Source organism: Rattus norvegicus, chromosome 9 (assembly GCF_021556685.1).
Source record: "Rattus norvegicus strain SHRSP/BbbUtx chromosome 9, alternate assembly SHRSP_T2T, whole genome shotgun sequence".
In the NCBI taxonomy this organism is placed as follows: Eukaryota; Metazoa; Chordata; class Mammalia; order Rodentia; family Muridae; genus Rattus; species Rattus norvegicus.
This window is the reverse complement of record NC_141542.1, coordinates 48,235,089-48,344,114: the sequence shown is the minus strand read 5'-3', so window position 1 is coordinate 48,344,114 and position 109,026 is coordinate 48,235,089. Positions and strand designations below refer to the sequence as shown.

At 40.6% G+C, this 109,026-nt stretch overlaps 2 protein-coding genes and 1 pseudogene across 15 annotated transcripts; 2 read left to right on the top strand and 1 right to left on the bottom strand.

Annotated features, from left to right (window-relative positions):
- Positions 1-1,707: 1,707 nt before the first annotated feature.
- Positions 1,708-4,845, bottom strand: LOC148003674 (uncharacterized; annotated as a pseudogene).
- A 7,351-nt stretch (positions 4,846-12,196) lies between these two features.
- On the top strand, positions 12,197-27,526 carry LOC148003673 (uncharacterized). 2 transcript variants are annotated; one of them, XM_087569111.1, is made up of 4 exons: positions 12,197-12,303; positions 20,561-20,648; positions 21,787-21,869; positions 25,883-27,526. In XM_087569111.1, the coding sequence occupies exons 2-4, from the start codon at positions 20,630-20,632 to the stop codon at positions 26,045-26,047; spliced, it is 267 nt and encodes an 88-aa protein (XP_087425237.1). In that variant the 5' UTR covers positions 12,197-12,303; positions 20,561-20,629; the 3' UTR covers positions 26,048-27,526. The 2 variants fall into 2 exon arrangements, 1 of the variants encoding a protein (XP_087425237.1); XR_015629954.1 differs by lacking the exons at positions 20,561-20,648; positions 21,787-21,869; positions 25,883-27,526 and adding an exon at positions 15,404-16,990 and having other exon boundaries at positions 12,199-12,303.
- A 5,694-nt stretch (positions 27,527-33,220) lies between these two features.
- Positions 33,221-105,269, top strand: Phf3 (PHD finger protein 3). 13 transcript variants are annotated; one of them, XM_087566623.1, is made up of 16 exons: positions 33,239-33,541; positions 42,669-42,937; positions 58,752-58,932; positions 59,331-59,492; positions 64,982-66,701; positions 72,001-72,316; positions 75,298-75,481; positions 77,820-78,124; positions 90,193-90,309; positions 92,850-92,981; positions 93,556-93,694; positions 94,747-94,942; positions 95,912-96,059; positions 97,617-97,706; positions 101,282-101,477; positions 101,701-104,566. In XM_087566623.1, the coding sequence occupies exons 4-16, from the start codon at positions 59,351-59,353 to the stop codon at positions 103,812-103,814; spliced, it is 5,799 nt and encodes a 1,932-aa protein (XP_087422749.1). In that variant the 5' UTR covers positions 33,239-33,541; positions 42,669-42,937; positions 58,752-58,932; positions 59,331-59,350; the 3' UTR covers positions 103,815-104,566.
- The last annotated feature ends 3,757 nt before the right edge of the window (positions 105,270-109,026 follow it).

The following is a 109,026-nucleotide window of genomic DNA, read 5'->3' as shown; positions in this document are numbered from 1 at the left end:
TGATATGTGGATCTTTTGATTGGATCAGATTTGGCTGAACACACCCAAATTTCATAACAAAGGAACTGGGTAGATATGAAAGAAAACAGACATACAAAGGTTAGATTTACTTGACAAAGATGGCTAGGTTTATTGTTGTAAGACCTGGAGGTGGCCCTACATCAGGAGCGCCACCCACAGAGCACAGCTTGACAAAGTGACCGCTGCAATAGCAAGAGGGTATAAGGTTTTTAATCCATGTACGTGGGGTTGCTCATCCACACAGGGAGAGGCAACCCCACACCCAAAAAGCACACAGCTTTTATTCCTTACAGAGGGTAGACTTCAGCAACAGGATTAACTGGCCTATTCTAATTGATGGTGCACAGGACAAAGGATCTGGGCAGGTGTTGGCTGGCTTGCTCAAGGGGCTGTTCTTGGCTCAGTTGGTCACTTTCCTCATCCAGCCCTATACCTGGCCTTGGAGAATCACTGAGAAGGGCTAAGTTGGCACGTCCTTTGGGGGGTGGGGGACCTGGGTGGTCGGGCAGGGTCAAGATGTCATCTTGTGGTCGTTCTTGGAATCTACCTCAGGGAGGGGTAGGGGGAACAGTTGTTGTTTTGGCTAGTTTCCATTAAGCCTGGTCACGCTGACCACCAAGACCTTGCTCCTGTATTCCCAGAACCTCCTTCTTACAGCTTTGTTTCTTGCATCTATGAAACTATGAAACTTTATTTCTTCATTCCCCCTTTTTCTTTTGTCATAGTTTTAATCTTAAAATCATAACTCGATCTCATCACTAGTGATGGGCCTGTATTGTTGCCTTAACAATATGTTCTCTAATAAGCAATAAACCAGAGTTGTGAACCAAGGGGAAGAATTGAACCAGGTTTCAAACCAACTTTTGTCTTGAGCTCTCTCTCTTTTTTTAAAAACTTTGTTCTAATCTTTCTCTAATCTTAGTCAAATTGTCTTTAACTCTTCCTGAGTGATCTATATAAAAGCAACATTTTTTTTAATGCAACACACAGGCTTCCTTCTTTATGGAATAACAGTAGGTTCAATCCTCTCTTATTCTGAAGGACTACCTCTGAGAGGGAGGTCAGGAGTTCTTGGAGGTCAGCTAAAGTCTTTTCTGTTCTTTTTATATCTAGGTCAATGGCAGTCCTCAATTCTCCATAACCTTTGTGTTGCAGGGCAATGGCAGATGTCCCTGTAGCTGCCCCTGCAGCACCTAAACTCAGTCCTAAGACAATTGCCAGAGTAATCCCCAACTCTCTTTTGTGCCTTACTAAGTCTCTAGCATCAGGATCCCAATAGTTCAGTACATCTTCATAAGGATGGTATAACAGTCTAGGCACTATCTGAACCAACACGCAAAAGTCATGATTGTTATTTAGGACTTTCAAACTTATATAAGTTGTGATCCCTGAGGCACAGGCCCAAGAAGTGTTAGGAATACTAACATATGCAATGCCTTCATAGTAAGGGGATGTTACATCATTTGCAATAGAAACCAAGCTTACCCCCACACCTACGATTGGGGGACCTATCTAGATGGAACCCAGGGCAAACATAAAATTCTTATTTCCAAAGCACACTCCTCAAGTGAGCATCACAGCAAAACCAGTCATGTCTCTGATATAACCACTTATCTGACATGCAAGTTCAGGGAGCTTTTTAAAGATCTGAGTGTCCCTCTAGGTCTCAGCCCCAAGCCCCAACAGCTAGTACGTGACTGGTGAGGGCTGACACTTGATGGCTGTTGGGGTGGTCAGCAGTACCAGGTACAGTCCTTTCCTGCGAGGCTCAAGTGTCTGGGCCTGGTATTGTCGTACGTAGGCAGAGTCTCTGACCTGGAACTGGTGAGATGTCTCAGGGGTCCTTGGGGCATAGGCTGCTGCCAGCTGTGACCAGACTTCTTTCTGTATCATCTGTAGGTCTTTTAGCCTGGCATACAAATCATTATTACTATGACATGTTGGTTCAATAACATCATCTAATACAGTCAGAGGAGCTGAGGCCTCATATAAGATCTCAAAGGGGGTAAGGCTGAATCTGGAAGGGGTTTTCTGGCTCTGAAGAGAGTAAGAGGAAGGAGTGCCACCCAGTCTGCGCCAGTTTCCATGGTCAATTTGGTCACAGTCTCTTTTAGAGTTCTATTCATTCTCTGTACCTGTCCTGAGCTTTGAGATCTGCAGATGCAATGTAATTTCCAATCGACCTTTAAATACTTGGCCACACCCTGGCTTACCTGGGCAACAAAGGCAGGGCCGTTGTCTGACCCGATTACCTTGGGTACCCCAAACCGGGGAAAGATTTCTTCCAGTATCTTCTTGATGACTACTGAGGCTGTCTCTTGCTTGGTGGGGAAAGCTTCTACCCATCCTGAAAAGGTATCTACAAACACTAGGAGATACTTGTAACCATGTTTTCCTGGCTTTATCTTAGTGAAGTCCACTCCCCAGTAGGCCCTGGGCTGGTCCCCACGGAACCTCCTGCCAGAGTCAGCTTTATTCCTGCAAACATTTACCTTTTGGCATGGTGCACATCGGTGTACTATCTGCTCCACGAGATACTTGAGACCTGGGCCATAATAGTTTTTGAAAATGTCTGGATGAGTTTGCTTACCCCTAAGTGAGTCCATTGATGCATTTGTTTTATCATGGCCTCTGCCTGTTTTTGTAGCAGGATCTTCTTTCCTGTTGAGGTGTACCAGAGTCCCTTCCTCGGCCTGGCTGGGTCATGGAGGGCCCTTAACAGAGCCAGAATCTCTTCTTTGTTTTTAACCTCCTTGCCCTCAGATGTCAGCAGGCCCCTCTGCTGGTGGGCTGTGGCAAAGGCATACCTGCTGTCCATATAGATGTTAAGTGTGTTTCCCAGCTCAAGGGCTTTGGTGAGGGCAGTGAGCTCTGCCCTCTGAGCAGAGGTGCTTTCTGGTTGGGCCTGAGCCCAGATGACTCTGTTTCCATCTACCACTGCTACCCCAGCCCGTCATTTTCCTTCCTCTAAGAAGTTGCTCCCATCCGTGAACCCGGTGGCATCTGCCCCCTCTAGTGGCTGGTCAGTCAGATCTTGATGCCACCCCTGTGCTTCAGTGAGCACCTGCTGATAGTTGGTCAGGGTCTAGGAGCAGGGTGGAGTAAGGGGTAAGGGCAGTTTGGGATCACGAGGAGCAAGTGGGATACCCAGCCCATGCCAAGGTCCACTGTTCTTCAGGTAGTCCATGAATATTGTTTGTTGCTGGTAGCCCCCTGTATCCAAGGTCTTTTGCTGGACACTGGCCCATTTGGGCGTAGGAGCACAGAATGTTGGGTTCCCAAATATTTCAAAAACAACTGGGTAGGCTTCCCTTCCATCTTTGTGCATAGCCAGCACTCTAGGACTGAGAGGCTTGCCTTCAGAGCCACTGGAGAGATGCCTCCTCTGTTTCCTGGGGCAGTTCCTGACCCAGTGTCCTTTTTCCTTACAATAGGCACACTGATCTTTAGCCAGGAATTCTCTTCTGTTGCCAGGTACTGTCTTCCTAGGTTCCCTAAATACTGTGGCCAGTATATGTTCCTCTCCTGTCTTTTAGCTCTCTAACTTCCTCTTCTTTCTGTCTTTTTTCCCCCTAGCTTCCTGTTCTTTTTGCTTTCTTTCCTCTTTATCTTTCTCAGTCTCTCTGTTATGATATCTTCCGAATTTTCTTCTACAGCTATTAGATGCTGTCCACTTATGTGTACAGACCCTGAACCACACTTCAACCTTACTTTCTCTGTAACTTGTAGCTGACTGGTCTATGAAGGCCACAGTAACAGTGGCCTTGTGTTCTTCTGTTGTAGGGTTATAGTGCATGAACTGATGGAAAGCTTCCATCAAACATTTCAAGAACGCTGAGAGGGGGATTCTGTCTGCCCCTGGACCATTTCCCTTACCTTAGCCAAATTGGTGAGGCATTTTCCAGCCCCTTGGAGACCTAACCACTGGAGTCTGGCGGTAGACCTGCAGCGCTCCCTAACTTCAGGGGTATTGAAGTCAACAGGCAGGAGTGAGGGCCTTCCATCCAGGCCTGGAACATTCTTTCTGGCCTCTAGTAGGATTCTGTATTTCCTTGGTGGTAAAGAGGACCTGTAACAGCTATTAACAAGTATCTCAAGTGGGCTAGTGAGAAAAAGAAGAGAGTCTAGAAAATAGAGGTCCGCCAAAGAGGACAAATAGCATTCAGTCACACAGCTAAACCAGGAAGCTTTCTTGGGACAAAAAGGCCAGTGCAAAAATAAGCACAAGCCTTGTGCCTGTAAAACAGAAAGGCAAGCAGAGGGGCAGCTGATCTTTGAACAGGTCCAAAGCCTGTTCCGAATTCTGACTGGCAAAGTTCCTTGAAGTTTGCTGCAGATTCCTTCAGAAACTACTTTAGGGGCTCCCCTGACCCCCCCACAACCTGGGGCATTTTGACACAGGGGCAGGAACTGACTGCTGCGGGGATAGGATCAAAGGCACTCTCTATGACAATGATGACTGATGGGGAAGGTGACTTAATGCTGGAGACCCATTCCTCTCTTGGAATAGGGCCAGCGGATAAGGGCAGGGAGGCTGGCTCCCTCAGAGAACATTCTCTTAATGAACGTTCTCCCTCTGTGAGCAAGTATTGAAGGTCTGGCCACTGAAGGCAGCGACTGGAATTTTTTTTTCAGGGCCAAAGGTCTTCTAACAGTCTTTAAAACAATCACTAACTCTACGATATCTTTTTGCTGTCAAAGCATCAGCCCTGACCAGCGGCCCTATCACCTTGAAACTCCTCCGGTGCCTACTTGGCCTGAGCTGTGCAGCAGCCTGTGTGCAGCCTGCAGCTTGCTAGCGGCCCGAGCACCTGCGACCCTCATCTTCTCCTTGGGGAGGAGGCTCAAAAGAGAAAGAAAAAACTCCCTGGCAGAAAACAATTTCTCTCAAGCACATTATTTCCAAGTTAAGCACCAGGAGGACCAAGTAAAACCCTTTGACAAACAAAACAAACAGTTCCATGATTTCAAACACAGTCGTCAGTCCAAGTCCAAAAATGAAACAAAAGCCAAAAGACACTCAATACCACAGAAAACAAACAAGACAAACAAGACCAAGACAAGGCACCCTATATGCAATTTCCACAAATGCCTGACACTTTCAGTGCCTGGCCCAAACTGCAGCTGAACCTTGGCTGCTTCCAGGTTGAGGTGGACCGTTCCTGATCCTACTTCGTTCTTACAGCTTTGTTTCTCGCGTCTATGAAACTATGAAACTTTATTTCTTCATTGGTGCTTCAGTGGTAGAATTCTTACCTGCCATGCAGGAGGCTTGGATTCGATTCCCAGCCAAAGCACCTGTGCCCCATTTTAATTTCACATTCTTCTTTCAAATTCCATTAAGCAGTGCTAGGCCTATTTCCTGCGTGTCTTTTAAAAAAGGCTCTGTGGGTATGGGTTTCTGTTGAGAGCTTCTGGTGCCACTTCTAGGAATTTGGCATTTGCCACTGGCCTCGGACAAGGAAGTTAGGCTCAGATAAGAATATCAGAAACAGTGATGCTGATTATGGGGCAAAGAATGATGCTGACTGTGAGCTTGCTGAGTGCCTTGACAATGGTGACAGAAGCTATATTGGGCCGATGTTCCTGACCTACCACTCATACATCCAACAATGGTGTGGTCCAGACCAGAGATTCTTATGCTTGGATCTCCCTGGACAGAGGAGTCAACTTATAATAAGACCATGACTTTCAAGGCATTTGATGATGGGATTTCTGTTTGCTTTGTAAAGAATACTACAAATGACGGGTATATTTCTGTTTCCTTAAAATTGGAATCTTTTGCTAATTGGTCATATTAAAATTACTTTTGTTTCTATTACAATATTTAATGTAAGTTGTACTGATTGTACACTTTCTAATTGTGTGACTGTACTGAAATCTGGCACGTCTGTTATTGGGGGTCTGTAGGTGAAGGCAGGTACAGGATAGAATGAGGCCTCTCACTGGATGAGAAGGACAGATGGGCAGGAGGAAAGTTTTAGAGGGGAAGAGGAGGTGGGAGTGAGGAAGAGGGAACTGAGAGAACAAGGTGGTGGATGTTAAGATTTCTCTTTGCATATATTACAGGTTGTTATGGCCATTCTTTTATTTTTGGTTGTGAGCCTAGCCTTTAACGGCTGAGCCATCTCTCCAGCCCCATTATGACTTTTCTTAAGGGATGGGTGTGCACAGGATTTTGTGTTGTCTAGATGGGCAAATTACATCTTATGAATTGAATCAGAGGATATTGTGCGATGTGTTCTTTCATGTGGCAACTTAATTGAGTTCAAGAGAGTGTATGCTGGCCAGATGCACTGGGCTGCCACAGAATTGGAATATGTATGCCTGGCATGGTAGAAACCAACCGTGAGCTGAGAGTGAGGGATGGGCGGCTCTCGGACAGTTGATCAGAAAATAGATGAGGGCAGCGTGGAGCCACTGAGGTAAATTAGCGCTTCTTCCAACTGCCTGCCAAAGCCAGAATTATTGAGAGAGAGAGAGAGAGAGAGAGAGAGAGAGAGAGAGAGAGAGAGAGAGAGAGAGAGCGCAAGACCGCCACCAGGGTATACTCACTTGGAACCAGTTCAGTTGCTTTTTTATTTTTACCCCAACAGGGGTCTATCAATCAGCTTCTGTATTGTTACCCATTATTACAGGACCTTGGTATTCTGAAAAAGTCTTAAAAATACTGGAAGAAGCTGAGTCAGACCTTAGGCAGAAGCAAAAGGGTAGTAGGCTTGATTATTGCTCGTACAGTGCTTTGATTACATTAATAGCTAACACCACCGCTTCTGCAACTGCTTTGACACAAGTTAAGACAGCTACTTTTGTTATTCATTTAGGGGAAGATGTTACTAATGCTTTGAGTATTCAAGAAGATTCAAATAGACATCTAGAACAACAAATTGACACTTGTATTGATACTATTCAAATGATTTGGGGAGGACGTTAAGAGTTTAAGAAGTCATCTTGACTGTCATGCTAAATACCAATGGAAAAATCCAAAGACAATAGCAGGGTATTTGGCCCAATTCTAACACCTCTTGGGTAGTTTAACTTTGCATAAGAAGATCATGAATTTAAGAAATACAAAGCTCAAAGTAAACATAGCCCAGGAATGCAAGGCATTCCTTTTGTCTTGGTTATCCTGATTCATGGCTTAAGGTCAGTATTTCTAACTTGGTCAAGTTTCAAGAATGGCTCATATAGCTTGATCATGCTAGTCCTCCTTGTCCTGGGAATACTTTTATTCCTGCCCATTGTGACGAAACTTGACTTTAACAACATCAACATGTTGGCAGTCAAAATACACGGCTTGAAACTAAAAACAGATCTCCAGACAGAGTTATTAGTAATCTAACAGGCTGGCAGCCAAAGATAGGAAGGTTTCTGTACAGTGCCTTACCGACGTAAGACAGAATTATATTGTTTTTGAAAATGTAAATTCCAAAACAGGTAAGGAAGGCATTCACCTAAGGTAGGCACAGTCTTGTTTGCAAAATTTAAAAAAAGGGGGAGATATTGAGAACTTTTGGTGCCCCTTCTAGGAATTTGGCATTTGTCACTGGGCTCAGACAAGGAAGTAGGCTCAGATTCAAAAACAGTGATCATGGGGCTTTGTTTACTGCTTTGCTGAGTCCATGATCTATTTGCTTACTATTTTACTTAATTACTATCTTGTGTGACCTCCTTGTTTACTACTTTGCTTGATTTGTCTTTGATCTAAGAACTATCCATGCATTTTGGATGTAACTAGAATGATATAAAAGCAGGCTGAAGAGACATAAAGCTGCTTCAGCCTTAGCACTGGCTGGAGTCATGTTATAATTCTGTCTAACTATTTTTCTTTCTCAATCCTCACTCCCTCACTTGAGACCTTGTTGACGGACTGAGCTGGCTTGGTCAGGCTTGAAGGTTAGCTGTTTCCTTTAGCTTCTGAACTAAGCTTCTAATGAAGGGCATTAAACAATAGCCTATTAGAATCATAGCTACAGTTATTATAATGAAGGGTGTTAGACAAGTAATAATTCCATTAAGTTAGCAAGAGGGTTGCTCTTGAGTTTTTTCATTAGAGCGAGCATTAAAACCCTGGAGAGCCTAGTAATGGTTCCATCCAGAGCCTCTGTTGATAAAATTGAAGTGTAATATTGTCCATTCAGAATTACATAAACTATACTTTTTTTTAATCCAAAATCATGTCTAATGTTAATTTGTTCTCCCAAACCATCTTACTAGTAAGGCTCAATAGTTCAACTCTCACCTTGATAGCATCTTGGGCATAATTAACAAACTATGTTGCTTGTAATAAAATAAGGGATGGATAATTTTGTTAGCAGTCAATCATCTGAACAAAGCTGACTTGAAATTGGCATCTTCCTTTTAGAGTTTGGAAGTTGTCTGTGACTCCCCAGGGACTCTTACAGGATCTTGTTGAGAGACAGGCCTTGGTGATCCCTGCTCCATTGTCCATTGGAATCAGTTGTTCTCTTCACATAAAGAGACACAAATATAATTACCTGAAGGATGAGTATAATTGCCTGCAGGACCTGGGGACTTTACAGCTCCAGGAGGCAGATGATGCTTCCTGTCTTTAACTGGGCAAAACACCACTGAGAGGTCTGCCAGGATCCTTGCCCCAGGCCTCTCAGTCTAAGAGACAGATGACACTACATACCTTTTGGATTAGAGGGCCTATTGTGGTTGGAAAGGGACCTATTTTAGCCTGTGGTCAGGTTCCTAAGGGCAATGACTTACTGTGCTTTAGTTATTCTCCAAGGTGTTCTCTTGCAGATAGCAAGGTAAAGCCATGCCTGTCAATAAGCAGTACAAGCAATGCTTTAGGTAAATAACTGAATAAAGCAATAAGTTTCTATAACTGCCCTTTTCCACCATAGTCTACTTTAGTTGATGATACAGAAATGCCAAAAGTTGGCCACTTGAAAACCACATACTGGTAAACAGTTGATAACTTAACTCAATGAGTCTAGAGGACACCTTTACCTGGGACTACTTACTGTAAATGACTAGTAATGACTTAAAATACTTTTAGGAAACATCATGTCCATTGACTCAGATAATGGGAGACAGCTCCCTGCAGTCACATCGGAGGACTTGCACAAACACTTGAAATAAATTGGGAAAATGTAGAGGGAGCGAGGATTGGCTCTGTTCCAAATAAAGGAGTATGGGTTTCTTTGTCTTAGCTTTGGGAAAAGTGTAGTCTACCCAGTGTCTAAGCACAAGTCCAAGAAATAGGAGGGCAGGGACACTATAGCCTTAGTTTTATTTTCCTTAGAGATTTTTCTTTGCTCCAATTATTTCCTATCCTGGCCTGTTGTGAGGCTACCAGAGATTCTAATCCCTTTTCTTTGGAATTTATTAAACTCTGATAGCCAGTACAGGCTCCATCACACTCCTTCCCTGCTTATATAGAGCTTTCTTGCTTAGCAATTTCCGTTTGGAATGATAGCCCATGTTTGGTGCTTCGTGGCACCTAGGCAGATCTGTAAAACTCCCTGACTTGAGTCCAAAGCCTTCTGGAAAGGTGTGTGACATCCATCTCTAAATATCTCTGGAACTGTTAATCAGGACCCTGAATTAAGTAAACTTCATGCCATCAAGGAATCCTCCTTTCTCATTCAATCTCCAGGATGGCATGACCACCAAGGGGCACCCTGGGTTCTGGTGGTGCCGTATTTCTCTGGATCTTGTTGATTATGTTCTTATGCTGTCTTTTAGGTATCTGGTTTTCCCTGGTGTTGGCTAGGTAATCCCGATGGCAACAGGTCCTCTCAGGAAGGTGGGGGCTGGGGGGAACCGTGAGCTAGACAATGGAGATCAGGGTACCCTATCCTGTTGACTGTGCCTCAGACAGACTCTACTCTGCAGATAGCATACTAGTCAGACCTAGCTGGGATGGCAGGTGGGTCCAACTAGGATGTGTGGTTAGGCAAGGTTCCAATCTGATTAGTTTTGGGACCTCCCCAACAAGGTCTCCACGGAAAGGTAGGTTACTCTTGGGGTCCCGAAAGATTCCTCCAGACTAGGGAGCAAGGCCAGAGCAAGACAATGGGACTTCAGAAATTGGCAGTGTCACTCATTTCTGCCTGCTCTCCCAGAAGGACCAGCTGGGGTAGTGGGCAGATCCAACTAGGATGGTTGGTTGTGCAGAGTTCCAAGCTTGGGGGCCACTGTTTGTTTCCACAGGGAGGTAGGAAGCTCTTGAGGTCCTGAAAGACTCCCTGAAAGTGGGGAGCCAGAATTTTTGTTTAATTCCGTGCCTCCATATGAATCTTTAGACTTTTTTCTATTTCAGTTGGTGCTGGAATTTTTATTGAAATTGCATTGAATCTGTTCTTGCAGAAGACTCACATTCTGTTCCTTGCACCCACACAATGGCTCACAATCATCTATAATTCCAGTTTCAGAATATCTGAGACCTTCTTCTGACCAGGCATGCACATATTACACATATATACATGCAGGCTTTCTTAGTTAGGGTTTTATGCTTGGGAGGAGACACAATGACCACAACAACCCTTATAAAGAAAAACATTTAATTGGGCTTACTTACAGTTTCAGAGGTTGAGTCCATTATCATCATGGTGGGAATCATGGCATGCAGACAGACATGGTGCTCAGGTAGGAGCTTCAGAGTTCTACAACTTGATCTGCAGGCAGCAGGAAGAGAGAGCACCTCTGGGCTTGGCATGGGTATTTGAAACCCAAAAGTCTGCCATCAGGCACACATTTCCTCCAGCAAGGCCACACCTATTCATTCCGCCAAGGCCACCTCCTAGGAGCCATTCTTATTCAGTCACCACTCAGGTGAAACAGTAATACATATGAAATAAAAATATTTTAAAAATCTAAAGGTATTTTATAATCTAACTTAGATATACATACATAAACCAATGCAGGTGAATTAAACTCTGTGACATCTGGCAATTTGTTTACATGATTCCAGAAAAGGTAAAGAAATTTAAAGTAGGGCTGGAGAGATAGCTCAGTGGTTAAGAGCACTGCCTGCTCTTCCAGAGGTCCTGAGTTCAAAATCCCCGCAACCACATGGTGGCTCACAACCATCCGTAATTGGATCTGATACCCTCTTCTGGTGTGTCTGAAGACAGCTACAGTGTACCTATATATAATAAATAAATAAATCTTAAAAAAAAAAGACACTTAAAGTCAATGGATGCTGGGTGATGGCTAAAGAAATTCCACTTTGTGCTAGACATTCATTTTGGTACCTAATAGTTTGTCTCTGACTCACATTCCTCAAAGATAGTTCTTCATAATCCCAATGCCTTGACCCCTACCCAGGAATGTGAAACTGCTACCATCTTCTTGTGATGATATGTCTGACTGCTGATTTGGCTTCTGTATCTTCTTATGCAGACATTCAAGGACCGTTCTGAGGCAACCTTGGGGATTTGATCTTGGCGGAGCAAAACAGTTCTTAGAGTTTTTGCCTTTGAAAATCTTTACTTCACCCACTTCTGCACAGCAGGTCTCTGATTTGAATTAGAGACTGTGGCCCCAATAAATGTTTTAATAAATATTTCTAATTATAGTCTAACTGGAGTCTGGGGTCTTTTCCCAGTGCTCTTGAACTCCACAACTTGAAATAGTATATAGTTGTTAGAGAATGGATACAAAAGAACTTAATATATTATTTTGTCTCTGATTTTTTTCCTTTTCTTTTCTTTTTTTTCTTTTCTTTTCTTTTTTTCCAGAGCTGGGGACCAAACCCAGGGCCTTGCGCTTCCTAGGCAAGCGCTCTACCACTGAGCTAAATCCCCAACCCCTGTCTCTGATTTTATTATATCTCTTTGAACAACTCCCAAAACAAATCATCATTAAAAGGATTGCCGTTTTATACGCAAACATTTCTTTTAACGCATTTAGCTGTAATGCACACACACATACACACATTTCTTTGCTTCTTGTTTGTTTTGTTTTGAAGCTGGATCTTACTAAGTATTCCAGGGCCTCAAACTCTATCCTCCTGCCCCAGCCTCTCAAGTGCTGAGTCTTTAGGTATGCACAACTACACTGTGATGGTTTGAATATGCTTGGCCAAGGGAGTGGCACTATTCGGAGCTGTGGCCTTGCTGGAGTAGGTGTAACTTTGTTGGAGGAAGTGTGTCACTGTGGGCATGAACTTTAAGACCCTTGTCCTAGCTGCCTGGAAGCCAGTCATCTCCTGTTTGCAGTCAGATCAAGATGCAGAACTCTCAGCTCCTTCAGCACCATTCCCTGCTTCCTGTCATGATGATAATGGACTGAACTGCAGAACCAGTAAGTCAGCCCCAGTTAAACATTGTCCTTTAGAAGAGTTGCCTTGGTCATTTGTGTCTCTTCACAGCAGTAAAACTCTAACAAAGACACACATACCCAGCTTTACACAGCAATTTTATTTTTTTTAATATTTTTGAAGATATTTATCCTTTGGTAGTTTCATACATGGATATAATAAATTTTGGTAGTTTTTCACTCCCTACTACTCTCATCCTCCTGCCTCTTGTGTGTGTGTGTGTGTGTGTGTGTGTGTGTGAGAGAGAGAGAGAGAGAGAGAGAGAGAGAGAGAGAGAGAGAGAGAGAGAGAGAGAGAGCTATTTGTATTACATATATGTGAGGTTATTTACTGGAGCATAGGTACCTTTCCAGTGACAATAGGACTGAAGAAAGTGACTGCTACCACCAGATTCTCCCCCTCACAACTCCTGGGGTTTTAACTACTTTTCCTGTTGATATGATAAATACTCTGGCCACTTAAGGGAGGAATATCCTGGCTCACAGTTCCAGGGCATAGTTCACTAGGCAAGAAGTCAAGATGAACCAGTTGGTCACACAGTAACCACAGCTGGAAAGTAGAGGGTATTAGATACACTGTGTCAAGATGAACCAGTTGGCTACACAGTATCCACAACTGGAAAGCAGAGGGTATTAGATACACTGTGTCAAGATGAACCAGTTGTTCACACAGTAACCACAGCTGGAAAGTAGAGGGTATTAGATACACTGTGTCAAAATGAACCAGTTGGCTACAGAGTATCCACAACTGGAAAGCAGAGGTAATAGATAACACTGTGCTTTTCTTCTCCACTTATATCATCTACGATTCCTGCCTGAGAAATGGTCCTACTGTTGAAATGGTCTTCTGTTAGCAATTAACTTAATCAAGATAATCCCTCACAGGCACGTCCAAAGGTCCATCTCCCAGATGGCTCTAGATTCCGCCAAGTAGACAATTAACACTGGCATTGTATCCAGCAACCATTAACTGCTAATTGTTCCCCGGGTTTCCTATCTGGGGTAATTATTAATTTTGTTCCCATCTTCCCAGGAATAGTTACACAAAATAATTTAGCAAACCTGGGGTGAAAGTCATGAAGATCTAGATTTATAACCAGAAGCATAAGTCACAGCCCCAGCCTATTGATTGATCCTTAGAGTGGGGGCAGCTGATAGAACTGAGCTTTTAATCTGTGAAATTCAACACTATTCTATGTAGTAGTAGTATCAGAGTTGAGTTGTAGGGCAACTTCATAAGTCAAAATACATGTAACTTATTGTATTAGTTAGGGTTTTACTTCTGTGAACAGACACTATGACCAAGGCAAGTCTTACAAGGACAACATTAATTGAGGCTGGCTTACAGGTTCAGAGGTTCAGTCCATTATCATCAAGGTGGGAACACGGCAGCATCCAGGCAGGCATGGTGCAGGAGGAGCTGAGAGTTCTACATCTTCATCTGAAGGCTGCTAGTGGGAGACTGATTTCCAGGCAGGTAGGATAAGGGTCTTAAAGCCCATGCCCACAGTGACACACCTACTCCAACAAGGCCACACCTCCAAATAGTTCCACTCCTTTGGCCAGACATATTTAAACCATGACACTTATCAAATACAGGTAACAAATTGGCTGTAAAGTAAGTACTCCTGCCATCCCCACAAGGGCTTCTATGTTAAAAGTTAGGTTTCTAGCTGTTCAATTCGACTATTAGGAGTTGATTGTACATAGCTGGTCTATATAACAAGTTCCAGGACAGCTAAGGCTACACAGAAAACCTTGTCTCTAAAAGCAATGAAAGCAAGTTGATTGTACCATGAAGGCTTTGATATCATCACTACATTAATGTATCTGTGGTTGGTAGAACTAGACCACTGAGAATGTGTTTCAGGGAGTTATATATTGTTCAGGACCTCTCTTTAGCTATCTCTGTATCATTGATACCCTGAGGTGAGCATCTGTGTCCCAATACATCCATCCTCCATGATGTTTTGTCTTACAATAGGCCAGAAACACTAGAGTCAGCCAACTATGGCCTATAATACCCAAAGCTATAAACGCTAATAAGCATTCCCTCCATTCATTCATTCATTCGTTTGTTTGTTTGTTTATTTATTTATTTATTTATTTATTTTGAGGCAGAGTTTAACTGTGTATCCTTAGCTGGCCCTAAGTTTGTTGTCCTCCTGCCTCAGCCTCTCAAGTACTAAGATGACCAGGAGCATGGCCAGCAGTTTTTCTCCCTTTAAGTTTCTCTCTCACACATTTATCACAGCAAGTAACTCAACTAACACAAATATTTGGCTACATAGTGCCCTGCAGAACATCTGTTGTTTATGCTCATGAGATCATGGATGGGTGGAGATGCAGCTGTGACAATGCCTAGCACCTCGAATGAGTGTCATAGCCTAGATCATTAGCACAGGAAAAGATGAGCATTGAAAGTGTTGTTTCCACCGAATATGTGTCACATTAGTGTCATCATCAAACTGAAATTTGTAAGTAGTAGGCCATCTGTATTTACCCCCAGAAAGGATTCACACTGGTGTCTGAGACTGTTGAAGTCTTAGACCACAGAAAACCAAGTTTAAGTCTTCAGTTTCTCTAGATGGTCCAGGAATCAGTTGGATCATAATTCTACATAGGTCATTTCATCATCCAAGTCATTATAAGTCATCCTTAATTTATTGCAGGAAGTATTGACATCTCTTGTTTAAGATATGAGGTGACGCATCTCTTCTGTAATTCATAAATATCCAAAATCAATGACATTCTTAACCAACAGGAATACATCATTAACTAAAAGCAGTACTCATCTGAGAGCAATTATCTAGGCCCTTTTCTTTCCTTACAGGTATGGTCTAGTGATATTTTATCATCTAGTCTTGGCTCTTAAAAGTATGTAGCAAGCCAGATTGGAAGGAAGAGAGACTGAGAGAAGGGTAAGAGACTTAGGGAGAGCTGCAGAAGGAGGAGGAGTTTGACTTCTGTCTAGCATTCTGCTCCATATGCTTTTCATCTAGCACAGGTATGGTGAAGGGCTGGTCTCCAGGGCCATAGGTGGAATAAGAAGAAAAAAGTAACTTTGTAATATCTCTATTCTTAGAATGGAGGCTATTTCTGAAGGAGGAGGAGGAGGAGGAGGAGGAGGAGGAGGAGGAGGAGGAGGAAGGGGAGGAGGAAGAGGAAGAGAGGAGGAAGAAGAAGAAAAAGAAGAAATATTTTCAAAGACTTAAGAATTTACTGTAGAATTATACCCAGAGCAAGGATTTCTATGGTTTTCCAGATTGCTTACCAAAAAAGCTTGCATATGGTTAGCTGGCCAATATTCTTTACTCATTTGTATCACATTACTGCTGGTTCTGGGCTGGGGAAAGACTCCTTAGAAAAATAACACAGAGGAGTGAAGGAATTGGAAAAGAGGAAGCTGGTGATAATGTAATAGAACAAGGGGCCATGTTCCAGTTGCTGCAAGCAACAAAACTCAGCAACTTCAGCTTTGGCTATGGGACTCTGACTTCATAGTCAAGAGAAGAAGGAGACTACTAGGACAATTGATGCTGGGTAGCTGGAGCTAAGAAATTAGTGGGGATTAGGAAGAGCATGACTCAGGTGAAATCTTCTGAGAAGTGTTTTCTGAGAGCACAAAGAAGCTGTGTTCCAGAGATAGCCAAGGTTGTACCTCGTGCTGCAGCTGTACTTGGTAATGTGTAAGAGTCACCCAGGTGGTACTGGTTTTGAAGGCACGAAGGGGTCATGAAGAGCAGCTGAGGCTTTGTACTGTGAGAGGCCATGGAAGGCCATTGGTAAAGGTGCTGCTCCAATTGCAGTTGACAGCCCAGGACCGAAGAGGTCATGCAAAGGATTTGAGACTTGGCATCATGAAGAGGGCCTGCAAGAGGCTATTGGTGAAGCCTAGCTGTAGCAGAAGATTCCAACGTATTGAAGATGACATTACCATGGGATGATCACCAAGAACAGCAGCAGCAGTGAAGTGGACCAACCTGAGCTTAGAGTGCTACAGAGGGCACAGCTGGAGATGTGATGCAGCCCTTTGTGGAAGCCCAGAACAGTAACGTTGAAGTTGCCTTGGAGGCCCCAAGATGCTCGAGATATGGGCTATCTGCCGAGGAAAGCTGCTAACAGTAATGGAAACAGCCCAGGAGAAAGAAGTTTGTTGGAGATCTGAAGACTACTTTGACATCAGATATGGAGATAACAGGGATTGGAGTTTGCCCAGCTGGTTTCCTGTTTTGATTGGGGATTACAGTTAAGTGATTGGATGAACTTTGGACTTTTAACATTGTTGAGACTGCTATAGACTATGGGGACTTTTGAAGTGGGACTAAATGTATTATGTTATGTTTAGGTATGGTCCCCATAGACTCATGTGTTTGAACAAGTCTATGGGGTCCAGAGAATGGAATGTTATGATTTGTATATGCTAGGCCCAGGGAGTAGCACTATTAGAAGGTATGGCCTTGTTGGAGTATGTGTGTCACTGTGAGTGTGAGCTCTAAGACCCTCATCCTAGCTGCCTGGAAGCCAGTATTCTGCTAGCAGCCTTCAGATGAAGATGTAGAACTCTCAGCTCCTCCTGTACCATGCCTGCCTGAATGCTGCCATGTTCCCACCTTGATGATAATATACCAAATCTTTAAACCTAAGTAGCCCCAATTAAATGTTATTCTTGTAAAAAAAAAATAACACAGAGTGCCCACATCTACTCTGACTGACCTATCTTTTGTTTTTAGAGTATAAATGGATTCACACATATTCCAAGAATCTTGAAGAAAATAATCTGAGTGGGAAAGACCAAGAGGAGCAAAACAAACATAAATACAATTGGAGAAATAGAAAAAAACAAAAAACCCCAAACATGGGTAAAATGATACTTTCTGAAGAGTTCAACACAATGTTCTATTTATAAAACCTTCAGATGTTCTACTAGTAACTATGCAAAGAAACCATCAGAAATGCAACAGACATCTGAACACAAAAAAAGCAATGGTTAAAGAAACTCAATTAGCAATGCTAAAGGTTATGTAGTGGAGGGTGGCCCACACTCTAGGGGATGGCCCTACATCCATGAGCATACAGGCAACACTCATTGGACGTGTGAGTTATTTAAAAAAAAAAAAACAAAGAAAAATGGACAAAGAAGACATTGAGTTGGGGGCATCTGGGAAGAGCTGGAGGGAGGGGTGGGTAATAGATACAATGTAAGCACACTGGACTCCTGCAAGAAACCAAAGCCTATGTTTAAATACAGTAGGAAGTCTACTAGATCAAAGGAGGAAAGCAGCCTTAAAGGGAAGATTGTATGCAGGTAGGGAAGGAAAGTGTGGCAGGGCAGACTCAGTCTATGGATTCCAGCATTTGACAGGAAACATGCACTTCAAAGATGGAGACTTAAAAAAAAAATAGAGAGGAGACTCTTTCCTTCTTTTCTTGTTATTCATTTTACATCCTGATCATTGCCCCCTTCCAGTCATTCCCTCCCCCAATATCTCTCCTGACCCCTCCTCTTCTCCCCTGAGAGGGTGGAGGCTCCCCTAGGTATCCCCCTATCCCAGTACATCAAAGTCTCTGTAGGGCTAGGCTCATCGAGGAGAGGAATTTTTTTATTGACTAATTATTTTATTTATTTACATCCTCTCTCCAAGAATGCTCTCCTCATCCCCTCTTCCCCATGCTTCTGAGAGGACCACCCATCCTCCCACCCTGGGGTATCAAGTCTCTGCAGGATTAGGTGCATCCTCTCCCACTGAGGCCAGACAAGGCAGTGCTCTGCTACATATGTACCTGGGTCTATGTATAGCCCATGTATGCTCTTTGGTTGGTGGTTCAGTCCTGGGAGCTCTCAGAAGTCCAGGTTAGTTGATGTTGTTGTTCTTCCTATAGGATTGCCATCACCTTCAGCTCCTTCAGTCCTTTCCCTAACTTTTCCATAGAAGTCACTGACCTCTGTCCAATGCTTGGCTGTGAGTATCTGCATCTGTCTCAAGCAGCTGCTGGTAGAGTCTCTCAGAGGACACCCATGTCCTCCATGCAAGCACAACATAGCATCAGTAATAGTGTCAGGGATTGGGCCAATTACTAGTCAGCCATTCCTTTAGTTGGAGAGGAGATTATTAAGGAGAAGAATTTTTTAGAAGATTTATTTCTAAAGCTTTTGAAAACTTTTAAAAGCATCAATGAGGAATTAGTCTGTTCGATAAATAAAACAATATATTCCAGACGAACATCACCTTTCTTTTTTCTTTTTTCTTTTTTCTTTTTTTCTCTATCTTTATTAACTTGGGTATTTCTTATTTACGTTTCAATGTTATTCCCTTTCCCGGTTTCCGGGCCAACATCGCCCAAACCCTCCCCCTCCCCTTTTTTATGGGTGTTCCCCTCCCTAACCTCCCCCCATTACCGCCCACCCCCCAACAATCACGTTCACTGGGGGTTCAGTCTTGGCAGGACCAAGGGCTTCCCCTTCCACTGGTGCTCTTACTAGGCCATTCATTGCTACCTATGAGGTCAGAGTCCAGGGTCAGTCCATGTATAGTCTTTAGGTAGTGGCTTAGTCCCTGGAAGATCTGGTTGCTTGGCATTGTTGTTCAAGCTCTTCCAGTTCTTTCTCTGATTCCTTCGACGGGGGTCCTGTTCTCAGTTCAGTGGTTTGCTGCTGGCATTCCCCTGTGTATTTGCTGTATTCTGGCTGTGTCTCTCAGGAGAGATCTACATCCGGTTCCTGTCGCCCTGCACTTCTTTGCTTCATCCATCTTGTCTAGTTTGGTAGCTGTATCAAACATCACCTTTCTATTTTAGTTTTCCAAGGTTAAATATAAAATCATAAATGCTTGAACTGGGCTTGGGGGTGCACCCCCGTAATCCCACTCCTTGGGAATCTGAAGCAGGGGTATCAACATTCAATGACAACATGGTGAGAACTTGTCACACAAGTCTAAAGCAGCAGTTCTCAACCTGTGGGTCACAACCCTTTGGGGGTCATATGATCTTCTCATAGGATATTTGTCAGGAATGCTGAGTATCAGATATTTACATTACAATTCACAACAGTAACAAATTACAGTTATGAAGTAGCAACAAAAATGATTTATAGTGTTTGTGTGTGGGGGGGCTGTCATCACAAAGTGAGACATTGTATTAAAGGGTCACAGTATTAGGAAGTTTGAGAACCACTGATCTAAAAGCTTCGAGATAGAAAATCCAATTCACTTTCTGAGAAACGAGAGTGTGTTTAATACCAGTTTTCTATATAGCAATATTGGATATGAGACAGTCATGAAGAACTGTATCTATTGTCATTTTTTTTTGTTTTGTTTTTTAAGTTAGGCCTCCAGACTGACCTAAATCTCACTATGACCCTCACCCTAGATTTAAACTACAGCAATACTAGGAAATCATCCTCTCAAGTTATTGGGGTTATTGAAATAAGCCAGTATACTTGTACGTTATAAACGCTTAAGAAAGATAATTGTGAATTTAGTATCGTATGCCTGGCTAGAATATCTGACAGTTATGAGGATTAAGGAATATATTTTTAAGCATTGGAGAATTTGTCTTTCCTGAGAACATTATTTAAATCGGTACTTTGACAAAACATGGATTAAAGAATGAAGGTATGGAAACAATTAAGCTAAGCCAAGGGACAAAATTTGTCCAGACGGAGGCAGGAACCAGACTGTCTGGCAACAGATAGTAACAGGCAGGATATTGCTCAGCAGATCCTAAAAACCTATGGTTCCTTTACCAGTAAAACTGAAGAGAAGTAGTCACAAACAGCTAAAAGCAATAAAGATTTCTGAAAATGATGGCTTAAATGTAAAGCAAACTCAATGTAGAATGATTTTTAACAGCTAAGTGAATCTTTGAAAGGAAGAGGTTTTTGCTTGATGTTTGGAATGCTGTCTGACTGGCATAGGGTTGTAAAATTCAGTTTTTTAACAAAGTGTAATCTTATTTTACTTCACATCATACTAAAAAACATTAACATATAAAATATGTGCAACCTAAAATATAGTCATGCTATATACTCTTTTGTATAAAACTATAAAAATCATTCTACACAAAATGCCCCCACTTCATTTCATTATACTGAGGATTAAGTAATTCTTATTTACTGAATTGATTTAATTAAATTATTTATTTTCTGTAGTTACAAAATAAAAAAATTCTGTAGAATTTTTGAGAATTCTGAAATTTTGGCTTCTCTAAAAAATGGAAATATGTGCCTTTGTTTTAATCCCAGCCATTGGATATGGGGCTGCTTTGGGCCTGCCCGCAGGAGCTATGATTTGCCTCGTGCTGTGGCAGAAGCATGCTTTTGGCAGTTGCAGGTAATTTCTACCATGGTGTGACATTTGGAATTGTGGGAACTGTTCTGAATTGTTTTCAGACGTGGCATAAATGGTGAGAGCTCCAAGAAGTGTGATGGGCAGCCATTGTTTGTTTAGGGAGGTTGGGTTGTGGTTTGTTAGTAGCCACAGTCAAAAAAGAAACCTACATATATTCTCCATCTGAAAATTCCTAGAACTAAAAATCACTTTTAGTAATCTTTAGCATCTGTCCAGTGTCTCCCAAACTAATAGAGGCTTTTCCCTTTCCTCTTGGTTGTGTGCCAGAACTTGAGGGTGATGAATGACTTATTGCTGAATTCCCAACGTACTTCTGTCATAGAACTTGGAGAAATAATTCCCTGATGGCTATAAAAAGAGAAACAAACAAACAAACAAACAAACAAAAGAAAAGAAATTAGATCCAAGAATCTCTTTCCTCTTTCTCTCTCTTTTTCTCTTTCCTTCCCCCTATCTTTATTTCTCTTCTACTTAGTGTAGAACATGAAACTGGAGGGATAAAAGAACCCACAAAGTAGCAAAGACCAGCTACACTTTCCCATAAGTTAGGAGTTTGAAAAGGTGGCAGGAGAAGAAAAATGCAACAGTAGCTGGCAGAATAGGGAGCCATTAAGAACATGTTCATTTACAATTGTAACCACTTGAAGGGAAACAGCAAGCAGTGGTCTTGTGTGCATGTTTGTTACCCCCCACAGGGAACCCTCCAAAGGGTCCTCAGGATAGTCCTCCAAAGTGCTAAGACATTTGAGAGACAGAAAAACTAGGTCACACGAATTGAAGTACTTTGTTTCCATATGTAGGAATGGTGGCTGATGACTGGAAATCAAACAGCTATGTACTTAGAGTATATCGGTGAGAAATGTAGAAAATATAAAATCGAGTTCAGATTAGTTTCAGGATGAAGTATATAATATCTCAGATTTATTGATCTATAAATTAGAAGCTACATAGATTTGTACGACTACTACAGTATACAGTAGTTACTAGGAAAACGAGACACAGGAGAAAGAGGTATTATGTGCTGACTAAATGTGGGGCTGCATTCTGAGAGATGCTTGGCTAGGCATGTCCACCTGTGTATATGTGTCACAGTGTCTCATCTTCTTCTGGGTCATTACAGATTCCTGTGTGTTTGCTATGGGTCCATATAAGATTTTGGGTAGTCTCATTGGCTTCAGTGGAGCAGATCCTGGAACAGATTACGTAAGTGCATTCTGGTTCTTTATGATTGTAGCTAGGACTCAATGAGACATGCTTGACTGGCAAGAAATAACCAGCACCGATTTTTCCACTTTGTGGTTTTCAATGACCTCAAATGTTCATTCTAGGTGTGACCCTTTTTACTTTGAACACTAACAGCAGATTTTGTATGCTCATACGCTATGCCAAGAAAATACCTGGTTAAACTAAACATAAGAGAAAAACGCAAAAAAACATTGTAAGCAAAATATTTGAGGTTGCTTTTGTATAGCACAGCATGTTGTTTCAAGTAAACATTTCAAAACCGTATTTTTTTCCTTATTTAAAAATGTATCGGGCTGAACGGATGGCTCAGTAGCTAAGAATGCTGATTGTTCTTGCCAACGTCCTGAGTTCAATTCCCAGCAACCACATGGTGGCTCACAACCATTTATAATGGAATCTGATGCCCTCTTCTGGTGTGTCTGAAGACATGGACAGTGTGTTCACATACATACAATAAATAAATAAAATCTTTTTTTTAAAGTATCAACTAAAATAGACCTCAGCTTAACACATACTTTAAAAATATTTATGCGTATTGATGTTTTACTTGCATGTGTGTCTGGGCACATGTAAGTGCGGTGCTCTCAGGGTCAAAAAGTCATTAGATCTCCTGAAACTGAAGTTACCTATGTCTGTGAGCTACACATAGGCACTGGGAATCAATCGTGAGTCCTCTGCAAGAGCAACAAGTCCTCTTAACTGGTAAGCCATCTCTCCAGTCCCTAAATTTGATTGTATAAGGACAGTTCTTATTATATTAACAAGAAATGCAAAGTATTTTTATAGCCAGGCTCTGTTCTCAAAAGTGCTTCTCTTAAAACATCTTTAAAATATCAATTATCAAGTTGTTCAATTATTGGTTTTCTAGCTTGTTTGCTCAAACCCAGCTCAAGTGCTGGAATTATAGATGTGAGTCACCATGACTGGCTTCATTTTGGGCCATGTTGTAAAGTAAAATTTGCTTTCACCTCAACAGTAGTTAGGCCTTCTGCTTGGTTAGTTGATTGGCTTGAAACGGAATCTCATGAAGTCTAGGCTAGCCTTCCACCTCCTTTCTCCACCTCCTGAGTGCTAAGACTTGTAGTGTATGACAGCATATCCAATCATGAGTGATTAGAAGTTTCCACATCCTGAGCTTACCTGACTGAGACATGATAGACTCCTGATAATTTTAATAAATTTGTAACAATAAATTTTGTTGAGAGTTTCAACTTAATTTTTATACTCTAGAAATTCATTCTTTTAGGGTAATATTCTGTTTTATATTATTATTTATAATAATATAATATTATTATATTATTAATTATTGTTAAGCACCATTCAGCAGCCTGGAACTTGTCAAATCTGTTCATATATACTTGATTTTTTTATTGGGATATACGGATCCCTTCATCTACCTAATTCAGCTGGAGATGGCATGCTCCAATCAGTTTTTTAAAAAAGACTTGTCTATTTATTTTTATTTATATGAGTCACTGTCTTCAGACACACCGGAAGAGGGCATCGGATCCCATTATAGATGGTTGTGAGCCACCATGTGGATGCTGGGAATTGAACTCAGGACAGCTGGAGGAACAGTCAGTGCCTTTAACTGCTGAGCCATCTCCCCAGTCCTTCCCCAATCATCTTTAACATTTGGAAATTTGACTTCAGGTCAGTGCTACCATTTTAAAACCAAACATTCCTTCTGACACCTTTATGGGGAAGGTGTGTGTGTTGGGAGGAGATAGCTGCAAAGATCACAAAGGGATTAACAATACTCAAGATTGTTGTTTCCACATGGAACATTACTGTTTCTCATGAACTCCCAGTCTGCCTGTGTTATTCTGTTCCATTTCCCAACTCCCCCACTCTGTGCATGTGTGTGTGTGGTGATGACCAGACTGAATTATCATGTCTCTTGGAGTACCCAAACTATCCATTCTGGAGCTTCAATTCTGGGCTGGTCTGTTTTGAGTCAATATGACACAAGCTAGAGTTGTTTGGGAAGGAAAACTCTCCTTAGAAAAACTGTCCCCGTAAGATTGGTTTGCTGACAAGTACGTAGTTCATTTTCTTAATTAGTGATTGTTGCAGGTAGGGTCTGGTCTATTGTGGTGGTGCCACTCCTGTCCTGGGTGCTACGAAGCTGGCTGAGTGAGCTGTTCAGTGAGCAAGCCAGTAATCAGTCTCCTCTATGACCTCTACTTCAGTTCCTGACTTCAGGTTCCTGCTCTGAGTTCCTGCCTTGGCTTCCTTCAGCACTGGATTGTGATCTGAGAGTTGTAAATTGAAGTAAATCTTTTGCTTCCCAAGTTGCCCTTGGCTATGGTATTGTCTCAAAGCAATAAAGACCCTAACTAAAGCAGGTGCCAACAAACCACTACTGGTAGTTACTACCACTGTCTATGTTCTGTAGAAACAAGGAAATGCATCCTCTCCCTTCTACACCTTCCCCAGCCTTCTGGGTACCAGAGGAGCAGTACTTTGCATCTTTGTATTTAATGAAGTCTTTCAGTGAAAACAAATCGGGGCTTCTGCCTATCAAACGGGACAAAATTCTATTATATTGTTCAGCCTCCATTCTTTGAAATACAGTAAAAGCTTTTTCCTAGAAGCTGAAGTCCTCTAGTAAATCCATTATTGCCAAATATAGGTCATCAAGACAAGAAATGGCCTTTGAATTTCTGTGGAGCCACATGTCAGAATAGGTTCTTGGGATAAAAGCTTAAACAAAATTCATGATCTGTGCTATTTTAAAGTGTACAGCTTAGGTTTGAGAGATGGCTCAGTGGTTTAGAGCATTGACTGCTCTTCGAAAGGTCCTGAGTACAATTCCCAGCAACCATATGGTGGCTCACAAGCATCTGTAATGGGATCTGATGCCCTCTTCTGGTGTGCTTGAAGCAGGCTTGAGTCACAGGGATCAAACTCAGGTTATTAGGCTTGGTGGAAAAATATCTTATCTGCTAAGTCAACTCATTGGCCATAACATTTCCAAATTACAAGAGAATAAAATGATTAAATAATTCATTTATGCCTGATTAGTTAATCACACCAAGGCAGAGGTAAGAAAAAGCTGAAGGGTACTCAAGAAAATCCAGTCCAGATATTAGTCCCTTTTCTCAACACCTTGACTAGATCCCTATCAGTGACAACTCACACAAGGAAGGTTTATTTGGGCTAAAGGTTTCAGTCAATCCTGGGAGAGAAGCCACGGCAGTGGAAGCAACTCAAGTCTAAGGTGGTGGCAGCCTGAGGCAGCTGGTTACAAGCTAAGTGGTGGCTGATAGACTTCCTGAAGAAAAACAACACAGGCTTCCTCACTCCACAAAGGGTGCTTACAACAGACCAAAGTAACAATTGCATCAGTGTCCAATCTGGCGAACCAATGAGGTTTTTTTTCTCTTTTTCTTTTTTCTTTTTTGTGATACAGGGATATGGAGAGGAGCAGGGAGAACTCAAAGGAGCCACACTAGTCAAAAGCCCACCCCAATACAACCCTCTATACATGGGTTTATCCTTTATTTCTGTAGTTTGGATGGTCAGAGTGTCTACCCCTATCAACTAACTGTTTATTCCTTTTTATAGAATCAGGGACTTCAAGAATCCTCCAAGTTAGTGGTGGTGTGGTGGCAAATGCCACTCACTACAACTCCTTGGGACATGTTTCAGATTCCGGTTGTAACACTCAGCATGGTGATGTGAAGTGGAAATTTCTGGTGTCTTTGAAGACTCAGTTGTGTTGTATGATGATTTTCTGGAAACTGTCTTATGAGAGGATTTTTTTTTTTTCTGAGAATAGACATATGATGTTTTCCTGGAAGCTACCTGGAAAAGGAGCATATGAAAGTTTGCTAGAGTGGAGGCCTGAGGGAACTCGTGACGTTTGAAACGGGTATAAATATAATGCAACAGGCAGTGGACGATGGCGTGAGGTGCTGGCTCGTCTTGCCATTCTTTGCTGATCATTGTTTGCCGTGACTTTGCAGAGAGAAACACACCAAAAACCGTCTGGTGGCAGCTTCCTGTTGCTTTCGAGGACTCTGGCTGACTGGCAGAATCTCTTGGTTTCTTCTGGATCAAACTGCTGTTGCCGATTTGTGAATGGTGTCTGCGAGTGGATTGAGCTGCAGATGCTGATTCCTCTGAACTGAATTGCTGCTATCCTGAAAATGCAGATTTTTGCCCTGAAAAAACTATTTCGAAACAGGGTCACATTTTCCTTTGCCCTATCAACCTTTCCTTTCCACTATCTCTGGTGGGCGTTGGGCTAGAAGGGAGATTAAAGCATTTAAGTATTCTTATTAAAGTAGGTTTTTTAAAAGGATAAGCCTACAGTGATGCATGCTTACAGTTCTACTACTTGGGAAACCAAGGCAGGAGGAACACTAGTTTAAGACCAGCCTGGGTTACACAGTGGGAATCTGTCTCAAAACAAACAACTCTATAAATTATCCACTGTAAAAACGAAGGCAACTCAACTGGTGATCCTTTGCTGAAGCAGTATTCCAGGGACTGGTGAATAGACATTGGCTTTCTTCAAGCTCTTATTTTTAGTATATCACGAAAAAAAAAAGGCGCCTTTTTTATTTTTTAGATTCTCCTTTCCAAGATATCCAGGATGAGTATCTTGCCTTCCTTAATTATGTCATGTACCCAACTAGGTAAGAAGTGAGCCCTTAGGTCATCCTATAACATATCCTCTTTTGCTACTCCTGTGGTTTGAATCTCAGTTACTCCTACCACAATGCTCAAGTGGTTGCCATCTGAGGGGTTTTGGATCAAAGAATAGATTCCGATAGTTCTGATCTAAGGACATTGATTAATCCCTTGGTAGATTTATAGTATGGTGACATTAGGAGGTGGCCTAGGTACTGGCTTCTGAAATAGCACTTGAAAGAACTATGCATGGAAAGCCCAAGTCATGTTTGTCACCCTGAGAAGTTAAGCCTCTAACCCTCTTTTTGTGGCTGTCTTGCCTAGAAGGTATATGTTCTCCTGCTGCACATGATAAGTTACCTCTTTACTTCTGCACTATCTTGGGAAACAGGAAGCTGGAAAGGAAAGTAAGGTCAATGCTACTGGCTTTGACTAGCATATTGAGTTTGGAGCCTGCTGTGGTGATGAATGCTTAGCTGAAACCCCAGTTCTCTGGAGGCTGAGAGAGACAGTAGGACAATGTAGTGAAAAAGGCTTTTCATCTTCTGGGCTTGAAAGCCAGACTGACTCCATCCAAGTTGCCATGGAGACCACAGAGACCACAGGAAACTGTGGCTAGTGGACTCTAACATGTTTTAATTGATATATGACTGCTAGATTATAATCTATTCTTCCCCAGATTTCTGACTACATTGACAGCTAAGGTAACTGTAGCTTGACGGCTAGAAAACAGACCTTGCTCCTTACTCTAAGGTGCACTTACTCATTAATAAATTCATTAACCAGCTAAGACTGCCAGATTTTTTTAGAGACTAAACTTTCACAGATGTAATCTGTTACTTCCTTACTTAAATTTAGTTTCCAATGATTAAATGTTTCACATTTCCTCTTCTTGCTATGCCACTGTCCTAACGTTATTTGAGTTCTTAGAAATTTGTCTTACTCTAATAAAATATTCCACTATGCGATCCATCTATATAATCGCAAATTCTTGTTTCTTCTGCTCCACAAAAAGCTCATTTTAAAGACTTCATGTTGTTAACTCAGGTTGTCATCTCTTTTAATAAATTTATAAGCCACAGAAGCCTACTCAGGCCTACCTCTCACGGACCAAACAGACTCCACAAAGATAAGTACATCTACTGATCTATACCCTAAAGTTTCCATTCACTACCTATTCCAGAGGGTGGGATTTCTCTGGGTTTTGAATGTACATCTAAGAAAAAAATTCTTTCTTCCAAACATACTTAATATCTACCTATAATAAATATGTTTGTGTGTTTCAGCATCTTGTCAAGTCCAGGAGCTTACTACATTTAGGATAGCTCCAGAGAAGCAACCTACAGATACTCCAACCTTCTCTCACAGACACAGATGCTTCTACTGGACCTGTCCTTTCTGTGGATAGCCACGGGCAGTTGCATAGACCCTGGACAACAAGGAAACAGCTAACTCCTAAGACTGGACAAACATCCCCAGACCCATTCTTCTAGGTTAACTAGAGACATATTGCCCCAAGGCCAGCAGGAAGTAGCTAAAGATCACGATGACCCTATTTCTGCTTCAACATCACCTCTGATTTTTTTCCCTTTTTAAATTAAACTAAAACAGGGGAATGGTAGCGTTCTGTCTAAGCTCCACCCCACAATTACATGGCAACAGCTAGGTATGCCCGACTCACTATAAAAGGGGCTGCTTGCCCCCTCTTTGCTCTCTTGTTCTTGTTCTTGCCTTCCCTTCCCTCCTCTCCCTCCACATGCTCGTGGTCAGCTCTCTCTCTCTCTCTCTCTCTCTCTCTCTCTCTCTCTCTCTCTCTCTCTGCCTTTCTCTGCCCCTACTACCCTTTTGATTCCCCTCCCCATGCCCTGAGTAAACTCTATTTCACACTATACCATCATGTGACTGGGACCTCAGGGGGAAGGGATGTGTCAGCATAGGCACTCCCTTCCTCCGCACCTCACTACACCTCTATAGAACGTATGCTCCCTCTCTTTGTCTTTTTATAAACACATCGGTTTTACCACAGCTTCTGGTGGCAGCCTGTATAAAGCGTGTGGAAAAAGGAAGAGTCTGCTCTTTGCTGGCTTGCGCTTGCTCTTTCTGGCCAGTTCATTCCTCCATTATTATACTAGAGCTTTCTTCTTCAGAATTCCTACAGATACTGAAGAGCAGCGGAGACATCCAGACTTGTGGACTGGAGAAACTACTGGCTTCTCAGACTTTTCTTTGGTTACAGATATTGCTGGATTAGCTGGACCACAACCTGAGAGCCATTCTAATAAATTCCATCAATATTTCCCCCCTATATTCATTCTATTAGTTCCGATCCTCTGGAGAACCTAGACTAACATGGTGGCAATATGTACAATTTAGATATCAAATCTTTCACAATTACACACCAATTTTTCTGCTACTTTTTTGACTTTTGAGACACTGAGGATGTTCTAGAAATGATGCAGGCTGAAGAAAAGGTAAGCGCTTGGTTTTTGTGTTAACTAATGTCGTGCCACGTTGCATGGAATTGTTGACTGCTCATCCTTGCTGCTCTTCTGAGTTCCTTCAGGGCAGAAATAACTGTGTCCATTCCTCACATACTTAATGGGATAGATAAACAGGTGAGCAAACTAAGGAAGCTGTGGGTGGGTGGGGAGAGTGACAGAGAGATCGCCTTACCACTGAAGTCTTTAAAGGGTTCCTACAGCTTTCAAAGGCCCGGGGGAGATGGAGTCTTATTTTATTATTTGGTCTAGCCTTTCTAGCTATCCTCTGCTAGTCCTTGGTATCCATTTCTGAATAGGGAGGGCACTTCCTTTTGCCCTATAATCATGCAAAAGGCACACCTGGCTAGTGGAGTTTGGGAGGAAAGTCAGTGTGTGGATGGGAGAAAGCCTGTTAGCATGAGGGCTACAATATTTTGGGTGAGACTTTGATGTTCATAGGTTATCTCACTAAATAGTTCTGGGTAATTTGATTCCTGTCTTCATCTAGTGTTGGAACATAAAAATACTTAACCCTCTTCTAAACTAAGATGACAGTGTGTATCTACAAAATGGTTACTACAGAAAATTTTACCACACAAATGCCGTACTTTTATATTTTAAAACACTTCATTATGTTGATTTATGTTGCTGGGGAGGCATGTGTGCTTTGGCATAGGCGTAGAGGCCAGGGGCCAATTGCAGGAGTTGGTTTTCTTCTATTGTATCAGATCTCAACCTTCAAAAGGAGGTGACCCTTTAACACAGTTCCTCCTGTGGCGGTAACCTCCCCCTCAACATAAAACTGTTTTTCTGTTATTTTATAGCTATAATTTTGCTACTTTAAGAATTATGATGTAAGTAGTTTCAGAGATAGAGGTTTGCCAAAGGTTGTAACCTACAGATTGAGAACCACTGATCTACTATGTGCACCCCAGGGTTTGAACTCAGGTGGTCAGACTTGGTGCCTTTCCTGCTGAGTTATCAGTAGCCAGCTCCAAATGCCTAGTTCTCTACATGCTCATTTTGGGCAACTCAAAAAAATTTCCCGCTTTTACCACTTGACTGAACTGACATTGTAGAGACCAGTGTTTCAGAGAAGGCAAAAGCTTTTCATATCAAACTTGTGTTTTAAAGATTTTATGTGCCTCTGTGTGGGTGTGTATATATAAAAACAGTTGCCCAGAAGAGGGTGTTGGAATTCTGGAACTGGAATTATAGGTAGTTGTGGCTGCCTGCTGTATGTGTGTGTGTGCTGGGAATTGAACTCCTGTTCTCTTCTGGAAGAACAGCAGATGGTTTTACCCACTAGTGCATCTCTCCAGCTCTCAAAAGACTTCTTAAAAAAAAGAGTTGAGTCCTAATAATGAGGGAACATCCTAAGTAACACTGCTGGGTGTGAAGGTATAACGTCTGAACCTTCTCTGATCTGACCTTTTGAATAGTTCTGAGTGATGGATACACCCAGGTGCAGGGACACATTAGAAGGTGCCAGCTGTTGCCCCAGAGAGAGTGTCCAGTGCCACAAGGTCAGCTGAGACTACAGGATCTAGCATTTGTGACATGATGCTTCTGTGTTATGGCACCAAGATATTGGAAAATTGACACCCGTGTTCTGAGTCCCCAACCTTGCCTAGCCTCCTTGTGTACCAAGAACCCCCTCTGTCCTAAGTGTGCCTTGGACAGAGGTCAGTAACACGGGGTCACTCTAGAATGAGAGCCTCAATGTCTGGACGACCAACAGGGATCACAACCACAAACTGTGGTGCAAAACTCTGGCCCCCAGAGGCCTCAGGGATCTCCAGAATTTAGAATAGGACACCAAATAGGGCAGCCAACAGGGAGGACAGGACACCAAACAGACAGCCAACAGGGACTTGTAGGGACTTGTTCCATCATGGCAACAATGGTGTTTCAGACAAACAGAACTTTCTTTTGCCTAAGGCTGGGCAAGCCCAGTCCCCTGTCTGTTGCTCAGCTGCTCAAGAAACAGCAGATGAGCCCCCAGGGCTGTCTAGGTTGGCGATCAAGACTGACATTTGTATTATATACTGTCTTCCTTGACTTTAGTTTAGGTGGATTTTACTTTGCAAGATCCAAATTGTGCCATTTCCCCCATAATTTTCAGTTGACTATAAACACACATTAGTTTTGTGATTTCCTCAACTAAATTCATTTCTCAAGTTGGACTTTTAATGCTATCAGTATTATCTGATTTTTGCCATTAAGTGTTTAAAAGAACCTAGGCAGTTATAACCATTCCCAGGGCTTCTTTTTCTTGTAACCCATGACATAGGTAAAGGACATAATACTCGTACAAAAGAAGAAATGCCTAGTAGTAGACAAATGTGGATGTGGGTACTTGATGGGGGGTGGGGGGGGAGATACAAATACTACGCTTATATAAAATATGCTGGGTTTTTTTTTTTTTTTTTGTTTTTGTTTTTTGTTTTTTTCTTTTTTTCGGAGCTGGGGACCGAACCCAGGGCTTTGCGGTTGCTAGGCAAGCGCTCTACCACTGAGCTAAATCCCCAACTCTGCTGGGGTTTTTTTTGTTGTTTTGTTTTTTGATCAGAAATCTTTGATGAGTGAATGTGACAGCGGGCGCTATGACTTGGTATTTTTATCTTCATTTTGTGTTTAGTTCTAAATTTCCCAAGAGGTCTCTAAAGACATGTTTTTGTATATTCTTAAATCTTACTTCCCCCTCTCCCTTTACATGAAGAGTTAGGATATTTTACTTTTTGCAATTGTTTTCCAAACAACTCAAGTCAAAGTTTCTGATTATTCATTTCTATTTTTTTTCTTAAACACACACACACACAGACAGACACACATACACACACAAAGCCTTTTAAAAGACTGTGAAACAAAGACGCGAGGTTTAGACTTACTGCAGGGAATGGCATTCTAGGACTCCACCCCACTCAGGAAATCTCAAACCTCTTTGTAGACCTGTTTGCTGTGAGCCGTAAATTTAACAGAAGACAGGGAAAGTAAAGAGCTCGTCAACACAGGTCTGTGGCTTGTTCTACCTCCTGCGGATCTTACTATGCAAAGTATACTCGGTGTGAGGTTTAACTTAACAAAGGTGTTAAAAGGAAGAGTTCAGGCCTCAGGGTAAGGTGCTGACAACATTGTAATTGTCTTTGCAGTCTGAAGACACAATCCTGCTCTTTAAGGGGCTCATTTTGGTTACCCTGACTGACTGGCAACAGTTAAACCATAACAACACTTAACTGAAGGCTGGGGTGGGGTAAACAAACTGCTGAGAACTCTCAGTATTTGCTCTCTGGATTTTTACAAGCTATTGAAGGACTGATCTCCAGGGGTCTTTATAGTTGTAGCTATTGATACCTTGGAAACCTAAGAAGAACCATTTAAGAGATAATAAAAAGTAGGGGTTGGGGATTTAGCTCAGTGGTAGAGTGTTTGCCTAGCAAGCACAAGGCCCTGCGTTCGGTCCCCAGCTCCGAAAAAAGAAAAGAAAAAAAAAAAAGAGATAATAAAAAGTAACCCTAAAGTGCTATTGCCTGCCACAAACGCTATGAAAGATCCTGCTACAAAATAATCAAGACTGTTTGAAAACTTTTTAAGTGTATTTAACCGGTTCTCTGCAAGGTGACAAGAAACTTTGACACGCGTTGTCATCAGAGGAATAAGGGATCTCTGGAAGGCAACGTGGAGCTGGGGTCGTCCAAGGACTGCAGATCATATTTTGAAGACTGCTTACCAAGAATATTTTTTGGTATCCAGGAATGTTTCTTTTTTTAGAGACAGGGTGTGTCACTATGTAGCCTTGGCTGGCCTAGAACTAACTCTAGAAGATCCGATTGCCTCTGCCTCCAGCGCTGTGATGAACCACGCCTATCCCCCCCGGCCAGGAACTGGATTCTTGAATGGGAGTTCTCAGATGGTCCTAGCTAATCGGCTGCAGGGTGGGGCAACACCACCCCAAACTTTCAGGCCCAACGGTTCCATTTTCACCTGGCACCCAGAAAGTACAAGCATTAGGCGGGGAAACGGGTCCGCTCTGCCTAGTCGGTTTTTTCTTCTACTCCAAGCTGCCACCAGCATGAGTTACTAGCTCGGCGGCAGAGGCCTGGCAGAGGCTCCGGGGCGGCTGCGCGCAGGCCCTATCGCGCAGGCGCAGCGCACGCTGCCCCTGCCCCGGGAACGGTAAACAGTGGTGTCACGTGACGCGGCCCCGCTCTTGCTCCCGCGCTGTCGCCGCGGTCGCACGCCGATGGCTGCGGGCTCTCGCGGCGCCGCACAAGCTCCACGAGGCGAGCGACCCCCGGGCTCAGGGAAGCAGCGACTGCAGCTCGGACGGGGAGGGCGGAGCGCAGGCAGGCCGTAGTGTCGTCACCACGGCGGCGCGGGCCGAGGAGCCCCGAGCCGAGGCAGCAACGCCGACGCCCTGCGCGCACCCCCTCCGCGGCCCCCTCCTCCGCGGCCCCGCGGCCTCCATCTTCCTCTAGCTGCCGGTGGCAGCGCTCGTCTGCGGAGCGGGTGAGTGGCGGCGCCCGCCGCGACGGGCACTTGGTGGCCTCCCTTCCCCCACGCGGGCGGCCCGGGTCCTCTCCCCGCACTCCCACCTCGCGCAGCGGCCGCCCGATCCTCCGGGGTCGTTCGGCCTCCCCGGCTCGCCCCGCCCCGCCCCGGCCTGCCCCACCGTTTGGACCGCGAGCCCGGAGCGGCGGTGGCGGCGCGGCCTCCGCGCGATCGCCGGGCCTCGCTTCTCGCCCGCGAGCGTGCCCGGTCTCCGCCGCCGCCGCCGCGCGGGCAGGCGGCGCGGGCCACGCCGGGTTCCAAGGCCCTGGGGTCCCGGCACGGTGGCCGCAGCCAGCTCGGGAAGCCTGGCACCCGGCCTGGGTCCCTGCCAAGGCCGACCCGCGCCCAAGGCCGGTCCCGGGCCCCGCATCGGGGACGCCTGAGGCTGCGGATCTCCGGGGATCGCGCGCTTTTGTGCTGGGGACCAGGACAGTGGGCCGGCTCCTTTTGCCCAGTTTGAAATGGGAAGCCTAGGAGTCCTGCTTGCGGACGGGACGTGTAATTTAAAGAACCACTAGTCGATAAGTACGTGTTAATGGTGCTAAATAACTGATCATCTGACACCGGGCGGGGGTGGGGGACCCAGGGAGAGGAGAGAGTGTTGTAGCACCGTCCAGCGGGAGACTCTGTCCCCTAGATGCCCCTTCTCCCTGTCTCTGGGTAGCTAAATGACATTTCCTAGTTGTTACAATTCGAATGTGTGTTTATGATTGCTGTTCAGTAGCCATTAGTAGAGCGCGGTTGGGTTTGAGGCAGGTGGCAGTGTTTTAATGTCTGTCCAATGTTAATCTTCATTCTTCGGACAGGTCTTTTAAAAAAGGATAGAACAATCTCGACTTGTCCCACGTTATGAATTTTACTATCTTACTTTATGCTAAAAACAACAACAACAACAACAACAACAAGAACAACCCCCACCAAACCACACTAACCTGATCGCAGCAAATTATATCGCTCTATTTAGTTCGTATTTCGCCATCAAACTTTGTCTTGTGTTTTCAATTTCCAAACCAACATCTCGGTACCTGCCTTTTTAAAAATTCTTGTGCTTGGTATTTTGAAAATGTAGATGGTGTTTAGTTGTTAAAAGAGATAGATGAAAGAATCAGGAAGTGTTCTGTTACAGCGTCCTTATGTTTTTAATTTATAGTGCTATTTCAGAGCACAGAAGATGTTGAGAGAAAAACAAGTTATTTCAAACAGTAAACCTTAGCATGTGACATGCTTAGATGGTAGTTTTTCTTCCCACTGTTGTCTTTGCCCGCCATTTACATTCATAATGATTCTTCCCCCACATCCTCATTCCCATGGCCACTTACCTGAACGTGAGTTTTTTTCAATGACAACAGAATTGAAGCAGGACCTTGAACAGTCTTTGTGCTGATGAAACCACACAGTCAGATGCGTATTAGCAATAGAAAGACTTGTTGCACAGGCAAAATAGGCCATTTAAAAAGAGTTAAGACCAGAAATGTTAAGCTTTATTTTATAGTTGTACCAGTGACCTGTCAAGAGGACAAACGGCTCAGTGGTAGGGCTGGAGTTTCTCCTGTTCTTTGTACACTTTATTGGTGTTTCTTGAAGAGCATGCATGGTGGAATTTGTTAGAGTGCTCATGCTTCCTAGTGGAAGAACAGTGCGCTTATCCATTGTACCAAACTAGATATGTATGGGTAAGCTTCTGAGGTAAACTTGTATGCTGCATGTTTTATGTCTGGCCTATAAATGTAGGTGGGAATTAAGGCAGATTGCGAATTTCAGGATAAAGAAATTGAAACTATTTTAGCCAAAGCTCCATTATTAAAAAGTTAACTTAAATTCTGTTTTGGAATCAGCAAAGAAAAGTTTGAGCTTTTGATCTATATATTATTGGCAAAAGATAGAAGGCAGCAAGTGACAATTTGCTATCCAATCAAAATCATATTAAGAGTTGAGATTTTGGAGAATTGTGCATAAACACAGGCATATACACAGGGAGACAAAGACACACAGACATGCATGTATGCACAAATGTACACATTGAATTTGATGTGAGAAATTTTGAAAGCATTATTTTGGCGGGCTCCCCTGTGAGCCTTTATCATCGTGAAGAGCAGCTCCCTTAGTCCAGGGGGAAAGAAACTTGCAAAAAAGAAACTACCTAGCCTTGGCTGACCTGACATACAGTGTATAGAGAATGGTGGTCCCAAACTTAGATATCTGCCTGTATTGGTGGGTACCTCCAGGCCTCAGGAATTACATTTGCATTGTGAAGAAGGGCTCAAAGGAAAACAGTTGAGATTTAAATATTGCCAGAAGTTTTCATCTGTCGCTATAATCAAATATATCAGACAGTTTTGAATGGCGTGGTAGATGCTATGGACAGGCTAAGCATAGTACTGTAATTTGAATTTATGGGGGTGGACATGTGAAACCAAAAAGTAGGAAGAAAATGCATTTGGAGCTTTTGTTGGGGAGTTTACCTTCCCGCCAAACAACGTATGCATATGCATTGAGTGTAGCCATATTATTTTTATGTGTATAGCATGGCTAGGTACATACTTCCTGCTTTATTTTGAAAGAAAAATGAGGTATTATTTAGCAGTTTACAGATTTTATTGTGTTATTAAAGTTATAAAAACAATGTTATGTAAGGAGAGTGCATAAAATAAAATTTAGAAGTGCTGCCTCAGAAATCATGCTGCCTGTATTGTATTTTGAGGGTATTGGGTAAGTGAGCTTTAGACAATTACATAACCATTTGAGTTTGAATTGCTCTTCTGTAGAAGAGACATAGTAATCACACCCACTTTGCAGGCTCTGATGCTCACTCAGTAAGTGCTAAGTGCGGTTGGTCTGGCTGCTAGTACCCATTCTATGATGGTACTTCTGCACATAATTCAAAGTTCTACTGCTGTTGAATGCTGCCGAAAATACAATGAGCATAAAGTTTGAAAAGAACTTTTCCTTTTACTATGTCTGACTGATCCAGTTCTGATTTTGCCAGTTCAGCTTCTGCCTGCTAGTTCTTTCTCTAAGTTCATAGGTCTGCTTTAGTCTTTGGTGTCCTCATGGGCAGGATGCCATTTATGTATTTTTACTGGATAAACCCACATAGACTTGATGATCTGGTTTGCCTTTATGCAGTTTGCTGGTAGATTCTAACTCATATAAGTGGGACAGAATTCGAGCAGTCACTTACTTGAAGGATCGTTCCTAAGTACTTCAGTTTTCTTTGGCTATCCTAGAAGGATAATCCAGTATTTATTGTTTTTTTAAAAATTTAAAATAATGTAAATTTGTATGGGTGCTTGGCATGCGTGGATGTCTGTGCACATGTGTGCCTGCTACCCACAAAGGCCAAAAGAGAGCCTCAGTTCCCCTGGGAATTGAGTTACAGTTCTAAGCAAGGATGTGGGTGCTGGGAATCGGACCTGGGTCCTGTGGAAGAGCAGCCAGTGCTCTTAACTTCTGAACCGTCTCTCCAGTCCTTATCCATAATGTCTTTATAGCAGCTGTTGAGAAATGACCTTGGCAAGTGAGTTTAACACTGTTCTACTGCTCTCACCGGAGACCGGGTAGCCCTTTCCTATAGATTGATAACAGTAGTTTCTGCCTGATAGTGTGATCGCGAGAACTAGATTAGCACAGTGCTATGGCGTTCTTCTTCCAGCACCAGTAGTAAATATTCAGCAAACTTAATCTTACAAAACTCTGTAGGGTAAGGAAGTGTATTAAGTCTTGAATGAGCTATTTCTCAGGGTTCAGCTTTTAGCTCTGTTGCTTACTCTAGCAAGCAGTTTTATCTTTGCTAATCAATTTTTAAAAATTGGGATTATAATATAAAGTTGTTAAATAAATGTCTTTAGAGAAGCATATTGTTGGCCTCCAGCTCCTCGAAGTGTGGACTTGAGTGCATTATAGTGTATTTATTAGATATTGGGGTGCCCTTCCCAACTGTGGTGACAGTAAATGTATCTGAGCATGCCCAGACGTTCTGTGGTGGGAAGAATCACCTCCAAGTAAGAATAAGCTGTTCCTGATGACCGATACCTGGAAGCAGAGGCAGAAGTGTTAACTGAGGTCATCCTGGGCTTCAAGTGCTATGCTCAAAGTGTGGGCAGAGGGATGAGGCCTGTGCAGCTTGGCATTAAATTAGAATATATTAATTACGTTTAATGTTCTACTGCTAATACCATTGTACTTTTTCTACAGCTGCAGTTAGAAATTTGTTCTTGCATGCCTGATCAAACTGTTTGATTTCAAGTTTAAATTTAAATAGTTAAAACTATTATGTCAGAGTTGGAACGCATCAAGTCTGACCCCTCCTAGGGCTTTGGTTTATTTTAGGGCTTTGCCTGGATTTCCCTTATATAGAATTGATCACTACTTCCTTTTAGGTTTGCAGTAAAATGTTATTTTAAAGACCTTCACTAGCATACATGTAAAATGCTCCTTTCCACTTAGTATTACTATGTTTAAATTTTTCATAAGTTTATTATTAATGCCCTAGTGTTTTAGTTATTTTTCTGTTGCTGTGACAAAACACCTTGACCACGGCAACTTACTTATAACAGAAAGTGTTTGACTAGTTGTATGAGTCCATGATGGCAGGAAAAGACATGGCTGCAGTGGCCCTGAGAGGTGACAGCTGATCCAAAAGCTGGAGGCAGGAAAGGGGCTGGAGAGTGAGAGAGCTGAGTGACCTGGAAGGACTTGAGCTTTTGAAATCTCAGCTCCCACTTCCAGTGACCCCTCCTTCAACAAGTCCACACCTAATCATTCCCTAACAGAGCACCAAGTATTCAAACACACCACTCAGTAGGGGCCATTCTCATTTAAACAGCCAGCTACATTATGGATACTTTTTGTTTCTTCAAGTCACCTCTTACATGTGTGCAAGCACACATGCAGTCTGCATGAGACAATTGAAGCTCATTGCATAGCCCCAATCTCTCTCTCTCTCTCTCTCTCTCTCTCTCTCTCTCTCTCTCTCTCTCTCTCTCTCTCTTTATTTATTTATTTAAGGGGGTCTCTTCCCAGACTGGCTAGTAAACTCTACTCTCCTACTTCTTTCTCTTCAGTGCTGAAATTAGTCATGTTCCCACACCCAGCTCTTATCTCTTAACTTTGACACTGGTGTGGATTTATTGAAAGGCCTTGAAAAAAGTAATAGAGGATGAAGTATATTGTACATAGGTTTGCTTTAGAGATTTCTGTTTGAGACTTTTGATAGATATATTTTGTATTGGGATAGAACTCAACCATTGACCTGTACTTCCAAACAGAGTCTCACTGAGTTGCCTGGTTAGGCCTTGAACATAAATGTATTCTGTAATCCAGGCAGGCCTTGGCTTTGAAATTATCCAGCATCTTCCTGCCTGCCTGCCTGCCAAAGTAGGTGGGGTTAAAGGCCTGAGCCAATATGCCCAGCAAGGCATTAAAAATGAAGTCTTAAAGTCAGTTTTTAAAAGTAAGTTTTTGATACTTTGTAATTTTTTTTACCTATTCTGTAAATACCAGAAACAGAGAATAACATATTTAGATTTTATTTAATGTAATCTAAATTTAACGGCAGTCAGTCTGTTCTCAGAGTACTTTAAAATTGGTAGTGTCTTTGGATTTAGATTAAATTTTACTTACTTCATTAGTACTTATGTTTTTAATTATGTTACTAATTGTAATTAGCAGCATTTTTCTTCTTTTTGATCGACCCTCTGAGCCCTTAGAATTCAGTTCAGGTATTGTCCACCTACCACCTGAGATTTCACCTGCGGTTCTATTAGCAGCCCTCCAATATGATAGCTTATTGATACTTAAATTTTATTATATTTGTCTGTAATCTGGTTTGGATTATGAGTTCCTTAAGTTTGAGACAGCGCTTTCCTTTCCTTCGTTGCAGATGGTCAGTAATAAATCTGTGTGAGTGAGTGAGTGAATTAAGATTATCCAATTCTGTGACAACTATGTGTATTCTATTGTTTGTAAATAATTGATGTGACGCTGAACCCAAGAAATAATTTCAGATTTTAGCATGTATAGTCTCAATTTATTGGTGATATAATTGTATGCATCCCATGAGCCATTTTAAAAGATGGTAGATTGTGCGTTTTGCTCAAAATACCAATTAAAGGAAGTATTTAAGTAAAATTTTGGTGTAAGACAGATTTGTTTGTATTAAGCAGCTATATATAATTACTAAAGATTCTGAAAATACCTTTTTTTTTTTTTTTTTTAATAAGACCTACCTTTCTTTACATTACTTGCTATTCCGGTGTTCTCTTTTGTTTTAAACTGGTCTTATTTTGGAGTACTTTTAGATTTATAGACAGGCCGCAAAGCAGGCTGAGAGTCCTACATACCCTGAATATAGCTTTAATACATGTCCCTGATCACTGCCTTCATATATAGTATTAGTTAGTGCCTCTCAGAGCAAACAGAAGGAAGCCTCTTAACTGAAGTTCACACTTGATTCAGATTTTACTTGCTTTTCCAGAACTGTACCTTTTCTGTTCCCTTGTTAGTCCACTTTGCACACAGATTAATGTGTCTATTTTAAGTTAGTTAATATTTCCTATTTAGCAGGAATTATTTTTTAAAGTACACTTTATATTTTGTGTCAGTCTTTGGCTGCTCATGGAGATCACCATCTCCCTGGAGCTTGCTGGACATGGGTGCTGGGAACTTCTGCAAGAGCAGCACATGCTTTGGCCACACCCTAAAAGCTAGCTCTTCAGCCCTAGCATGAGTTATTTTTTTTAATTTATTTATTTATTTATTTTTTTTAAGATTTATTCATTTATTATATATGAGTACACTGTAGCTGTCTTCAGACACCAGAAGAGGGGATTGGATCTCCTTACAGATGGTTGTGAGCCACCATGTGGTTGCTGGGAATTGAACTCAGGACCTCTGGAAGAACAGTCGGGTGCTCTTAACCACTGAGCCATCTCTCCAGCCCAGCATGAGTTATTTTTGATATTAAGCACTTAATATCTGAAACCAATTTTTTTATACGTGTGATAAATGTTATTTTCAACATAGCTTGAATGTTGGATGGCTGTCCACTGTTTTTGCTATTTTTTCCTTTATTGTGTGCAAATCTAATAGTACCCACTTCAAAAAGTAGCCTCATTACTTTATATCAGTTTCCCTTAAAATATGTCCCATAAAGTACTAGTATTGTGATTTGTTTTATGGAAATTGTGGTTTTTTGATCCATAAATTGGGGATCTTTTTGTTTTCTGTCTTAAAAGATTTTCATCTGACTGGTCTGCCAAGGTGTCTCATGCAGTTGTAGCTGCATTTTAAACATTTGATGAAAAAAGAAAAAATATTGTTAAAGAAATGCCACCTTATTATAAACGCGCTCTTTCCCAGCTTTGGACTATAGGATCTTGATAGTCCTTTCTAAATCTAGTGAAACATAAAGGCATACAGTTTTGGTTGAAGAACCAAACTGGGAAATTTGGCCTATCTTAAGGAGTTTAATGTGCTTAATCTTTCTGTATATCTGTCTGTCTTTCTGTCTCTGTCTCTTTTAGATTGCTCACTTTTGACATGAGGAAATATGTTGTTGAAGTAGGGTCTTACTGGCCCAGGCTGGCTTCAGGCTCTTTTTTATGAGCCAAGGCTAGCCTTGAATTTGTGGTTTTCCATTTCAAGAAAGGTGGGACATTTCTAATCTAATACAATAATTAAAATTTAGGACATTTCTGCCATTCCTTAAAGTTTCCATTTATTCTTCAGTCTTCGTCCTTATCTTTAGTCGGTCACTAATTTGGTGGGAAGTTGTTCTTCAGTAGCTTTTAATGAGTCACATCGTTGTAGCTTCTAAGCTCAGTATTAAGGGTGAGTAAGTATTTAGGTATGGACTGAGGAACTGGATGACTTTGAGGAAGACCTTTTAATTATTTAAATGCATTTTCCTTGTAAAAGGAACATATCAAATCCTTTGTATTATTGAGGATTAAGTTATGCACATGCAGATGAAATGCTTACCCCAAAGTATTGCATATGATATGAATTCAGTAGCTTTATTTGGGAACATCACATCACCTCCCATTTTGCAATAGCAATTTAGACCTTGGGACAGGCTGGCCTCATGTTCCTAATCATCCTGATTCTGGGATTGCTGGAGGGCAGCATCACACCCAGTTTTCCCTCTCATTTCTAAGCAGAGAGGTTTTAAGCCAGGTTCAGGAAGTTTTGGTAGATTTAGAGTTATTGTAAAAGGCTTTAAAATGCAGAGCACAAAGATATTTTAGGTGATCAGTGTGGTTTTCTAATGGTTCAGTTTTACCTAAAACGATTCATACAATAAATGTTTTTGATAATTGAGGTTTCTTGAAATCTCCTTGGATATGGAATATCTTTTGCTGAAAGCTTGGGTGTTGTTAAAATTTGGTAGACTAATTCAACATCTGTATAAATCCCACATAACTCACTAAAATAAATTTCAGTATATTATGTGCTTGTTTTCTTGTTATTTATCTTGTTTTCTCCAAAAAAAAGACTCGGGAAGAAAGTGTGTCTATGTGCACAACTTTGTGCATATGTGTGTAAAATTGTGGTTTCTTGGGTTTAGTTAATAGTTTCTTTGATTCACAGGGGGGAAATTGTCTCTCTGTGTTAATAATTTTAATGATTTGTAAATAAAACAAGGCTACTCTATGGTTTTTAGTAGTTGTGGACCATAATTTAAATCAAATTCTAGCTATTTTGTGTGGGCTTACTGTAAAAACATTGTTTTATTCTTTATGAAAATGTTATGGTTAAAACACAGTTTATGGTTTAAACCATGTAATTCTTTCAGATATGTCAAATCAATGGACTATATAATTTTTCTAAAAATAATAAATTGAGTAAAACCTTTAGTATTGTTTCTGGTAAAATAGTATTCTACATGCATAATAAAGAAAGGTCATTCAGTAAAAATTTGATCCACATTTCCAAATGTATATTCTAAAAAACACTGAGGGTTTCTTAAAAAAAAAATTCAGAAGTGTGTTCTTAGATTCAAAATTATTAAAATAATTTGGTATTAGGTGATTTATTTTCAATTGATAGCTTTATTTCTTATGGTATTTTTTTTGTCTTTCTATAGGGTTGAAAGACACACAGAAGTCTTCATGGATATAGTTGATACATTTAATCATTTAATTCCTACTGAACACTTAGATGATGCCCTATTTCTAGGATCCAACCTGGAGAATGAAGTCTGTGAGGATTTTAGTACAAGTCAAAATGTCTTAGAGGACTCGCTGAAGAACATGCTCAGCGATAAGGATCCTATGCTAGGATCTGCAAGTAACCAGTTCTGTTTGCCTGTTTTGGATAGCAATGATCCCAATTTCCAGATGCCTTGTACAACAGGTAATTCTTACTGTTTTTTTTTTTTTTTTAAGTCTGCAATTTAAAATAAAGACTTTTCAGCAGCATCTTTTTTCCTTTTCTTTTTTAAAAACGAGTGTAGTGCATTTAGGGTTCTTTCCTTTAAATTCAGAGTCTCTTTTCCAGGCATCAGTTGAGAGAATTTCAACCAAATTTTCTTCTAAGCAGTGTACAGAGTTATGGTCAGGGATGGTATAGATGCAGGTAGAGTGACCATGTAACTTGGCACATCAGATGGGATATTTGTGTTGCTATTAATAATAATTGTGTCTTTAGAACATGTGAAAATTGGGACTCATGCTGGAAACAGAGGTTGCCTGGCAAATGGGACAGTGTCATCCAAGGTCTGCTAGAGTCAGGGTGAAGGCTGAATTGACATGTCTTCAGCTTTTATAGTTCTCTTGGCTCAAATTACAGACTTTGATATTTTGCATATCTGTTTCAAAGTCAGACAGAGAACTATGCTAGTAACTACTAGCTATGTGTAATTATTACCCCAAATGAATGTAGTTCTAGTTGAGATGTTCTGCAAAGTGCACATTAAACTTTGGATATTTGATATGACAAAAGATTGCAAAGTATTTCCTTAACTTCTTCATGATGTGGTAAAGTAATAGTTCTAAAGATATTTGGTTAAATAAATATGAACATTAATTTTTCCTTTTTTATAAAAATATTTTTATGAGTCTATCTGGGTCTCAAGTGTTGCCTCAGGCTGGCCTCCACCTCCTAAGGTCATGCAATCCTTTTGCCTGAGTAGAGGATTTCTGTGCCTGGCTTACTTTTTCTACTGGTATTTATCTATTTATTTAATTATTTATTTATTTACTAAGATTGAGCCCAGGGCCTTGCGCACGCCAGGCAAATAACCTGTCACTAGTCAGGTCTGAGCCTAGCCTGTAGTTTTATAGAGGTGTGGTTTGAACTGTTCAAAGGCACTGCTCTAGTCTGTAGTTGAAGCAGCTGAAAGAGTAAGGAGTAACTTTCTGTCAGGCTAAAGTACTCTTAATGAAGTATCTTTAGAATTGGGTATAAGTGTGAAGAATGCCCTCAATGCCAGCCTGGGTTACATATCAAGACTCTGTCTCAAAGTCAAGGGAACTCCTGACTATTTCCCAGAGAAATTCATGGTTTATGTGATACTACTGGTTTGTTTGCTAATGACTTTAGACCACTCCTGAAATATGTTTTCAGTGTATTTACTATTTCTTTTTAATATTTTTGTCCAGTATTTTAAATTGATATAGTAACTGAAGGTTTGGAATGTCTGGATTGCCGTTGACTCAGATCATGCTGCCTGAAGACCTCAACACTGGTTACTAGGATTCATTTCAATCACTCCTTAATACTCAAGTGTTTGGAATTGACATGCTGTTAATGGCGTATCTCTGAAATGATTTATATTGTGTTGTTATCACACAGGTCATTTTGCTACTTGTATTACAAGCCTTTTAAAGCTTTACAGTTGTTTTCTGTATGTGGCTCTGCAAGCTATTTTTTTTTTTTTAAAAATTGGTGCTTGTGTCTGTGGGTAGTTGTATACTTTATATCTTTACTGTTAAATACTTTGGTAACCTTTGCCTGTCCACACGCAGTTGGGCAGTTTAGTCCACATTCAGGAAAAGCATTTCATACCTGTGCACATGTTGGAGTTACAGTCACTACTGATAATGTTTTGAGGGCCTGGAATCAGTATGGTTAGCATTTTGCTTACAAAGTTCTGGCTCATTAATAATCTTAGTAATTCTGTTGGCTATATGAAATATCTTTTTAAATGATAATGTCTGTTGATGTAAGTTTCTTTACTGATGTAAAAAGGCTTTGGTTTTAGGGAACATTCTAATTCCCTTCTTGAAATGTGTATTTTTGAAGATTGTTATTAATACCTGTTAATAATGCTAAGTAGACATATTCTCATTAATTTGTTGGTTGTAATTATCTTAGCTCTGTAGAATGAACTTTTCATATCCATGTGTGTATGATATGTATACTTTTAAGACATGCAAGAGAATCTGAAGGGTATTATAGATGGTCAAGCTCCTCTGATTAGGATTGTTTAAATTTCAGTATTTGCCAGTCAGTCAGGGGATTTGGTTCATGGCTCTTTGGTTTAGTTAAAAGCCCACTAGTTTTCTAATGACTGCAAAATGGAAAACTTTTTAATTTTTACTTTAGAATAATACTAAATTTAGGAGAGTTTCAAAGAAGAAACCTTAACTATAATCTAATGAAAATGCTTTATGGAGAGTAATTTTTCCAGCTATTCATAAATTACCTTGGTTTTTTTTTTTTTTTTTTTTTTTTTTTTTGTTATGAACGAACATGACATAGATTTTTACTGTTGGTTTTGATAGGAGGTAAGCAGAGAAATGTTCCTGTCTGTATTTCTTAGGTCAGTGAAGGCTAAAACTGGTTATTTTTTAACTTTGGATTTTTTTAAAAGTGCTTTAAGAATAGCAAATGGAATAAGTGGAATATCTTTTTCTCTCTTCTCTGCTGAACCCAGTTGTTTCTGTAGCTGTTTAGAGATTTCTTGTGCTGTATTGTGGTGGTTTGTATTATATTTTTGCTATCTATACAAACTCATGCCTGTAATTTCAGTACTTGAGGGGCTGAGGCAGGAGGATTGTCAGGAGTTCCATGATAGATTGGTCTAGATGGTGATTCAAGTCCAGTTAGGAGTACAGAGAAGACACTGTCTCAGCAGAATCTTCACTTGTGCTGATTTACTTCCAAGCAGGGTGCAGGGTTGTAGTGACTTACAAGGTTTTTAGCAGTAGTCTTATTTAGTACAATTTGTAACAGTTTCTTTTTTAAAATTAACATAATTAATGCATATTCATAGATTAGTATGGTTTCAGTACTTATACACAGTGCATTATGATCAAACCCATCCCCTTAGGACAGACTTGTGTTGACAAATTTCTCATTACTTTATTCCATATCAGCACGTTCTCTCTTTGTAGCTGGCATAATTGTTACTTACTTTTTACATCTTCTCTACTGTTTGGCTTTTTCGGAAACTTGTTTTATTATAGTTTTACTTTTTTGACATGCACGGCTTTTTTTGGGGGGGGGAATTGAATTGTGAAAGTTGTTAAGAACATTTTAAATGGCATCATAGTGTCAAAGGGACAGTAGTTTTCCTCTGCGTTTATTTTTCCCTTCCAGTGGTGTTGGGAACATTCCCCAAATGTTGGATTATTTTGGTGTTGATCTTTTGATGTTACGTAGGGAATTTAGTGGCAGTTTATTGTGGAATAATGGGCTGTTAGCCAGATAGTCTGCAGTTCTGGGGAAGCAGTAAGCAGCAGCTTGAGAAACCTTTCCTAGTAAGCGTAAGTAGCATCTGTGCTGTTTTCTCCTTCTGCTTCAGGTTAGGGAACGGATTTTATTTCCTTGTAATTCAGTGCTTGGGTAAAAGCCTTGTTAGGTAATGAAGTTGAGGGGGATGTCTGTTATATTCAGAGTTTAAATGTTAATCTTCTTTCTAAAAAGACATTCAGTATTTAACTGAATGTCTAGGTGTTATATCCTGGCCAAGTTGATGTAAAATTAATCATCATGTCAAGACACCAAACCTAGCAACCGTGTTAGCTCACTCCAGAGTTGGCTTTGTATTTGTTGCCAGAGTCATTTCAGTCTCAGAGGTTTTGGGGCAGTGCTTCCCAGTGAGCTTTTGGGTAGAGGCAGTTTATGTAGAAAGCCCTTAGTTCCTTTTCTTCAAAGGATGTCTTTGAAGGAAGTTGATAAATGGTTAGTGGGGCCATGTTGGTGTACCAGGTGCTGGGTAGAAGTGGTTTGTTGGCCACATCTCATCAAGTCTTCAGGACGCCTTAAGAGCTATAGATGTACACACAGTAACTGTCAGTTACATTTCTATGGCAGCAATAAAGTGCCAGGACCAAGAGCAACTTAAGGAAGGAAAGATTGATTTTGGCTCCGCGTTCCAGAGTGCAGGTGTCCATAATGGTTGGGAAGGCATGACAGCTGAGGGCTAGTGTAAGATTCTGGCTTATCATACGACACCTGCATACAGGAAGCAGAGAGGACAACACGAAGCAGGGGTAAGACTTTAAATACCCAAAGCCTGACTCCAGTAAGGTTGCAGCCTCGGAACCAAACAATGCTGCAAACTGATGACCCAGTGCTTAAGTGCGCGCTTGTGTGTGTGTGTGTGTGTGTGTGTGTGTGTGTGTGTGTGGTGGGTAGATTTCATTCAAACTAGAGCACTTATCAACAGGCTTGATTTCTTTCTATGCCCTCCCCCCAAGTTTATTAGTAAAAGCCACAGTACTAAGATTGATATAGTTTTCTGCTGCTTATGTAGTTGAATGCTCTTGTAATCAGGGCTCCAAAGCTGGTTCTCAGAATTTTGTTTGGTTTTATTTTCAATTAGGATAGAGTTTTAAAATATGTTTTTTTTTTGAAGGATAAAAAAGGCTAGATTTTTTTTTTTTAACACTGGGATTAGGGGAGATTAATAGAGTCTGCAGTGGCTTTTACTTACAATGGGAAGTGGGGAGGAGTGACATAACAGAATAATTAGCTAGTGATTGTGCAAACTGATGCTCTTAAGTAAATGCAGTCAGTAAGTACCATTGGATAGAAGTATACTACAAGCTGCTCAAAACATTGTGTCAGGCGGTTGTTATTTCAAGGTAGAGTTCTGCTGTTGCTGAAACTGTCACAGTCCTATCTCAGCCTCCTAAGGACAGCACTTTTTGTTGTTGTTGAGAGTGAGTTTTATGCTAGGTCATTTACCAGACTACAAACATACAGAAGCAACAGAAGAAAGTTTGCCTCAGGTATTATGGAGCTTAGCATCTCATGGAGAACGAGCAGCTTTTGACAAGTGGTCTGAGTATATTTTGTAAGGCTAGTTAGTTATGTATTTAACATGCATTCGAGACAGTGTAGCAGTAGCTGGAATGTTCTGAGCTGTGTTGTTATGCCAGGTATTCTTGGATCATTTCCCACAGTTGTGATTTCAGCAAGCAACCCTGAATGGCCATGCCTCTCTCACATATTCCTTCTGCTAGTTCTTATGTTTTGTTAAACACTTAATCTTTGTTGCAAATAGGGGAGGAAATAGAAGAGGTATGAAGTCATTTACAAAGAAGTTGGTTAACTCTGAGGGTATCTAAAATGATGACATTGTTGGATGCTAAATTGTTGCACTGACATTGTTGAATGCTAAATTGTTGTGGGCCTGCTTTTTCCAATAAAGCTAATATTTTGTAACCACTTTGAAGATCAGGATGAAGCATCTTCCTGATGAGATGGCAACTCGAGTAATGAAATGTAAAAAGGGCCCTTTGGTTGGATGGACAAGAGATAATGCTTATTAGATGAGTCAACGTTAAGACATACTGAAATTGCAATATACTCTTCAGTAGGAAATATGGTTGCTGGGACCACAGCCCTCCTGCATATGCCTTCCAGATACTAGCACACAGCACCTGGCTTTAGTCTTTTTGTTGTTGTTGTTGAGTTATTTACATGTGCAAGCCTGTGTATGCCTGCCTGCATAGAGTATCTGCATGTGACTGCAGCTGCCTGCAGCAGTCATAGCTGTTAGGTCCTCTTGCAACTGGAGTTACAAGTGGTTGTTCGGCACTTGGGCCTCAGGAAGAGCATAAATGATTGATCTCTACCACTGAGCTATCTCAAAACCCCCAAATGTATCTTTATAGTGTGTGTTCTAACTTAGAGTTTAAGTAAGGCTATCATGCTTGTGTGGGCTGCTTTAAACATACCGAGGTGTAGCATACTCAGAGCTACTGGGATAATTAAAAGAGAGAGCTCTGCCTGTTCCGTAGGTTTATATTTGTATATGTTAATGTGGAATTTCTAAGGTCTATGAGGTCCAGTGAGATGGCTGCTACTCACTGTCAAGCCTAATGGCCTGAGTCCATGGAGCAGACATGGGAGGAGGAGAGAGACAACCCTGTAAGTTTTCCTCTGCCCTTTACTTGCACACACCCTCCCTACACACATGAGGTAAATATAATAAAGATAGAAAACATTTGTAGACACTGAACTTGGTGCTTGTTATTGTGCTCTGCTGGCTGAGGCAAGAGGATTGCTGGAACCTAGAGGCCAGCCTGGGCTTCACAGTTTCAAAAGGAAACAAAACAAAACAAAATGGACAAACAAACAAACAAAACCCTTTTCCAAATAAAAGTACTCCTCAGCGATGAACAGCAAGAGTATGGAACCTGCGTGTGGGCGACAGGCATTTTTGAATAGAGTAGCACCTAGTCTATGATGTTCTTTTTTTAATTTTTAATTTTTTTATTTAATTTTAAAATTCAAATTGTTTATTCTTATCATTGTGGGTGTGAGTGTTAGTGTGTATGATGTGTATGTGGGTACCATGATGCCTAGGACATGGTTGAGGATGACTTGTGGAGTCTGTTCTCTCTTAAAGCCTTTTGGCAGGTTCTGGGCATGGAGCTCTTTGTTTGTTTTTATATGCTGAGTTATTTCCTGTACTTACACTTTTCTTTTTGTGAAGGACTCAGGTATCTTTTATGCTTTTATGCCAGTCTAATTGACTCCATACTTATTGACTCTTTTCTGTCAAGAAGAACAAGGAATAGTAAAGATCTTTAGGTGCTCTGTGTTGTTAGGTTTAAGCAGGGAAGAGTCCTGAGTAAAGATGGAGTGACAGGGACTGGACGCCAGCGGCCTGGAGAGGGTTCTTGCCTCGGGCCTTGTCCCTGTTCTATCATTTTTTTCTGTTCTGTTGTATGATGAATGCACCTCATTGGTTTTGCAATTTCTTGGTAGTGGCAGGTTCTGTTTTTAAAGAAGGAAAGCCTTGTTGATGACCCACATTCCTACTTTACTGCAGACGCCAGGAACAACATCTCACAGCCCTTTTCTTTCCTATGTCTCTTGCTGTTGTGGATTTACTCCAAAGATCTGACTTACTGGGTTATGTGGACCCAGAATGTTTGACCACAGCTTTAGTAATGCCAGGTTCACCGGAGAGGGAAAACAACTTCGTTTGGTATTGTGGATCCTGTGCACAGAGAGTAGTTGTCACATCAGTAGGAAGGTAGGTTGGAGAATGCAGTCTTTGTGAGTGACGTGTACTCGGATACAAGATTAGCTGAGTGGTCCTGAGCAGTCCCTCGTAGCATCAAGCTTGCCTGCTGTTTACTTGTGCTCTGTACTGATGCCTCTTCCCACTCCCATGTCACTCAAGGTGCGTGGAGTACTTGGCTTATTTTCCAAACTGATCCTGCTTCACTTGTCCAAGACTTTCAATGCTGGTTCCAGTTTTCACCTCTTTAATGGATCCTAAGCATTCATTTTTGTGACTTAAGGAGAAGGTGAATTATTGTAGTGTCTAACCCTGAAGATGTGTGTCAACGTAACTGCTTGCTTATTTGAAGCCTCATTCTTTTGGAGGTGTCAGTGTGGGGAGGAGTGTGTGTGTGCATGTGTGTGTACGCGTGAGACCAGGTGTCCATGTCAAGTATCTTCCTTGGTTACTCTCCACTTTATTTTGAGTTAAGGTCTCATGTAGTATAGGATGTCCTTAAATTCACTAGATAGCCTAGTGATCTTGAGTTCCTGATAGTTCTGCTTCTGCCTCCCAGGCTCTTGGAGGCATAGACATTCCCTGGTGTACCATGTTTGCTATGCATTACTAAAATCCATCTTTATGGAAGGAACTAATGTGACTTAGTGCTTAGATCTTTTCATAATAGAAGATGCTATTGTATTTGTAATACCAGTCTCATTTGTAGAACATTTAGCTGGATTTGTAAAATAAAAATGTTTAACTCATCCTTAAAAGGAATAATTTCTTTAAAGCCCTTGCTATGAAAAAAAAAAAAAACAAAAAACAAAAAACAAACAAAAAAAAAACTTGCTGTGATATCTTAAGAGTCATTTCCTATTCTTTTAGTGCAAACACTCATATTGTTTATAAAAAGTTTTAAAATATAGAGAACACTATATTGATAATGCAATATGAGGGCAAGCATGTTTTTAGGGATCAGTTTTTACTACAGGTTAAAAAAAATTAAAGCTGCTGTATAGGGGAGTAGAGAGCTGGCTTAGCAGTAAAGCACTTGCTTGCTCATAGAGCACCAAGTACAGTTCCCAGCACCCGTGTCAGGCAGCTCACAACCGTCTGTAACTTCAGCTCCAGGGGAGCTGAGGCCCATCTTACTTCTGAGCACACCCACACTTGCACAAATAAGTACTCTCGCAAACACACATACATTACAAAATTAAAAATAAATCTTTGTAGAAATATATATAAGGGATTGTAAAACTGACATTTTATTTAAGGTATGATTTTAATGTATTCTGACTTCATATCCCCCTGAATTTTGCTAAGTACTCGACATTTATTTTAAAAAATATTGATATCTATGTCTATCTATATAGCTATAAATTTTTATTGTGTGTGTATACATGTATGTATGTGTATGTGCATGTGCTCACTTGTGTGCGTGCAAATGTGCAAGACACGTTGAGCCTGTGGAGATATGGAAGTCAGAGAGAAACTCTGAGGAGTTGTTTTTGTTTGCCTGTCATCAGGCTTGGAGGCAAACACCATTACTTAGTGAGCCATTCTCTGCCTGTATGACATGCCCCTGCCTCCCCTCCTCTTTTTATGAGACAGGACCTCTCCTGCTTGTAGACCAGACTGGCCTCAAAACATGGCAGTCCTCTTGCCTCAGCTTCCCAAGTGCTGAGATTAAAGACACCTCTGTACCTTGACATTTACACCTTATGAAATGAGGAGACTTTAATTAAAATATCTTTTAAGATTTTAATTAAAGTTACTGAGTTTGCGAGTGTAGGCACTTCTGCCCCACAGTGTATCTGTAAAGGTCAGAGACTAACTTGGGATCTGTCCCTGCTGCATCCAGGCTCTAGGATAGCTGGTCTGTGAGCTCTTAATTTACATTATATTGTTTATCTTATTTATTTAAATCAGGGAACATATATGACATTTCTGAAATCACTCTTTTCTATTGATGACTTTTTTCCTTTTTCTTTTTCTGAGACAGTTTCAGTTGTAGGCTTAGAACTCCCTTTGTAGTTGAGGATGGCCTTGAACTTCCGATAATCCTCTCCACTTTTCAGATCCTAGGATCACAGACAGGCATGTGCCACCCACACCCCATTTTGGTTCCCATAAATGGGACTACATCTAGGGCTTTGTGCATGCAAGGTAAAACTCTACCATCTGCATTGCTATACCCATCCTTAGCCTTCAGATCAGTGCTTTCTGAAAAAAGGAAGACCACCCATCCCAAGAATGCCCTACATTACAGACATTTTAAAAGTTTTGATGAGGTGATGGCTTGTCCTTTGATTCCTTTACTTTAAATTGGAAGTGAGGATTAAAAGCTTGATTAAACATATTTACAAGAATTCTTCCTGGGTGAAACTTTTCAGTTAGTATTGTATAATTTTACTGTGTTTGATGTGGAAGTCTTTATGTTAAGTTCGTTTACCAGGCTGAGGTTCTGTTGAAGCAGAAACCTCATCTTTAGAATTTGAGATAGCACGCTGTCTGAAGAACGGTAGCTTTGCTGGCCTGGAGACTCCGGTTTTCATCAGGTTCCCTTTCGTGGGTCCCAAGCCTCCGGCACAGTGTTTGCTGGCGTCAGTTATAGCCATCGGCTATTTTCTAGTTATTTTAATTCCTGTGTATTTGCTGACGTTCTTCTAGTAAAATTAAAAATGTCCTTATTACCTACAAGATGGTATGAAATTCTTATTGTGAGACTGTGAAAGGGATAAACCTAGTATTCATTCAGCAGTTTCAGAATTTATGTTGGTGAAATAGTTATATTGAACACCATGCAGTGGGCCTGCTATCCCTTCTCATTGTTACAAAGACTGTGGATCAAAAATCTTTTAGCACGGACATATGACCCTGTGCTCCATTTGAGTGCTTGTTTTATGCTTGGTTTTGATGTTCATCCTTTTCCCCTACTTTTATATACAAATTATCTTACATGTAGCCAGTGTAATATATGTCTAATGACTGTTAACTGTGTTTTAACACACACACACACACACACACACACACAGCTGTGTGAAACAGTGTTCTTTGATTATTTTAAAATGTGAAGCTTTTGTTTTTACTTTGGCTGCAGCCACATCTTTTTTTCTACTTCATATATGGTTACTCTCAATTTCAGAATGAAAGATTTTCCTGATAAGCAGTGTCCCCAAAATAAATCTGTAAAAAGAGGTTAGCCTGAAAATTAAGTTGTTGGTAAGTTTTGCTTAAAAATATTTTCTAGAATTAGACTCAACATTGATAATAAGTTTGATGCACATTGGTGACAGGGCAACTGTCAGTGACCTGGGTTAGTGAATAAGCAGTGTTCACCGACTCTCAGAGAAATGCTCTGGTGACTCTTTAGGAAATCATTTCCACATAAATTTTCATTAACTAAGAATTCATTTATGAAGCAGCCTATTGAAAATTTTACTTTTCAATGTTGATTTAGTTGTTTTAGAAAATACATTACCGCCATCCTTCCCCACCACTCACATGCCCACACCCACAGGGTGACAGTGATCTTGGCCATAGAATCCAGATCCTTATACACGGCAAGCAAGTGCTCCACCACAAGCCGTATCCCCAGTGCCTTTGCATCATTCTTCATTAGAGATATCGTCAACTACTGTTTTAATAGGCAGGGCTTCTGGTCCTTCCAGCAACTGGGCCAAAGGTAAATAAATGTACTTGGATAAAAGAATCATGATTGAATAATACATTTCTCATCTTTGAGTAGTTTAGAACATTAAGCATCTTTTATATTCCATTCATTTATCTAATTGAGAGTCTAGCAAACAGAGATTAATAGAAACATATGGAATAGAAATTAGTTGTTGGCATATAACACTGTAGGATTAAGCATCTTAACTGAAATGAACTTGATAAAGGGTTGGTATTGTGGAACTCGGAAAGAATCAGAAAGTACTAAGGTTATCAGGATACTCTGACTTCCAAGCCTGTGGTGTAGATGGTACACGGTGTGGATAGTTGGTTTCAAGATAAATGTACGCAATGTACAGGTGAAGCGCTGGCACACATCCATGTATTTATTGCAATGATCAGGATTTTGCTGCTTTTCACAGACTAAAATGTTTCTTAGATTCGCCAACCTTAATGCAGGGTTGATTGGTTTTAATCTTAATTTTTAAGGATTTAGTTTCTAGACATTCTAAAAAAATTAATAACTATGTTTTTTAAGGGAATAGCCTTTATTTATTTCCTTATGTCTCTGTGCCTTCTAATCTGTGTTTCTATACTGTAAGTATCCTCTGTGAGGGCCTACTCAGCACTTCTGTAATCTAATAGAGGTATTTTAGTTCTTTTTGATTGAGTGGGTTGAATCTAGTAGAACATAAAAGTTCTAAGTTTTTTGAGGTAGAGAATTGTGAACTGTGGTGTTTGTGCCCATTAGCCCTTAAGATTGAACAATGTGCCCTTTTGCAGCTGTTCAGACATTGACACTGTATCAGAAGGCATAAGCACAGTTTTTACCCTCATGGGTTAATATTCTACGTAGCTGTGTGCATACAGTCACCAAAGCTCTTTCCTGAGGTAGTTTTCATTGCTCAGGCTTTACTTGGTAGGGGAAGGATACATTTCTGTAAGAAGTTGTTTGTCTCTGTTTTCTTGTGTATGACATAGTGTTGTTCAGTTTTCACCACTATGGTGAATATCTTAGTAGTAACCAGGTAACAGGAAACAGGTTTATTTTGGGTAAGTCTTGTATGTTTCAGTCCACAATCAGTTTCCTCTTTGCTTTCAGGTCTGGAGAAGCAGCATATCATGGTTACAATGTGTGGTGTAACAGAAGGGCTTGGCTCATGCCTAGGAAGGAATAGGGTGAAAAAAAGAGACCTTTATCCCTAAACACCTTTCAAGAACACACTCAGAATTCCATGAAGACCTTCCACTGGGCTTTGCCTCTTCAAGTTCCTACTGCCTCTCATTAGAGCTTTCCTGGAGACCAGGCCTCTGACCCATGGACCTTAGGGAGACATCTACGACTGATTGGGGCCTGATTCATTGAAATGAAACACTCAATGTGTAAAAGTGATTTATGTTTCAGTAAGAGGGCTGAGTTTTTAAATTTAACATCTTTTCCTATTTTATGGTAAACACAATTCTTATTAAGTAACATTTCAAGTATCAGCAATATAATGCTTAATTGCATAATTCTATGTAAGGTACTAAGGTTTGCTTTGACTTAAAGGCGGTTGCTTGCTTGTTTTTTAAGTGCTGTATTGTTTAAAAAGTGCTGGAGGATGCAGTTATTGGATACAAGTTCCTGCCCTCATGTAGCTAACAAGTATAGCTGTAGGATGACGAGAGATTATAGTTGTTTCTTACACAGTGAAAGTCACGGTATATTTGAGTATTTGCCATGAAGAAGCGCAGCATTGGTAGCTGTGGAATTGGTCATTTGCCTTGTAAGCAAGAAGGCCTGACTTTGACCTGGTATTTTTGATCCTGTTATTTTTCTCTTACTGTAGTGAAATACTGTGACCTAGGCAGCTTATAGAAAGAAGAGTTTATTTGGGCTTATCTGAGCTCCAGAGGGATAAGGGTACGTCATGCTAGGGAAATGGCAGACATGGTAGGAACAGAAATTGTGATTTTCCATCTTCAAATGTAAGCACAATGCCTCTGCCTCTAGTGATGCCGTCAGCAGCAAGGCCACACCTCCAAACAGAGAACCAAGTGTTCTAGTACATGAATCTAAGAAGCTTCCTCGTTCAGACCACCACAGATCCACAGAATTGGCATAAAAAGCTAGGTTTGGGTGATGAGGTGGCTCAGTGGATAAAGATTTTTGCTACCAATGCTAACTGCCTGAGTTTGGCCCCTGGAACCCAATTGATAGGAAAAGTGAATATGTTACTGCAAATTGTCTTCAGATCTCCACATGTCGGCCATGCAGTGCACATGGTCTCCACACCCTAAATACATACATGCATATATACATATATGTATGCATGCAGTAGCTTTTTGAAAAATTGGGTTCAGTGATGTGTGCTGATATTTCAGTTCAGGCAAGACAGAAATAAGAGCGTTCCTAGGACTTGCTGGTCTGCCATTTTTGTCTGGTTCCAGCTTCAGTGAGAGACTGTCCCCATACTAAGGTAGAAAATGCATAAGGAAAATTACTGCCGAAAAATTTCCCAGGGTTCCACACATAGGTACCCATACATGTATAAAGCATTCATACAAAAAGTAGAAACAACAGATAGTAGCAGTATTTGGGAGACATGTAGTGGCCAGCTTTCTGAAGATCTTGGGTACATTATAAATGGAAGCGTATGAAAAGAGATGATTAGTCAGCTGTTTTGTTAAAGTAATTTGATACAAATCAAATATTTCAGTCATGCCTAGAGTTGTTTTTACATTTTTACAATCATTTATAGCTTTCTGCTTTCAAGAGTATAACAGGTAGGCTGTGCAAATGAGTTAGGACATTATATATTCTAGCTAGCTGAAAAGACAGACCTGAATAATAAAAATAGAGTAAAGCAGGTCTTACACAAGTACTCTCTGCCCCTCCCCCAAAGGCTCTTGTCAACAGTGTTTATGTCATTGCTAGGCGTCCTAGGATTGCTCTGTGAATGCAAGTGCCTCTTGCTTGCATGCTTGTAGAGGTATTGGGCAGAGTTCAGATGGAAATACGAAACCTCAGCCTGTATCTTTGTGTTTTCCTTAGTTGCTTAGTAGGTTAACCCGTGCCCCTGGTGCCCTGCTGCCTTTCTTGTGATGTCCGGTATTTAGGTGCCCATTTGGGGTTTTGAAACTACCTTTCCACATGTGTTTTCTACAGGTTGCTTGCAGTTCCGTGGTGTGGAGCATACCTATTTTTCCTTTCTTTTTTCTGTACGTGGAAGGATTGGAGTGTGGTGAAAGCTCTTTGGCTCTTCTGTGACAGCCTTTACCGTGGAGCCTCATTGTCAGCACTGCTTGTATTTACGAGTTTCAGCATTTGTTTACTTTTCTGTCCCTCTACCAAAGACAGTTCTGAGGCTGGATCACCATTCTCACTTTGTCAGGCCACATCAGTCGTTACCATGTACCATTTATCTTCTGTCTCAGCCGTCACTGATTGAACTTAATTGATTTTTGCTGTCTTAAAGTATTTGTTTGTTTCCTCATTCACATGTCTCACAAATCTATTTTCCAACTTGCTTATCTCAATTTCTTCTTATGCTTCCCTTACTGACCTTTAAGTATTGGAGTGTCAACAGGTTATAGATTTTTGACAGTTATTTTATTTATACTCACTTTAAAGTCTGTTACTTGATTACCTAACTAAAAAAACTAAAACCCTTTATGATTCAACTCTCCAGTGTGTTTGTCTCGGTGTGTGAGGGGTGGTGCGAATGTGTGGAGGCCTGAGTGTTCTTCAGAAGCCATTAATGTTGTTTTTGAGACAAGAGTCTCATATGTACAGACAGGTCGGTGCTATTGAGTTGTGCATTAGACACATTAAGTTAGCTTCTTAGGAGTGAGTGTGACACTTAAGCACTATGTGTTCCTAATATAGGTAAGAATGTAAGTAATGCTGCTAAGTGGACTTATTTTTATATCCCCGTCATTATAGTCAAAGGCTCGCTGAGTCAAGTAAAACAAACACATGTACATCAGTGTAGTAATATAAGTGGACAGGCAGTAAGGGAGGCACCATTCAGTAACTTGTAAAAGATTATAAGCAACTTACCTCAAAACACTTCAGCTTAAGGCCAGTGAGATAAGGCTGGTAAAGGTTCTTGCTGCCGAGCATGAAGGCCTCAGTTTAAATTCCCTGGGATTTCCATGGAAAGAACAGGATTGTGCATGTTATCCTCTGACTCACACACACACACACACACACACACACACACACACACACACACACACTATTTAAAGCTCATTAATTGGCCGGTGGATTTAAGAATTAAGTGTCCCCAAGCCATTATTAATTAGCCTCTTGTGAGTGATTTTACTCATCAAGGTTAGTCCCCCCTCCACTGTAATATAGATGTGTGCATTGTGAAGTTTGCTGACAAAGTGTAAGAGTAAGAAACTAGGATAACAACTATTCCTTATCTACCTTAACTGCTAGAGATAATCTATGCTGACAGGCTGTGTTACATTCTGTGGTTTTTATGCACCTTTACAATGCAAATATATATATAATTCATGTGCTTTATATAGAATTGAGAAGTGGTGTTAATTTACTTTAAGTACTTAATGTAAACTCTTTTCTGAGTATGTGCAGTAACATAAATATTTGGTCATGATATTTATAGCCTCACTGGATTCCCCATCTCTCTTTCTCTCTACCTATATTGTATCTTAAAAGAATCCTGAGGAATTTCCCACCAGTATTTTATAGTGCATAGTGTAGTGGTTAAGACCGTGGACTCTGAGAATAATGCATGCTTTGTAAGATATTTGGAAGACAGATGAGACGTAAACCCTTGCCTTTTATAGATAAGGGTTGATACTACAACTAATGTGTCTTCATGTGTGTCCTGTCAGTCTTTCTCCTGTTTGAATGGACATGTACGTGCATTTCATTTATATGACTTCTTGAACAAAGATTAGAATGTTTTCTGGCCAATATTTTATTTGCAATTTGTTTTTCCACTGTTTTTTATGTTTATCTTGGGAAAGGGTTTGAACAGTTTTGTGAATCTATTTGTTGCCAAATTGCTCTTCATGAAGATTGTGTCATTTGAAAGTATACTTATTAAGAATTTCATTCTCTTTAAATTTTAGGATAGACCACTCTCTTGTTGAGCTCTTTCAAATGACGTTCTTCTACTTGGATACAAGGATGAGGACTAGATAACTTCTAACCCCTAGGATGAAGATAGTAGCTAACATTTGTCTAGTGCTCTAAAGTTTACAGAGTGAGTTCATGCATCATCCCTCTAGATCCTCACAACAGCACTGTGAGGTAGGTAGGACAGGTCCCGTTACTCTCCTTTCAGAGATAGAAGAAACCAGTGGACAGGCTAAATGCTGTAGTCACACCCCTCCATCCTCTCTGATTAAATGTATCCTTACCCATGACATTCTCAAGGGGAAAGGAGATGATAACAGCAAGAGTTGAGATTAGATCAACAAGGATTACTACTAATTCTCTGAGTAGTTACCTCACAGAGTAGACATTGGTCAAATGGAACGGATGTGGGTGCTTACTGGTAAAGTACCGCATATGTTAGCAATAGACTTAGATTTTTATGACTATACAATATCACATTAAAACACTTTGATTTTTTTTCATGTACTGCTTTTAAATTAATAACACACCCAAAATTTTTTTAAATAATTTTTGTTTTTGTTTCTTTCTAGTTGTTGGTCTTGACGATATTATGGATGAAGGAGTTGTTAAAGAAAGTGGTAATGATACCATTGATGAAGAAGAATTGATTTTACCTAACAGGAGTTTGAGGGACAGAGTAGAAGACAATTCAGTAAGATCACCAAGAAAATCACCTCGTTTAATGGCACAAGGTAATCCTTCCCAAGAGGTTAAGCCAGAAAATCAGATGCATAAAACATGAGTATTAGGTTGTACAATGCTAAGCAGAGTACCCATTCATCCACGCACCTATCCACCTGCCACTTAACTGATCACTAGGGTCTCTAGTAGCCCAGGTTGAATTCAGATACTCTGTGAAGAAGCTAAGGCTGGCTTTGAACTCCTGTCATATTACCTCCAATTCCCAAGTACTCAGACTATAGGAGTATTCTAGTCACATCTGGCTTGAAAAATTGTTTTTCAAAGTATGTTTTGTGGTATAAGTGTTTTTAAATTATTAATTTTTGGGATTCTAATGTTATTACATTGTTTCTTTCATTCCATTCCACCATCCAAACTCCCATATATCTCTCCTTAAATTCTTTAAATTCATGCGATTTTTTCTTTTATATGTGTATGTGTTTCTAAATACACAGATAGAGCCTCTGAGCCTGTATAATGTTACTTCTCTGTGTTTTTAGGGCTGAACATTCGATATTGGATAACTACTTAGTGTGCTTTTCCCTGAAGAAGGCCATTTCTCTTTCTCAGTGTTTCTCAGTGGTCTAAGTGCTTTGTGTAGGACTGAAGCTTCCTGGGGCTCCCTGTCCACATTAGCTTGTCCATTGTCGCCATCCTTGCTCGCTCATGCTTAGGTAGTCATGGGTGTAGCCTCTGACACACTAGGATTTGCAGTCATCGAGCAAACTCCCTCATCCTTCAGCTCTTACAGTCTTTCCTCCACCTCTGCTGTAATGATTCCTGAGTCTTCCTTAGTGCTGTGTCTTAATGTAGATGTATCCATTGGAACTCCGCTCTACAACTCTGCAGTTTGATTTGTGGTGTTCTGCAGTGGTCTCTCTCTGTCTGTTACAAAGAGAAGTTTTCTTGAGGGATGAGAGCCACACTTACCTGTGTGGAATGTAAGGATACATATTTAGAACGTAGTTAGGAACTATGCTGGTTTTAGAAAAGTGGCGGTTGTAGGTTCTACTGTAGGTTCATGACTTCACTGACTGTTGCTAGGTTTTCAGTACCAGGCATAGTTTCCATCTTGATTGGATCTTAAGTCCAATTAGAGAGCTGTTGGTTACTGCCAAGGTCTGTGTGTCACTGCTGCATCCTTAGGGTTATTGTGCTGTGTGGGTCGCTAGTGAGGTTCATAGGTGGTGTCACAGCTGGGTAGGCCTTTTGGTGGTTCCTTTCCTCCTTTGGAAGCTAGAATGCCACCTTCTGGTACCATGAGAGTGTCCTCAGGGCGAAGGCTTTCAGGTCAGTTTCAGCTTGGGCATCTGGGGCCTGTGTCTCAAGTGTATGGTGTCTGTCTTTAGCAATAGAGACTTATCTTCTGCCGCTGGTGGCAACCTAAGGTAGCAATAGGTTATACTGTTTTGGGAATCTCTTGGACAACACTAACAACTGAAAAGAGCCTCATGCCTGCTGTTGGGGTTTTTTGTTAGATTGTCTTTGGCCCTAGGAGGGAGTATTATTATTAGCCCAGATAAGAAAATTTAATTTTAACTATATATATATGTCTGTCTGTCTGTCTGTCTGTCTATCTATCTATCTATCTATCTATCTTTGTTTTACAATTTTATACACACACACTATACATTGGTCATATCTCCCTCACTATTATTTTCCTTCAGTCCCTCCCACTCTTGCTGAAAATATCCTTGTTCTCCCTCCAGGTCTTTCTCTCTTTAGTGTTTCTGTGTGTCCACAGCATCTTATCCCACTTGCTTGTGTAGACATGGGTGAGAATAACTTACTTTAGCGAAGACAAATTACCACAGGAACTGATCTGAGAATATGACTCCATTTACTACTTACGAAGGTGTTTACTCTGATTTTTTTTTTTTGTAGAGGGGTTGAGTTGCTATATGCTGGATGGAAGCTTGTAGAATCTTTTTCACTATTTAAAAAAAAATTTCATTACATGAAATCTTGGCATATTAAGGGATATTTTATGTGTTAAGGTTAGCTAGCAATTTATTTGGGGTCTATTGTTCACTTCTGGAAATGTTTTTTACACACTTAATTCATTTTCATCAGTATCTCTTCTAGAGTATCTTTTTGACTTAATCTCTTGAAATGATTTCATTTTCCTCTGACCTTCTATCAAGTTTTGCATTTCTAATGCTCAAATGTTTCATTTTGTTTGGGGAATGACCCTAAAAATAGCAATGTATTTATCTTTATTAAAATTATATAATAGTTTTTATCTTTAAGTTACTAATACCTTTTATCTTTATTAGGATACTCAAAATGTTTTAAAAAGGATTCATCTCCTTTTTGTTTTGAAAGAGAAAAAATTAATATTTTGGTTTTTGTCCTTCATTTTAGAAAACTTCCTCCCCTTTGTTTAGGAATTCCCAAAAATCAAAGAGCTGAGCAAACATCAAATATAGAGAGATTCTGTACATCACAGGGTTAGTCACTGGCTGCTGCCAGCAAGAGTCACAGCATTGGAAGATGGAGTTTTCTTGGGCCATTGAGGAGGGGTTTGTAGCCTGAAAGGGCAGGGTCACTCTGTTGTCACGCTTAGTTCATGGGTAGAGCAGTTCCTGCTGTTGCAGTGACACTGAGGGAGGGAGGCTCACTAAGTCTGAAGTTGACATCCCTAAGGGGAGCCAGGCCTTGGGAAACTAAGGAGAAAGGAGCAGTGAGTTCAAAGGAATGCATGCTGTGGAAAAACTTAACTGTGTGGACTGAATTTATGAACTGAGCATTACCTGTCTTTAGGGATTCTCTACCAGAGGTCAGGTTACTTCTGTGGTTTCATTAGCATATTTTGTTATTTTGGTACCCAGCAAAGGAAGTTGATAGAGTATCTGTCATCAGTATCCTATATATAAATTCTGTTTCACAATTACCATTGTTGTACTGCTACTCTCAACTGTGGCATTCCTAGTATAGAACTCGTTTAGGGCTGTGGGTCCCAACCTTCCTAATGCTGCAATCCTTTAATACAGTTCCTTATGTTGTAGAGACCTCCCCCCCCAACCATAAAATTATTTTTGTTGCTATTTCATAGCTATAAGTTTGCTATTGTTTTATAAATATCTGTGTTTTCCAATGGTCTCAGACACCCTCTGTGAAAAAGTTGTTTGTCCCCAAAGGGGTCACAGCCAACAGGATGAGAACCATTGCTTTAAGGGCTAAGCTCTAGGGTGTTAATATGGTGGATTTGATAACTTGCCAGCCTAGTGTTTGTCTCAAGAATACTACTTAGTTGTTCCTTGCTTGAATCACAAAATATGTCATTGTTTCCTCTCAATCTTTATTTTCTGTAGATTCATACCTTAAAAAAAAAGATCCTTTACTGTAGCTAAGGGAACAAGGGTTATCCTTATCATAATTTCCTTGGTATATAATTTTAATCAATTTTTAAAAATCGGTTCCTTGACACATGAGTTCTTGAGACTTTAAGAAATAATTAAGATTAAAAAATATAGAAAAAATAAGGTTTATGTTTTTTGTTTTTTGTTTTTTTGTTTTTTTGGCCTATAGGAAGGCATGCTTCAGATTAAGACAGTTTATATTTAGAGAAGTAAAGGTGGCTTTATCCTTTGCTTAATAAATTTCTTCCTATTTGAAACTAACATTTCATCAGAATATCCTTAGACTCGGCCGACTACCATGCCGCTCTGTTTTTACCAGCTACTTTAAAGCCACAGTTTTTATTGTTTTTAGTGGTTTCATTTCAGACATGTATAGAGTTCAGAGCTTAAAAGTCACCTAAATACAGAAATAAAACTCTGGTTGTTATTTTAAAACTAACAGAGCCTATGATGAACAGTTCATAAACCATTAAGTAATATTCTCTTACTTATTTTGTCTTTGTGTTGTATATGCACATTTGTGTGTGCATGTGCAATGTGCACAATGCGGTGTGCACACCAGGTGTGTGCATATGAATGCCAGAGGTCGGTTTCAGTTGGCTTTTCCCATCACCTTCTACCTTATGTTTTGAGTCAGTATCTCTCACTGAACCTGGAGCTCCTTGGTTCAGCTAGGCCAGGATCAGTGAACTCTGGTGTCTCGTGTCTCAGCACCCAACCCTACATCCGGCACTGGGCTTACAGATGTGCGCCTCCATGCTCATTCTGTATGTGGGTGTCAGTGATCTCAACCTCAGGTCCTCATGATGCCAAGCGCAGTTTAGGGTCCGAGCCACTCCCCAACTGTAAAGTTGTAAAGTTGTCAAGTGAGACACAGATGTTCAGAGAGCGACCCCCCCCCCCCCCAGGGAAATAGAAAGGGTCCCAAAGTGTGGGACGACTAGGTAGTTGATGTCCCAGGGGACACTGAAGAGTGAGAGTGCTGTTAGTTACAGCAGGACCTACTGTGTCACCTTGACAAGGAGCACATTCACCAATAGTCTCATCCTCTATGGGAAGGGACAAGTTGGGGGACATATTCAAAGTAGTGTGTAGTAGGATTTTATTTTGAATGAGTTAGAGTAAATTGACGTGCACGTGCGGTTGATAGAGGAGCAGAATGGTGTGCCTTTATACTCAGTGTGACTTTAATTCCAAGTTGCTTTTGTATTTAGTGAGATTTTAAAGTTTTCTTTACTTCCAGTTCTTTTTACTGTGCATTTCCTTTTTTGGGATGATTTTTCAGACTCAGGACAAAGGGGAAAAACTTTATTTAGTAGACTCTGTTAGGAGTACTGTTAAAGAAGGGATCTTCACACTTTTTTGTATTTTCCTTATACTTTTTTTCTTTAGTTGGCAGTTTCTGTGTGTTATTCTGGTGCAGACTTTAATTTCTTGCATAGGAATAGTATAGGGACTGGAGATGTATGTAGCATATAAAATCGTAAGTATGTAAATCTCAGCATGTGAGAAACAGAGGCAGGAGGATCGATGTTAGGGTTTTGAGTCTGGCCTAGGCTACATGAGACCTGTTTCACTTCTCACAACATCCTTTAGTGTAAAGGGGGATACACTAAACTAGGAAATTTTTAGAGGTTGTATCTTGAAACAGTAGATCTTGTTTATGATACTTGGTTTTGTTTGTATGTAAGACTTTTGGTATTTGTACTTGTTTTTATATTATTAGAAATATTTGATGTTTAAAATGTGATATTTCTTTAAGACATATTAGTGGTAATGAATCTCATTTTGCTTACTTCGATTTCCATCTCTTATAGAAATGATGCCTAAAGAAAATATTTCTTAAAAATTGGATGAGCTTGAAATTTGTATTTCTGTTTTGTCTGACAGAATTCAAGACTCTAATAAATGTAAATTAACATGTTAGGCTATATATAATATATATACACACATATGTAATATATGTTATGTGTATTAATGTATGTGTGGTCATCCAGAGTAGCTCTCGGTAAATTTTTATTGATAAAATCAGGTAAGTTTCATAGGTCAGAATAAGGAAGTGATATATTTTAAACTACTGAAATAAAAACACACAGCAAATAGCTAAGTTATTTTTATTTTATTTCCCCCCATGATAGAACAAGTAAGAAGTTTGCGACAAAGCACTATTGCCAAGCGTTCAAATGCAGCACCTCTAAGCACAAAAAAGCCATCTGGGAAGACTTTCTCTACCTCTAAAGCAGGGGTGAAACCACCAGAAAGATGTCAGGGTAAAGAAGAAGTTTATGCATCACTGAAATCTGAGCACCCTAAGGAGAGCAGAAGGAATAGCCGACATGCTGAACACATGGACATGGTGCTGGAAGTCTCAGCATCTTCAGCTGATTCTCCAGTGCCATCTTGTGTCGGAATGAAGGAAGCAGCTGAGCTCCATCCCAGGCATGCGTGTAATAACCAGGGCGAAGTGAGTGCGCCATCCCCGGACTTAAGTTGTTCGCCTCCCTCAGAGGCTAGTGCTAGTGCTGGTGTGGGAGGAAAGAGAACCGAAGCTCTGATGGAGTGTAAGACTAGCAGTAGCCCATTATTTAAGGTTTCAGTTAAAGAGGATGAGCAAAGTGACCTTGTTTCCGGTGAACTGGATGACACCATTGAAGGAGTGAATGCAGTGGGAAGACTTGAGCAAGAGTCAGAGGAGATAAAGTTCTCCTGCGAAGGTGACCGGATGAGCACGGAACCTGAATCTTCTGATGTATCCAGTGACTCTGCTTGTACCGATAAAAATAAGACAGAAAAGAATGAAGGGGCGCAGTGTCATTTGGAATTGAAGAATACTGTGGATATTGTTGATAAACCTGAGAACTCTCCTCCAAGCAATCAAATGGAAATGCTGGACTATGGTGAGGATGTGGGGACTAATGATGCTCAGTTACAGAGCACAGAGTTTACTAAGTCACATTTGGAGGAGGTTGACACTTGTGCTTTTGAACCAGAAACTAGTACTTTTGAAAATACTATTTGTGATGTTCCTGACCAAAATTCAAAGCAATTAAATATTACTCAAAGTATTAAAATGGAAACATCAAATCTTCAGGATGATAGAAGTGGTTTAGGGCCCAAAAACATGAAATCCAAACACACAAAATCTGTAACTCATTCTAAACCAAGCATGACCATAGAGACACCAAGAAAAACTGTGGCAGTAAAGCCTGAAGTAGGTCACAGCAAAACTAAATCTAATGCCAAGACTATGAAGCGAAATGCTGATGAACCAGAGCCTCAGCCTGATTGTCAGAGGCCAGTCAAAGTGAGAAAGAAACAAGTTGATAAGGACTTGAAGAGTCAGAGTTGTAATTCTGGAGTTAAATCTGTGAAAGGCCAAGTCCATTCTGTATTGAAAAAAATACCCCAGGATCAAACTGCAATGCAAATTTCCAAACCTTTAACTCATTCTGTTAATGATAAACTTCCTGGTCATTCTGGTCACTCCTTAGAGAAGCCTCCTCATCCTGGACACACTGGACACTTAGTGCATTCCAATCAGAAGCAGAGTCATAAGCCTCAGCCACAGGCGGGAGCGGTGAGGGTCACTAGCCATGTGAGGGATGAGCATGAGCATCCAGGCACTGAGCACCCTAAGGAGGAGGACAAACTGAAGCCAAAAAAACTCGATAGGAATCTACAGCCTCGCCAAAGGAGAAGCAGCAGAAGTTTTTCTCTGGATGAGCCTCCACTGTTTATCCCAGACAACATAGCTACTGTAAAAAAAGAAGGGTCAGATCAGACCACCTCTGTTGAAAACAAATATATGTGGACTCCCAGCAAGCAATGTGGGTTTTGCAAAAAACCACATGGCAACAGGTGTGTGTGTGTGTGTGTGTGTGTGTGTGTGTGTGTGTGTGTGTGTGCATTTGTGCATATCTGTATGGGTGTGTACATTGGGAAACTTGTAGGATGAGGATTGAGATTTGTGTGAGAACTTTCTAATATGATAAAAAATTATTTTAATATGCAGAGACGTCCAAAAACCCCTTACCAATCTTGGATAAATGATAGAAACCTGGAACCATTGGATTTACAGCTAGATCATTGTAGAATATCTTAAAAAGCTTAGTCTGACCAATCTGATATGCATAGACATGTTTTGTCATTGTAACCAGGTAGAATTTGATGGAGTCATTGCATCTGATAAAAACCAAACCCCTTTTGCTAATCAGAATTGTTATACTGCCTCAGGACTGGGGGTTATATGTCATTTTATTTGACTGCAGAACTAGTAATAAAATGTAACGCTCTTAATGGAATGGCTATTTTTCTTTTAAGCTGTTATTTTTTTTAAATGATGCACTTGAAACACCAACCACTACAATTTCAAAACCAACATACTTGACCTTGGAACTAGGTTCAGTAGCAAAAGCAACTGTTAGATGACCTAGCTGAATTTTGTAGGTGTCATGGAGTAGACTGAAAGTATGGATTTGGTTTTGGAACATTTAGTAGTTTAAAGAATTTGTGAGTTTTGACCTTTGAAAACTGAGTCGACGTTACCACTACTTTGTGATAGGGTTATCTTGGACTCCATTTTTAGTAGCTTCATGTGCCCTTCGTTGGTGTATTTTCTTCTGCTTTCTCTTTTTGAGAAGGGACAACGATGAAGTGATAACCTGCTGCTGTAGTGGTGCTGATCAAGTCCTCATGTTGCTGTTGTGACTTATATCAGTGATTATACACTACAGAGAAGTAAACCTTGGGCAGTAAAGCTCCTTCAGATGACATAAAGGTGAAACTGCGTTTAGAGAGGCAGTCAGTAAACAGCATGGTATACATGGCTGTAATTGGGAGTAAGGGAAGTTTTGGGGTTGCTAAACTAAGTTTTATGCCATAGAGGTTTGTAAGTTTTTGTTTGTTTTGAGACAGAGACTGTAGCAGAGCTTGTTTTAAAGCTCAGTATGTAATCTTGGGGTCCTCTTGCCTCCGACTGTAGAGTGTTGAAATCTTTAACTGTTTATGTCCTATTTTAATGTCAGGAATTACTTTATGAAAAAGTATATGAAAACATGTTTAAACTTTGTAGCATGTTTGAATATAATGCTACCTTTATCCTAGTTACATACTTTTTCATGTTTGTACATTTATGATATGTTCACATATTTCAAAGGGAGCTTACTCATATCTCAGACACTTAAGAATTAATTCACATTGTTAATTGTATTTTTAATAAAAGCCAGTCCTCTGTCTTTTTCAGTATCTTTTAAAAATTCACAACACTGACATATGGTTAGAGTCATAGACTAGGAACCTCAAGAATTACTATGGCATAGAGTTCGAGCCCATGTTCACTGTGTTACTATTAGCTCTTTAATAATAACTTTTGTCCTAGTGGTATAGTGTTCTAAAATTTACCCAAGCTCTATTGTGGTGAGTCACTTCATAACTTCAGCAACTTCTTAAAGTAAAGATTACATGTTCTCTTTAATATTTCTTTAACATACTTTTTGAGACTGCTATATAAAATATGGACTTTTCCCCTTCAGTCTGGAATATAGCCTAGAATGACAGCTGTGGGGACTGCGTTGACCCTTTGTAATTGATCTGGATGATATATATTGGAAAGAATTAGCTTCTGAATTGGCTCTTTGGGCACCTTTAGTACTTTTTTCAGTCTGTGAATAAAGAAGCTAAGTCATTAGTTGGGTCTATCTGTCTATCTATCTATATCTATCTACCTACCTACCTACCTATCTACCTACCTACCTACCTACCTATCTACCTATCTTCAGCACTACATTACTACATTGCCTTTCCATTCATTAAATGCCTAAAGCATGCTTTTTGCACAATTTGTAATTTTTCAATTTTAATTTATATGTAATAATACAGATCTATTAGGAAAATATGGAACTAATGATCAGAACTTATATACTAGTCAAATTGAAAGCTATTTGTAAATAGCACTTGTGACAACAGCATTAACATTTTACACAAATTACAGTTGGAAATACCTTTCTGTATATATATGTCCAGTTGGAGATTATGTTTTATATTATGGATCTTCATGAGGTAACGTTACGATCTCATATCCTAGAGACAATAGGTCTCTCTTTTTGATTTATTTATTTATTTCATGTATGTGAGTACACTGTAGCTGTCTCCAGACACACCAGAAGAGGGCATAAGATCCCATTACAGATGGTTGTGAGCCACCATGTGGTTGCTGAGAATTGAACTCAGGACCTCTGGAAGAGCAGGACTCTTAACCACTAAGCCATTTCTCCAATCCAGTAGGTCTTTTAATAGTGTAGTTTTTTCTTCAACTTACTTTCTTGATACAAATATATCAATATTATTCAATATACTTTTAAAATGAGACTCTTGTTTACTTTTACATAAATGTGGTTTTTGAGTGGAAATTTTCCTTGTCACTTTGTGTCATGTACCTTCGGCTTCTCTTCCCACTTTGTCTGCAAGGTGTTCCTGTCTTTAATTCATAATGCATTTTCTTAGCCCTAAGTGTGGGCTGAACAGAATTTCAAAAACAAGCAAAAAGTTTTAGCAACATTAAGTTACAGTGTTATATTCAGAAAAGAAAACTTAATTCTGAGGACATATTTCTAGAACAAATGATTCTGGTTTTTTCATTTTAAGTTTTATAGACTATTTTTCTTCAAAGGTTAGGTTGACTGTTAAGGTGATTTTCTGTTTGCATGGAATAAAATCTTACATGTCATGACAGGACATTCAGGATTGTCGCTTACATTACCTACAGAACGGTAGGCTCATATTGTAATACTATCCATGTTCATTTGTAACCTATATCTTTTAAGATCAAGTTTTCTTAGAATTAACCTATAGTTTACTCTAACAAAGTTTTCTAAGGATTTTTTTTTCTGGCTCTTACCAAAAAATTACGATAAGTTGCTTTCTGATCCTTTTCAGTCGGCCTAATTATTGTTTTTACTGTCAGTTTATAAGTGAGCATAGTAACAAAAGCCCAGGAGTATTGCTGCATTTTCCACCTAACTAATACGTGCTGATTTGCTTAACTGATTCAGCAACAGTAGACTCTCATTTTCCATAAAGTAATTTCTCCTCTTGTTACACACAGTGAAGGACAGGGCAAGCGATGGAGTACTGCTTCTTGGCCTCCCACTGCTGTGAATGCTCTGCTCTGCTCTGCTCCTAGTATACTCCTAGTCTTTAAAGCAGGCCATTCTGAGAGGACATCAGGAGGGGCCTTCCTCCGACCATCTCTACTCCCCTTCTCTTCCTTCCCCCTCCCCCTCTCATTCTGTCATTATAGATATGTTTTTAGTTGATGGTTCTTAGAAGTACCTACGTAGACATTGGTGTTAACAGTTGTAAGTAATGGACTGTATTAAAGTAGATTCCCCAGATCCCTGGCCCCAGGACGTGTGTGTTTGCCACTATTTTTTTGTTGTTTGTTTTGTAGAAAGTTTTATCTAAATACTTGTTTTTAAAACCAAACCAAAGTACTAAGATAACATCTTTAGATGACAGAGATTTGTTTTTGAAAGCATGTCAACAATTGAGTATTAAGCACTTCCAAAGTAAACTTGAAATGAGTATGATGAAATTTCTTGATAAATTTTACGACCACAGATTAGTGAGGTGGCCTTTTTACATCAAATGGAGTTTGACAATGCTTTACAGTGCTATAATCTGACATTTAAGACTGAAACCATCGCAAACTTGATTTGAAGTCAATGCAGCTCTGGTTGTAGAAGGGAAGGGACCACTCATTTTCCTTCTGAATATCAAAGCAGTTTATACTAGGCAGTGGCTTCAGGAAATAACTGTGTGTGTACTTTGTGTGGAGCAAGGAAAGAGCATTAAAGTATTAAACATGAACGAATTCTTCAAGATCCCTACCTCGTGGAACAACTGTGTCACTGAGACATCAGGAAATCATCAAAAGTTTCAAAGAGAAACTTTCTTACAAATAAATGTTACATTATTTAAATGTTCTCCTGCCTTGTGAATAAAAAGTACTTACCCTTATTTTTCAAACCAAGTACATCATAGGGAAGGTGAAGACTGATAACGTCGGCAGCAGACAGACCACTGAGGATAAAGATGGGCCAATTGTAGCTTGTTTCCTAAGGCTCAGCCGTAGTAGTTGGGCAGACGGAAATGCACACAGAATGAAGAGCTGCTGTAGAGGAGGGGTGAATTTGTACCACTTTAAAAACACCTCCTAAATATAGCACCGATTTTGATGCTTACTCTGATACTTTGGTAATTCTGACATGAAATGAGGACCTTAGGTGTATTTAGAGTTGGGCTGTGTCACCCAGGCTATTTAAACATTGCATCTGCTAGACAAACCATTTGTTAAAGGAGTAGGGCATGCTTGGTGCCGCTATTAACAAACGAGTGCCACAGAGTACTCAGATTATAAAAGGCTAAACCTTTGAGATACCAAGAATTGCCAGACAGAAAAAGAGAAGGGGGAGTTAGATCTGAGTATCCTAGTGAGCTGATTGCATCACTGATCTTGTGTGAGTTGCCATTTTATTCCTAAGTAGTTACAAATACCTTTAGGTGAGCCACAGCTTGACTTCTGAGTCATGAGGTAATGCAATAAAGGAAGAACGCTCAGGAAACCTGAGGTAAAACCTAAATGCAAGTGCATCCATGTTAAGATGGAGTACTGTTTATTGGGCAAATGAGTTGATTTCCCAAAAACACTAGGTATTAACTGAGGAAGTCCATACCCAAAAGTAAACAAATCCTTCAGCTGAAGCAACATGACATATTGGATCAGAGTGATTCAGGTTACATACTGGCTACTAGAAGAGAGAGACTTTTCCTTATATTTACATTTTTTTTAAATGCCCCAGTTTTCTGTATGATCTCACCTCTTAAGATGGATAGACTCTGAGATCTCACACCTGACTGGGTGTTTTTATGTGCTTTGTTCTATGGTGTTTCTGTACAGTGGGATACCAGTTTTCATGACTGCCTTGTGTCCTCATTCCTACCAGAGAGTCACCTGATTTAAAACTTACCTCATCATGGAGTCCTCCTTGGGAACGATTGCATCCAGGGAAAATATGAAGAGTATCTGAACGCTAAGTATTTCACTTGATGCTAAGTTTTTAAAAGAAGTCACCTTTTCCCTTCTCTCCTCCCCTTTCAGGTTTATGGTTGGCTGTGGGAGATGTGATGACTGGTTCCATGGGGACTGTGTTGGACTAAGTCTTTCTCAAGCGCAGCAAATGGGAGAGGAAGACAAAGAGTATGTTTGCATAAGATGCTGTGCTGAAGAAGATAAAAAGACGGACATACTAGATACAGAGACTTTGGAAACCCAGGCTTCCCTCGAAGCCCACAGTGAAGATAAAAGGGTGGAGTGTGGAAAGCTGACATCGTCGTCATCGAAGCACTCGGTCACCGAGGATAAACACAGACACATGGACGACCCTGGCAGGCACAAGGTCAAAATTGTAAAACGGGTAAGCTTTCAAGAGCTTTGCATGGAGCTAAATGAGATTCAGAGGGTTCTATTACAGTGTATGTTCTTACACTTTAGCATAAGAGTGAGTTGAATAAGGCGGGGGGGGATTTTGTTTAAAAGTGGGGACCTGTGCATGTGCATGTTTTTGTGTGCTGTCGCTGTGTAGTACGTTTATATTTGAATCTTTGCTGTACAATGTTTATGTGGGTGTGTGACCGAAGTATAAATTATGCTTACTAAGTACTTTTTCTAGTCTATATGTCTACAAAATGTTTAACAACTTTGCATTTTGTTTTCAAGAATTATAAAGAATAATTGTAGCCTTTGATCTCATTTACTTGGAAGTCACTTCTCCCACTTTTCCTGTTGAACTGTGGACTTATAATAGTTTGTTTTCCTGATCTGGCATTTTATTCATATATATGCATACATATATATATATATACACATACACACATACACATATGCATATGTACATATACATATATATACACACATACATATGTATATGTACATATGTATATATACACATATATATGTTAGGTTTTATATTTATATATAACCTAACATTATTTTATGTGCTTAGTGTGAGGGTATCAGATCCCTTGAAGCTAGAGTTACAGTTGTGAGTTGTCATGTGGGTGCTGGGAATTGAAATGGGTCCTTTGAAAGAGCAGACAGTGCTCTTAACCATTGAGCCATCTCTCTAATCCCCCTGATCTGACATTTTAAACCACCTTCTAAAAGTATTTTCTAGACAAATTGAAAATATTTTGTATTTAAAAAAAGGATAATAAGAAACATGCATTATTCTGTCCAGTTCAGTTTTCTTTCAATAGCAGTGATTTATCTCATCCTTGATTCGTAGTAGAACCCTGTGTCAGTAAGTGTACAAGAATAAGTAAGCAGTGTCTAAAAAGCAGAGAAAACACTGATTTACAGGGTGCAGGCAGTATGGAAGGAAGCCTTTGGTCCAGCCATCTGAGCTGGTAAACCTCACACAGCTGGGAAGGAAACAGCAGCTGGAGCTCCTGTTCTAAAGGGAGGTGAGGGAGCACAGCTCTGTTAGAGCGGGCTTCAGCTTGCATCTCCTAACCCCCTCCACACCCCCCAGCATAGCCAGGCTTCCTGCTTTGGCAGGGACAGTGAGCCAGGGAAGAGCCTGGGCGTCTTCTGGTGACCTCTCCATTCTCTCCATCGTCAGGTCCTTCACATACTCTGTGACTAGTCTTGGCTGAGCTCCATTTTGACAAACCTTTGTGACATTCAGCATTTGTGTCTGACAAGGTGATTGGAGATTTTCTTGGCTAACATCAAGTTAATTGATGATATTGCTGAGTGCTAGATTACCATTTTGTAGTATGTTCCCTGAGAGCTAATGTCTTCCATTACTCTTGGCCATTACATTTTTATATAGTTTCTTGTCTATTTGGACATATTTTGTCTTTTGGCTGAACTGTGTCTTTCTTACCTAAAAGCAGTTATAAAATGTTACCATTATTAATGTTTTCCGAAATCCTAGACGCTGTTCTATTTATATATAGATTTATGCAGTATTCCATCTTTGCTTGGTATTCTTTTTGAATACCCCCACTCCTTTTGTTTTTGTTTTTAATTTTTTGAGACAGGGCTGTCCTCGAACTCACTCTGTAGACCAGGCTGACCTTAAACTCACAGAGATCCACCTGCCTCTGCTTCCCAAGTGCTGGGATTAAAGGCGTACAGCACCACACCTGGCTGATTGATGGTGAGCTCTTGTATCTTTGGATCGATCTGGTAGTAATTTATGCTGTCCGCATTTCACATATGGCTTTCTATTTGTTGCATTTCTGTGTGGTAGGAACGATATTACCAGACCGGAACAGTAAAATGTGTTCCTGGGGATGTAGAGATAGAGCTTCAGTTAAGAGCACTGGGTGGGTTTTCAGAGGACCCAGGTGAAAGTCCTAGTGTTCACAGCATCGCTCACAGTTCTCAGTAACTCCAGGTCTAGGGCTCTGACAGTCAATTCAGGCCTTCAGGTACCAGGCGCGCGCGCGCGTGTGTGTGTGTGTGTGTGTGTGTGTGTGTGTGTGTGTGTGTTTTGTGTGTGTGTGTGTGTGTGTTGCACTAATATGCATGCATAGAAAAAAAATAAGTCTTAAAACACACCCCCAACCACATTTCTACTCTTCAAATCTACTTAAAAAAGGAAAAACTACCTGAAAAAATGAGAGCATTCTTACATTAAAGAAAATAATGTTTCCACGTTTATCTTGATCTTGGTGTGCATGTGGTTATTCTCTCTGTGTTTTGAGATTAGTGTGATGTGATTAATTTCTGTCTGAGAAGTAGCAGGTACGTTGATGTACCCACGGGAGTTGGATGCCTGTAGACATCCTGGGAACAGGGCTGCTGTTCCCTGTGCTGAAGTCAGTGAGCCTGGTTTGTCCCTTAGGAGTAGATAGGCCAGTGCAGGTGCTCAGTGGTCCACAGCCCCTTCCTCCGTCAGCTACCGTCAGCTAAGGCTCTCCAGCCTCATCTCTGTCTTGTCCTCTGCCTGCCCAAAGATAGTGAGTATTCTCTACAACATGGATGCTAGCAATAGAACCTTGTGTTTTTAATGATATAATGTGTGTGTACCTATATTAGATTTATTATTTATGTATATGAGTAAGTACACTGTCACTCTCTTGAGACACATCAGAAGAGGGCACCAGATCCCATTACAGATGGTTGTGAGCCACCATGTAGTTGCTGGGAACTGAACTCAGGACCCTTAGAAGAGCAGTCAGTGCTCTTAACCACTGAGCCAGCTCTCCAGCCTCCCATCCCCCCCTTTTTATATCTTTCAAAAGTTTTAAATGTTTGGATTGAAAATGTTTAGTCTCTTACAGGTTATAATGTTAATTAGGTTTAATTTTTTTCACTTGCATATTGTTGAGGTTTGTCTTATATAGAAATAGTTTTTATTTTAATGAAACTAATCCTATTTTTCAGGACTCTGGTGAGGGAAAAACTTCCTCTGATAGTAGAGATAATGAAATTAAAAAATGGCAGCTAGCCCCTCTTCGCAAGTTGGGCCAACCACTTTTACCTCGAAGGTCATCAGAAGAAAAAAGCGAAAAAATAGCAAAAGACTCTGCAGCTCTCACCTGCGCAGGAGAGAAAGCAGCGAGATCAGGTAGGAAGAGTATGTGTACTTAGTTTATTCACAGAAGGTTGGTATATCTTGGAAATTTTTTGAAATAATTTTAATGACAGTTAAATATGTTATTGACCATGTTTGTAATATATAAAAATTGCTGTAAACATAGGGAATGCTAGAGAAGTAGTGAGTGAAGACGGAAGGCCTTTCCCCTGTCTTCCTGCCTCTTCCTGCAGGCAAGCGAGGGAATGCTGCCACAGAGCTGCAGGTCGGGGAGCCAGGGAGACTGGTGTAGATGGAGGGAGGGAGCAGAACATGGAAGGACAGACAAGGTCAGGAGCAGCGCAGTGAATGAAGGCTTTCAGGCAGACACAGGTGTGGTATTTCAGGAGGAAAAGAATCAGTGTGGAGTAAATGGAAGCGAATGGACAGTGGGCAGCATGGTGTAAGCAAGCCAGTAGTCCAGCATTAGAGGGCAGGTTCAAGGACATCACGGAGGATGACGTACTGTGCTCTGAGTAATGTGGAATCTTTGGAGTTTGTGGAAGGGAGTAATAGATGAAGGGAGTGAGCTCATTAGGAGTGCACAGCAGTGTCCTGTAAAGGAAATGATAGTAGCTTGTCCGTAGGTACAGGGGTAGTGAACGTGTTCAAATGAAGATGCCTTTTACAGTAGAGTTAACAGCGAGGTAATGTAGTAGTTACGGGCACATGACCTATCTTTTTTCCGTTTAGATGCCTCTTGTACTGTTCGCTTGCCTTACTCCTCTGGCTTCAAATCTGAAGCTCTTTTGAGTATCACCTATCCAAAAAATATTTCAAATAGGGCTGTTCAGTCAGTAGTAGAGAATATTGGGTGCAGAAGAGAAGGAAACCCATGTAAGAAAGGGTGACATCATGATAGAAGGATTAGTTGAACTCAGTTTTCTTAATAAAATGTGAAATAGAAGAAATCATCTAGAAGAAGAGAGACAGATGTTTCAAATACACCATCAGAGTTCCTGGGAAGATAGGATAGTAGGTTAGGGCCCAGAATCAACCTACCTGCTTGTATAACAGAGAGAGTAAGTGCTAAGTATACATGGGAGGGGTAATAGCATCCTATCTAGTTTGATTTTTATTAGCAATGAGGTTATGAGGAGAGTAAAAATGATAGATTTAAGGATTGTTAGAACAGGATGTGTGTGCAAGTCTACACCACAGTAGGACATGAGTTTAGTGTTTAGGATGGCTTCTGTGGACAAGCGTCTGCCTGCTGATGTAGAGTTTAAACGCTGGCTTCACAGAAGCTAAGAATAGATGGGCGAGTACATTAGCTACTGGTTACCAAGGGTTGGAGAGAGTTGGGTAGGGAAATCTCATAAAATGAGACAAGTTACAAGCCAGAAACTCTGGTATACTATTACACAGCAAAGTGACTCCAAATAATAACATATGTTTTAAAAAATTTAGAAGTTTTTTTTAAAAAAATTAGGAGTTTAAATATGTTCACCATTTTTAGAAGTTATAAATGATGAGATGAATTTACGCTGATTTATGTATTACATGGGGTTCATCTGTATCCCAGTGTACACCACTAATCAGGACAGCTTTATATGTCATTCATTTTTGAAGATTTACGTTTACTATTTCTAATGATGTATATGTGTGCATGTGTGATGTGTATGTGTGGGTATGTATAAATAAGCACAGGTGTCTCTGGAAGGCAGAGGTGTGCTCATTAGGAGTGCACAGATTCCGAGGCAGCTAGAGTTACAGTGATCATGAGTTCAAGGATCACAGGTTCCTTGAACTGGACTCTTGGCCTCTAGAACAGCAGGACATGCTGTTAACCTGTGAACCATCCTTCAGTCTACCTAGAATGATTGTTTTGAATGCCAGTAAATAGGAAAAAAATATTATTGAGCTGAGAAGGTTCTAGAATAAATACGCTGATGTTAAAGTAATAGGTTGACATTGGGATTTTGAAAATGCATGAAAATTGGTAATGTCAGAAAGAAAAAGTAACGGAGTGGGTTAGCATTCATCTAATGTCACACACAAGACATAAGCTCAGTCAGTTCTGTAACTCATCAGTAAGGTCATTAAATTATAAGTTTACGTAATAAGATTGAGTCAGACTTCCTAAGTAGCTTTAAAAGTAGAAAATACACGAAGAATAAGTGAGTGCATACTCTCTATGGCTTTAGAACCTCTCTCTCTCTCTCCATCACAGGAAACGTTAGGCGTCACGTCAGCACCAGCCCTGTTGAAATAATGAATGCTGGGCTCTGGCCTTGTTTCTAAATGGTGCTTAGTCTGTGTGGGCTTAGACTTCCACCATGTACTACAGAGAAAGTGTCTTTTAATGAGTTTGCATACTTTTTAACGTTAGGTACTCATGAGAAGCAAGAGACAAAGAAGAAGAAAGTTGAAAAGGGTGGACCTAATGTGCACCCTCCTGCCGCTGCTGCCATCAAGCCTTCTGCAGATCAGATCAGACAGAGTGTCCGGCACTCCCTTAAGGATATTCTTATGAAAAGACTTACGGACTCAAACTTGAAGATCCCAGAGGAAAAGTCAGCAAAGGTTGCCACAAAAATTGAAAAGGAACTTTTCTCTTTTTTTCGGGACACAGATGCCAAGTATAAGAATAAATACAGAAGTTTGATGTTCAATCTAAAAGATCCTAAGAACAATGTAAGTAACTTACTTGTCTGAGGTTGAACTTACTTACTTTTGTGTGCACGAGTGTGTGTGGCATGCACATAACTGTGGCTCTTCTGTCAGAGGACAGCTTTGCGAAGTCATCTTTCCAGTGTGTGCAGAGTTGCACTCAGGTCAGCGGGCTTGGCAGTAATGCTGGCCATGTCCTGAACTGGGATCTAGGACTTCAATCAAATAGCCCCCCCTAATAGGCATATAATTGGAGTGAGAGGATCAGTTTGCCTCTTGGTTTAGACTCACAAATATGTCCTGCATATGTCCGTAGTCTTGAGTGCCTTCGAGAGCAGCTGTGACCACGATCCAGTACCTTTGTAGATGTAACGCTGTGAGGATGTGGAGTTCACATAGCCTTCCTTGTGTGGTTGGTTCGCTTGTGGTGCTAGGGATTAAACTCAGGGCCCCGTGTCACAAAGTGTGCTCTCTACAGCTGAGCTGCTTCTTGCTAAGAGTGTCAGTTCTCACTGGCAGGGAAGGGGGTGACTAAGTTTCTGATCATCCTACCTCCATCTGGTGAGTGTGGGGAGAACAGGCCAGAGCCACATGCGTGCTGAGCAAGCACTTTACCAGCCGAGCTGTGTGCGCAGCCCACGAACATTACATTTTAGTAGCTCTGTGCTGCTGCCTTAGGAATCCTGTACATGAGGGAGTACTTCTGGGAGTCCATTGACCACGTGTCTGGATTTATGTGCACTTTCTTTTCTTCACTCACTATCTCTTGCATAAATGAATACGCTTAACGAATACAAAAATGTGCCCTTCAGTATTCTTCAAAATCTCTGTTAAGCCTAAGCATTTTTATTTAAACCCGAGAGTAGAACTATGTTCACTCAAAAAGTCATGTTTCAGTGTAGACTAAAAGCAAAGATCCATGCCTGCGGCATATGCTTCACATCAGAGCTATCTTTGCAATGTGCAACAGAAAGATCACCTAAGCTGTGAATCCCCAGACAGCCTGTGCAGCACAGTGAGACTTCGTTCTTTCCCCAGAAAAGTACTTTAAAATACCAAATTAAATAGAACTCTTTTGTTGTTGTTGTTATTGCTTTTAACACTGGAGGCAGTTTAATCAATGAAGGAATCAAGAAAAGGTTACTTACAAAAAAAGGCTTAATGAAATTTCAGCACAGAATTAATAATCACAATAGCATTTTACTCTAGAGTATCTAACGGAGCTTAACAATGAGATGAATCCTTCTGATGGTCCACATCTCTGTGTACCAATCTCTGACTTGAAGCAACTCATTTCCATAGTTATTTTCTACAGAATTGTCAGTGGAGTATATATTCCCTGTCTACAGCAGTAATTCTCCTGAGAATTGGTATGTTCTTCTGGTGGCCACACTGCAAGTTCTTCTCTGTAGCTGAGCAGACTTCAGTGGTTCTAATGCTGCTGTTGGTCGATGTGTGTAGAACTCAGGCAAGCTCCAAAGTTAGTGACTTGGCAGGAGACTAGCATGACTGAGAGGCTCCACCCAGCAGCTGACTCAGACACATACCCATAGCCAAACAGTGGATGGAGTTTCAGGACTCTTTTTTTTTTTTTTTTTTTCTGGGTAGCTGCTTCTTTTTTTTTTAATTGGATACTTATTACATTTCAAATGTTATCCCCTTTCTTGGTTTCCCATCCACAAACCCCCTATCCTATCCCCCTCCCACCTGTTTCTCTGAGGTTGTTCCTCCACCTACCCACTTTCCCACCTCCCCGCCTGACATTTCCCTACATTGGGGCATTGAGTCTTGGCAGGAACAAGGGCTTCTCCCCTCATTGATGCTCAACGTGGCCGTCCTCTGCTACATATGTAGCTGGAGCCAACGGCTTGTCCATGTGTACTCTCTGGATAATGGTTTAGCCCCTGGGAGCTCTGGGTGTCATTGGGATCTCAGCTCGTTCAATCTTTTCTCTAACTCCTCTATTGAGGACGCCATTTTCAGTTGAATGATTGACTGTGAGCATCCACCTCTGTACTTGTCATGCTCAGACAGAGCCTCTCAGGAGACAGCTATATCAGGCTCCTGTCAGCATGCACTTCTTGGGATCAACAATATTGTTTGGGTTTGGTGGATATATATATCCATGCCACATGTGGGGCAGTCTCTGAATGGCTGTTCTTTCAGTCTCTGCTCCAAACGTTGCCTCCATATCCCCTCCTATGAATATTTTTGTTCCCCCTTTAGTGAAGCATCCCCACTTCGGTCATCCTTGAGTTTCATGTGGTCTGTGGATTGCATCTTCAGGAATTCAAGCTTTTGGGCTAATATGCATTTATTAGTGAGTGCATACCATGTGTGTTTTTCTGTGACTGGGTTACCTCACGCAGAAGGTTTAATCCATTTGCCTATGAATTTCATAAAGTCATTGTTTTTGATAGCTGAGTAATATTCCATTGTGTAGATGTATCACATTTTCTGTATCCATTCCTCTGTTGAAGGGCATCTGGGTTCTTTCCAGCTTCTGGCTATTATAAATAAGGCTGCAATGAACATAGTGGAGCACGTGTCTTTTTTATATGTTGGGGCATCTTTTGGGTACATGCCCAGGAGAGGTATAGCTGGATCCTCAGGTAGTTCAATGTCCAATTTTCTGAAGAACCTCCAGACTGATTTCCAGAATGGTTGTACCAGTCTGCAATCCCACCAACAATGGAGGAGTGTTCCTCTTTCTCCACATCCTCGCCAGCATTTGCTGTCACCTGAGTTTTTGATCTTAGCCATTCTCACTGGTGTGAGGTGAAATCTCAGGGTTGTTTTGATTTGCATTTCCCTTATGACTAAGGATGTTGAACATTTCTTTAGGTGTTTCTCAGCCATTCAACATTCCTCAGCTGTGAATTGTTTGTTTAGCTCTGAACCCCATTTTTTAATAGGGTTATTTGTCTCCCTGAGGTCTAACTTCTTGAGTTCTTTGTATATTTTGGATATAAGGCCTCTATCTGTTGTAGGATTGGTAAAGATCTTTTCCCAATCTGTTGGTTGCTGTTTTGTCCTAACCACAGAGTCCTTTGCCTTACAGAAGCTTTGCAGTTTTATGAGATCCCATTTGTCGATTCTTGATCTTAGAGCATAAGCCATTGGTGTTTTGTTCAGGAAATTTTTTCCAGTGCCCATGTGTTCGAGATGCTGCCCTAGTTTTTCTTCTATTAGTTTGAGTGTATCTGGTTTGATGTGGAGGTCCTTGATCCACTTGGACTTAAGCTTTGTACAGGGTGATCAGCATGGATCGATCTGCATTCTTCTACATGTTGCCCTCCAGTTGAACCAGCACCATTTGCTGAAAATGCTATCTTTTTTCCATTGGATGGTTTTGCCTCCTTTGTCAAAAATCAAGTGACCATAGGAGTGTGGGTTCATTTCTGGGTCTTCAATTCTATTCCATTGGTCTATCTGTCTGTCTCTGTACCAATAACATGCAGTTTTTATCACTATTGCTCTGTAATACTGCTTGAGTTCAGGGATAGTGATTCCCCCTGAAATCCTTTTATTGTTGAGGATAGTTTTAGCTATCCTGGGTTTTTTGTTATTCCATATGAATTTGCAAATTGTTCTGTCTAACTCTTTGAAGAATTGGATTGGTATTTTGATGGGGATTGCATTGAATCTGTAGATCGCTTTTGGTAAAATGGCCATTTTTACTATATTAATCCTGCCAATCCATGAGCATGGGAGATCTTTCCATCTTCTGAGGTCTTCTTCAATTTCCTTCTTCATTGTCATGAAGTTCTTATTGTACAGATCTTTTACTTGCTTTGTTAAAGTCACACTGAGGTACTTTATATTATTTGGGACTATTATGAAGGGTGTCCTTTCCCTAATTTCTTTCTCGGCTTGTTTCTCTTTTGTATAGGGGAAGGCAACTGATTTATTTGAGTTAATTTTATACCCAGCCACTTTGCTGAAGTTGTTTATCAGCTTTAGTAGTTCTCTGGTGGAACTTTTGGGCTAGAACTTCAAGAACTATATTGAATAAGTAGGGAGAGAGTGGGCAGCCTTGTCTAGTCCCTGATTTTAGTGGGATTGCTTCAAGTTTCTCTCCATTTAATTTAATGTTAGCAACTGGTTTGCTGTATATGGCTTTTACTATGTTCAGGTATGGGCCTTGAATTCCTATTCTTTCCAGGACTTTTATCATGAAGGGGTGTTGAATTTTGTCAAATGCTTTCTCAGCGTCTAATGAAATGATCATGTGGTTTTGTTCTTTCAGTTTGTTTATATAATGGATCACGTTGATGGTTTTCCGTATATTAAACCATTCCTGCATGCCTGGGATGAAGCCTACTTGGTCATGGTGGATGATTGTTTTGATGTGCTCTTGGATTCGGTTTGCCAGAATTTTGTTGAGTATTTTTACGTCGATATTCATAAGGGAAATTGGTCTGAAGTTCTCTTTCTTTGTTGTGTCTTTGTGTGGTTTAGGTATAAGAGTAATTGTGGCTTCGTAGAAGGTATTCGGTAGTGATCCATCTGTTTCAATTTTGTGGAACAGTTTGGATAATATTGGTATGAGGTCTTCTATGAAGGTTTGATAGAATTCTGCACTAAACCCGTCTGGACCTCGCTCTTTTTTGTTGGGAGACCTTTAATGACTGCTTCTATTTCCTTAGGAGTTATGGGGTTGTTTAACTGGTTTATCTGTTCCTGATTTAACTTCGGTACCTGGTATCTGTCTAGGAAATTGTCCACTTCCTGAAGATTTTCAAGTTTTGTTGAATATAGGTTTTTATAGTAAGATCTGATGATTTTTTGAATTTCCTCTGAATCTGTTGTTATGTCTCCCTTTTCATTTCTGATTTTGTTAATTTGGACGCACTCTCTGTGTCCTCTCGTTAGTCTGGCTAAGGGTTTATCTATCTTGTTGATTTTCTCAAAGAACCAACTTTTGGTTCTGTTGATTCTTTCTATGGTCCTTTTTGTTTCTACTTGGTTGATTTCAGCTCTGAGTTTGATTATTTCCTGCCTTCTACTCCTCCTGGGTGTATTTGCTTCTTTTTGTTCTAGAGCTTTTAGGTATGCTGTCAAGCTGCTGACATATGCTCTTTCCTGTTTCTTTCTGCAGGCACTCAGCGCTATGAGTTTTCCTCTTAGCACAGCTTTCATTGTGTCCCATAAGTTTGGGTATGTTGTACCTTCATTTTCATTAAATTCTAAAAAGTTTTTAATTTCTTTCTTTATTTCTTCCTTGACCAGGTTATCATTGAGTAGAGCATTGTTCAATTTCCAAGTATATGTGGGCATTCTTCCCTTATTGTTATTGAAGACCAGTTTTAGGCCGTGGTGGTCCGATAGCACGCATGGGATTATTTCTATCTTTCTGTACCTGTTGAGGCCCGTTTTTTGACCAATTATATGGTCAATTTTGGAGAAAGTACCATGAGGAGCTGAGAAGAAGGTATATCCTTTTGCTTTAGGATAGAATGTTCTATAAATATCCGTTAAGTCCATTTGGCTCATGACTTCTCTTAGTCTGTCTACATCTCTGTTTAATTTCTGTTTCCATGATCTGTCCATTGATGAGAGTGGGGTGTTGAAATCTCCCACTATTATTGTGTGAGGTGCAATGTGTGTTTTGAGCTTTAGTAAGGTTTCTTTTACATATGTAGGTGCCTTTGTATTTGGGGCATAGATATTTAGGATTGAGAGTTCATCTTTGTGGAATTTTCCTTTGATGAATATGAAGTGTCCTTCCTTACCTTTTTTGATGACATTTAGTTGAAAATTGATTTTATTTGATATTAGAATGGCTACTCCAGCTTGCTTCTTCTGACCATTTGCTTGGAAAATTGTTTTCCAGCCTTTCACTCTGAGGTAATGTCTGTCCTTGTCTCTGAGGTGTGTTTCCTGTAGGCAGCAGAATGCAGGGTCCTCGTTGCATATCCAGTTTGTTAATCTATGTCTTTTTATTGGGGAGTTGAGGCCATTGATGTTGAGAGATATTAAGGAATAGTGATTATTGCTTCCCGTTATATTCATATTTGGATGTGAGGTTATGTTTGTGTGCTTTTCTTCTCTTTGTTTTGTTGCCAAGACGATTAGTTTCTTGCTTCTTCTAGGGTATAGCTTGCCTCCTTATGTTGGGCTTTACCATTTATTATCCTTTGTAGTGCTGGATTTGTAGAAAGATATTGTGTAAATTTGGTTTTGTCATGGAATATCTTGGTTTCTCCATCTATGTTAATTGAGAGTTTTGCAGGATACAGTAACCTGGGCTGGCATTTGTGTTCTCTTAGGGTCTGTATGAGATGAGTCCAGGATCTTCTGGCCTTCATAGTTTCTGGCGAGAAGTCTGGTGTGATTCTGATAGGTCTGCCTGTATATGTTACTTGACCTTTTTCCCTTACTGCTTTTAATATTCTTTTTTTATTTTGTGCGTTTGGTGTTTTGACTATTATGTGACGGGAGGTGTTTCTTTTCTGGTCCAATCTATTTGGGGTTCTGTAGGCTTCTTGTATGCCTATGGGTATCTCTTTTTTTAGGTTAGGGATGTTTTCTTCTATGATTTTGTGGAAGATATTTACTGGTCCTTTGAGTTGGGAGTCTTCACTCTCTTCTATACCTATTATCCTTAGGTTTGATCTTCTCATTGAGTCCTGGATTTCCTGAATGTTTTGGACCAGTAGCTTTTTCTGCTTTACATTATCTTTGACAGTTGAGTCAATGATTTCTATGGAATCTTCTGCTCCTGAGATTCTCTCTTCCATCTCTTGTATTCTGTTGGTGAAGCTTGTATCTACAGCTCCTTGTCTCTTCTTTTGGTTTTCTATATCCAGGGTTGTTTCCATGTGTTCTTTCTTGATTGCTTCTATTTCCATTTTTAATTCCTTCAACTGTTTGATTGTGTTTTCCTGGAATTCTTTCAGGGAATTTTGCGATTCTTTCAGGGATTTTTGCGATTCCTCTCTGTAGGCTTCTACTTGTTTATTAATGTTTTCCTGTGTTTCCCTAAGGGAGTTCTTCACGTCTTTCTTGAAGTCCTCCAGCATCATGATCAAATATGATTTTGAAACTAGATCTTGCTTTTCTGGTGTGTTTGGATATTCCATGTTTGTTTTGGTGGGAGAATTGGGCTCCGATGGTGCCATGTAGTCTTGGTTTCTGTTGCTTGGGTTCCTGCGCTTGCCTCTCGCCATCAGATTATCTCTAGTGTTACTTTGTTCTGCTATTTCTGACAGTGGCTAGACTGTCCTATAAGCCTGTGTGTCAGGAGTGCTGTAGACCTGTTTTCTTGTTTTCTTTCAGCCAGTTATGGGGACAGAGTGTTCTGCTTTTGGGCATGTAGTTTTTCCTCTCTACAGGTCTTCAGCTGTTCCTGTGGGCCTGTGTCTTGAGTTCACCAGGCAGCTAGCTTTCTTGCAGCAGAAAAGTTGGTCTTACCTGTGGTCCCGAAGCTCAAGTTCACTCGTGGGGTGCTGCCCATGGGCTCTCTGCAGTGGCAGCAACCAGGAAGATATGCGCCGCCCCTTCCGGGAGCTTCAGTGCACCAGGGTTCCAGATGGCCTTTGGTGTTTTCCTCTGGCGTCCGAGATGTGTGTGCAGAGAGCAGTCTCTTCTGGTTTCCCAGGGTTGTCTGCCTCTCTGAAGGTTTAGCTCTCCCTCCCACGGGATTTGGGTGCAGAGAACTGTTTATCCGGTCTGTTTTTTTCAGGTTCCGGCGGTGTCTCAGGCGCAGGGGTCCTGCCGCTCCTGGGCCCTCCCCTACGGGAGCCCAGAGGCCTTATACAGTTTCCTCTTGGGCCAGGGATGTGGGCAGGGGTGGGCAGTGTTGGTGGTCTCTTCCGCTCTGCAGCCTCAGGAGTGCCCACCTGACCAGGCGGTGAGGTCTCTTTCCCATGGGGTCTGGGAGCAGAGAGCTGCTGCGGGCTGGGATCCGCGGGTGTGGGACTTCCGGTAAACACAGGATGTGCCCGTTCCCAGAGGAATTCTGCCTCTGTGTTTCCCGATTTCACCAGGCAGCTTTCTTGCAGCAGACAAGTTGGTCTTACCTGTGGTCCCGAGGCTCAAGTTTGCTCGCGGGGTGCTGCCCACGGGCTCTCTGCGGCGGCAGCAACCAGGAAGCCTTAATTTCTTTATTCATTGACCAAGTCATCATTGAGTAGAATGTTGTTCAGCTTCCATGCATGTGTGGATTTTCTGTCGTTTTTGTTGTTATTGAAGATCATCCTTAGTTCATGGTGATCTGATAGGATGCATGGGATTATTTCAACCTTCTTGTATCTTTTTTTTTTTTTTTTTTTGGTTCTTTTTTTTTTGGAGCTGGGGACCGAACCCAGGGCCTTGTGCTTCATAGGCAAGCGCTCTATCACTGAGCTAAATCCCCAATCCCTTGTATCTTTTAAGACCTGTTTTTTGACTGATTATATCGTCAATTTTGGAGAAGGTTCCTCGAGGTGCTGAGAAGAAGATATATTCTTTTGTTTCAGGATCAAATGTTGTATAAATATCTGTTAAGTTCATTTTGTTCATAATTTATGCTAGTTTCTCTTTCCTCTCCATGATCTGTCCATTGATGAGAGTGGGGTGTTGAAATCTTCTCCTATTATTGTGTGAGGTGCAATGTGTGCTTTGAGCTTTAGTAAGGTTTCTTTTATGAATGTAGGTACCTTTCTATTTGGAGCATAGATATTTAGAATTGAGAGGTCATCTTGGTGTATTTTTCCTTTCATGAATATGAAGTGTCCTTCCGTATCTTTTTTGTTGACGTTTGGTTGAACATCAATTTTATTCGATCTTAGAATGGCTGCTCCAGCTTGTTTCTTGGGACCATTTGCTTGGAAAGTTGTTTTTCAGCCTTTTACTCTCTATTTGTGTCTGTCTTTGTCTCTGAGGTGTGTTTCCTGTATGCAACAAACTGCTTTGTCCTTGTTACACATCCTGTCTGTTAGTCTGTGTCTTTTTATTGGGGAACTAAATCTATTGATGTTAACAGATATTAAGGAATAGCGATTGTTGCTTCCTGTTATTTTTGTTGTTAGAGGTGGAATTATGTTTGTGTGTCTCTCTTCTTTTGTTGTTGTTGCAAGGAGTTTACTTTCTTGCTTCTTCTAGGGTGTAGTTTCCATCTTGTGTTGTAGTTTTCCATCTATTATCACTTTTAGGGCTTGATTTGTAGAAAGATACTGTGTAAATTTGGTTTTGTCATGGAATATCTTGGTTTCTTCCTCTATGTTAATTGAGAGTTTTGCTGGATACAGTAACCTGGGCTGGCATTTGTCTTCTCTTAGGGTCTTTATGACATCTGCCCAGGATCTTCTGGCTTTCATAGTCTCTGGTGAGAAGTCTGGTGTAATTCTGATAGGTCTACCTTTGTATTTTACTTGACCTTTTTCTCTTACTGCTCTTAAAAGTTTCTCTTTGTTTTGTGCATTTGGTGTTTTGCCTGATATGTGAGAGGAGGAATTTCTTTTCTTATGCCATCTATTTGGAGTTTTGTAGACTTGTTGTATGTCTATGGGCATCTCTTTCTTTAGGTCAGGGAAGTTTTCTTCTATAATTTTGTTGAAGGTATTTACTGGCCCTTTAAGTTGAGAGTCTTCAGTCTTTTCTATGCCTATTATCCTTAGGTTTGATCTTCTCATTGTGTCCTGGATTTACTGGATGTTTTGTGCTAGGAGCTGTGTGCATTTTTACATTATCTTTGATGATTGTGTCGATGTTTTCTATGGTATCTTCTGCCCCTGAGATTCTCTCTTCAATCTCTTGTATTTTGTTTGTGATGCTTGCATCTATGACTCCTTATATTTTCCCTATGTTTTCTGTCTTCGGGGTTGTCTCCCTTTGTGCTTTCTTTATTGTTTCTATTTCCATTTTTAAATCCTGGACAGTTTGTTCGGTTGTGTCTTTCTATAATTCTTTAAGGGATTTTTGTGTTTCCTCTTTAAGAGCTTCTACTTGTTTACTTGTGTTGTCCTGTATTTATTTAAGGGAGTTGTTTATGCCCTTCTTAAAGTCCTCCATCATCATCATAAAATTTGATTTTATATCTAAATCTTGCTTTTCCAATATGTTTGGATATCCAGTATTTGCTTTTTTGGGAGGGCTGGGCTCTGATGATGCCAAGTAGTCTTGATTTCTGTTGCTTAGGTTCCTGCTTTTGCCTCTCACCATTGGGTTGTCTCTGCTGTTAGCTTGTCTCGCTGTGTCTGACAATGGCTAGACCCTCCTGTTGGCCTGTGTGTCAGTACACCTATAGACCTGTTTTCTTTCAGCCAGATCTAGGAACAGAGAGCTCTGCTCTCAAGTGTGTAGGCGTTCCTGTTTACTGGCTTTCAGTTCTCAGCACAGGCAGAATCCTGCCCCTGACTGCTCCCAAGTCCCTGTGCCCAGGGGGCACAGATGGTACTAGGTGATTTCCTCTTGTGTCAGGATTTTAGGTAGAAAGTAGTAGTCTCCTCTGAGTTCTCAGGATTGTCTGCACGTCGGTCCAGCTCTCTCCTCCACAGGATTTGGTGCAGCAGCCATGTAACTTGTTCAGTTCAGTTCCGGGCGCAGGCCAGAACTTTACTTTAAAAAATATTTTAGCTGTGGATTAAAACTTTTTGCTCTCTTAATTTTATCTTGGGAATTCTTGTTTGAGGCTTAGCAAAAATCCAAAAGATGTGTATTTTTATGTGTGTGTTTGTATATGTTTTTACACCTAGAAAGTTCTATACTGCATACACTAAGCAAAAATTATGAAGTGAACACTTTGAAAGTTCCAAATATAAATAAGGTTATTTTGTGTGTTATATTTACATAGGTGCATTGAGAAATTTTGTTGAAGTTAACTCTGGATTATAGAATTAAATCTCTCTGTGTAAAAGTTTTCACATCAGTGATGTAAATTTGCAGATTAATATTTACTATAATATGATCATTTCTCAAAGCTTATGCATTTCAACAGCAGACCAACAATACTGGAGGGAAATTACATGTGTACCAGAGAGGTATAGGCTTGTTTTTCTAGTTGTCACTCCCTGTGTAATATGTGTCACAAGAATGTACACAGTTGTAAAATGCTAAGTACATAGATAGTTTAAGCCATAGTCACATGACCATGTTGATACAGTAAGACAAAGCTGTCATTAGGAGATGTTGCATTGTGCACACATAGAGTATTTGCATAGACAAAAGCAGCTAAGCCACCTTCTCTGTCACTAAGTAATGAATTTTAAATGTGTGTAGTTGTTTGCATGCACTGGAATTTTATATTATACGCAGCTGTGTAATAGGTTATATGCTAATAGTACATAGTTCTTATTGGCAGTTTTTAAACATTGAAGATTTAGAATTTGGGCAGAGTTAATGGAAACAATTCCCCTAATAGGGGAAGTGTAATTGATTGAATTATTTTCAAATGTACTAACAGCTGTTGAAGAAAAATCTACATTGTATAGTCTGTCATGGACCAAGGACTTCTTACACTATATAATCTAGAAATGTTGGTCAGTAATCAAAAGAAGATTGCTATTCCTTGCAGTCAGTTCTTTGCTGTGGTCTCCACTCAAGTCTGCCAGGATTCAAATGTAAACATCTTTAAAAAACAGAGAAACAGAAACACCACTACATGGACTAAAAGCTCTTTCATTCAGTGCCTTCCTATAAGTGGTTTGGTTATTATAATTTGTCCTGGGGCAGATTAAAACAATTTTTGGACACGTGTAGTGGTTTTATTGCACTTGCTTTTTCATGTTGTTTTTTACATGGATTTTTCTCTTTTAGGGAATGGGTGGGTGGGTGGGTGGGCAAAAGGTTAAAAGAATGTCACTTTGTAACTGTCCTTAAATTCCATCCTCCTGCCTCATCCTCAAGATTGAGTGCTGGGATTACAGGTATGACCACCTCACTGGCATCAAATTGAGTTCTATGTAGGATGTGTTTTATGTTTTACTCTTTCAGAATATAAAGCTGTTCTGCTGTGTGTACTAGATTACTACAAATTACTACATATTCATAAATCAGGTTTCACAGTAGCTTCAAAGTCAAAGTTTATTTATTGGAAGTTCACATATTACAGCTTTCTTCTGTTTCTAAATGTTTGTGTCTCATTTTCTTCTCATTTTAAAATCCCATAGATATTATTTAAGAAAGTTCTAAAAGGAGAAGTAACCCCTGATCATCTTATAAGAATGAGTCCAGAAGAACTAGCGTCCAAAGAGTTAGCCGCGTGGAGACGGAGGGAAAACAGACACGTAAGGACATCTGGAACTTTGTGTTCAGCTTGCCTATCACAGATTAGTCTATACAGAGTGCAGGTTAAACAGGCTTTCTCTCCTTTAATGCTGCATATTGTCTACCTTATCCCTGCTCTGCTCTCCCCTCTCCTCTCTCCCTTCCCCTTCTCCTTCCCCATCCCCCCTCCCTCTTTTCCTCCCCTCCCCTCTCTTCTGGCTGTGCCAGGTGATTTTCTTCAACATTCTGAGTTGTTGAGACTATTGGCATGTGCCATTTGACTTTTTTTTTTGGATTCAATTATTTTTATTTTATGTATGAGTGCCTTTCCTGTGTGTGTATGTGTGTGTATGTGCACATAGTATCAAAAAAGGGCATGTGTCTTAGGGTTTCTCTTGCTGCACTGAAACTCTAGTACCAGAGCAACCTGGGGAGGAAAGAGTTTCTTGGGTTTATATATCCTGAGTCTTGGGTTTATATATCTGTTGAGGGAAGCTAAGACAGGAACTCAAACAGGGTAGGAACCTGGAGGCAGGAGCCAGTGCAGAGGCCATGGAGTAGTATTGCTTACTGGCTTGCTCAGCCTGCTATCATATAGAACCCAGGAACTCCAGCCTAGGGGTGTCCCATATTGTGTCCCTAACAATGAGTTGGACCCACTCCCATTGATCACTAAGAAAATCCCTTGCAAACTTGTCTGCTTACAGCCTGTTCTTGTAGAAGCATTTTCTCAATTAGGGTCCCCTCCTCTTGGGTGACTGAAATGTGTGTCAGATTGATATAAACTAGACATCACAGCTTTGGATCCCAGAAAACTGGAGTTACAAACAGCTGTGAACCTCCATGTAGAAAGTGAGCACGTGTCTTTTGCAAGAACAACAAGTGCCTTTAGCAAACTCTGGGCCTCTCCAGCCTCTGCTTCCTAAGTTCTTATATTTTATTGCCTTTCTTCATCTCTGCAGGGTTTTTTTGTTTTTTTTTTTGTTTGTTTGTTTGCTAATCACCAAATTATAGAATTACTTTATAATTTGTTACTTGCAAATCAGAACAATTGGAAAATAAGCCTTAACCAACGTGCTCTATAACCAGTTTGAATGCATTATCAATATTAACATTTTAATGAATCAGATTGTTCAATTTTAAAACTTTGTAAGACTTTAGAATTTTACTATCAAGATTCATGGGTCAAATCTCCAAAGAAAGTCAGGTGTTTTTAGAACTAATGTATTGAGAAGATATGTATATGTGGTGCTGTATCAGATCGAACTGGAGTGTTATAATTTGTATACCATACGAAAATTTTAAAATAAAATTTCTCAAAGTCACAGGTGCCAAAAATTTTCATTTGGGATTTATACTTGCAATACCTTTAAAATCAATCTTTAAAGATTAACTAAAAGTTTGCCTGCCTGCCTGCCTGCCTGCCTGCCTGCCTTCCTTCCTTCCTTCCTTCCTTCCTTCCTTCCTTCCTTCCTTCATTCATTCGAGGAAAGATCTCACCGTATAGCCCAGGCTATAGTCTCCTTGCTCAAATATTCCGAGTGCAAGATCAATGGCCACTTGTACCCCCATGCCTAGCAAGGTTGAGGGAATAGATGATGTGAGCTTTTGTTATCAGATATAACCATTAGCTCCCATTTTAGGAAATAATGATTGTGTATGATTTTTATTGCCCTGTACAATTTACATGATTCTTTTGTTCCTAGACTTTCACCTTCCTAGGCCTGTGCCTGAGGTGGTCTAAAGGTCCAGAGGCCTTCATGAAGTGTATCATACTTTATTTTTTTTTTTTTTACTTTGATTTCATATAACCTCACCTCCACTTTATTTCGAAAATAATGTTAATGTCATCTTTCCCTCCACACCCCAAATCTGCACTTGCCTTACCTAAGCTTTAAAATTGGCTGTGTTGCCTTGGAGACCATGTTTTACTTTTCTTTGTGTGATAAAGAGCCTTTACCCACTGAACAACCTCACTAATCCTACTTGACTTTGTTAATGGATGTTTTATAACCGTCAAACAAGATGGATGGACAGACCTTTGCAGTCCTTATTCTTCTTTGCTCTAGTTAGCACATGCGTGTGTGAGTATGCATGCATGTGTGTGTGTGCGCAGTCTGCCCCACTCTGTCTCATACTCTTGTTATACTTGCTGACTTTAATATGTTGTCATTGAGTTTCTTTCTGTTAATTACCAGTGTTAACTGAACAGGCTCAGGAGACAGTAGATGGGGGTTACCTGTTTTTGTTTTTTTGTTCTATAATCATTGACTAAGGTGGCATTGGAGGGATATACTGGAACATAGACGAGGACTGTGAGTTAAGTTCATTCTTGGATCCTTGCCTTGTGTTTCCCCACTCTGAGCATTGCCTCTCAGTTGCCTTCTTGCAGAATGTTAACATGAGCCTCTCATGGCTTAGGCATAGACCTGTCCAAACTTCTCAGGTTCTGTTGGGATTTTATATCAGAGAAAACTGAAAGTTAATTATAATTCTTTAGGTAAGTCCTCATTAATTAAGACACACACTTTAAAGGTTTCCTTAAAATATTTTCTATTAGACCATAGAGATGATCGAGAAGGAACAGAGAGAAGTGGAAAGAAGACCAATCACGAAAATAACTCACAAAGGTGAGATAGAAATCGAGAGTGACGCCCCGATGAAAGAGCAGGAAGCAGCCATGGAGATCCAGGTAGGAGCACATCTGACATGCTCCACAGCTCCAGATATGGAGGTGGACACAGCTTTGCTGGTGCTCTTAAAGCAGGACAGTGTTTGAAGTGGACTGCTTTACTGACTGGTTCTTAGGGCCTCACTTTTTCTCACAGTGCAGGTTGTCTGCACTTTAGGTGCCTGCTAAAAACTTGTTAGAATCCTGAGAGTATTCGATACAGTAATTCGTTGGGGCTTCATAAGTCATATAATTCGAGAACTGTTGCAACTTTTCTTTAATTATATTAAGATGTGTTTTCTCTTGTATAATAGAAAAATGAGAAATAAGTGGATGAGGGTGGAGACAGTCTATTTCAGGGTTCCTTGTTTACAAATACCAGTGGAAATACTGACTTGAAGTTTCAATAAAGCTTTGAAAAATGAGTTGAGTTTTTACTCCAAGCAACAAAGGCTAATTGGTTTTTTTTTTTTAAAGAAAGTAAAAACATTTTTTGAATGTAATGGCTTGACTTTGACAAATTAACAGTTTGAGTTTTTAAAATTGCTGCCAAAATATATTGGTTGAAACTCATTTTCATTTTCACTTATGTTAGGAACCTTCTTCAGCCAATAAGTCCTCGGAGAAGCCAGAAGCATCCGAGAAACAAAAAGAAGAGCTTGACTCCACATCCAAAGACACCACCAGTCAACATAGACAGCATCTTTTTGACCTGAACTGCAAAATATGCATAGGTTGGGAGCTTTGCTTTCTCTGGGGTTTGCTCACTGTTTAAGGGTGTTTTAGCACTCAGGTTTGTAGTCAGGGTAGGGTTTATTCTCTGGTTTGGGTGGTGCAGCGCCATCCCACTCCTGCTGTCTGTGAGTGGATCCAGTTTATAAACTCAGACAAAGCCACGTGTGCGAGCTTTACCGTGTGCACAGGAATGGAGAGAGCAGTAGACATCAAAGACTGTTAGACTACTTGCCCATTCTCAGAACGTTTGAGGTTTTGTTTCCTTGTTTTCCCTTTTGGATATTATAGCCCCAAATTAGTGTCATTTTCTATTTTACACTATTCAGGTTCAATGACATGTGCTGGGCATTTACGATTAGGAGTAGCATTTCAGAATACAGATGTCTTTTTACTGGTTGGAGCTTATCAATATTTTAGGAGAAAATTCATCAGGGAGTCAGATTTACTTTAGGTTCTTACAATGTTTTTATTTTAGCTCTTTTTTTGTTTTTGTTGTTTTTTTGTGATCATTGTTGTTGAGAGGAGTTTCCTTGTGTAATATTTCTGGCTGTCCTAGAACTGACTTTGTAGACCAGGAAGGCCTCAAACTCAGATCTGCAGCCTCTGCCTTCCCAGTGCTGGGATTAGAGGCTTAGGCCACACTGTCCCCCATTAGTGTGTTAACATTCTTTTCTTAGTTTTTCACTTTCGTAACTGATGATGAGCACCGCCAACTTCTCATCTCCTTGTGCTGTTTTCTGTTTAAACATCAGTGATAATTATAAAATAGTTAAAGGGGACGTTAAGTCAGTCACGTAGAACTTTTCACAGTATGAGAAAACTGCATTTCAGTTAGCTTAGGTCTCTGGGACAGAGGGGTGGCATTGGTAAACTCTTTGGTTCTTAGAATAGGCGTACCAACTTGCTATGAGAAAAATTACAGGTGTGTATTACCCCAGGAAATATTTACTCAATAATTGAACCAAAGACATTTTATCACTTTTGAAAGTAAAAATGCAGAAAAGTTTTAACATTGCAGGTAACAAGTTTATTTTGGTATTTTTGGCTTCAGGTCGAATGGCACCACCTGTAGATGATCTTTCTCCCAAAACCGTGAAGGTTGTTGTGGGCGGCGCCCGTAAACACTCCGACAACGAGGCGGAAAGTATAGCGGATGCGTTGTCTTCAACGACAAATATTCTGGCCTCTGAATTCTTTGAGGAGGAGAAACAAGAATCTCCCAAATCAACATTCTCTCCCACTCCACGGTAGCTGTCTCTCAGTCGCACTTCTATAACAGTTGTTGCTTCATTGTTCTTACAGATGTACAAACACAGAAAGTTATTACGTATACCACAGGCCAATTGAAATAAATGAACAGGACTTCAGAGGTTGATTTATTTGGAGTGGATTTTAGATTTAAGAGATTTGAGAGTATGAAGTAATGACTTTCAGACTCTTAACTGTGGGCTGAAAGGTGGGTCAGCAGTTAAGAGCACTGGCGACTCTTGCAGAGGACCTGGCTTGCATTGCCAGCGCCCTCAAGGCAGATGGTCATCATCCATGACTACAGTTCCAAAGGATGGAACTGCCTCTGGTTTCCATGGACATGCACAAGGCACACGGAAACACAGGTGAAATGATGTGAGCACATCGTTAGAACAGATGAGAAACACGTGGTTGGAACACACTGATCTCAGGAAGTAGGGTAGAGCCTTTGTTCTGTGCGTGCACACCTTTGCATCTTAGTCTACCTCCAACCAGTTCAGAAGGAAGTCTTTGTAAGGCATGACTGCGTGCTTGTGATCGTAAAGTTATACATTGAAAGTGCAAACTTTTCATTGAGTTCATTTGAGTTGAGTAAGCAATTCAATTAAATAGCTTTCAAACTTTTATAATTAAATTTAAAAATTAAAACAAACAATTAAAATAAAATAGCTTTTATTTTTATTGCCATTTATTGATACTCATTTTTATTGTCTTTTTTGGACATAAAATACTTTTAATGATTATAGAAAGTGGACTCATTCATGGATATTTTATTACATTTATTTGTGTGTATATATGTGCTGCAGTACTCATGTGGAGGTTTGAGGATAACTTTGTGGAGTTATTCCCTCTTTCCACCTTTATGTGGCCTCCAGGGATTGAGCCCAGGCCCTGAGGAGCAGGGCCAAATGTCTTTCCCGCTGCGCCGTCTGGCTGGCAAGGTTGCTGACTTTAGTATCCCTTTCTAGTCCAGAGATGCCTGGAACTGTGGAGGTTGAGTCAACCTTCCTGGCTCGATTGAACTTCATCTGGAAAGGTTTTATCAATATGCCATCTGTGGCGAAGTTCGTTACCAAAGCCTACCCAGTGTCTGGATCCCCCGAGTACTTGACAGAGGTACTGGGAACTTTTCTGCCTTGCCTTGCTTGGGTTTGCATGTGTTTCTGAGAACAGTAGGCAGGGGGACATGCTGTTAATAATAATTTAAAGACTCTTTTAACCCATATATTACATAAAGTGCTGGCAAATTTATGGCAAAACTAGCCTATAAAAGAAAGTATTTAATTGTTAAAGGGAATTCCTATACTGTTCATGTATCTTTCACTGCAGTGATACCTGTGATCAGTTAACTAAAAGATTAACAGCAGTAGCAAAATACTGTGGGTAGTGAACAAGTGACATTTAAACGTCATAGACGGTAAAGCCAGTATACATGAGCTGTATACATTATTCTTGTGGATGTGATCCTTTTTTTTTTTTTTTCGTTTATTCTAAGACAAAAGTTGTTGTAAATCTCATTCCCTCTAATGGTAAGGTGAGTTTTCCTTTGATTAGGCTAAATTTTTCTTCAGCCTCACCTTCTTCCTCTCTCCTTGTGATCTTGGTGTGCAGCCCAGGGGCCTGGTGTGCACACAGCAAACCTTCTGCCACTGAGCCATATTCCTCAACATCCCATTGTTCCAAGTTACTACACAGTGTTGCTCTTGTGCAAGTTACATGGGCAGTACTGTTTTAGGAATGTGAATATACCTACAGAAAAGTTAAATGGGCCACTAGTGGTCTTTTGGAGGGTAAAAAAAAATAACTCTTTAGAATTTTTTATTTTTTCTTTCGATCATTTTGAAGCTAATTCTTTTACGTGATCCTGGTCTCTCAGACCCTTTTCAATTTGAATAAAGATATTTCTCAGTGCCATAGTTTCAGTGTGATTAGTTTCATGGACTTCATCTTTGACTTTTACTTTTATTACAACTAAGATATCAAAATATTGAAAGCAACTAATGAGTTAAATAAACTTAATTCTACTTTTATGCTTTTCCTTGGTCTTCATAGGAAAAAAAGGAATATACTGAATAAAATTTAAACTTTTTGTGATTTACTATATCTATGTGTCAATATACATTTAGTGTTTATAGTTAAACCTTTTAAAACGGTATTGTTAGAGTTAATTTTCTCTTGAAGAATATACTTTGTAATTAAATTGCATAAAATTTGAACTTCAGCTATTAATAGTTAAGGATTCCTGAAAAAGCTTTAAAAAAGCACCAGGCATAGTGGCTCACACTGCTAGTATGAGCACGCTGGCGACAGAGGCAGGAGGATCTCTTACGAGTTGGAGGGCAGCCTAGTCTACATAGTGAGTTCCAGGACAGCAAGAGCTACATTTTGTGACCCTGTTTCAATAAAACCAAAACAGAGTAGTAATGCTGTCCACTGCCACAGACCACCACTGAGGAGCAGAGAGCCCACCTCCGACTCTCTGAATTGTGTGCCTGTGTGCTGCTGGCCACGGGGTCCTTGTGCTTGTCTGTCTTGCCCTGGTATGATTTAGATTTTGATTTTAATCTTGTTTTTATTTTTATTCAAATTATTCTCAAAGCTAAACATGCATGGGACATGGCATTATCGTGAAGATGCTGTGCATTTGTTGATCACCTTTTCTTTTATCCCCAGGACCTACCAGATAGCATTCAAGTAGGTGGCAGGATATCGCCTCAGACTGTTTGGGATTATGTAGAAAAAATAAAAGCATCAGGCACCAAGGTGAGTAAACTCAATCATGCTAGTATGTGAAATGTTCTACAGAGTCAAACCACTTAAAGTCTCACACAGGGACCCAGTGTCTCTTATGAGCAGGCAGCTAATACAAATTGGAAATGTATATAATCAATCGAGGAGGTAATGGGCCTGGGGAGGTGATAGGCAGCTCAGTTACTAAAGTGACTTAGGCAGTTTGATTCCCAGCACACATGAAACATAGGATATGGAGGTGCACATTTATGATCTCAGCCCTGGGGAGACAGATATGTGAACCAAGCAAGCTAATTAGAGCTTAGGTCCCAGCAAGAGACTTACTTCTGGACAGCTAGAAGTGTCGCTTTGGTTGACCTGTGGATTCTATATATGACTATACTAACGGCAGGGAAGTCATTTCTGCAAGCAGTGCGGCCTGCCCTTGATCTCTGCCTTCTGGTCTGTGTTCCAGGCTTCTGTCAGCACTGTGGAAGGAACCGTTAGAGTAAGTCTGAGGTTTACCTGTGTCAGACGGGGCACAGCCAGTCTCTGTACACCTGTGTCCACTATACTACAGTCGCATGCCTCGACCCTGCAGAAGCCTGCTGTCCTTTGTCAGGATGCTGGAGGCTTGGGGCTCTGCTCTTGCAGGGTCAGGTGGGAACCAGGCTGCTGCTTCCACACTACTGTTCCCAATAGTGCGTGCTTTCTTTCGTCAGGCACAGACGGTCACTGGCACTCAGCAGTAGCAGATGGGAACCATGAGGGCTGCTCATCAGCTTTTTATTTTAAGGCAAACCCTAGAATTTACATTGTCTCTGGGTGAGCAGAGAGAATTGAGAGAATTGGAAAGAATTGAGTCACACAGCTGTGTGCAACTGGAAAGAAAGCAGGCAGAGGGGGCCATGTGCCGGCCAGAGGTTGCGGTCTGTTAGTAACAGGAAGAGAAGATTGTAAACTGTGATGTAACCTCTGCCCCCAACACTCGAGGAATAACTTAAATCCTTTTTTGTAGAAATTTCTTGTTTTCTTTAGAGCAACCCAAAAGGGAGAGTCTTAAACTGAGAAGGTTCTGGGGGTCAGCCCTGACAGGGTCTTCTTTCTCGTCAGTTCTTCTTGAGGCAGCGGAGGGGGAAGAGTATTGACGGAGGGTAAGCCTTTGTCTTACAAGATATTTAGGGTTGCTGTATAATAATAAAAAGTTTACTTATCTAAGTCTAAGTTACCTCGCTACTGTAGCTGACCTGCCTTCTGTGATCCTCTGAGGCCAGAAACTGCAGTCTCTGGCACTTAGCACCTCTTCCTCAAACAGAAGGATTAAGTGCACAGCCTTTGTACGGTCTCAGCAGGGACTGCTGGACTATAGCCGGCAGCCTGCAAAGGACACTTGGAAAGCAATTTTAGAGTTTATTACTAAGTTGTAAAAAGTTTCCTGTGAAAGCTATCTAAGGGGAAAAGCAGAAAGATCCTACGTGGGGAAAAAGGGGAAAATTCTTTGAAGGAAAAGTTCCTTCTCTATCTCTTCTCTAATCTTTTTGTCCTCAGTACTTATACATCTTTCAGAATACATGATCACATGTTACAAAGTTCATCGGAAGTTCACATAACAAAATCAAATCATAAATTGAAATAGAAGTTTATAACACAGAATGTTTACATGCATTAGGAGTAATTATCTGGCTAAACATCCATCCATCACCTGTCACAGGTTCATTGAAAAGTCAAAAACCATAAGTTCTTAGTGAAGTTTTATATAGATAAACCCAGTCAATATTTTATCTTTTGTCATAGCACCTATAATAAATCATTAATTTTCTTTTTATGACCTTAGTTGTTAATTAATTATTTTACAACCTCTTGGAATGTGCTCTGAGTAGGAGAAAGTGTGGTTAACTGGTGACACGTGGGAGACTGGCAGAGTTCTCATTGCAGTTTTGATGATCAGAAGAGACCTAATAGCAGTCCCACTATGAAAGAGCCTAATAATCACTGATATAATTTTACGAATTCTTTTTTTTTAAGATATTTTTATTTACTCTATGTATGTGAGTGTACTGCTGCTGTCTTCAGACACACCAGAAGAGGGCATCAGATCCTCATTACAGATGATTGTGAGCCACCATGTGGGTGCTGGGAATTGAACTTCGGACCTCTGGAAGAGCAGTCAGTGTTCTTAACCGCTGAGCCATCTCTCCAGCAATTTTGGGAATTCTTGTAGGACCATCATTAAGACTTAAGTCATCAATTTGTCTATATAGCATCACTACAAGACAGTACATCTCCTGCAGAGATCTGCTCCCAAGGGGTAGTCTAATACCTCGTGATTGTTGTATATGTTTGATGATGATGATGATGATGATGATGATGATGATGATGATGATGATGATGATAGGAAAAGCATATTAATAGCAGGGATCTTTCCTAAAATGAATTCTCTTAGGCTTTGGCTATAAGAGCAAATCTGTTTCAGATTAATCCACAGCAGACCGTCTCAAGAAGATCACCTGCTAGCTATTAGCTTGACCTATTATGGCTCCTGACAAGAAGGAATTTTTTTTTCCAATATAGACTTTTAAATTGATATAGTGTTAACAGTTTATTGAAGTAGTTAAAAGGTTATTGAACTTGGAAGGTAGGGACAGGCAGACCTCTTGAGGCCAGCCTGGTTTATATGACCAAAAAATAAGTACTACATTGGTTGCTATTACTTCTCTCTGTGTAGGTGTCTATGTGTCTGTCTCTGTGTGTGTGTGTGTGTGTGTGTGTGTGTGTGTGTGTGTGTGTGTTACTGTCCAGTACTTTATAGCATACCTTCAGCTTGAAATGATTTAAACACAATAGTAGTAGGCTTTGGATATATTAGTAATGTGATATTACTTAGACAGTTTGGATATCCCTTATCCAGACTGCTTGTGATCAAAAATATTTCAGATTTTGGGCTTTTTTGAATTTTGGAATGTTAGCACATACATAAGATGCTAGCATGAGAATGGTGATTCAAGTATAATTTTGAAATGATTTATGGATTACATAAGCCTTATAAACATAGACTAACAGTAATTTCATACAAAAGTTTTCGAGGTACCTGTGTTTTGATTGCATCCTATCACTTGAAGACAGGTGTGGAATTTTCTAAATGTTGACCTCTCCAGTTTCAAAGTTGAGAGCTTTTAATAACCTGTTTATAATTCTAGGAAGCCAAGCCATAGCTTAGCTCACTAGTATTTTTCTTCTTGTGTCAGTCGAGACTTCATAGTGAAGTAGGCCTTTTCCATTTTGACTGAATACCTTTAAGAAGAAATCTCCATTCCTGAAGTAATACCAAATTATGATTATCTTTTTATTTGAAATAAAGCCAAGAACCCCAGAGATAGGCAACAAAATTCTTGAGTTAGCCAATCACCTTAAAAACTTAGGATTTGTTATGTGTTTATTTTTAGAGTCTTATCAAAACCAAAACTCAAAATTAGATGAATACTAATTAATAAACCAATAAAAATAAAGCTGCATTTTAAATTAGATGAATACTAATTAATAAACTAATAAAAATAAAGCTGCATTTTAGGTTACTATTTTAAACAATTGTTTGTTTTTCTCTTGAATAGGAAATCTGTGTGGTTCGTTTCACACCAGTAACTGAAGAAGATCAGATTTCTTACACTTTGCTGTTTGCGTACTTCAGTAGCAGAAAGCGCTATGGTGTAGCCGCTAACAACATGAAGCAGGTTAAAGATATGTACCTTATTCCATTGGGCGCTGCAGATAAAATTCCACACCCTCTCGTGCCTTTTGATGGACCTGGTAGGTACACGTTTCGGTAATAGAATGAGCTTGAAATAAAGTGGGAGGGGTAGGTCCAAAGTAGAAGGAATGGTTGCTTTCTGTCTTAGGATCCAAACCGTTAGAGATGGCATGAGTGGGCCAACCATCATGCAATGGCTTGTACTGAAGTGCTTGTCAGAGCTCTGAAATGATGGGAAAGGACCACTGGTTTATGGCTCTCATGTTTGTTTGTTTTCTCCAGGGCTTGAGCTGCACAGACCTAATCTGTTGTTGGGTCTGATTATTCGTCAGAAGCTGAAGCGGCAGCACAGCGCTAGTGCGGGCCCCAGTCACACAGCCGAGACTCCCGAGAGTGCCCCAATATCCTTGCCACCTGACAAAAAAGGTAAAATGGAGTCATCCACAGAGGAAGCAGCAGAGGAAGAGAGTGACTTTTTCAATTCCTTTACAACTGTGTTACACAAGCAGAGAAACAAGCCCCCTCAGCCTCCTCAGGAGGACTTGCCAACTGCAGCTGAACCTCTCATGGAAGTCACCAAGCAGGAGCCACCCAAACCCTTAAGGTTCCTTCCTGGGGTCCTAATTGGCTGGGAAAATCAACCTTCTACTCTGGAGTTGGCAAATAAACCTCTTCCTGTGGATGACATACTCCAAAGCCTGTTGGGCACCACTGGCCAGGTTTATGAGCAGGCTCAGCCAGTTGTAGAGCAAAGCACTCTTAAAGAAATTCCTTTTATAAATGATCAAACTACCCCAAAAGTAGAGAAAATAGATAAAGTGGAAGTGACTGAAGGTGAAGCCAAGGAGATAAAAGTTAAAGCAGAAAATGTTTCAGAGTCTACAGGTAAAAACTCAGGAGTAGAAGAAACTTCACTGGTAGGCTCCTCTTCCATTTCTCCAGGGCCTTTGGCAAGTCTTAGTCTGAGAGGGAAACCACCAGATGTCTCTACAGAAGCATTCTTAACAAATTTATCAATTCCTTCAAAACAAGAGGAAACTGTGGAAAACAAAGAGAGAACATTAAAAAGACCACTGCTCCAAGATCAGGAGAACAGTTCGCAAGATAATAGGACTTGTAGTAACTCTCCTTGCCGGCCTAGCACCGGAAAGGGAAGCGTAGATGGAAATGTGAGCTGCAGTGAGAATCTTGTTGCTAACACAAGATCCCCACAGTTTATCAACCTGAAAAGGGATCCTCGGCAAGCAGCAGGACGGAGCCAGCAGACAGTTTCAGACAGCAAGGATGGAGAGAGCTGCAGAAACGGAGAAAGGCATTCTGTGTGTGCTCCATCATACAACAGAGAGCCCGTAGAACCCGTCGGTGGAGAGGGAAAGCCCTCTTCTCTGGAGAAGAGCTCGTGTGTAGAGCAGAGTGATGATTCAGAGGCTGTGCCAAACTCATCCTCGGTAGAAAACTCAAATTCTTCACAAGCAGAACAAGCCAATCCTTTACAAGAGGATATTTTAACACAAAATATTGAAACCATCCACCCATTTAGAAGAGGATCAGCTACATCATCATCTCATTTTGAAGGTGGAAACACATGCCAGTCAGAATTTCCTTCTAAAAGCATCAACTTTACTCCCAGGAGTACCAGCCCCCGAGCGAGTACAAACTTTTCACCAATGAGGCCACAGCAGCCCAACCTCCAGCACCTCAAGTCTAGTCCTCCTGGATTCCCATTTCCAGGACCCCAGAATTTCCCTCCCCAAAGTGTGTTTGGATTCCCACCACATTTGCCACCTCCGTTACTTCCGCCTCCAGGCTTTGGCTTTCCTCAGAATCCCCCCATGGCTCCTTGGCCACCTGTTCACGTCCCGGGCCAACCACAGCGCATGATGGGGCCCCTTTCACAAGCATCAAGGTACATGGGACCACAAAATTTTTATCAGGTAAAAGATATTCGGAGACCAGAAAGGCGACATAGTGACCCATGGGGTAGGCAAGACCAACAGCAACCAGATAGGCCATTTAATAGGGGTAAAGGGGACCGTCAGAGATTTTACAGCGATTCGCACCACTTGAAAAGAGACCGTCATGACAAGGAATGGGAGCAAGAATCTGAAAGGCACAGGCACAGAGACAGAAGCCAAGAAAAGGACAGAGACAGGAAAAGCAAAGAGGAAGCACATAAAGATAAGGAGAGACCACGGTTATCACACAGCGATCGAGCAGCAGATGGCAAAGCCAACAGAGAGAGTAAGAGTGCAGACAAGAAACCGGACAGGCCTAAAGGTGAAGACCATGAAAAGGAGAAAGAGAGAGAGAAGAGCAAGCACAGAGAGGGGGAGAAGGACAGAGAGCGGTACCACAAAGACAGGGACCACACTGACAGGGCGAAGAGCAAAAGGTGAAACGCAAGGCTGCTTCAGCATCATACTCAAAACTGTCCGTGTGTCTTTATAAGATTGCCGCCTGGTAGGCCTGTGCCGTCTTAGCCCTCGCTGTTGAAGGTGGGCAGAGCAGTAAACTGTGCTGGTGCGGAATCCTGTGCACCAGTGCCCCCTTCACACCACTGTCCTACCTACAGGAATTTAATATTTTTAAAGTTTTACAATACTGTATGTATATTCAAAGATTTGTTTAATTAATATGCAATAAAGGCTTAGAAATTTTAGTTTTATTCCTTAATTGGTAAATATGGTTAACTATGAAATATATTTCCTGCCTCTAGTGAATGTCCTTTATATAATGACTAATTTGGAAGTAATTTGTGCTCTGTACATTTGTTTTCAATTGCACTGTTTTTAAAGAAAATGTAGAGGAGCGGCAAGAAAGCCGAGACTTCCCAGTCAGACCATCCTGACTTAGGGGCAGCTTTTGACTGTGAATCAAGAGCCCAGGGAGTCCATTTGTTGCTTTAATCTGTGCTCACTGAAGGCGGTTCTGACCCTGTACTGCAGTTTGTGGTAGGCCATATCCCTTTCCTTTCTGCTCTTCAGAAACTTGAATACTTAAGCTTGTACATGATCTTGTGTTTTGCTATCCTTTTTACTGTAAAATGTAAATATTTTAAGGGATATTTTGATTCTAAATATGATAAAAGAATTTCTCACCTACTTTGTGTGTGTGATTTGAAATTCAATAGTAAAAGCAATTCTTCGAAGCTTCTTTTCCTTGAGACATTATTCTTTTACTCAGCCAAGAATATGTAGACAGACTGTCAGACATTCCTAAGCGAGGAATGGTTCTTACAGCTTACATGACTCACATCTACCGAGCCTAGTGTTTAGAACTGCCAGTAGGGAGCTTTGCAGTCAGCCATTTAGTTGCCATTATGTTTCTGAAAACTTATATATGATTAAACTTTGTTATACAGACTCAGTAGTCATTGTGAAACTGCAGACTTTTAAGTGAAATGTATTTTGATTTTTGATTATATTTTTTTGGAAAATGATTTGTTTGTAGGGCAACTGTAAAATTGAGTATGCCAGTTTGACTTGAAATAGAAAACACACAAGACTTGTTCTTTCAGATCTAAACTTACTCACACCCCGAAATCCATCCTGTGCTGATGTTTAAAACCTAAAGCAGTAGCTGCCGGCTGATGCTAACACTCCGCAGCCAGACAGGAGCCACCAGTGTGCTTATCTACCTGTTCCCATGAAGAATCCCGGTAACTCCACAAAATTAAGAAAACCGTTTCTAAAGGAGGATTACCATGTTTTTGAAACCAGATTAACCTTCCCAAAGAAAATAGTAGTCAAACATTTTGTCTGAATTGCAAGGATTACAATATTTTTTTCCCATCTTTGCCTCTGAAATTTAAATGAAGTTTTTCCATTTAAATAAAGTATTTTTAATGTCTTGTCTCCTTTTATTTTGGAAGTTAACTTGTCAGGGAAAAGGAAGTCCTCAGTCCAGACCAGTCCTAAGTCTCATCATTGTTTCCATGATTGTGAAGAAATGAGTTTCTTAGTCCATCTGTGTCAGTTAATCTACTTTTACTCATTTATGTGGATTGTGAGTTGACCTACCCCCTGACTTGTTTTCTAAGCTACCAGTAAAAAAGTTAATGGGCTATGGGAACAGCTGCAGAGAGCTTCTAAGTACAAAGATGGGGTTGAACATGCAGTTCTTGTGAACTTTGAACTTCTTCTCAGCAAGCTAATGTAGACAGGGAGAGGAAGCTAGCTGTCTGGCCACACCTCTGTTCGTACACATTGGCCAGTGCATGTCAATCACTCCAGCATGACCTCTCCAGCGCTCATATTTGTGGCTGCTGTGCTGCATCCACAGCAGTTCATTGTAGCTCTCCAGATGGAAATTCTATACTCCTCTAGCAGGGAGGGAACCGTTGGCTGTACCCCTTTTTGGGAGTCTAGATATATTAGGTTATTATTTCCTAGAGGAATAGGACTTATGGAACATACGATTTATTAGGATGGCTTATAGGCCAGTCTAGCAAAGTCAACAATGGCCATCTACCAATGGAAGGTCCAAGAATCCAGTAATTGTTCAGCTATCTCAGCTGGTCTTCAGTAGATGTCAGGATTGACAGAGAAGTGGGGTTTAATGCTAATGAAGGATTTCGGTGACCAATGAGAGTAAGCGGGCCTAAAGGGAGCTATAAAAAGGCTGCCATCCAAAGGTGTGGCACCTCAAAAGGTCCCCTTTCCCCAAAAGGGGGGTCTCACGCTTCACTTTAAGAGAAGACCCCTCATAGGTGAATCCAGCCACGTGGGCGCTGTGCTATCTGAAAGTCTGCCAAATGGAAGCCATCGGCGACCTCACTTCTCTGCTATACAACCTGACATTGACAGGTATGGCAAGGATTAAGATGTAGGTAGACATCTTCGAGGGTGGGGAACCATTCTACCTGGGCTTAAGACATGGTAAAGTAGTTGAATTGTTAGCCTCCTGGAAATAGAGAATGAGATCATTGGAAATGCCAACAGTATAGAAGATGTTGAGTTCTTGTGTTTTTCCTGTTTTCAAAGCACATAGCACCGTTGAGCACATGGTGGCAAATAGCAGAAAAGCTCACAGTTTGTTATGTGATATGTACAGAGTTTTAAAGTGCTCTCGCCAAGCCACCTCCAGGAATCTCTAGGAAGCTTATATACCTGCTCTGTGTGGTGCTTGGAGTTAATAACTGAGGGTCACCGGCAGTTCCCAAGCTGGAGGAGCTTGCCCCATGGTGAGAGGCAGTGAGACTGCAGCTGAAAGGAGTATGTTGAGGTCACCAAAGCTAAGTGATGAACTTTACTTTCCCCACTCCACCCCCTGCTGTGGATTGAAGCCAGGGCCTTGTCCATGCTAGGCAAGGCACTCTTTGGTAATTTTTAATTTTAATAATAGCCCATTTAGATATTAACAGAGCATTTGAGTGAGGGTGTAGCTTGGTAGTTTTTTTTTAACATAATATGTATAATTCCCAGTACCACATAAACCAGACAAGGAGATGCACCATCTTAATCTTAGCAGTGTGGAGTTGAAGCAGCTACCTGGTGAGTTCTAGGCCAGCTGGATACATGAGACTTTGTCTCACATTAGAAAAGAACAGGAAAAGTTGTGTCCATGGTAAGTTTAGTAAGAATGCTACTGGTTTTGTAAAAATACTTTGTGCAAAGTGCTTATACAATGTATTTTTTCATAACCATCCACCAACTCCCTCCCCTTAGCTCCCAGCATCCATGTCCTGGAAGCAGGGTGACTACCTCCTCACCAACTATCAATTTTTAAAAGCCTCTATGCCAATGGTGGGTCATCTATGCTGGAGTCTTGACTGGTTTGATTTGGGGCAAATAATGATAGCTGCTGATTTTAGATAAGTGCACTAGCCATGTCATGGCTTTAATATTTTGTATTTCTCCCCATCTGCCAGTCTGTTCTCCCCAACCCCCTTTCTGCAGTGCTCCCTTAATCCTCAGAGCAACACATAAACATAAGTGTTTAGAAGGCAGTCTGACAGTATGGTGGTTTAATAAAAGGTACAAAGTTTTTCTGCTAGGGCCAATGACATTTCTTGGCTTTTGACATGTTTATAGTACCGGGCATGAATTTCCCTCCTATGGAGTAAGCTTCATATCTAACCAGGATATGGTTGCTTATCCTCGTAACCACCATGCCATTACTGAGCCAGTCAGCACATCTTACTATGGAGTTCAATATGGAACCATGCAAATTTCAGTGCTGGGTCAACCATCGATACCTTTTCTTCCCCGGCAAATTCCATAACACTAGCCAGCAGGCACTTTGTGAACTATATCTAAAGCTAGAAATGATGGTGCACAGCTATCTATATTCCAGGACTTGAGGGGTAAAGGTCAGAGTACTTCCTTTAGTCAGAGGTCAGTTAGTGAATTCCATGCCAACTCAAGTCTACATAATGAGGTCTTGTCTCTAAAGGAAAAAGGGGGGTAGAGGATCTGTTCCCCCCCCCCCCAGTTTGCTTTCTCCATTATATTCAGTCTGAGACTCGGTCCATGGAATGGTGTTCCCCACATTTAGTGAGGAGGTCTCATACCCGTTAACCTCCCCCCCCCCAATATATTCCCAGAGCTTTGTTTCTTTTGGTGATTTTTTTAAATTTATGTTTACATCTTGACCAGTTTTTCCTCCTTCCTCTCCTCCCCATATTATGCCAATCACCCCCCATGCCCCACCATTCATGTCCCTGTTTCTCTTCAGAAAAGGGCCAGCCTCAATGGATATCAACCATCCATGGCATATCAAATTGTAGTAAAACTAGACACCTCCTCTTCTATTAAGGGAATCCTGGAGTGGAAAGGGGTCTCGAAGGCAGGCAACAGAATCAGAGTTCTTGTTCCACTGTTAGGAGTCCCACATGAAGATCAGGTTTATGCAGGCTCCCAGATTGTTATTTTAAATGTTAAAAGCTTTTGGGCTAATATCTACTTATCAGTGAATGCATACCATGTGTGTTTTTCTGTGATTGGGTTACTTCACTCAGAATATTTTCTAGTTCAATCCATTTGCCTATGAATTTCATGAGCAAAAGCTTGAATTACCCAAGGTACAATCCACAGACCGCATGAAGTTCAAGAAGGACGACCAAAGTGCAGATGCTTCAGTCCTTCTTAAAAGGGGAACAAAAATAGCCATAGTTGGGGATAGGGAGGCAAAGTTTGGAGCAGAAACTGAAGGAGCACGCATTCAGAGTCTGCCCCACATGGGTATACAGCCCATTATATACAGCCACCAAAACTAGATAAGATTAATGAACCTAAGAAGTGCATGCTGTGTAGAAGAATGCAGATCGATCCATGCTTATCACCCTGTACAAAGCTTAAGTCCAAGTGGATCAAGGACCTCCACATCAAACCAGATACACTCAAACTAATAGAAGAAATACTAGGGAAGCATCTGGAACACATGGGCACTGGAAAAAATTTCCTGAACAAAACAGCAATGGCTTATGCTGTAAGATCAAGAATCGACAAATGGGATCTCATAAAACTGCAAAGCTTCTATAAGGCAAAGGACACTGTGGTTAGGACAAATCGGCAACCAACAGATTGGGAAAAGATCTTTACCAATCCTACAACAGATAGAGGCCTTATATCCAAAATATACAAAGAACTCAAGAAGTTAGACCGCAGG

What these genes read in the sequence shown, in the direction of transcription:
- Phf3 (XM_087566621.1), top strand. Translation starts at nt 42,835, where the DNA reads ATGCTCAGCGATAAGGATCCTATGCTAGGATCTGCAAGTAACCAGTTC. An exon ending in AAAAAACCACATGGCAACAG is followed by an intron (nt 66,702 to 72,000) that starts GTGTGTGTGTGT and finishes CTCCCCTTTCAG; the next exon opens with GTTTATGGTTGGCTGTGGGA. An exon ending in CGTGCCTTTTGATGGACCTG is followed by an intron (nt 101,478 to 101,700) that starts GTAGGTACACGT and finishes TGTTTTCTCCAG; the next exon opens with GGCTTGAGCTGCACAGACCT.
- LOC148003673 (XM_087569111.1), top strand. An exon ending in CAGATCCTGGAACAGATTAC is followed by an intron (nt 21,870 to 25,882) that starts GTAAGTGCATTC and finishes GTGACTTTGCAG; the next exon opens with AGAGAAACACACCAAAAACC.